Source organism: Anastrepha ludens, chromosome 6 (genome assembly GCF_028408465.1).
Source record: "Anastrepha ludens isolate Willacy chromosome 6, idAnaLude1.1, whole genome shotgun sequence".
In the NCBI taxonomy this organism is placed as follows: Eukaryota; Metazoa; Arthropoda; class Insecta; order Diptera; family Tephritidae; genus Anastrepha; species Anastrepha ludens.
Genome location: NC_071502.1, coordinates 97,075,890 through 97,190,080, shown reverse-complemented (window position 1 = coordinate 97,190,080; position 114,191 = coordinate 97,075,890). Strand labels below are relative to the sequence as shown.

Genomic DNA, 114,191 nt, shown 5'->3' with positions numbered 1-114,191 from the left:
GAACCACCTATTTTTTTGAGAATGGTAACACAAATGACATGTCAAATGTGTTCATAATTTACTTAAAGGTTTGACATTTACGAAATGGGACGCTATACGCTTGAACAAAATTGGGAAATATTGAAAACCCATTTCCAAAGTGGTGAGTCTTCTACTCAAACTGTGAGAAATTATATTTTATTCCTATATTTTATTTCTATTATAATATTGAACATGAAGCCTCTAATTTTAGTTTTATAATTTAATAGTAATTCTCCACAAATGTTGATAATACAGCTATTTCGAGTGTATTTAACCTTCAATTATTTTATATTTTTAATTTTAAAATATAAGTTTTATAATTTGTACTCCACTTAAATATTTTTGAACACATTTTATTTATAACCAATTGCATTTGCACTTTAACCTTTTAATTAAATAAATAAAAAAAATAAATAAATAAATATATTTATAATAACTAAAAATTAAGTTATAACTTTCGCATCTCGCCTTTAGTCTGATTTATGGCTGTTTTATATGCATTTAATTTATCCATGAATAATTTATACACCTTCTTGAGGATGTTTCGAAGCCTAAATAATTACTCTATTTTTCTGTAAAAGCTATTCACGCAAATCATGTTTTGCAACGGCTGTTGAAATTTTGCAAATTACCGCTAAATTGTGCAATGCTTCCACGTCAGCAGTATGATATTTAGCAATTAGGCGCATTCGGTATATTTACAAAACCAAAATATACCTTAAACCGAAAAATGCCGACATAACGCGCTTAGCGTAAGCACATCTGAATAAAGGAAATGTCCACAGTTAAGCACAACGCATATTATTTTACAATTCAAACTCAGTTGGTTTCATCAACACAAATATTACTATTGATTATTAGCAACAAATAAAGCAATTGACAACACAAGCTTCAGCGAATTTATGGCGCCACGTGCTTTTGTTTTTGTAAAACGACGGCAGTAGAGAGCCCAGAATTCATGTTCATCAATTAGCAGCACTTTCAGCGTCCATTTTGTTAACGAATGAATACAATTTCTTCCGAGTCGTAGTCGTTTCCGTTGTGAATCTCTTTGACTTTCACAATTCACAATAGAGATGTGAGGCAAGAAATCTACAAAAGGTTTCATCAACAAATGACTTCATAAACTGATTTACTTTTTCACAGGTAATTGAATGAGAGATGGCACTAAACACTAAAAAAACTATCATAAGCAAAATTACAAATCTGTATTAAATTCTATAGTAAATTAGCTGAACATCTATTGTGAGCTGCACTGCTTAGAGCTTCCACATACACATATGCAATTGTTGAGTGCTTGCTATTTGCAAGTGAGTTTTTTGTTCGTTCTAGCCAGAGATTTCTATTTGTTTTTTTAAGTTAAGTTATGTTAATTTTAACTTGTGAGCAAAATTGTTAAGCCGCTGCATTGCTAATAGCTTCGTCGTCGCTAGGGCCGATTAGCTCGGCGTACATTCAACGGAAGAAGTGTTCGCTAATGGCGGGCATCATCGCTCTATGCAACAATTCCTAAGGCGGCAATAACAAAACTCATTTCTGAGGATTTCGCTGTTAATATGGCCGTGCCTAGAAATAATTGTTTATTGTGGAACAAAATGAGCCGGTATTTACTAATCAACAAACGTATACAAAACTTTTAAAAATTATTTTAATTTCAGCATTAATTCTTTAAACATTTTCATTATATTACTAGATAATGCCACAATACAAATACCACATTTGTATATAAATTTATAAAATTTGGCTCCAGCCTAATAAGCAAACGCACTAAGGTCTAAAATTCGGGCCTGGATCAACACAATCTCAATCAAATGCAACTCGGTTTTAAATAATATACAATTTTAGCATCGGACACTCTTTAACAAGTGCGTTTAACAATTTAAAATGTATGCGCATTCAAATTCTTTAATTTCCAAATACTCTCAACAATCAATATATGCATAGAACTGCCAATATGCAGCCCCTTACCTCCTACAACTTCAACTTGCAAATAAACACATACACACCTTTGTTTTTGTCACTTAACAATTCACGATGCCTTCGAAGCATCGTTACATGACGTTTTTAACTTAGTAGCTTAGCAGCTTAGAGGGTAGTCATAATTTTCGCCAACATCGTTTTAGCAATATCAGTCAACAAACGATCGCGCTACCGTTAACAACACATCAAGAAAAAGTCGCGTAAAATAATTAACGAGGATACGAGTATCGAGCAAACAAGTAGGCACAATTAAAAAACATCGAAACGGGCAAACAGTAAATTCTTGAATAGTGCCATGTAAAATTGGTCACAAAAAAGAAATATAGACAAGACGACAAACTTGGAAATAAACGACGCCTTTTTTTGGTAGTAAATCGGATTTGAAAAAGCGAATGTGTGTGTGCTTATGAGCGCGTGGATTTAGTATTCCGAAAGGTAGTGTTGAAATTATTTGAAAGAGAAAAGTTGGAAGATCCAATTAAACTAATATATATGAATTTATCAAAAATGTATTTAAATCGGTTCAGCACCTTCGAGGGCGTATGTACATAAATTCTATATCATTCAGTTTTGCTATATGCTATATTCAAATTTTAAAGCCTTTGTACATTTTTTAACTTCATAAATTTTCTAATTTAAGGGGGAACACCACTGTGAACACATGAAAATTAAGTGATTTTCATGATTTTTTTTTTTTATAAATAGGGATGTTTATTTGCGGATCGGACAATTTGTAATTTATTTAACAAATATTCAACTAGACTAACACAAATTTTTAATAAAAAATATTAAAAATTACATTTGTTATTAAAATGCAATGACGTCATAAAAAACTGATGCACCAAAATGGCCACGATACAGCGGTGAAAAATCATCTGAAAGCAAAAAAACCAAAAAAATTCTTAACCTATACATCAATGGCTATCGTCGTACGTGGTGGTTTTTTTTTTGTTTATTTATTTATTTTTTTTTTTTTTTGAGAAAATGGTGCAGGTTTGAAAAATGTATTTGTGTTTTTACCCTTGTTTTGTTTTCGAAAGGCTTGAAAAAATATTAATTTTTGGAATTTTCAAAAACGGCTATGTACGACTGTAGCCAATACATGTACAAAAATTAAAAACCAAAAAAAATTTAAATCGGTTCATAAGTCTTCAAGAAATCGAGGCCAGCGTGTTCAGAAATCCGTTTTGAGAAAAACGCGTGTTCACAGTTGTGTTCTCCCTTGTATTGCATATTCCAGTTGATCCAGGGAATTCTTTCATAAATACTTTTTATTGCATACTCCATACTTCAGCTAATTCTGCGAATTCCTTTATAAATACTTTTCTACAATTTGTAGCTCGAAAATACTTAAAGCGGCAACCGATGTATGATTTTTTTTTGCCCAGTTGTTTTGGTTTGTAATTGTTTCATGAAGGCAAATAACTTAATTGAATTAAATTAAATCAATAAAAAAATATTCTCAGGTATTCTATGTACTAATGCTGAGCACTCACTTGAACACTATTTTACAAAGTGTAAAACTTTAAAAATGTATGAAATTACGACTGCCCGCCAACGTGTTAAACCGATTTTGCTTTTATAAATCACAAACCAGATAAAAGACATAAGTAAAATACGTTTGAACTAAAACAAAAACAAACAAAAAATGGGGGCAATGGATTTTTTAATGCAAACATTAGTATACAAGGTGACAAAACCAAAAAAATAAAAAAATTAAGTTGTACAACTCCTTTCCTCGTTAATGACATTTTCGAAAATAAGCAAAGTTCTGCGCACTCATTTTTTATTGCAGCCAGAATTATTAGTGTTTGGTTTTTTTTTTTTGTTTATATTTTTTTATGAGGGCACGAAATGGTGACAAAGTTAAACAAACAGCAAATATGGATAAAGAAATGTCAACAATATTAGTGTGTACTCGTAATTCATCTCGGCATAATATAAGTGAAATAAGTGAGACCGAATTAAGTGAGACCGAAATAAGTGAGACCGACGCGCTTTCCATCTGAAACCATAGATCATAGATGACTAGATGTGAAACTTATTCATTTTGAGAGAGAGCGCGCCCATGAGGGCGTTTCAAAACTTGGCAGCACTCACACATTATGGGATCTTGAACAGCTGATAGGCGAAATGGCAGACTGCCAGAAGAAACGCGCCAAAAATAACAGACGAAAACAGTTCGTTTTTGCTTAATGGAGAAATGACGTGTTGAAATGTTTATAATTATTTGTCTTGAAATTAATTCAATTGAAATGTAATAATTTTAATTTAAGTGAGTTTGTAGAATCCAAAGCTCGTTATTCGACTTCTACTTTTAATTAGTCTTATGTACATAATGTAGTTTTATTGAAAACTGTATGTTGGTTTATGTAAATTTGTATATACGTAAATATTCTATGGTTGAAAAGCGTAGGTAAGGAAACTGAATTTGTGTTTGAGATATTTTACAAAAATTAAAGGTAATCTGCTTTAACTTATTCTGTTCGTTGTTTGAGAATTTCTCTTTTGTTACCCAATTTCTGTGTTATATTAAAAAATCGCAATAAGTCATGTTTTTCATTATAACTTATGTTTTTCGCGTTCATTACTTTATTATTATTAAATTACTTATGTATATCAGTTTTAAATAATTTCATTTACACATAAATTTTTAAATTTTTTGCTTATTTATGTACATATTTCATACGGATTGTGCTTACTTTTAGTATATGTAGGTGTTTACGAGTGATATAAGGCCATTGGGCAACCGCACACTAAATACTAACCTCAATGGTGGTGTGGAAACTAAAAATTCCAGACCTTTGGTTCAAAAATACCCAATTCATGTTTCTACCGGTGTGGCAATATTGGAAAAAGTTATAAAAAATGCACATTTTTCAGCGCTCTTACGAGAAAAAGAGTTTCACATCTAGTCATCTATGTCTGAAACTGCACTGCTTTATTTTATCCTTTTATTTCTATACAGAGTTCCATAATTTGCCAGTGTTACCTAAATAATAAGGTGTAAGCAGTGTTGCATAACAACTTACATATAAGTTATATACATATAACTATAATTTATAACAATAAGTATCTAGTATAAAGTAGTTTAGCGTATCAGCGGAAATCAAATTGTCTTCATTTTAAGAATTCTTGTACAGTAAAAGACTAAAATCGAAATTCAACTAACTTTAAGATTTTCCGCCTTACTTAAGCATTACCAGTTATATTTTATTTACAATATTTTAAAAAGCATCAGTCAAGTAAACTTAAGAAAGTGTAATTTGGATTTTAGAATAGTCAACTGGATTTTTTTTTTTGCTGTTCCTCCTATATTTTCTCATTTGCTATGTCATAATATTAGTGGCTTTCAATTACAAAATTAGCCATCACCAGCCACTAAAGCAAATCTGTAGCGTAGCCTAAAATTCTTTCCCAAAGAGAGGAAAAAGCAAAAAAGTTAACGATCTGAAAATCTGCCATCACTGTTTATAAACTGTTGTGCTGTTAAAAAAAAATAATTACCTTAAATATACTTTGCACACTCACGTTTTTTGTCGATTAATTTTCCGTCTGGCGCGTATGACTGTAAACTGCAAGGGCAAACGTGCACAAAATATCAAATTCCACAAAAAATAAATTTGTTTGGCCACAAAAAGTTCAATCAAATGTTTTTTGGTGATGAATAATTTTTGCTGGTTAAAATTTCTCCAACACAAAATGAGCATCTCTCTTGCAATGAACTGTTACTTTGCTCTCTCAATTTTTGAGTGATGTATCACTTTCTGGCCTTAACGAACGCCTACTTACAAAAATGTGGAATAACTATTACACATTTTTGTGTTATGGAACTCCGACCTGTTGCATTATTTCACTCCTCTCATTATCATGCTTATGTACGTGTGCATACGTGTGTGTCACAATTCATTGCTTATTGCACTTCACCATGCAGAGAGTAATAAGGTGGCGCCGATCGTAGTACCACTACTTACCTCTCAGCGAATGTTACAGAATCGCTGTCGGGTGTTGTTTTTTTGTAATTTCTTCTTCTTCTTACATTCTTGTTCGCACTTTCACATCTCTCTCATGCAACTGCACCAATGTAACGTTACGAACTCTCTGATGAGCGCAATCTTGTTTCTATCATATCGTGAGCGCAATATTAAAAGGAAATATATGCATATAATGAGAATATAAATGCAATCACCAATGATAGAAACAAGATTAAGGGGTTAGGGGTAGTCAGAGGCCCGAAAAAATGATGATTTTCACGAATTTTTTTTTGCTACTTAATTAATTTATTTAACAAAAATAAAAACATAGCATAAAAACATCATGTTTTAACTTGACTTCACCAAAATTTCAAAAAAAAAATTAATAATTGCAAAAGTTATCGCTGTTTGTGTGAAGCCCGTTTCTCCAGAAGTCCCTTGCGGTGAACATCACAAGTCCTTGCAGATTCATCTAAAACCAATCGGATGAGAAAAATTATTTTTATTGATAGATAATCTCGAGCCGGATCGAAGCTTTTTTTTTTTTTTCAAAATGAACAATATGGCGGCCTCAGAAAATTTTTTCCAGATTTTAGAAAAAAAAACCAACAGTTAATTGTTAAAAAAAAATCGAAATTTTTGAAAAAAAAAATCCTTCGATCAGGCACAAGTTTTTTATGTTTTTCAAAAGCTGTATAAATTTTATTGAAATCTACGTAGCGGTTTTTAAGTTACAGTGTTCACCAGTTTGAAAAACATAGTTTTGAGAAAAACGCATATAAAGTTTTGCTATCTGCTCTGGAGCGCCCGAGCGCCCGTTGTAAATTGTTGAATAACTCGAAAAGTAATTGTCGAATTCACTTCATATTTTTACACAATATTTTTAAGATATTATACTTTAAGAAAATGCAAAAAAAAAAAAATCGATTTTTTGAAAATTCTGACTACCCCTAACCCCTTAAAAGAGCCAATTTCTAAACAGCCAGCATAACAGGTTTTAAAGTATATTTTTTAAGTTTAAGATAATAAATTACTTATTCCCTTTTTATTGAATTAACAACATAGTATTAGAGTAATTGTGTTTTTATCTAATTATGTGCTTTTCTACTATCTGTCAGTTTATAGCCAACCTTATATTCAAATATATTGCTGTTCTGACAACTTAATCGCATCTTTATTTCAGTACAAATATTTATACGATGCGCTCGTAAAATATAAAATTCCATTCTCTTCGCGTGAGTCTGATGTACCCACATATGGTATTTGTTTTGATGCAATAAAACCAAACAACTGCAGAGCAGCAGCAACGCATTTCATATTTAAGATAAAGTAGGGTGGGTAGGGAACATTTGCGAAGTTGGATATATGTGATATATGTATGCGACAGGAGCAGTTTGCACAACAGCTCACGGCGCTAGAAATATCCTCAATAATCAGTCTATAGACCTACACATATACATATATGAGTGTATATATTTAAAATGCACTGTAGCTAAGAGCAACCACATCGTCAGTGAAAATTCAGGATGGCAAACAAAGCAGAGAGAACTTTGGTTAAACGTGGAGCATGGGGCCGATTTACACACGGAGACATCTGGAAGAGAGACACTCTAAATTCTCTTTTAATCTTTCATTCGCGGTCACACGGGCAAAATTGTTTTCGGCAACATTTTGACGTTGACTGCTTTAGCATCTTCTGCTTCGGATATATTCTACAACCCGCTAACATGTAAAGCGGAGAACGTTCGCCAACAGTTTCTTAAATATTTCAATGAAGAATGCAAACTGGTTGAATAATAAATAATTTGTTTTTTTTTTATTTACATATACCATACATATAGTATATAAATTTTTTTTCTTGAATAAAAAAAAATAAATTAAAAATACTCCTTATATAAACAATTAACTTAAAATTAACTTGAGTATTTTGAAATGGGGGAAAAATTAGAATTCAACAACACATGTCCCATAACTTTTTTAAATTATACCTACTTTACTGCATTTCCCAAGCAGCGTTCGGATATTTGTTATTGCGGATTTCTTCCTTTTGATTGAAAACCAACACAGAACTCAGAACTTTCTCCCACAAAAGAAGGAAATGAATGAAGCATCTGTCAAAATTTGCTTTAAGATTGGAAATACGAATAAGAAGAGCAAAGCGTGTCGCCAGTACAGGAGACAAATTCCCTTCTCTCTTCCGCGGCCGTCCTTCACCGCAGAACAAAATGTTTCCCTGTGTAAATGGGCACATGGAGCTGTTGAGCATGGTAGACCTCTTTCCTTTAAAAGTAGCTTTCGTTACCGACATACAGACTGTGATAAAGGCTAAAGGCTGTAATAAAGGCTAACTCGAATTGATTTAATGAATTTTAAATCAAATTAATGAATTTGAAAAAATCGTTCTAACGCATCACAAAATGTCTTTGAGTATCACCCGTCTACGAACCAAAGCTAATTTAATTTTGTAGAATCGTGGGACTTAGTATATTTGCATCTTGAGTGAAGTAAGAAAATATTTTCGGACTCAAGCCATGGCGAATTCATTGAAGGTGGTGGCACTAGAACAACAATAGCGTTTCGTTCATTAAAATGTCACGACAAAGAAAGTATAGAAAGTATGCAAAAAAGAAAACGAAAAGGACAAACTACGTTGGACAGTCGACTTTCAGTTGAAGCCAAAGGCATACGACGATGGCGCGAATGGAGTGCTTTTCATCATTTCACTTTGTATCATACCAACATCCTGATCCTAATGTACACAGGGAAAGAAAATAAGAAAAAAAAACAAATCAACTGATCTACTTGTATCACCTTTAATAGATTAGCCTTGGTTGAAGCTTAAGTAATTTCCATCTTATTTCTTTACGATTTACTAATTCTAGCTTGATTGCTCCCTTCAGTTTTATTAGTTACTAATACTAAGTATCTGAGTTGATTGTTTACCTTGTTTTACATACCTTTTTTAGGAAATTTATAGCAAATCCTTGAAGGTTCCGGTGTAGTTTGTGCTGGTTCATCTTGCTGAGGCCATGAGAACTTTTGGTACAATATATGCTGCAATTCTCCATATCAGTGCTCATTTCCGAATTGCTTATTCAAAACAAATAAATAAAAATTGCACTGCGTTCTAAATATACAGTGGCAGCCAAAATAATAGCCGCTCAACATACCTCTTTGATCAAAAAGTTCCCGGAATATATTCGAAAAATTCAAAATACAAGTTTATTCCTTAAAAGTAGTCTTATCGTGACATCAAACTGAAAAAAATCACAGCGAGCCATATCAGGTGAATTCGAAGGCTGTTGGAGGATATTCGTGCTCTGCCAGCTCTCTGATGGTTAATTTGCGGTTATTGGTCAACTTTTCTTTCACTTTATTGATGCTCTCATCAGTTTTCGATGTCGCTGACCTGCCACTACGTTTGTCAACTTACTTACTTACTTTACCGAGTTTTACCTTTTTTTCTATCACAGAATTTTCTGAAAAATTCTAGGTATGCAATTTTATATGCCGTTCAATTTTGATATCATACTGTGTAAGTTTGAAATAGCCGATCGATTCTCGTTGATTTTCTACAATTCTGCTTTCTTGACGTTGTTGCGCATTTGCTTCCAATATAAAAAATCTCGTACGCTCGATATATGGGCGCATAACAGCGTCAACAAACCAAATAACAAAGGCACTTTCAGCTGGTGCAATAGTGTTTCCAAGTGCGATAACGTTTTCCCGAATGGAAAATGATAAAATATTTAGATCGTCAAAATCTGCCTATTAAATAGTCGAAGAAATCTAAATTGGCTGGTGCCCTTTTCAGCGGTTGCCAATATTTTTATTTTCAATTAATATTATTATGATATTATGTTTCGCTAGTCTAGCGTAAGTGCACTAGCCTGCCATCCCATAGGTTGTGGGTTCAAATCTCACGTAAAGCAAGGTCCTCGCACTTTTTCAAATGTACCTACAATCTCTGTTTCTAAAACAAACAAAAAAACGTTTTCCTCAAAATCCAAAACCTTATCCTTTCTATCCTTACTCTCCCGCATTCTTTGCATTGTGGCTGCTAAAACAAGCAAAAACAAACAGCTACACATTGCATCAGTGGTGCCAGCAAGAGGAAGCGGGCAACTGCGGCAATAGCGCAGATACACCAAATTTAGCGAAGTCCTCAACCATCTGTGCTATCCTTTTGCCAGAAAAATGTGAAACATAGATGACGCTCCAAGCAGTAAAGAAGCCGGTATTCGCAAGCAACGACAGGTGGACATTTCCACCACTTAGGACTGTTAGCGGCAGGCTAATCACCTACCATGTCAAAAATCAAATCAAAAGAGATTAACGAAACCAGCGCAAGACAAGTCTTGTCGAGGCGCTATGCTCCCGAGGGGAGTGAATAAGGCAAACAAATGAATTTAATCTCTCTTACTCCCTCTTACTCTGTTATGTGGCGAAACAGTTCAATATGGTTCTGATTTGGTCGTCATCAACTACAGTACGTCGACCATAGACATTCATCATCTTTGAGTGAAAAATCCTCACAATGAGGATACTTCAAAGTATATAAAAAGTATCCCTTCGCAAGCCTCAGCGGCTTTCTCACTCATAAGAAAATAAATCAGTAAAATATTGGGTCTCCCATTATATTAAAAATACATCGTTAGCAAGGTTAGGTTAGATTAGCCAGATTACTTGTCTAAGACAAGGCACTCGGATGGCCCTGAGGCCCATTGTGAGACCTGCATTTGATTTCCATGCCCTAACTAAGTTGTTTAAATCACTTAGATCTTTTTAAGAAGATAACTAGTCCCTTCAGTGAGGCATTTAGCCCATTTCCCTTATCTTCAAAGAAATAATCGCCCAGATATTTGGGACGGCTTCTTTGAAGTGCAGGGCATTCACAGAGGAGATGTTGTACCGATTCAATTTCTTCTTCATATCCACAACTCCTGCAGATGTCATTGTAGGGTACAGCCATTCTACTGGCTAGGGTGCCAATAGTGCAGTGTTCGTTAGCAAAGACTAAATACATACATACACAGAAAGACTTAATACGCCACTCAGCCTACTAATATAATTCTCTAGTAATTCCTTTAATGAAAACGATTCACATATGAAACTATCAGGTTTCTTTATCTGTGGCTAATTGGGAATTAATGTTTTTGAAGAGCATTCAAAGAATTCAAGTGCACTCTAGAATCGTAGACCATTCGAGCGGCACTATAACTATAAGTAGTTAATTACTACAAATATGTATATATATGTAAGTGTATAGAGTATATACATATGTACATATATAATTGGCGTATACATATGTACATCCTTCGTTAGGTGTTTGGCCGAATTTCTCCTCTAATTTGTGGTATGAGTCTTGATGTTGTCCTACAAATGAAGTGGTGGGATCTACAGTTTATGCTCATTCCGAACAACAGTTGATTTTAACACATGGGCTGAAAAGTCCCGGGCCTAACAAAGAAAACACGTTTTCTTTTTTGTTCAAACTTAGCTTCATTCATCAAGAACAACGCAACCATTCCAGCGCCGCTCTAACATTTCAATACCACTTTTGTAGAACGATTTATCTTTTGCCTCAAAAGAAGCCTCAGTTTCAGCGATAACCTCTTCATTCGTGAGAAATTTCTTACCGACGAAAATTTTCGAAGTTCAATTCATGTAGTTTTACCATTGCACAGAATCATCAACACGTTCGTGTTTTTGTGAGCAACAGTGAGCAACTTTGAACAGCGCGATCTCATAAGCAAATGATCATGTAATAAAAAGCCAAAACGTTCTTTTGATATATTATATTTACGATGTCAGCTAACTCATGCAACTTCACTTTTCGATCATTTAAACCGATTTTGTGGATCTTTTTTATGTTTTCTGGTGTTACCACCTCATTTGGACGTCCACTGTGTTGTGCATCATAGGTGTCTCTGCGACCACGTTTGAAGTCAGCAAGCCATCGTTGCATGGTTGTTTCTGATGAAGTGGAATTTCCATAACACTTTTCAAGCCATTGCTTTGCTTGAATGGTATTTTTTTCCATCAACACATCAAGAAGCAGTGAAAAATTAAAACACGAAATTCTTTTTGGTCCATTGTTTTGAAAATAATAAAAGTAGCGTCACTCTTAGCACAATAACTCACGGACTAAAGAATAGAATATCATGAAATTTTAACGGCTGTCTTTTTAGGTTTAGTACTAGTCGGCCGCCGTAGCCGAATGGGTTGGTGCGCGACTACAATTCGGAATTCACAGAGAGAACGTCGGTTCGAATCTCGGTGAAACACCAAAATTAAGAAAAGCATTTTTCTAATAGCGGTCGCCCCTCGGCAGGCAATGGCAAACCTCCGAGTGTATTTCTGCCATGAAAAAGCTCCTCATAAAAATATCTGCCGTTCGGAGTCGGCTTGAAACTGTAGGTCCCTCCATTTGTGGAACAACATCAAGGCGCACACCACAAATACGAGGAGGAGCTCGGCCAAACACCCAAAAAGGGTGTACGCGCCAATTATATATATATTATGTATACTAACTGGAAAAGAGGTGAATACAATAACACTAGTGTGTTAGGCCTGGGACTTTTCAGCCCATGTGCTATTTCGAAGGCGAAAATACCCTCACAGGTTAGACTTTGTCTGCTGAGCGGCTACCGCTATTGGCAAAACAATTTCTACCCACAGTGCGTTTCGAACCCGTAGCACCCGAATTGTAGCAACGCTCAACTCAGCCAGCTACGGCGACCGCATTAATTACTACTTGCAATTGCATTAATATATGCACATACACGTACGAGTACTTTGCTGTGCTAAGTATGTCTGATATGAAATACTTAACCGATTGCCTCACCCACTTGTGTTGATTTAAACAGTACTAAGGCTGCTAAGTCTTTACTAAAAGTTGGAACGATATAGTGAAAAGGTCAGTTCTGCCGTATTCGATGTACTCGTATATACCTATTTCGTGAGTATCTTCGAACTGGTTCAAAACGGATTCAGATTGTCGCAGTTTCAAAGTGCAAAAATAAAACCTAACAATTGTGAGTGAATCCTGTATGATTCGTGAGTGCAAAATAAAAAAGACTGTTGTTTTGTTTTTGATGCCGCCGTCTTTTTACTGAGTTATTGGAAGTAACATCCCTAGCTGACTTCCAGTGCAAGCTTAGTTCCATGCGGTTCAGTGGAAGCGAAATTATTGTGTCTAAAGTGTCAGTACATTTGTCTGATCGGTACAAAAATGAGTTTCGAACAAAGAGCTAATATTAAATTTTCTTTTAAAATCGGTAAAACGTTTACCGAAACATTTGAGTTGATGAAAAACTTTAGGGCGATGATTGTCTATCCCGTGCCAGAGTTTACATGCTTCAGAGATGGTTGTGAGGACATATTATATATGCCAATGAGCCGCCCAAAATCAGTAATCACAGAAGACTCCATCGAAATTGTTCGTAAATGTATCAAAAATGAACCGAAATCATTGTTGAAATTCATAGAATCGGAGTTTAATATCTCCAAAACATCGAATTATCGCATTTTAACTGCTAATTTGGGCTTACGAAGGGTCTGTGCACGTTTCATTCCGCACAAGTTAACTGAGGGCCAAAAATTGCTCAGAATTCAACATACGAAAGACCTCATTAAAGAGGCGAGAAAAGACGAGAACTTCCTTTACTACATTGTAACTGGTGATAAAACGTGGTGTTTTCACCATAAACCTGAAACTAAGCGTCAAAGTGCCGAATGGAAGGCCGCAGACGAGCCATCACCCAAAAAATCCCGTTTGGAGAAGTCAAAAATCAATTCGATGCTCATTTGTTTTTACGACTCCAAGGGAATTGTCCACAAGAAGTTCGTGCCAATGGGTCAACCCGTTAATACAATTTTCTATCTTGGCATTTTAAAGCGTTTGTTGCATCGCATTCGTCGAATTCGCCTTGAATACCCGGAAGGAGGAAGCTGGTGCTTATTGCATGATAATGCAGCATCTCATCGATCCACTCTTGTGGCTGATTTTTTGACTAGAAATCGCATTTTAACCATCAATCACTCACCGACTCACCTTTACCCATTCGGGAAATTGTGTTTGGCCGTGAAATGAAAACGTTTTGCGTCCGAAGAGGCCATCCAAAAAGATTTTACCGGCATCCTTAAGAACATTCCGGATTCCGGTCAATGACCTGAAACACTCTTTCGAAAAGCTGTTAGACCGCGCACACTGATTTGCGAGGCCAGAGAGGACTATTTTGAATAAATAAACTCGAAGTTATCAGAACAAAGCTTTTGCCGTTTCTATTTTAGCTCAGTCTTATTTATTTTGGGCTTCACGTTGTATTTTCTATCAATTTTTTTACTCTTTTCTGCTGTAACGGTTGTTGTAAGAAGTGGGAAATTGATATTATTGTATTATTTTCCTTATATATAATATATATAGGTATTTCATTAAAAATTACGGTTTCTTGTCCGCATTTTAAATTGCCAAGGGCCTCTTAAAAATTACGCCTGTGAATAATTCTTAGACGATACCTTTTATTTACATACAAATGACATACAAATTTACGCGATAGAAAATGAATTTTAAATATGCAAATAGTCGACCTTCAAGGACAACATAACACGAAATTCGTAATTTTTTTGGTGGAAATAATCGTCCGAATGAGTCGACAATTCACAAATTGGAAAAATAATTCGAAGAAACTGGTTCTGTGGAGGATAAAAAAGTCTGGCATTTCTTGAAAAGTACAGTCTATGTGAATAAGCCAACAACGGGGCTGAAGCGGATCGATATTACTAAACTCAATGCAATAATTCGTGAGCGAGTCATTGAAAATATGAATTCTATGACAGTCGAGAAATCAGTGACTATGTAGTGACGAAGTAGTAAAGGAATTGAAATACCTTGGTGTAATCATTAATCATGACAACAAAATTTCTGCAGAAGTCGGCGACAAAATCCTTAAAGCCAACCGATGCTATTTTTCGCTGTGTCAACACCTAAAGGTTTGACTTCTAGGCAGAAAAACAAAGATTTCACTGTATCGCTCAATTATAATTTCCTTCTTGCTATACGGTAGTGAAACGTGGGCACGCAGAGATGTAGATAAACAGAAGCTGCTGATTTTTTATAGAAGAGTTCTGCGAAAACTTTTTGGCGCGATATATGATAGAGGCGAATGGCGGAAACGCTACAATCATGAACGAAAAACTATATGCGCACCCATCTGTGATAACCACAATCATGATCAACAGATCAACAGCTTGAGATGGGCAGGTCACATATTGCGGGCTAACACGGATTTCCGACCTCAACAAATACTCTTCGGTAAATGCCACAGAAGAAGGCCCGCCCACCGCAGATGGATTGACGGTGTAGAAGAAGACGCAGGCTTATTGGGATTTCGGGCATGGAGGACACAGACACGAAACCGAGACAATTGACGCGCATATGCTACAGCAGGCGAAGGCCTGACCAGGGTTGTCCAACCAACAATGAGGATGATGATGATGACAGTCGGATGCGGGGGTCATTTAAATTACGTAAATTTTCACTTATGTTTTCTAAGAGCCGTATTTTGAATAAAAATTGTAAATCCTGTAAGAATCTATAATAAATTGTTACATGTTTTATTTTAAAACAGCTTTCTGGACGCGTTGTTTGAAAGTCCCTTTATATGTGCTACTTTCTATAAAAGTCCTTCATTTTGACTAGAAAATGTCACGTTAAATGCTCCTCCCTTTAGGGGCTAAGACTACTCTGAAATTCTTTTTTTTTTTAATTGCAAAGTAGGAATTTTTAGAAGTCTTATCTTAAGATGCTTCCGATAAAAATATTAGAGAATTTATGATTATTTGAAAGAAGAGCGCAGACTCACATTAAAATGTGTGTACATCTTCTTAACTACATTTTGCATGAAGTGGCGTAGGATTTTTTTGGATCGACCAATTTAAAAACATTTTATAAATTGTTTTAAGTAGCTTTTTAGCAAACAAACTTCTTAGGCGCCGATGGACGAGCGAGAATGGAGAATACAATTTCAAGGTCATGCAACGTTTTGGGCATTTTCGTTCCGCTAGAGAGAAAAAAGATGTAACGTAGAGGAAAAGTAGAGGGAGAGCTATACCGTATATATATCTTAGATACACTTTAGGCTATTTAGGCGCTTATTTCCGTTTCCTGGCTAGTGCTTGAGCGTACTATAAAGCGCTATCCATTCCGGCGTCGGATTTATTGGTATTGCCTTGCGGTAATTTGTGCCGTTCCTGCGTTGCGGTCCTGGAATCGCTGCGTTTGTGCGGGTGATAAACGCTCGGAGTAGTGCGCGTTGTTGCCACGGTTTGTGTCCGGCGTTTACCTACACCAGTCGACCCTTCTCCGTTTTTTGTAAATTTTGTCTATTTGTATTCTCTGCAAATGCTGTGAATTTATTTAGATATATATTCTTTCTCTCTTTCTCTCTCCCTCGGGTCTCTCCCTCTTTCTTTGTCTGCCTTGAAAGTTTCACTTCTGTTATGTGTACTACGCTACACGCACTTTTTGTTTTCAAAAGTGACTACGTCACTACGTCTGCAGGTTATTTGTCAAACTTTACGAAAACTCTACATTTACTTGTTTTTTGTTTTTTTTTTGTTATGTTGTTGCACTCCTCATTTAAACGGATATGAAATTTCATATGAATCTGTAAATTCATGCTTTGTTTAAAAGCCATTTAATACTGAAGTGTCGCAATATTTTCTATTGAATTTTTATTTTTGGAATGTCTAAAAGCAAAGGAAATTTATGAACGAATGTTGAAAGTGTATAAGGATTTGTCGCCATAAATTAAGTACAGTAGAAAGATGGGTTGATGAATTTGAACTTGGACATGGAAGCCTCGAAGACGATCTACGCCAAGGACATCCAAAAACAGGAACAACACCAGAAATCGTAGAAAATACAGGATATCGTATTGGAAAATCGTCGAGTGACTAAAAGAGATTTAGTAGAAGCCTTAGGCATCTCAGTGTAAGCAATATTTTGGCTGAGGTATTGGATTTCAGAAAATTGTGTGCGCAATGGGTGCCACATTCGCTAACAATGGAACAAAAACACATTCGAATGCGACTTTCTCAGCAACTTTTCGAACGTTTTCAAAAGGTTAAAGTAAATTTTGTACGTCGATTCATCACTATGGATGAGACGTGGGTCTATCACCATGATCCTAAATCAAAACAAGAGACTAAACAGTTATGTGAACCTGATACTTCGGCTCCGAAAAGAGTTCGTATCCAGAAATTGGACAAGAAGGTGTATCGTAAGCAGCAGTTTTTTGGGAAGCGAAAGGAATTTTTTTTGTGGATTACTTGCAAACTGGTGGAACCATAAATTCTGAATATTATTATAACCTTTTAGACCAGCTGAAGAAAAAAATTCGAGAAAAGAGACCCAGTTTGCGAAAGGAAAAAAATCTTTTTCAAGAGCATTTTGAAACTGGCTAAAATCCATGAATTAAAGCTCGAATTGTTGGAGCATCCATCGTATTCACCAGATTTGGAAAAAAACATGCATGGATGATGAGGTCATAACAGCTGTGGAAGCGTATTTTGCAGTCCTTCCAGATTCGCACTTTAGGGATGGAATTCGTAAATTGGGATCTCATTGGAAGAAGTAGATTGATGTTCAAGGAGACTATACTTAATAGTAAAGTGTATTTCAAACCATAAAATTGTATTTTTCTTATCGAACCGCAAAACTTATTGAACAACCTAGTATATACTTATACATATATAATGCATATATACTTATATATATGGTTTGAAGTCCAACACATGCGCTAAACATAAATAAATGTTAAAAGTTTTAAATCTAAATTTCGTACCCAAAAAGAAAAAAGATTTGTTAGCCTTTAATTTTCATGCCATCAGGGCGATCTTAACTTCTAAGACGAATAATATTTTCATATATTTTCCGTTTCTTCCAGATGATGAAATCCAACACTTCGACACCAACGTCCAAAGAGAAGTCAAATTCAGTTCTTACGCTAGTCGATATCAATTCACGGTTAGTAAGCAAAATTAATTGTCGAAAAATGCGTGTTTTATATGAATTTTTCCCTTTCGCATTTCAGCACAAACCTCACTGAAAAGCTACAGCTTAGCGATGAATACCTTCCTTCGAACTATCGCGACCAAGTCAATGGTCAGTCGACAAGTGGCGCGTTTATTCATTTGCTGAAAGGTTCGTTAGGTTTCGGTCTTTTGGCAATGCCAATGGCTTTCTCCAATGGCGGTATGCTGTTCAGCTGGATTGCTACGCTGGTGGTGGGCATCCTCTGTACGCATTGTGTGCACATATTGGTAAGTTGTTTTTGGAAAGGTGAAAATCTATAAAAAGGCTAATTAAGTTTAAGGGTTCCCTTCTTGTGAACTTGGATAGGGATTTGAATCCATCCTTAATGAAATTTTTGATTAATTTCCAGGTTAAAACATCACAAGATATCTGCAAGACGAATAAAATGCCTGCTTTGAGTTTTTCTGAAACTACCGAAATGGTCTTTACAAAGGGTCCAATACCATTGCGTGCATGGTCGGTTTTTGCAAGGTAAATTGTTTGTACTATTTTAAAAACTGGTATGCAGCACTCACAAAAGTTATCAAAAACAATGTGTAATACTTTGGGATGTGTGTGGAAATGTAGTACGAAAAAGGGCTTACAAGCTGTAGGAGAATAGGTCTGTTCATGTAAAAACTGTCCAGTAGCTTACTTTTCAAGAATTCGTTCTCAAAGGGAAGAATATCAAAAAAAGTGCATGAACGCAAAATCAGTAACAATTTGCAAGTTTTACGAACAGCTGACTAAATTTTTGGCGGGGAAAAATCACAAAAAGAAAAAAAAATCAGTTGAACTACCTCGTATTAAATAAAAAATAAGAACTTAAAACAAATAAATTCCAAATAACGAGCTTAGCATCAGAAGATTTTATTTTTTCCACAATAATTTGTTCCATTTCATCATTTCTGTCAGATGTACATTCCACAAGCAATTTTATAGTTGTGGCAATCACAGCTTTCTTCATATTTTCCTATACATATATCGCCAAATTAGTTAATAACCAAGAAGTACAAGCATAAAACACAAAAATTACCTTGAATTCTTCCGATTTGTATTTCGGAAACTGCAGCAATGGTGACTGGTTGTGGCTGTGGTTCAGAAGTACACATGTACATCTACATCATTGGCCAATTTCTATTTAATAAATAACTTCAAAACAACTTTATAAATTTTATCTTAAATTTTTTTTTATTTACATTCTCCATTTAATTACAATTTTCATTTGAATTTAGAACTTTGACCCAATTTGCAAATTTTAATTCGTGTTTATTTTTACTTAGCGATCAGCTGTTTTTCTCACTTGCGAATTTTCAAGAGTAAAAATTTATCCAGGCAAAACTTGCCACTTCCCCTCAAAATAAAATGTTAAATGCTCTCTCACTTTCCCCTACTTTGCAAGTTTTTGGATACATAAACATCAAAACTTGATAATTTCTGCAATTGTTACAAATTATTTGCAAACAGATCTAATTAGGTCGTCAGCTCATAAATAAAAGATCAGCTGATCTAGACTTAATTTTCGTAAGTTAATTTAATTTTTAATTTGCTTCACCTTCTCCCACACAGACGTTTCGTTGATGGCAGTCTAATGGCCACATACTTTGCAGCAGCTTGTGTTTATATAGTTTTTATTGCCACTTCGTTTCACGATGTCATCAACTATGACACCGGCCTGAAATGGAATGTGCGTATATACATCGCCTTGACTTTAATACCTTGCCTATTAATTGGTCAGATAAGAAATCTAAAATGGCTGGTGCCCTTCTCAGCCATGGCTAATATTTTCATAGTGGTCACATTCGGCATAGTGTTGTACGACTTATTCAGCGAACCATTGGTGCTCGCAGATAAACCACTGATTGCAAAAACCACACAGATACCGCTCTTCTTTGCCACTGTCATATTCGCTATGGAGGGTATTGGCTCAGTTATGCCCATTGAAAATGCCATGAAGAAACCACAACAGTTTCTTGGCTGTCCTGGCGTGCTAAATTCAGCTATGATCATCGTGGTCGCATTGTATTCGATTATTGGATTTTTAGGTTATGCACGTTATGGCAGTGAAGTGCGCGGCAGCATAACATTGAACTTGAAGGATGGTTCGCTGTAAGTTTGCAAGTTATAATTTTTAAATTAATTTAAATGAATTTCGCATAAACGAAATTTAGTTCTTGTTTATATTTAGTTTAGCTGACATTGCGAAAGTGCTGATATCCGTTGCCTCACTTTGTGCCTATGGACTGGTATTCTACATACCCATGGAAATTCTCTGGAAAAAGCTCAGCATCAAATTCGAAGAAAGAAATCATAACATCGCACAGATAATTGTACGTACGTGTGTTATCCTGATTAGTGGTGTCATTGCCGCAGCTATACCCAATCTGGAACCGTTTATCAGTCTTGTTGGTGCCATCTTTCTCTCACTACTGGGTATAAATACAATATAGGACTTGCGTAAAATTTGAACTAAACGGGTTTTTCATCTCATTTGCAGGTTTTTTTGTGCCAAGCGTTTGCGAGACTGTATATTTGTGGCCCGATCGCTTGGGCTGGTGCAAATGGAAATTGTACAAGAACATACTGCTGAGTGCCTTTTCGATATGTGCTCTAGTCGCAGGCTCTGTAGCGAGTATAAACGAAATCATTGAAATATACAGCTCGTAGGCAAACACAATGTGATATGTATAGAAGGGGAAAACATGATCGTAGTATAAGTATAAAAATATAATATTTATTATAGGGGCAACTACTTCAAAAATTATTTAACAATAGAGCACTTAAAACTAATATTTACCAAAGATTTTAATATTATATGAAAATATGTGACAAACAATCAAACAATTTGAAATGAAATGAAGAATTTAAAAACAAGATTATGAAACTAAGGTACTAATAACCAAGAATTAAAAATGAAATAAAATAAATGTTTAATTAATAAGTATAAATAACATAATGCTTTAATTGCCACGTTATACTAATTGTAATATTTTTTCCCCCTCACAGCATGATTCTGAGTGATACTTAAAAATACAAAGATCTTTAAATTCACTATCAATTAAATACAGTTTTTTTGTAGCTTATCTTTAATATATATATAGATATTTTCCTTAATGAAACATAAAAAAAAAAATAAAAATAAATCTTGATGTTGTTCCACAAATGGAGGGACCTACAGTTTCAAGCCGACTCCGAACGGCAGATATTTTTATGAGGAGCTTTTTCATGGCAGAAATACACTTGGAGGTTTGCCATTGCCTGCCGAGGGGCGACCGCTATTAGAAACATGTTTTTATTAATTTTGCTTTCACCGAGATTCGAACCAACGACCTCTCTGTGAATTCCGAATGGTAATCACGCACCAACCCATTCGGCTACGGCGGCCGCCATTTTCACTTGCGACGCATAATTTCTATGTAAACTGGTGTTTCCCGGTAGCCGCCCAAAGACCATCGTTGCTTATAATATCAGGCCAAAATGTCCGCATTATCTTTCGTAGGCAACGGTTTAGGAAAGATTGCGATGATTGTGATATGCTTGTTGTTAAGTTCCATGTTTAACATCCATACAGAACTACCGACTTCACGTTGGCATCAAATATATTCAGTTTTGTGTGTCTGGAGATGTGGGTTGATCTCCATACCTTGTCTAGCATGCCAAATGTCAGTTATTGATCCGCCGTTTTTTGAAATAATGCTCCCAGGGTAGCAAAAATTCATCTACATCTTCAAGCGGCGTGTCGAAAATTTGAAGGATTTGCGTTTCGGTGGTGTTAATCCTCATTACTTTAGTCGTTGCTATGTTAATTTTTAGACCTGTTTGTGCTACTGCTTGGCATACCGCTTGTATAGGTTTTTTTAATTAGAGTTATTTATTTTGTTATTGTTATTTTGATATTCAAAGAAAAATGCTATTTTTTAATATAAACGATCGGGTGTTTATTTCATTATAAAGAGGAAGGTATGCCGTTAATAGTGGAAAATAACATCAGACAAATGACCACCACGACCACGCTTACAGGACAATATCCTTTTCTTGAAATTTTCCTTAACCCAATTGCAAAGTGGCTGCCCTATGTCCTCGATAGCCTCACGAATTCCATCTTTGAGGTCTTGAATCGACCCTGCGCTGTTGGCGTAGACCTTCTCTTTCACGTAGTCCCAAAGAAAAAGATCACAAGGTGTTAAATCACAAGATCTCGGTGTCCAATTGTGATGACCTCTTCGGTCCGAAAACTTTTCCTTTCAATGGTTTCGTTGCTTGCGGGGCACGTAGCGCAGTTTTTTTAAAAATAAACGTTGTCCAGATCAATACCATCATTCCAGCCATAAAAAATCGTTAATCATCTCTCGATAGCGCAATCAATTCCCCTGTAACAATTGTTATTGGACAACCCTTTAGTTTAGCTGATCCATCTGAGTATTTGTGCGATAGTAAACAAATGTCGTCCGCATAATCTAGGTCTTCAAGCCGGCCGCATAAGCCCCAGGAAATTAAATAATATAAATTATTGCATTATAATTTAAAACAAGTCGAATACGACTTAGTAATTGAATTTTAAATTTAAGGCGTCTTCGATTCGCCAAGCGTTAGCGCATGGGGAATAGATGAAGCAATCAAGCTACTGCGCTACTAATTATGTTTATACTCGTATAGGCCTTGTTGCTGTATAGTTTCGAGCATACTGAATTTGTCGCATTTACATTGTCACGGCTGTAATACCTCTCCTAATAAGAAATCCGAAGTTGCTGTTCTTGCACCTGTTTAGTGAACCTTACCAACGGTTATCAATCTAGTGCCACTGACTATTTACACCGATTTCTCAAAATCATTTAACAAAGTTTGCCCCTCAATCTTAGTGTGTTAACTGGGTTTAATTCTGTTTTTGAGAAATTCAATTGGTTCACTATTAATATTAACTTCATCAACTCCATCAAAAATTGTTGATTTCATGCAAAATCGCCCTTGATCACTTTCCACTTGATATAACCATTTTGTAAAGTTTCAACGGACTAATGCATATGCTTCCTCATTGGTGTTGACGTTTCCGTTCTCATTCTATTCGGTATTCAGAATTCACCATGGAAACAGAAGGTGAAGTATTTGCATACATTAACACCAATTGTCTTAAAAAGAAATATTACTGAGTTACATTACTGCATTTTTGTATAATGGAAGATAAGAATAACAGTAATTTGTCAGCCACAAAATACTACGCATAATTATAATTGATAGAAAATAATTTCAATAAATTTTGTTTCACGTAGAAATCTATTGTGATCTTCACCATTGTGAACTTAAATTTTCATTTGCTATGTTTGCAATTTGCAGCCCAGTTTCTAATATTTTATCGTTTATTTAATTTTAGATTTGCTGTTAGATAATCCATTCATAGCTTTATTTGGTATGAAAAGTGTTGTTCAATGTAGCCAAGGAGTTGACAGACATGCCGATTATATGGGCTCATGAAACTGGAGGTGCATTTTCCACAATATAAGACTACTCCAAAACCGAAAAGACTAAATTCATTCCATGTTGGTACACAGGATTCCAGTTTTAACACCGTCCATTGAACAAAAAGTCAGGTTATCTCTTGCCATGCAAAACGTAACCATTGTGGAATTTTTTCAAGCAATTTATACAATTCACGGTCTGGCGAACCAAGAAATTATTTCCAGATTACTTAGTTATTAGTGCGGCTAACTACCAACAACCTTTCAGATTTAACTTTTTGAAAACCAGTTGCTGTAGCAGCACCTAAGATTCCTTATAAGTATATTCACATGGCAGCCCCCAGTAAAACTAGCCTTGTCTAGTGCACCGTATCCCACTCCTTATAAGAAAAGGGCTATAAATCATTGCCTTATTTCGATCCCTTGTTCTTGTAACACCATAAAGCATTTCCCACCCAATTTTGGCATGCTGCTCAAGTAAATGCTCTTTGCTAAATAGATATCTGTGTCGTTGTTTATAGATTGCCGAGGGAACGGTGGCAACCAGTTGATTTCTCTGCATTGGCAATGTCGCCTCTATTTCCATATACAAACACAAGTATTCCATACATATTTATATTTATTTATTTTTTCCAATATTTTGGAAGTTAGTGCCAAAAAATTAACACTTCACAATTATGATGCGGCCAACCTGGAAGCATTCTCTTACAAAATATATAACTATGTTTACAATAATTTTAAGCTTCGTTTCGAACTAGCTCACTGAATCGTATATTTGTTACGGAAATTGAATCGGTTATTAAAAACACTGATTGCTTTAAGTCAAATTTTACAAATATTTACATACATATATAATTTATGAAATCTGTTTCGACTTTCTACATAACTGCATTGAAAATTTAAACATTTTATACAGAGAAGGAAACTGTAGGTAGTGTGTCGAGAGCGAAGCTATCATAAAATCAGAATTCAATTATAATTGAATCATGCCATTAAAGTATCTACTTTTCTACATTTACAATATGCCCGAACCAAGGCACCTTGAACAGTTAGTATCAGTAGAGCAGAAAAAACAGGAACAATCACAATTCATGAAGAGCAATGAATTTTTGTTTTTGGTCACTAAGATTTCCAAATCTATAAGCAAAGATTGATAGTTAAGAGTAATTTAAATAAAATTCGACAATTTAAAACCTAATCAATAAAATAAAATATAATCAGCTGCTCTACTGCTACTACCTACTCAAAGCGGCTTTCCTCCAACATACTTTTTTCCTATACATGTACATAGAACCCGTAAGTGCTTTTTTTACAAAATTGCATTGGAATGAAGAGCAAATATCGAGAAAGAAGAAAAAATAAAAAGTAAAGTATCCGAAAAGGAATTTTTGCATTTTTCCTCACCACCATTGCCCCGTTGATGATCAACTCTTCGCTGCTTATCTCTACCAACTAAGGCATTAATTCAGTTGCTTTCCTTGGAGTTTTACTGCGGCGCAGAAAAATGAGATTGTTGTAAAATTGCATCTCGCCACAACTAGGAATTGAATTCGCCCATCCATTGCTTTTTCCAACGATAAATTTACTAGGTATTATTCTCTCACTTAAATATATCGTGTACAACTATTACGCTTAAATTGAAAGTCGTATAGAGAACTGATTTAGTATGATTTGATGCGTAGCATATTCAACCCCTATACCAAATGTACCAGTACTACTAGCGCTCTCAGAAAACACATTTATCAATTTTTAATTGAAAATAGTTGTGCCAATTTAATGGCATGATTTTTAAAATACTCATAACCGGATTTGCTGGCCATTTTAAGGGCTTCAGTTTTATTCGTTGTCGCTTGTTGCATTTGATTAGTTCCCGCTGTTGTTGGCGCTTCATTCGCAATGCCATCTGTCACACCTATCGTATTGATAGCAGTGTTCGCATTCGCCGTAGCAGCAGTGCCGGGAAACATATTCCGTAGCACATAATTAAAGCCACTCACAGCTTTGTTGCAATTCGACTTGAACCGTTCAATGCCAAAAACCCGTATTGCACGTGAAAAGCCAAACACCTGCGAACTGACATATGCACGTCTCACCGCCAAAGTGCGTCCATCTTTCTGTTCGCTATATTCGACGATTTCATCGACTTTCTGCAAGTATTAGTACCGGTATTGGTTAGATAATTATTTAGTAATGCAATTAGTACAAAAATGTGAATAGAGGAAGAGAATTATATAAGGGAATGAGTGAAAATGCAGGCTTCAAAAATTTTAATTAAGTTTATAAATGAAGCAACAAAATTACATAGACAAATCACTGTTCAGCTTAAATTACGCATTTAATATGTGGTTTACTTTCGTAATTCGTTAATTCTGACGTTCCACGTAAATTGCCGATTTTAATTATATATAAAGAGCCCATTGTACGACCCACATGGATTTCAGCATTAATAATAATAGGCCGCTTTTATTGGAAAACAATGAATCAATTAATAGGTTAGAAGGTGCGCATTAAAAAGCTACAAAAATAGCGCTAAGCGGCAAACCAATAACAAAGAACATATGCGAAATGCAAAAAAAAAATATTTCAGGAATATTACTAAAAATATATAATACGTGCATGCGATACGGGACAGGTTGAAAAACCGGTTTCAAATAAACAAAAACATGATGAACGAGCAGCTACTCAATTGCTGATAAGCTTTATCTTCCCCTCAATTTTTAGCTTTTATTAACTTTAATACACTTCATATGGCTTTAATAATGAATAGATTTCTTTTGCACATGTTTATCGCACTCACCATGATTTTCTTGAACCCAATATTTCGCGTAAATGTAACGAGTGTTTTCTTTTTTGGATCCAAAATAGAATCTTCAATAATTCTTACAGGCGCATTATTGTAAAAGCGTTTGCCCCATTTTGGCACTGGATTGGTTTTGGAGAATAGACGACGTGAATACAATTTGCCATCGCGCACTTCGCGTTTGATTGTGTCTTCGGTTAGGACATGTGTACTGAAAATTTAAATTATACATGCAAAATATTAATTGAATAAGGCTGCTTGCTGCTGCTCACCTTGAAGGGTTGGGATAGCGATTCCAGTAGGCTTGCACTACTTGTTTCCAGCTATAATCGAAAACTGTCTCCGTTGTATATTGCGATGCGGTAACCATTTTTGAACTTAGCTCTTGGCTTTGCAAATAAATGTGATAACTTAAATTTGTTAACTTTTATATGGCAGCGCTATTTTCTCTACTTCGACTTTATCACAGAAACTATGTTATCAGCGTCTAAGTTTGTATTACTAAATGGAGCTATTAATGGACATGTACGCTAGGTATTTATAATTGTCAAAGGCCGACTCCCATCATCCCTTTATTTGTTTTTATACCTTATCACACTGTGTGTACGATGTAAAATGCAATATTTCAGCCACAAAGTGCAGCACGTTTCTTTTGCCAAAAATACTACTTCGACGCTTTCAAATTGAAAGTAAAAGTGAAATATTATGTAGTGCTCTGCAGCCGGCAAATTAGTGGGTGTGTATTACGCACGCTTTTAATGTTTTCACGTTCAACCCTGAGCTAAAATAATTCCTCAATCTTTTGCTTCTTTATTGCTTTTGTTTTTGGTTGCTAGCAAGTAGTTAAAAATAGTCGATACACTGCAAGCAGATAAGCAAAGAGTATAAAAATTAAAATCAATTGAATATGTAATTAAAAGCAAAACAGACGAAAAAATCAGTTTTTACATACCATGCGTGCCAAACCAAATCTAGCAATCAATCGCTAATCACGCGATTCTCAAATATTAACTATGGAAGAACTGCTTCGGGGAGCTTTTAAAACAACCAAACGTAGAACTATCTATTACACAATGTTACTCCACTGTGCCTCTACCCTTGTTCGATTTTTTTTGCTCGATTAAAGAATTTTCTTCGTATCACCAAATTTTTTATCTTTACATGCGGTAATAATTTGTATAACCAATTATCAGCAAATCTCTGGCATCAACTTGTGCAGATTTTAAAGCCTTCCTTATTCCTTCATCCTTTATTGGCATACTTTTGCTTTTTATTTGTTATTATTGTTCTATGCCTCCAGCTGCGCCGCATTCACAGCACTTTTATGTCTTGCTTTGCTCTTTGTTACCAGAATACAAACGTGCAGTATTTCACATCGTCTATAAATCGCGCACCAACTGAAACAATTTTTTGCGATAGTATGCAAAAGGGTCAAAATTGTTAGCAGTTTGTAAGTGCCGTGTATATAAAAACAGTAGAGAGAGTGAAACGGCTATATGTGCGCGATGTCAGTCGTTGAAAAGGGAAATTTTGTGTACGGCAGTGTTGTCGCTGCACTAAAAAATAAATATTTTTTTATATCAATAAAAAACTTTAATCAAAAATTATATTTGTACCACCTGCTGCTTGGAGAGAAATAAATCAATGTAAAAATTATATTGGAATATAACATAAATATTGAAATATTGAGAGTAATTTAATCGCAAAATATGTAGTAAAATAATAGCCAAATACAATTGGTGCACCCAGCTGATTTCACCCAGCGAACTTTCATTGGTAGAACAGCCATAAGTGGTTGGCTGAAAACAAAAATGACGGAGGTCGAAATTCATCCAGCGTAATTTTGCGGAAATAGTTTAATTGCAGTATGATATGTGGCTTTATTAATATCCCTGCTACTGGGAGACGGCAGCAAAGCAAATTAGACTGTATCAATTACATTATGTATGTTTCCAAATAAAGTAAAAAAATAAAGGCACGCCTAGATATTCTTTTAAATAAAACATGTACTAACTTTGATTCTTTCAGGTTTCACTGATGTTATTCAAAATACGTGATTGTTAAAATGATATGTAAAAAATTACATCACTCAAATGTCCACCATGAGCGCGTTTACAGACTATCATACAAGTATTATATTAAAATTTCTAAGGATTCGCTTACACATTATCGCATTGAGTTCAGTAATCTCGATCCAAATGTTACGTTTCAGCTTTGCATAATTGAAATTTGTAAGGATGCAAATACTTAAACAAATCTTTATCCAAGTAATAGATTCATGAATGCCTAATTGTTGAGAACTTCCAGATAACGGTGTTGAAAGTTGTTCAGCAAAACTTTGCACTAAGGGGTTATAAACAGTTAGAATTTTCAAAAAAAAACATTTGTTTTTATTATTATTATTTTTTTTTTCTTAATGTACATATGTATATTTAGGAATGCACACAAAACATTTAATATCGTTCCGCTGAATATTTTCGAAGTTATACGCAAACTTGAAAAGGCGTTTCAGAGTGCTTGAAAGTGCTTTCCAAGTGCTTCTTCTTTAAATGGTGTTTTCAAAGCCAGTGATTATCATTACTCAAAACGGCTTAACCAATTAGTCTCAAATTTTAACATGAGCTTCTTAAATATATTTTTTAGTAATTAATCGAACATTTTTTCTCACCGATAAATATATTTTTTTTATAAACCATTTAAGGCCGACATTTTGGTCGAAAATCGATTTTTTTGAGAAACCGGAATTAATTAATTAGGAATTAATCGACCTAATTTTAACATTACTTTAACGAAATCCTTTTGGTTTTTAAATTTCGGAGGATCCAGTTCAGAGATATAGTGGTCACCGTAAAACGTCTTTTTTCGAGGAGCTCCCGGAGATCAGCTGTAGCTCCTTTCCATATAAATATTTTTACTAATACTAAGTCTTAAAATACAGCTAAAAGATAACATAACAGCTAAAAGGCAACATAAATTTTTAGATCAATAAATTTAAAAGTCTCCTTAGAAAAAAATTCGGGAAAATTCGCTTTTTTCGGCCTTCTAACTGTATATAACCTCCTGAACCAGCAATATTCCCAGCAGAACGGCCAGTTTCTGGTCTGTCAGCCCCTTTTCGATCCTCGACAGAACCAGTTTCTTGATATTTTTTCACCAACTTTTCAATTGTCGACTCTTTGGGGTGATTATTTCCACAAAAAAAATTACGAATTTTCTATTGTATATTAATATGTGTTTTTTAAAGCTCGACCATTTTCATAATACGTTTCAATAATTTTAACGCGCTATTCTATCGTAAAATTGTACATCTGTCTATCGTCTACTAACATCTAGGCGTCACTAGATGTCCAAAATGCATTCAATCAACCCAACACACTGCAGCCCCCTAAAAAAATTCATGTTCCTGGGTACCTGATGTGCATAATTTGTAGCTACTTTAGCGGCAGGATCCTGCAGTACGATACAGACGACGGATTAAAAACATACAAAATTTCCGGTAGCGTTCCTCAAGGATCAGTCCTAAGACCTACGCTGTAGAATACTATGTACGTTGAAGTGCTAAGGATACAATTGCCAGACAACGCAGCATTGGTACGATATGCCGATGTCAACGCGCTAGTAGTGAGGGATAAGAGGTTAGATAATCTGCAGGAGAAATGTAATGAAGCAGCAGTAAGAGTACACCATTGGCTATATGATGTGGGACGTAAGGAGGCAGCACAGAAAACGGAAGCGGTCCTATTTACTGCACGCAAAAAGAGGAAGCAGATGAAATTGCGGATTGGCGGTCATGAAATACTGAAGCAAGAGGCAAATTGATTGATGCACGACTCAGCTTTAAGCAGCATCTAACTACTGTGAGTACCACAGCGGCAGCACTAAGTGTACAATGTGCAACACGAATCTTCCTGTCAAAGGTGGTGGATGATGTTGTTCTTTATGCTGCTCCCATTTGGGTGGGAGCTAAACCATCTAACGTACGACACCCAGGTGTTACAACGAAATTCACTGAGAGTCTCTTGCGCATTCACCGTCTCTGACGACGCGAGTTGCGTTATCGCTCGAAAACTCCCTACGGATATATGTTCATGCACGAGAAATGAATTATCTCTATGGTAGGCAGGGATTAAACCCATCAAAGGAGAAGAAAGCTACCGAACGACTTCAGTCATCACGGCCATTGTCGGCCAAAGTTCGACGCAATTCCGGCAAAATTTGGTTTAAACTATGCGGTATGCGAACTGTCAAAGAGCCAAGGCGTAATTTTACCTAATTTAAACAGCCAACAAATAATTTATTGTCAGCGGGCCTAAGTGAAAAAGGCATTCACAATTAGCCTTCCTTTGAACTTTCATTCAATGTACCTTCGATCTAACGAGCTTATTTATAAGGCGTCTATATCTACATATCATTAGTACAAATAACATAACAACATAATTTTATTTGTATCAATATCTGTTATGTAAGTATCTAATTTCTCACAGGATCATCGAACATTTGCGACCCCATCGAATATTCGTTTCAGCTGCGAACAATTCGGCCACATTCTTCAAAAGTAAATGCACACAAACACAAGTTTTTAATTCTTAGACATTTTGAGGTCAATTCCAAGCCCAAATTCTTTCTCCACTTCTGCTGCTACCAGCAGGAGCAAATTAAGAAACTTTCAAAGGTTGTATAATAAAGAATACAGCACGATTTGGGCTCGGTGCGATGGCGCGTTGTGATCATGCAAAATTCAAGAATTGTTTGCCCTCATTTTCGGCCGTTTGCGACGCTTTAAAGCGGATAAATAGTGACAAATGTGTGTCTTACAGTCCTAGCAACATAAGAAAAAAATATGAACCGGTTCCCACGTGCGCGGTTCGTTTAAATTAAACATTCCCGGTACTTTCTGATCATAGGGTATATACAGTCCAAAAAGCAATTATTAACCATCCAGAAATTATTAATCAACAGTGATGGGGAAGCTAAGCCTTTTCGTGCTGTCCAAAGCACAGTGCGCGATATTCATATGCCGTTACACTGCTCGCTTGCTGGTCGTTTCTAAGTAATATTAAATAAAATGATTATGCAGTTACAATTACATTTACAGCTACTCTTCTTACCTCGTCATGGTCTGGTATTGGGACGTAGTTTCTATCGTTCCCAGCTGTATTTTCTGCTTTTTTAACAAATCTGCCATTTTGAATTATGGAAATCTATTATCGAATTGGTGACAGTTTTGCAGAGAGTATTCGAAAATGTCATTATATTGAACTGCGGCGATTTATTTCATTAGAGTTTTCTTAAGTAGAAGAGTAGAACTATACCCAGTAACAGTTCATCAACTCAAAGAAAAGATTTGAAACGCCATTCATGAAATTGAGCCCAACTATGTCTAAGTCTCAACGAAAATTGCATCACGAGGTTATCGAATATTGTTCACGCTTACACTATTTACTATAATAAAAGCATCAAAACTTAAAATTTGAAAATAGGCCGAGTTAAGGTGACACTCTATATTTATGTACAAAATATTATTTGACTACATTTTTTCCGGTTGAGTTCCCGTGAAAAACTTACAAAAGGGGAAACGTACAAAGCGAAGACTACATACATACATATGTAGCAATAAGTATAGATATATGTGATTATACAGTTTGTTCAAATATATGTAACTCATACGCCATGGTGGCAGAAAATATCACGCATGATATGCGGAAAAAACATAAGTGCATAATATGCACCAGCACGAATGAGTAACTTTGAAGGGGAACAAAACCATTTGTAACATTTTTTTGGAAATATTCCTTTACAAATGAAAGAAAACACTCTGAATATGATACGAGTAGAAGCTTAAAACATTTGTAACATATTTACATTTATTAACTTTGAGAATTCAACAGCTGTTTTAACACAAGTCGACGATGCAGCACATGCACATTATTTAATTTTTTCAACTACTAAGCAATCGTTCTTTGCTTCTCTTCAGAGACTTCAGCGATAAATAGTTGGTATTCCTATATATATATGTATGGATGTAGTTAGAAACTTTTCAACATAACAAAATATGTAGAAGTAAACGTAAACACAACAAAAACATATGGTAGAGGAATTACCCCTACCTGTCAACTGGAGAGAGTACTCGTGTTTATTCGTCGGTGCTTGCATAGGTTGCGCGTGTAATCATGCTTGCAGGTGGCCAGCCGGCAAACACAAATAACATTAGCGACCGTGCAAACGTGCATCAATTTCGTTTGTTTTGATTTTGTTAGAAGATTTATTATTATTTAAATATGTATTTTTCTGTTTTGTGCCACATATTCTCTGTTTTGAATGTCCACTGTCCACTTTGTTTTAAGGTGTTCTCCTTTTTATGTCGTTTCATGACCGTCGACCTAATTGGAAAATTTCATTGCTTTCAGTCAGTCAGTGAGTGGCTTCGGTCGTACTTTGTTTACAAAAATTTGTCTCTGTTCGCTGAAAGTGCGCGACAACCGAAGACGAGCCATTGCATTTATTGTTGTGTGTGCTATTTATTACACGAGGTACAGAGTGTTCATATTTGTGTGTGTGGTTAAACAGTAGATGCATATTAAAGATTAATTAGCAATAGGAAAATTAGGTACGTATATACAAGCATACAAATATATGTAGGTATAAATAGTGTGAAAAACAATATTTCTGATCTGAAATTATTTATATAAAAAGGTGAAAATAAAAAATCATCATTAAACCATTAGAAGTAAAAATTGTTGGAACATATTTCGGGTTTTGAGAAAGTATTTAATTTCCATTTGATATGAGTTTCGGTGTTAATTAATTTATTGCTTCATTGTTATGATCATCAGTTCAATACAGCTCTGTATTTAGCCTTTTGGAGACTCATGAAATCATATAATATAGATTATTAAATAGCTTGCAACTAATCTTAAAAAAGTTAAGTAAATATTTATATAAAACATAAAAAATAAAGTATTAGAAACTTGCATAAAAGCTGTAATTAAATAATCATTCTAGTATGCACCACCAATGTATTGAAGACTGTAAAGTGCCCTTTTAACTATGCACATCCAGGCGAACTCTGCTTGTGAGCTTGTCTACTTGTTCGTTGAACTTTAATATTTTTCCAAGGTCAACACATTGATGTGATTGGAAGGTTGTCAATACAAATCTGTTAAGCTCTTTCAGTGTCTGTATTTCTTAGTGAATACTTTCTTCTTTTACCTTTTATCCGATGGTTACTAAAACCCATGGCGAAAGAGAAAGACGAGGTGACCAAAAGTATATTTTTGAAGGTGATTTACGGCCGCCGTGGGCACATGGGTTGGTGCGTGACTATGCGTGACTAGCATTTGGAAGTGCGTAGTGCGGAAGTGATTCGAATCTCCGAGCATAAAACACCAAAATTATACAATTTTTAAAATACGCCTTATGATTTTGGCTGACAAAATTCGCCTGGTCCCAAAATACGATCTATAAGACCCATAAGGATACTCAAAGGCAGTCTGAAAAACTCGAAAATCAAAATAAGTATGCTTTAAATTGAAAAGACAACGAACAACAGATTCGTCAATAGACTGCCATTCCCACTCGCCGATTTTTAATCCATTAATCCAGCCACTTGGTGGGTTTTGTGTGTTGAATTACCTTCGTAAGCTTCGGTGGCGCGACAAACCGTGAATGCACTTTCTTTTTTTAGCCTTCTCTGTCACCGCTGAAGAAGTATTTCGCTATTACTGAGTACAAAAAATAATTGGTAAGATGAGGAATGTTTCGCATCCATACAAAGCGCGCTGTACTAATGAAGAAGCTCTCTAAGTTAAGTATCCGCCGTCGCTAAAGTAGAAAAGTCTACCAAAAAATGCTCAGAAAGCAACTCTGCAGGAATCACCCCTGCAGACAGTTGCCAATGCCTGAGCCACCTTCCAGGTGAGTCAGGAGACATCTCTTTAACTACACCGACGAGATCCAGGAACAAACACGACTGCAACTACTGGATCGGACAGTATATAGGCAGGCATTGAACTACATTCATCGATACCACCATCCATTGCAGACGAAGAACATCGGCTACCTCGTAAGAACAGCGGCAACAGTTTTTGTCTGCAAATAAACATTCTTTCGCATGCTCTTTAAGGGTTAAGGGATGTCTAAAAATATACTAAACAAAAATATGTATGCAACTGAATCGCACTCAACCACCAACTGAAACTGACTGTGGGAAGCCCAACCACCCATTCAAATTAACGCGTTTATGCGTGTATATTAATTATATGCAAGTATGTGCATATGTTCATGCACACATTTCTACATACATACATACATACATACCTTACCAGAATACACACAGGACCCCATGAGCATTTTTTATATTTTACAAAGAGAAGCAAAACACATAGAAATATTAAAGCAAGTTACGAAAAAATTCTAATTATGGTATTTGGATATTTTGGTGACTACGCATACATATATGTACATACATATACATATGTATATATAAATGAAATGAAATGATGTATGTTCAGACACAAAATGAGCGCCCTATAACGGCATTGACAATGAAAATTCAAACGTGCGCATTCACACCAAATTACGAATAATTGTAAGAGGAAATGGCTCAAGAGAGCAAAAATGCATTCGCCTAAAGAGTACCGTTGTGAGTGCACAACAATGTAATCGGAATGGCAGGATACACTGACCGGGCAGGCAAATAATTTGTCATACAGTGCGGCAGTCACTGGTTAAAATTGCAACAGTAGTCTAGATACCGTTATTGCGGATGTCCACAAAGTGACTTAAAATTGTGTTATTTATATACATACATATGTACACACAATTTAAGTCTGGATATCAAAAATTACAAGAAAATAATTGCATGCGAATGATGAAACCGTTTAGGAAATTAGTTGATTAAACCAAAGTTGTGATTATTTTGTTGTATTTTGTGCTGTGATTGCGCTTAGTGCAAGCAAGTGAAAGATAGCATAGTAAAATAAAAATAAATAAATAAAATCCAAATATCGATTCTCCGCAAAAATATGACATTCGTGCAACCGTTTGTGTTCTTCCGTGATGGCCGGTAGCAAGTACAGCAACAACTATGTATACCACACAGTGGTTTTATGTGTGCGTTTGCATTGAAAAATCGAAACAGCAAGCATTGAAGCTCTGGGCAAATTGGATTGGTAAAGGCTTTGTGAAGTATTTTTATAAATTTAATGAATGTTTTAAAATGTGTACACGCTAAAGGCGTACATGCATATGGGTATATAAAGAAATACAACTTTATTATTTACATACATAAATACATGCCTGTACCTGAATAAATAAATAGCATTTCTGTTGCAATTCATACCTCGAATCGGTTATTATGCACTAAGCCTGGCGATTACACGGTTCAAGTCGTGAATTGAAGTCTACATATACAAGGTGGCGCAGAATTAGTTATATATTAATAACTTCTGCAAATGGCTTGTACGTCAATCACATTTGGCAATTGTGTACTAGACAGTATTACATTTTTATTTTATATACCTTGTTCGCTTACAAATGAGAAGGTGTCGAGAACTGAATAAACAAGTGCTTATAGCTCGTACCGTCTGGTAGTTTTAAGTTTCTTTGCTTGCTTCTGGCATCTCTTTTTTTTGCATTTGACATGAAATAAACAAAGAACCAACAAAAATTTGATTCAATACAAAAAAAAAGTAAACAAAAACTACAAAAAATAATAAAAAAAGATTTCCCAGGAGCTTGGGCATGTAAAACGGATCTAATATCAATATGTATATAGGTGGTTCACAAGGTGTTGTAAGTGTTGCATAGCCTTTTGTGTGTTGCTTAAAGCTTAAATAATTGTTTAGCGGACTTGAAACCAAACATTTTTTAACCACGTGAAAACCCATGATATGATTTGGGCGGCACCTTGCGGAACCCCCTGAATATATTTTTAGACGTTTAAGGTTTACGACACACAACAATGTGGCACTTACCCTTGTGACCACCCTAATCGTTTTTTCAACAACAAAGGCCTATAATAGCGCCATGTTCGCAAAAAGCGCGACAGCAATAATTTTAGTTAGCTTGCCTCTAAATCTGTGCATTCATATACTCATACATATGTACATATATGTATGCATACATAAGTACATCTGGCTGGGGGAAATTACCCTGCGGGGAAAATTATTAATTCTGAACTGATCTATTTAGGACCATTACTAGTTCGCACTTTTAGCCTTTTCCTTACTCGTATAAACAACTGATGTATTTTGATATAAATTGCCCCGCGCCCCTTTTTGTGGTTTTACAGGGCGTGTATTAATTCGTAGTTTCTTCGTATTTTGCAAACATTTTATAATACAAGATTTCGCTGATTGAAGTAGTGAAATAAGCTTAACTTTACCGCCCCCTAAGGGTAGGTGAGTTGTGTGAGTGAACTGAAAAGAGAGCGACACAGTACATCAAAATTAAAAATTAGGTTTTGTCAAGGTAAACAAAGGTAATAAAAAAGTAATAAAAAGCAAAAAATTTAAACAAAATTTTACAATTAAATCAGCTCAACAGCTGATTCTGTCAAATTCATTGCGATATGAGCAACTTTTTGTATTCTCCCAACCGTACACCTTTTCCAATAGCATTTCGGAAATTGTTAAGTGTAATTTAGAAAATATATTATTGGGGAAAAAGCAATCCTTAATTTTCTCGGTAGATTTCTGTAGTGATCGATATCTCGTAAAGTCTCGATCAAATAATTTAAAAGTTATGCTCGTTGTCAAGATGACATTTGACACTAAAAAAATGTTGCTGTTTTTTGTTTGTTTCATTCAGTTGGGAGTAACAGGGTGTTAACAATGGAAGTCAACATAGAGAACATTCGGTACATTTTACAGTTTTTTTTTATAAAGGCGAAAATGCAAGCCAGGTCGCTGAACTTGTGAATGATTTTTGTGGTGCCGATACTGTAACAGCTAATTAGCTTAATTTTGGTTTCGTCGATGCCATTCAGGCATTTTTTTATGTTAAAGAAAATATGGATAAAATCACGCAAACCTGTAATTATTCGCTAGCTAATAAAATTTGGTCCATAACCTTGGAAAGACGCTACCAAAAATCCTGCCTAACACTACATTCTGTTACTTTAACATAAATGTTACCTGGTTAACAAACGCCAATTTTTTTGTTCTGTTTACGATAAGAAATGTACAAAGTGGCACAAAATTAATCACCCTATCGGAAGATTTAGAGTTTTTGCAAATGGTGTCGTACCACGCAGCTGCAGTATACAAATATACAAGCAATGTAGTAGAGGTAAAAATTAAGATTTCCATCAATTAAAAAACACTGTTTTTTATTTATTTTTATTTAGTAAGAAAGTTATTGAAAAACAAAAAACCAAATCGGATGATTAATATTGTGCCACCATGTATATGTATACATAATTGGCGCTTACATCCTTCCATTGGCTGTTTGGGCGGGCTCCTCCTCCCATTTTTTGTTGTGCGTCTTGAAGTAATTCCATAAACAGAGGTACCTACATCTTTACGCCTATAAATACCTATTTAAGAAAAATTATATTTACTTTAAAATGCACTCTTTGTACAGCAGTTATTCTCATCACTTTCATCACTTTTGTATACTAGTATACCTATAGGCACTTATGCATACAAAAAAAGCTAAATTTTTTTTAAATAAAATTGTATTGTATGCGCATAGTTTAATCGCCCTTCGATATCAAACCACAATTTAATACTAAACACTGCTCTCTCCAATCAAATACCATCTCTTCGACTAACAAGTGGACATTTGGCATATTGCCAATGATGTCGATAAACGTATTGTATCAGTTAGCCAATTTAAGTTGGCAGAATCTCACTCAATCATATTTTTACCCCTAATTTAACGCGATTAAACATTTGCAGTTATTAAACGCCGTCTAACGTAACAAAACTATTACTCTGCAAATATTTAATAAGCAAAATAATTAAATAAAAAGTTCTACGCGAAAGTTTTGTCTGTGTTTGATAGAGCTGAGCTTGAAGAGGAGCGCGCTTATTTACTTATTTATTTGAGTTCAATGTGGCTCTCTGTGGGAGGGGAAGGTATCACGCTGCTATTGAGAAGAGTTTGGTTATAGTTTTTAATTGGCTAGTTGGAGAACGCGTGAGTTAAAGAAGTGAGCATCATAACACAAATACTTTTAGAGGTATTTGCAATTGCTTAAACCATTTTAATGAAAAATCTTTAATATATCAACGATTAGCTTCAAAAAAAGACATATGCACATATTTAACACTGAATCTGTACATTTAACTGATATGAAAACAAATTAAACATATCAGAAAATTATCGCGAGCGAGCCAAACTTTCTCATCCCTGTATCAGCATTTTCTCTGACCGCTCCTGCATATAATATATATATTATGTGGGTAATTTACATTTTTAACATTGCCAGCCGTTTTAAGACAATCATAGGGCACGTCAAGTAGAGTTACTAGCACTCGAAGAGGTTTTCAACATGTACAACCTATAGGTTAATATTAGATTCCATTTTATTCAATGCTTTATATGTATGTCTAAATAATTGTACAATTACATTTAAATATTTTTTTTAGGATATGATTTGCAAGTGAATCTAGAAATTAACGCTTAAGAACCCAAAATCATTTCGTATTTCAACACATTATAAGCAACACACACATTCGGACACCGTCTTCAATTTCGTTATTATGGATTGGAGTTGGGCCATTGCTGGTGTCAACGATGAAATACCACGTACAGCGGGCCCCGAATGCATTAATTATATGACGAATCGCCGTCGATGGATCGAATCGGTAGTACTTAGTCTAATCTTCATCTATTTAATATACTGGGCAGCGAAACGTATGGACCCGATTATAGTGCCACCGCCAAAGGAAATGAATAAGCCACACTCTGCCATAAGATTAATGCTACTAATATTGATGACTTTTATATTTGGTGTGGAAATGGGTTTTAAATTTGCAAATCAAAATATGATATACGTCCTGAATCCATGCCATATTCAAACTTTGGTGCAGGTAATGGATAAATTTGTTTAAGCAATTCAAGTTTTAAATAATTATTACTCCTCTTTGGCTTATTCGCAGATCTATCTGTTGGCAGCGAAACCTAGTAAAACTACGATAGCATTATTCAGAATACAAATGAATAATTTAAATGGTCCCTTTTTGGCGTTTCTTTTTCCGGAAGTGGAATGTCGCACACTTCATTTTGAGCAAGCGACCTATTGGATTCAGCATGCCCTATTATATCTGATTCCCGTGTATATATTAAAAAGTGGTAAGTACTTACCTATATCCTCCTAATTACTGTCCTCTCTGATGGGTCATTGGGTCTCTACAAAGCGCTTCCAACGGTCACGATCCTTTTCGATGACTTTGACTTCTATGAAAGATTTCCCTGTAGATTTAAGTTCTTTTTCGAGAGCTCTCTTCCGAGTGCATATTTTTTTCTACTGCCTTGCGGGTTCCAATCGAGTGCTTGCCTGCATATGTATGTGGAATCCTTTCGAAGAGTATGGCCAATCCACCTCCACTTCCCCCGGCTTTATTTCAGTCTGGAATGGGTCATTGCTTACAACTCGCCCAAAGCTCTCTGTTGTTGATTGGCCCACCAAATCCGCAATAGCCCCCTTTAATTATAACAAATAAGGAAGGCTAAAACGGCGACCGGCGTAGCCGAATGGGATTCGGTAATACCAAGATTCGAAACCCCGGTTATGATGAAACACCAAATAATAGACTTCTTTTTCTAAGATTTTTCATGAATAACCAGTATATCGGGATACCTATGTTAAAGTTCAATTCAAACCTAATTATGTCGGAGTTATATGGCTCTAAATTAGTTCGTAAATACAGTGAGAATTTCTCTACTGCAGCATTTCTCTATTTGTGCCCCCTAATGACGAGGAAACGACTGGCGCGCTTTGTTAAACTCGGCCAAAATCGCTCCAATTAAGAAGGCGAAGAAGAATGGCAGGGAAAAAGGCAATATTTCCAAAACAAATTTTGATGGTTTTTCTTTACAGCAACAAAAGCAACAGCATTTATTTAGTTATATGGTAGCTCCTTGTATGTATAAGTATTATATATATTCTCCACAGAACACAGACCTTATCCCCACTGAGCACTTTTGGATGAACAGGGAGACCAAGTTAAGTGAGCGCCACATAAATAGTAGTAGTAGTAGTAGTAATTCTTTATTTATTTATAAATATTTCATCTTACATTTCAATCATTTTTACAATAATTCGTTTAAATATATAAATACATAAAGAAAGAAATAATAAATGTGTGGCAATAACAATGTTGTCTGTCACAACTCAAAAATTAATCAAAAATTGAACTCTGCAATAAGAAAATTTCTATAGCGTAAGGCTGAGTATATAAAGCAAGTTAGTCTTTTCCAATTATGACCATTAAGTATATCTATTACTTCTGCTTCATTTAGCTTCGCTGCGTTTAGGTATTTTATTCTGATCTCCTTCAGTACCGGACATCTTCCTAAGAAGTGCTGCATATTTTCTTCCTGGTTTAAATTTCAGAGGGTGCATATTTTCTGACCATTTCCATACGTAGTTGCATTTAGCTTCAGTAAACCACATCTTGCTTTGAAAATTGTCGTAATATCAGCTAGCCGCATATCTTCTTTAATATATGATTCCCCTTTTGAGTAGTCTAAATGTTTATAAATTCGCTTCGCGCTTGACTGTGCTTTTTGCCTTGCCATGTTGATATCTTTTATTTTCATTTCGGTAAGAAGTTGCACACAGCGTTCTTGCCAGTCTATAGAGGTGATGTTTTCTTCAAACTTCAGACCGAACTCCATTCTCATGTCGTTCAGATGTTTAAGCAAAAACACATTTTTACTTTAGATGCCTTGTGTTAGTTTGTGTGGGAGTCTGTTGCAATTATATTTATAAATAGTTTTCCAGATATACTTCATTTGTAATTCTAAAGAATACATGTGGCTATCTTCTATATTAGTTTCTAATGTTATTGCATAATTTGGAGTGAACTCGGGTAGTTTGAGGATTCTTTTAATAAAGTAACGTTGAAGTTTATTTACCTCATCGAATAAGACATATCCCCAAACTTGCGCTGCGTAGGTTTGGATCGCTCTGCATACCGCTTGGAACAGCTTCCATTTTGATTTTAATGAAATGAATGGCTTCGCTAAAAAATCGTTCCATGTACAATTAATACTAGCTTTTGCTGAAGTATTTCTGGCTTCTAAGTGCTTGCCGAATGCCATTTTGGGTGTGAGAATGACACCAAGATATTTATATTCGGCCACCAATTTAATTTCTTTACCTTGGTACCACCATTTTTCAGCCTGGGAAAGTCGTCCACCTCTTCTAAAGACCATCATCTCCGATTTATTTGGGTTTACTTCCATATTCCATTCAGCGCAGTATTTCTCCAGGTTATTAATCATGGATTGCATGACTTTAGGGTTACCCGCTAGGAGAACAATATCATCGGCATAAAGGAGAAGACGTATATTCATGACCCCAACCAATAGTCCACCTTCTAAATAGTCGTGCAAATCGTTTAGATATAAAATGAACAATAATGGCGACAACAGACATCCTTGTTTCACACCAGTGCAGCTCTCAAAATAATTGGATACTTCTTTTCCCGTCCAAACCGCAGATCTAGTATTATCGTAAATATTTTCTATGAGGTTCGTTATTTTGCTAGATATTCCCATCTGTCGAAGTTTATAAATCATCGGTCTCCTCGGCACCCTGTCGAACGCCGCTTTGAAATCAACAAAATATGCGTAAACTTTTTGATTTTCATGAAACTTTAGATGTACAATAGACGCAAGATTATAAATGTTATCTACAGTTGAATAGTTTCTTCTAAAGCCGGCTTGGAATTCTGTGAGCACGTTGTTTTTTTCTACCCAATTTGCAAGTCTTGCGTTTATCAATCCCATTAACACCTTCGCGATAGAATTCATAAACGATATTCCCCGATAGTTACTGGCTGCTTTTACATCTCCCTTCTTAAAAATTGGGAAAATTATCGTTTTTTCAAATGTGTCATCGATTCTTCCGATCTCAAAAATTATGTTGTATACCTTTGTTAACTCCAACTTAAATTCTGGCGAAGCAAACTTTAGCAGCTCATAAGGTATTCTATCTTCTCCTGGCGCTTTATTGATTTTAGCATTTTCAATGGTTTTTTCAACTTCCATAAATGTTATATCTTTATCGAGATATTCATCTTTACATAGCGCAGGTGCGTAATAAATGTCTTTTGTTAATTGCGGTTGGTTTAGTAGGCTTTGAAAATAGTATTTAAAATCGTTCGCAGTGATATTTGTACCAACTTGAAATGACTTTCCTCTTATATCCTTCGCTAAACTCCACCATTTTTTTGCATTTGCAGTTTTGTTGATTCGTTTTTAAATTTTTTCGTAATATTCTTTCTTTGCTTTTTCACATGCGTTTCTATAAAATTGATTTGCTTGTAGATATTTTTGCTTATCGTCTTCAATGTTAGATTTTCTAAAGTCATTCAGATATTTGAAGGATAGCTCCCTAGCCTTAAAACATTTGAAATTGAACCATGCATTTTTAAAAGTGATTTTAATATTTCTGGCAGGTGACTGTGGCACTGACATTTTTATTACGTTGGCAAGCTTCTTCGGATCCATTAATTCTCCTCGGTTTTTAAACTTATTTAGGTATTGGTTTAGTTTTAATTGAAAATTTATCTTATCTTTTCCTTTAAGCACTACATTCGGCAATAAGTTGATGTTTTTCAGTTCGTTTAGTACCATATTTGTTTTTAATATTAATTTAATTGGCATGTGGTCAGACCATACCTTTGATTCAACTGCGAATCTTTCAATATATTTCAAACCTTCTTGGGAAACTGCGCATATATCGTTTACGGAATTACCAACTGCACTTATGTAAGTCAAATAACCTTCCTCATCACCAGCTGTTCTGCCATTCAATATATAATTAGACCATAGTCTTCACAGAAATCCTTGAGCTCTTGAGCTCCTTTTTCCAGTATCTGCTGAGAATGTAGCTGTGTACATTCAAGGCGAATCTATTAAGGGGACAGATACCTGTAAACGGCCATATTTCCCCTGATTTTCATTAAAATGATTTAAAATGTAATGTAAATAAAAAAATGTATCTAATATAAAATATTTTTTTCAAAATTGGCATACAGTTTATTTATGCATTAAAATAATATAAATTTTTTTTATTTTAATCATTTAAACTGGAGGATGTATGCTCAATTCTTCCAGAAAGGTCGCAGCGGGGCTTCTCAATCGGCATTGTAGCATCAACGTCAGTGACCTGAATAAAAAAACCAAAATTTTTTTTGTTTATTAATATCATAATTTCTATATACAATAAACGAAAAAAAAAGTCGCAGAATAAAATGCTTAAAAAAATGAATTTTGGGGCGAATTTTCCCACTATTTTTGTTTCGAAAAAATTAAAATTGTAAATTAATAAAGAATTAATAAAAAATAAAATTTTCGAATTGTAAATTCACATAGAAAGTAAAATCATAAAAAAGATGTGTGCAAAATTTCAGGGAGATCGGTCAATATCTTTTACTTAAATTTACGTTCTAAAAATTGTTTGACATATTCTTAAAGGATTATATTAACATTTTATGAAAAAAAATTTTTTTCTTAATATTTTACAGTTATCTGTCCCCTTAAAGGCGGTATTGGTAAATCAGCTGATTTGTTTCTTTCCTTTCACCGTGTCCATGTCAGCCCAGAATGAAGTAAGGCGAATTCTTTCTTTGTTTTCTAAACTACCAATACTTTTCTTTGACAGTCAAACGTACACAACATTGTTGTTGGTCTAGTGCGACCACCTTTAATGAACGCGCCTTGGTATTATTTGAATTCAAATTTGTAATTTTGTAATGAATTTAAATTCAAAAGGCTTTCTAAAAATAAATCGAATAATGAGAAAGTGCAATTTTATTATGCAATTATTATTTTAGCAATTTGTTTAAATAAATAAATCACTTATTTAACTTCTACTGTGACGTGACATTCTAAAGTACAAAATGTTGTTGTAGGCCTAGTGTCATCACCTTTAATGAATTCGCCTTAAAAAATGTATTTCCCCCAACTCGTGCATTGTTGTTGTTGTTGTTGTTGTTGTTGCTGTAGCAGTACCTTTGCCCTGTCAGTGTAGCGTAATCACCGGTCGTCTTCGTCTAGCTCATCTAACGGTAGGCCCAGGAAACTAGCTATTTCGACGGGTTGGGTCCAGAGGGAGACGGGTACTTTTTCCCCCGGGCCCGGAGTTTTCAGAGGGGCCCGGACTCGAGATTATACGTGTTTATATGAATTAGACATCATTTGAAAGGGCCCGCATTTGCAATTTTCCCCCGGGGCCCGGATTTTCCCCCGGGCCCGGATATGCTCTCTACGGCCCTGGAGACGGGTGTTAGATGAGTGGGTTTAATAGGGCATGTGAAAAGGTGGTTAGTGTCGTGCGGGGTGCCTTCACATACTGGACATATGTTTAGTATGTCGGCGTCGATTCTGAATAAGTAGGAGTTTAACCTGCTACAATATCCAGAACGTAATTGTACCAAGGTTACGCGGGACTCTCGGGGAAGTTGGAGCTCTTCGTCTGCGATTGGTGGTGGTTGGACTCAGATAACGGCATTCGGGGGTCGGGAGCCTAAGAAGGTGGTGAGAGTTTCCCGATGAATGTCGTTTCCCAACACATGCATATTTTATTTATCTTGCAAATTACGTACCTAAAAAAGAAGCTTCTATCAAATATTCTTAAATAATTTTAGGTGCCTATCAAATTGAGCACATCCACGACTACAATTGGACTACTATCGGTACCGCGACAATGCTGCTCTATCATTTTGCCTTTTTAAGTACTTTATCAATGGTAAATGAAATGAGTTAAATACATATTTTAACCGTTTGCTTCATGTTAATCTCTTATCTTCTCTCTCCTTTCCAGTACACCGGCATCAATCTCAGTCATATGCTCTGTGCCGCTCTATCAGATCCCTTTCAGGGGCAAAATTATCGAATTGCAGCTACGATGCATGAAATACTTTTGTGTCCCATACTTAATAAAGGAACTGTAATTATGTTTAGCAAACCAACACCGGTCTTCAGTGCTAAAAAAGTGAAACCCGGTTTAGAGTTGCGTATCAATAAGCTCATCAACGCCGATAGACGTGTCTCGTCCGACGAAGCGTTGCTTAGTTCGCACCTGCGCAGTACACGTGAGCTCTTATCAAAATCGGTACCAACGACACCTTCCTCCTTACCACAAGTTTCAAATAATTCACCGCTGAATGAAATATCTTTGGTTGCCGAAATGGCGGCAGCAGTGGCAGCTGGTACTGGTCCTGTTACGGTTATGCGAAGTTTAAAACGAAATTCCATTAGCGTAATAAACTCTGAAAATGTGACTAAAGAAGGAAGACATGATGATCATAGGAGGATGGGGGAATTAAAAAGTAATGAATGCGCGAAAGCCACAATTGCCTCAAATGATGAGTACACAATGCCAACAAAAATTGACTAGTATCCAACGAAAATATGTGATAGATGTTGGTGGATTCATAAAATTTCCATTTCATGCTCATAGTAAAGATACATACGTTAATATTGGAAAAGCAATAAAAAAGTGCGATTAATTTGGAAGGTCAATTGTATTTGAGACTAAACAGCAAGAAAAGCAAGCGGTCATGCTTTAATGTACCTGAGTATTCCGGCAGTTGGAAGTGTAGCAAAATTCAAATTCAAAGCAAAAATTCAAAAATATGATGGCAATAAAACTTAACTTTTTACATATACGGCTGTAAAGTATATAAATACGTAAATAGAAAGCAAAATTATGAGGAATGTAAATAGGAAAGAGTATCTTCTCTCATGCCATACTCTATACACATACATATGTACATATGTATTTTATTTATAACTTTAATTTATTAATATATTTAATGTTAAATTAAACCATCGGACCTGGATTGTGCTGCAAGGTTTTATTTTACATATGTATAGGTATAATGATATCTTCAAAAGAGAAATATGTACATTAACACAGGATTAGTTTATTGTTTGAACCGATGAAACTGAGGTTGCTTTAATTGAAAAGTTAATAGTTATTCCAACTACACGGGAACTAAAAAAATAAAAATTTACTTCGCATACAAAATTTTGCATGCAGTTTCAAATACGCATTGCATATAAAACAAAATTAACAAATTTGTATATTATATAGTACAATTAGGGTTCTTTAAAAAATGTAAAACTGTATGAGAAGGAAAACCAGAAAAATCAAATCCTATAAACTTTAATGCTCATAAATTTTTATTCAGAATAACCGTTGCTACGTCGTTAGGAAGATTTAATTATATGCTAATATAGAACTGCTTACACATATTAGATACTTACATAGACATGTATACTGCTAAGTAATCTTGTATCAATTTTTCTTGCCAATTATTAAAAAAAAAATAACAACTATGTAGTATAAAATTAGTGTCTGACCAAAAACGAATTTCAGCATTTTTGTTATGTACAAAAAAAGCTCATTTATGCCATTCGGACATTCGGGCATATTCTCCTTATCTTTTTTATATTTTGCATCTATGCCATAAACCGAAACCAAAAAATTTTACCGATTTGCTTGACAAACGGCGTGGTTGTTGCTCCGACAGTCGCAGAGAACGTTTAGTATACGTTATATGTGCGTCGGTTATACGTTTTCGGAATGATTCGGATTTAAATCGCATCAATTCGGCAGCATTCCCAAACGAAGTCGTAAATTCGATGTTCTTGCAGCGCGTTGCAAACCATTCTACTCCCAGTCATGAATTTAATGAATTTGGTCGGACAATGTACAGATATTGAATTAATTTCCGGGAGGGTATGCAGATATGTGCGTAAAAGTTGTGATTTCTTTAATGATAATTTTAAAATGTTAAAATACTAAAATTTTTAAATATATGTACATATATGCCATTCCGTTCATAGCGTATAATATTTATTCTATGTAGATATGTTTGGCTTATTGCGAAATATCTTATTCACAAAAAACAAAAAAAACAGCATATAATATGAAACCAAAAATGATAAAACTAAAGTTATACTCAAAAATGACTGTAATCCAAAGACGTATGTGTAGTATGTATAATACTTATATAAATAAAAAAGGTAAAAACATATTTTAAAAAACTATTAATATATAGTTTCTTTTAACGTTATTTTTTTCTTTAGTTATTTTATTACGTTTCATTTATTTCGTTTCAACGTGCTGGCAACGCAACATTTGCAAGCAGGCACAGCTCAAGGCGAATTCATACAAGGTGAGTTCGCAATAGCAACAACGTCATTAACATGTTTATTTATTTATTTTTCCGATTTAGGCATTCGAATGTGTAATGGTTGAGAATGGAAACAAGCAAGTAAGGCAACAAGAAAGAAGCAGAGCTCTTTGGCATTTCAAATCGCAAATCGCAAGAAGAAAAAACAAACAAACAAAATCAGCTTGTATAGCGATTTCACCTTGTGTGGATTCGCCCGATACAGCTGTTTAAAAGCTCATAAATTCTTATTAGAGCCATGTTGCCATACATAATCCACCAATTATAAATGTTTGTTTGAAGCGAACAATGCAAAGTATTTTCTATTAATAGAAGCAAATCTTATTTTTATAAATACTTTTATATGCGATGCTTTACATTTTTGTTTTATCTAAACTCTTTTTAACAATGTATTTAAATTAGATTTTAAATTTCTGATTCAACTAGCACATCTGGCAGCCACGACAAGCGAAATTTTTGCTCTTTCCGATTTGGCAAGACATTTGCTGCATTTCGCTGTTTGTTCGCTGAAAGAACATTTTTCCGCTAGCGCGTATGTAAACACACAATTTTTTAATATATAACCGATTTGGATATACTGTTTGTGATAAATTATATATATATATATATATATTGAAAGCAATTTTGAGAGCGCGGGCGTGTATAAAAAATTAAAAGCTCAATACAAAAGTGCACTGTAAGAATTTTCACAAAAAAATAGCAAAGCAGATGGTGATTAATGTCGTCGTTGAATGTCGAGGCCACTTGTGAAAGAATTTACATACATACTCGCATGTAAGCGCAAAAAGGATCGTTCAAAGTGGCAAAAGTAAGAAATTCTTAGGCATTGCGAATACGTATGCAGTTCGGCAACAAGAATAAAAGTTTCTGTACGCCGTGGTCCGGTAATGAAATGTTAGTAAAAAAAAAAAGTATATTTGTGAACTGTAAAGAATTCACGCAAGTTGTATGCCTTCAATTTGGCTTCGAAAGGCAAAAATACGGGCTGGCAAAATGAGGTTATTTGTTGTTTTTCTTAGCGAATTGATGAAATAAAAGATCAAGATTTGCACTTCAGCAAGTAATCGACCAATCATCATATAACACCACGTCATTTTCGTTTTCGTTCGTATTTCTATTATCGCACAACAACGATTATACATTCATTTAATTTTCCCACCATCCCCGCCCCCTTGAGAAGGAAAATTGCATGTGTCCGCTCCCAACCATATAGTATGTGAAAGCCACCGAAAACTAAAGGTCCAGACGGTAGTGGCAGTGCCAATGCGCAGGCAAATAACAACAAGCCATGGAAGTAAAACCATAAAATTAACACACATGCAAACGACTAGCTAATAACAACTGATTGCAGAAGCGCTGATTACGGTGACCGGCATGGTGATTTGAATTGATAATTTAAAAATATCAACGCGCATAATATTTCTGTACTGTATGCTTGTGTTAGTGTTAATTTGTTAACAATAACGCGAACCGTGAAAATAAATAAGATGAAATTAAATGAAATTGAAAGCCAAAATAATAGTAGGGAGGAAGAAGCGCAATAGAGCATGAAAGTGTCTTAATCCAATTGGAAACTGAGTGTACTGGTGTCAACTTTTGAGTGGATGATAGTGAGGTTGAATTAATTGTTAGTAGTGCATTAAGGAAAATGATTTTTGCATTTGCTTATAAAGTTTTTAATTTAAAAATCGATTGAAATAATTTCAAAATGAAAAATAAAAATCGATAGTATCGTGGCATAATTAACGGGTGCTGCTGTTAATAAATGCATGATATTGTTCATAAGTTGCGAAGAGTGCAAAACTGATAATGCAAATTTATACGCAATTAAATGAATAGTTAAGTTGCGTAATAAAGAAAAAGGTACGCATGTGTTTATTTTATTGTGCATAAAAGGTGTCTAATAGGTAATAGTAGTTGAAAGCAAATAGATCCTTCACAAGAATTTGCAACAACAATAATGTACTACCATTTCTCTAAATAAACAAAATTTCGCGCAAAACCCGACAGTGTCGTGTAAACATCAGTCGCACGTTAAGTGAGTGAGTGCATATGTTTAAAAATAAAAAAATAAGCAACACATGTTGAGGAGGTACATATCTACCGCTTCGATCAACTACCTACTTGTAGCCGTTTACGCCGGCGATGACGCAGGCCGGTTGACAAGCAAACATACATAGAAGTTAAATAACGTACTAATATGCCAGCTGCTGACTCTTCCAAAGCATTTGGTAATTCGAGTTTATATAAATACACTACAATACCAGCAACAATGACCACAACATCCGGCGGAAGCGGTAGTACTAGCAACCTTAGTGGGAGTTCAGCACACAAACATACTACCACACCGAACTCGTCTGGTCTTCCTGATGCTGTTTCACATTTCTACTATAAACATGGGCTCTTCCTCTCCAGCTATCCAACATGTGCCACCAGCATTGCCATTATGGCTATTTTACTGTCGTGGTGAGTAAATACAAAATACTGCGTACCTATTGCAAGTAAATAAAAAACTTAAAGCAAATGTTTAATATTCATTTTGAATAAAGGAATTTATTAGAAAAAATATAAATAAAGCAAAAACAAATGTTAGCTGTGTTACGGTGTGAACTAGGTACACACGCGTTTTACTTTTTGACACAATGCACTGGTATGCCACATGTTTGTATATTCATATGTGTCTGCTTACATATAGTTTTTTAATTCCTGGCATTAAACATTTGTCATGTACATGTATTAAAATATTTAATTAAGCTGAGCTCAGCGTGTGCGTTCAACAAATCTGCCAGCTGAAAGAGTATAATTTAATTTATAAACTGGCATACTTTGAAATGCCGTTCATTCACTACTATATATATATATATATTTTTTTTTTAATTTTATTTTAGGAATTTAAGTGTTTGCTTTACTATTTAATGTTATTGCGATTTCATTTAAAATTTCGGTATAATGCCCATAAATTTCAAGCAAATTAATAGCCTGTAATGGATTTTCGTCTTAAAAGTGAGCCTAGTTTGTGCAACAAATTAGTAGCTGTTAATTCTGTTAATTGCATGATTAAGTACGATAGAGAAAACCTTTAATTATGACGGAATCATGAGCCAAACATCTGATATGGCATGTACATATGTATTTATGTATGTACATATTTAAAACAATATTTAAATTGTGTGTACATTAGGGTTCCTCACCTTCAAAAGTTGAGTTTTTTATAAGTAAAATTAGTTTTTGAAATTTTTTTTTCCAAAAAAGCACTTCAAATGATAGAAGAATTTAAATTTTAAATGTCTGCATATAGTAAATGCTTAAAAAAATTTGTGAACGGAATCACAATAATGAGATTTCTTGAGGTACTACAAATCAGTCCGGTTCACGTAAATCTTAAAATTTTTCTGATAATTTTTGGCAGAAGTCATAAGGGAACCCGGTGGTCTAGAAATTTCAAAAAATCGATATTTTCGAGAGTATAGTGTTTTAAGAATATACTGTGGAATTTTCATGCGGAAACTCCCAATATTATAGCTTCTACAGCCCATTAACTAGGTAGAGAGCGGTTCAGCGCTCCTCATGGGTCAAACTTTAAACTCATTTATGTCGAAACGACTTTTTTCAACCGAATCACTTGAAATTTAATTACGTTGTTCACAACTTGTATGGCTATAGACGGCACTGGAATCATAATTTAATTTATTTAAATAATTTCCTATTTTTTACACAAAAAAACTAGTGAAAAAACACCCGATTACGAACTTTTTTGTCAATTTTTAATTTTTCTTCGATTTGTTCTACCATAACTGCACTCTTTCTTGAATTTTATGTTTCAGATGAGTATATGTCTCGAAATTACTTACGCCGTCCGGGTCCGACTTTTCGAGAGAGTCATCTTCAGCGGCATTTTTATAATAATAAATATTATTTTTCAAATAAAAAATAAATTTTTGCATGCTAAATAGATGTAGTAATGAAAACGAAAAGTTGAAATATCGTCTTTTTTTATTTATTTTTAATCGTGCTCTAGACCACCGGGTCCCCTTAAGTTTAAAAGCTTTGCACATAAATAGAAAAAAAAATATTAACGGAATCAGGTACTTGCTAGAGGTACTTACAAATCAAACCGTTCCACGTAAATCTTAATATTTTTCCGAAATTTGTTGACGAAGGTCTTAAAATACAGCACATTTTATATTTCCCATTGAAAAATCTTGCCTATAATTTTTTTTTGTGTGGGGTGTCATGCACCCTAATGCGCAGGTATACTCGTATATATGTACATATATGCAAGCACGTATTTTGTTTCAATCCCATTTATCCATCATGCAACAAGTAGTTTCAAAACAAATTAGTAGACTAGCTGGTGCCAGCTTTGAAATTATTATATGAAGAGCTAATTGTGCACACGTGAACCCTTAGTGCCTTATAATGTACACTTGTAATGCATACACGTTAGTAATAATTTGAAATATTATTTAGTGAGTGATTGTTTGCTAAGTGGACTCAATAAACTAAAGGTTAAGTTCAGCACTAATGTATTTCTCAAATCTCTAACGTTAATTTTTAGCTGCATCACTAATGGAGAAGTTTACCGCGCGCGTAATGGCAGTAACAACTTTCCTCCAATTGGAAAGCAACTATTTCCATAACTACTTGTATTAAATATAAAAAAATATCTGCCATTCGTAGTCGGTTTAAAACTCTAGGTCGCAACTACATACAAATAGAAGGAGCAGCTCCCCAAGAAAGGGTGTAAGCGCCAATTATATTCTATTAAATTGGTACCAAATATACAGTATATCCTTACTGCCTGTCTCAGTGTGTCCGTCCAAACACAACAAAAAAAAAGGGATGTGTTTGAGTCATATAAAACTTAAAAACATCTACAGTGGAAATAGTTTTAAGCCATGCATGTATGTTGCATGAATCATTGGATATAATTATTAATTTAATTTATATTAATTTTTTAAATTAAATCTTTGAATGATACAAACATACCGGCTTAACATATTGGCTTCTGTATAGCTTACAGATATACCATATGTACATACATATTTATGTACAAAGTGCTTTTTCCCGAAAGTAAGATTTTCGACTTATTCGTTCATTGATAGTGACCACAAATACATTTTATTCATCTTCAAGTTATATTTGTCCAAATATGCACATATACATACATATGAATGTACATACTCGTACAGTCATATTTGCTTATTAAAGCTGAATGTAAGACATGTATTTATGTATGTCCTATCGCAATCGTAGTTTGTATAATCTAATGGAATTTTTTGTGAGAAACTAAAAACAATTCAAGAAGTGATTGATTTATTTAACCTAACTCAATATGGCGGAATATGTTATGTTCCACTTTTGTTTATATATATACATACATACATAGACATACATATGAAGGGTGTTTTTTTTAGCTGCATGAGAACTATCGATATCGATAACTATGATTTGGCTGCTGAGAAAGGCAAACTGTGTTGACATTTCTGCAGTAAAGTTTGGCAAGTCATCGTGAATCGTTTAACGCCAGAGCAACGTTTCCAAATTGTTGCAATTTACTTTGAAAAAACAAAAAAAAAAATCTTTTCGCGAAGTTCATAGAGCGCTGGCAGCATCATCGATTCTTATTGCTTTCGAAATGAGGAAGTAGCTGCTGTTACGGTGAATGGCGAGTTATATCGAGCCATGCTGACTGAATTTTTGTTTTCAAATATTAGTCAGCTAAATATCAACGACATTTGGTTCCGACAAGACGGCACAACTTATCATACGGCGCGCTTAACAATCTATTTATTGGATTGATCGAAGGGACCATGCAACTTGTAAAAGTGCTATGAAATTATGTACCAAATTATAATAAAGGGTTTTTCAATTAGCGCGGGTCGATTTTGGCGCCCTGTGGCAGCCATTTTGTTTTGGTGACATCTGTCAAATCTTTTGTTTATTATTCAGTTGTTTATGCCAAATCATCATGGCAAGTTACACGATTGAACAGCACGTTCAAATGATAAAACTTTATTATCAAAATGAGTGTTCATTAACGCAAATGTTGCTCGCATTGCGCCCATTTTTCGGTAGGCGTGGTGGCCCTTCCAATTTCTTATGGCCCATATTGAACCATATGGACCTAGACGACATGTGGTTCCAGCAGGACGGGGCTACGTGCCACACAGCAAACGCCACGACATTCCATTTCAACATCTACCCGCCCTTATTGAAAAACCCTTTACAAAAAATTTCATTCCAATATTTCTGTGTTGTATTATCATTTTAAATCCACAAGCTCTGAAAAAATCACTCCACAGTACATAAATACATACATACATATGTAAATAATGTGTAATGAATGTCTGACCGATCGTATATTTACAGATCTAAGGGCGAGTTTGTTTTGTTCAATGACTTTCAATCTACCACACATAATGATTACTTATTATTTCTCTGATTAACCCTGTCCTTGTTTTTCCAATTCGAGTTAGAACATTTGAGGTGAACAACCATTGAATTTCGTTAATGGACCGTTGTACGAGTAATTGTTGTGTCAGTAAGGGGAAATCTTATTTTCAGCTCTGATCTTTTCATCGGCAATTGCTTTTATAGCACCTGATGGCTTTCAAGAATAGTGCACAATATCTTCTATAGATTAGAGAATTCCCTTCTACAAAATTAAAAAAAATATATATATTTGGGGTAATGACGTTCTTCAAGCATACGAGCGATATGATTTGAAGCTGATAGGACTATTTGAATATATTGGCTTACTCGAACAAGCCAACAACTATTTCAACACTGAAAAGCAACATCTAGAGTACTATTTATGACATATAGCCTTCAAAGGTACTCCAAGGTAACGTACTTCAGTCATCCTCTAAATTATTATCCTTCATTATTGTCATAAATTTTTCCTTCTCTTTCCTTACCACTCGTATAATCACACGCGTGTAACTCATAAAACCCTATACCTTAAAAAACGCCCTGTATATAGCAGCGGATATAGAATAATTTCCCTTTACGCGGAAAGAATATATACATACATATTTATTTTTTTTTTTATAAAAAACTGCAATGTTTGTAGTTTACTTAAAGCATTATTAAATAAGTACGTATTTGACGTCACATCACGTAATTGTTTTTAATTCTACTATTGCAGCCTAGTCAGCCTCTCGTAAAATACTACTTTTATTCTTTTTTTATAAGAAAAATCAAAGGCAATGACTGAAAGGGCAAAGTTCCACTGCATAGTTATAGAAATTTACCGATAGTGGAATTGGTTTCCATTTTACACCAGCCATGTATACATACATACATATATACTAATCTATGTGGATGTACCCTGCAAGGAAAACTCCCTACCAGTTCGCGTTGGTTCGGTTTCATGCAACTGGGAAATTTTGCAAGGCGTTGTTTTAGTAGGGAATATAAATTTTGTGTCCTATTTGTGAAATATTAATAATTTATTTATTTAAGCCCCAGCGCTGTCAGACAAGTGAAGGGTCTTTCAAAAGTGACGCCTAGATGTCAGTAGTGAATAATTCCTAGATCTACAATTTTATACGGTAGAATAGCACGTTCAGTTATTGAAACGTATTATGAAAATCGACCATTTCCTTAAGAACCACATATCGCCAAATTCGTTATTTTTTTGGTGGAAATCATCGTCCGAATGAGTCCACAATTCAAATTTTGGTGAAAAAATTTCAAGAAACTGGTTCTGCCGAGGATAACACTGGCCCAGAGACTGGACATTTGTTGAATAACCTTCAACATCGATATTTCGGCGATCTCAACAATTAGCAAATCGATTGTTTGGTGGGTTTTACATGTACAGGGTCCGGCACTTGAAGTGTAACCTATTAAAAAGGCCACAAATTTAGTTTGGAAAATTAGTTTTATTCAATTCAAAATAAAACATGTGTGAAAATACTACAAAATTAAGAATCATTTTAGTTTTGTTCGATATGACCACCTTTTGCCTTGACTATGGCCTTGAAACGAATCGCAAGCTGCCCGAATGTGTGGCCCACTCGCCGACAATGGCTTCAAGTCTGGTGAATCTTTTAGTTCTGAACTTGTTCTCCAAAATGACCCAAAAGAGAATAATCCATCGGATTCACGTCTGGTGAATTTGAGAGCCATTGTGTGGACGTTACGAAAATCGGAAGATTTTTTTTACCATACTTGGTTCACTCGAAACGGTGATTGGCACTTCGTCGGGGATTTCGCTCAAGTCGCTTCTTCACTTTTCGAACCATTTCACGTGTCGTTGCAGTCTTTTGATGACCACCTACATGGCCATTGTAACGAGTAATGGTGCGATAAACAAAAACTTTATTTACTTTAAAGTGCTCGAGCTCACGAAAAATCGCTGGTTGTGTTTTTTCATTCCAAATATTATATAATGCAATCAGACTATTACGTTTGAAATCCATTACAGATTTTCTTTTTTCGCGTTTACTCTCGGCAAATATTTATTTTAAAACAACAGCTAGGCGCGTCTTTTGAAAGATCTTTTATTATAAATGAAATCAGTCATATTTTACATTTACACCTAATTCTCTTTTTACACGAATAATTTTTAACACAAGTTAAAAGGAAAAAATATATTTTTTTACACGAATTGTTTTGTTTTAACGCTGTTTTCAATATTTCATGAATTTTTCTTCAAGCTAAAAGAGCAAATAGGGGCAGATTTTTCGATGCATGCACGAAGCGTTTAAATAGTCTAAGGAAAAGTCTTTCGAGACTCGGTAGATTTTGATCTCGCCCTTTGATAATTTATTTCTTATAATGAATTTAATGAAATAAAGTTAACTCTAAAAAGAATTTTTTAATATTTTTTTCAACTTATTCGCTTTTTACACGAATTTTTTGGGAACGTATCTATCGTGTAAAAAGAGAATTAGGTGTATCTACAGTTGCTCGTTTTATTTGTGTATTCAGCAGTTGGACGGTCTGGAACGCTGCAGAAATGCAAAGTATTTTGCGACAAGCCCGAACAGAAAACTGTCGGACTTTCTTCTAAAACTTGGAACAAACGACGTACGGTTGATGGTCGGTGTTATTACAGCACACAATCTATGGGATCAACATGTGACCACCATTGGAATCATTGAGGACCCGATTTGCCTGTCTTGCTTGGAGGAGGCGGATAGTACTGAGCACCTTCTCTGTGAGTAACCTGCTTTTACTAGTGCAAGGCTGCGAATTTTGGGTTCCGATGTAATGAGAATGAGTAAAATTCGTTTCCTCAAACAAGTAAATACCTGTATATTCAGATTTACCAAAGAATCTGGAAAATTCTCACAGGTCGAACTACCTCTATTTCTCATTCTATCCTATATTTTCCCTCCTGAGTGTTTTAGGAGTCATTCATTCAAATTTCAATTTCAGTTGGACTTTTCGTTTTATTCAAGGTGATTCCATAAAAGGTGATGGCAATAGTACAAAAACAAAATTTGTGTATTTTTTGTTTTTTACTCATATCTTCTTGGTGGTTTGAATGTCAAAATTTGTAATGTAAACAAACAAGAGAAACAACAACAAAAAATAGAGCTCTAAAAATACACAGGCATTGAAACCTATTCTACTGCTATCACCTTGTATGGATTCGCTTTAATTTTATTTGTGCATCCCGCACGTTTAGCTGGAATTCCCCAACTGCTTCCCCTACACAATAGCATCTTTTTTGCTTTACCACACTATTAATCATGTCGCATATATGTATGCGTGTGCTTTCAACTCAAACCGGTTAAGTAGGATATTTTTAGTTGTTGATTTCCATGCAATTCGCTAAATTTCTTAACGTTCGTTTGCAGATCGGATGCAAAAAAATACATCTAAATTGAGAAACAATGTGAGCATACTATTCATAACAGAGTCCGAAAAGGGAAATTTTTGTTTAAGCATGACCAAACTTGGTACGGCATGATCCCTAGTGGAAATGCCCTTACCCGCCGTTCATTCATAAAGTTAATGCCAAATCGATTATTGACGGTACAATAATGAATCGTGAACCGAGTCGGATCGTATTGTATGAACATGATAGCATTTTACTAGATCAAGAATAAAAATTAATTGATACTAAGATGTGAATTGGTTGTTATGCTGTTACAGCAACAACAACAAACAAATTATTAATCCCTTCCACGACAACAGTCGGTTCTACGTTATCAGAACGACCCGGATTTATATCCAAAATTATTGGGGAATATGTTTTGTTGTTACAACAACCACATCCATATTATTAATTTATTATTATTATTAGAAGGACATTACGCACTGCGACCAGAGCTGATCTATTGTGAATGGCCTATTTTTGTAACCCTAGAGTTTTAGGCTTTTTAAAAATTTTAGCACAATTTTAGGTTTATTGTTCCAAAGATTGCATGGAGATACTACGATACCACCAAGGTGATGAGAGACTTCTGCCCAACGCAGGACATTCACAAAGCACATGCTCTGAGCTTTCTATGTCCATTTCGCAAAAGCGGCAGACGTTGGTCTCAGATAGGTTTAGGCAATCATTTACCAATTTAGAGGTGATAGTTGTTGATAGAAGGGCTTTTAGAGTCGCTCGGCTATCTGAAAGTATGTAGATGTGAGTACCTCTCATTTTACTGCTAAGGCATTCTCTCATACATATTTCAATGGAATGTATTTCTGCCTGGAATATTGTTGGGTAGAGTCCCATCGGAATCAATTTTTTGAATTTAGGCCCATTGATTCCTGCCCCTGTTCCACCATTTTCCAATTTGGATCCATCAGTAAACCATAGCTGAGAGCCAGGTTTGAAAGTGATAGAATTAGTTCTCCAGTCTGTGCGTTCATTAATTATAACTTGGAAGTTCCTGAAGAGTATTGGTTTGGGTGATAGTATATCATCCCTATGAAGAATGGGACTATGTAGGAAGTCTTCTAAGATCTTTAAATGTCCTTTCATATCCCCACTTTTAAGTTTAGATATACCTATTAATCTTAAGGCACTCGAGCGAGCTTCCCTTTCAATCAAGATTCGAAGCGGTGGTATGTTCAGGAGCACACCCAATGCATCAGTAGGACATGTTTTCATAGATATTATTAATTAAAAAATTTGTTTTGTTATTATGTAATGTAAATATATTTATGCATAAAAATATTTTGATCTGAAATTAAATTGAATGTGAAAATTAATTATTGAAAATATGCCAAATAAACTCAACTTGAAATTCCCTGTATCAGAAATAAAATTTCTCATTCCCAATTCGTTCTAGAGGCCGAATTGAGAGAGACTGATTGTGTGCCTTTTTTCGGCTTTGTTACTGTCACATTCCGAGCGACATGAATCGAAACTACCGAAATAGTACAAACGTTGAACAACTAATTAAATTTTTCCTGCAGGGTAGTGCTTGGACGAAAATGGGCAAAGATGAACTTATATATAATACATAAGTACATTTTCAATAAAATTGTATTCTAATCTCACTATATGCGATTTCAGTGGGCATAAATGGCTGTAAAAAATGATAATAAATGAATAAAAGCACCTTGAGTTTAGATTTATATAACTATTAGTGCGCTGCATTAAATAGGAACTACAGCGGATGTAACGGCGGAGAGAGCGAAGTGCAATACGCGATTTACATTTATGCAATAGTGAATTTTTTTATTCATTCATTTTTTATTTCGTGTCAATTTTGTGTTTAATATTTTAATGTAAACAATCGCAAACAAGAGATATTTAAGCGTCAGCGATTTGTAATAATACAATTAATGTAAACACTTCGCGTTTGCTATTCAACGGTGTAGTAGTCAATAAAATAGCAGTAAAATGCCTCCCTGTAATACATATGTATGTACATCATAAATTCCAGTCATTCTGGTAGCGTAGGGCCGACAGTTGAGTAAACATTTTGAGGAACGGTATAAGTATTTTTGTGGTTGTTGTAGCAGCACAAAGCATCCCCACGTATGTTATAAATATTTTCGAGCGACCAATATCAGCGATTTTGAAGGAATCAGCTGATTGGGTGACGTGACATGGGTCATCACAGCGATTTGTTTACGAAAAAACTGAGATTGTGTCGGTGATATACGAAAAAAATCAACACGGTCCCGTTATTTTTTCATAGTATTTAAATACTCTTGAAGGATTTAGAGGTTAGAGAAATGGACTTAAAAATGAGGTAGAGCTTGATTTTATCCTATTACACCATTCGAAGAATCCTCGGCAAATTCTCAGCGGATGCGGGCTTTAATTTGCTTGCAATTTGAGTCTTATAGGGAAATAAATTCATATCTTTGTGCAGAACTGTTTTCAAAGTATGTTCGTTGAAGCCGATTAGAACGAATAAATTCCTTGACGAAATGCCTGGCGAAGTGGCCTGAACAGCAGAGTAACAGATTCTATTATCAGAACTGTGGCATTTCGGGTTTAGCAACTGTCCTATCTTAGAGTTTACCAGTCTCTGCATTTTCCTCTACACGAACATTATCGACCCCACTGCAAGCCCTAATGGTGGTGAGACAATCCCAACTGCGCATTTTTTATGAAACCGAAACAACAATCCATGGATAAAAAATGTATTAATTACTCAGAAAAACAATATTAAATTTTTTTCGCAACACGCGTTTCATCAGTTGTTCGGTTTAAATTTGAATTATTAATTAAATTCGGTTTAATATTGAATTATTTTTTAAAACGCAAACATAAAATTGGTGACAAATTGCTGATCCTGATATAATTTATAATCTTAAACGAAGAGAGTACTATCCTTTCGTCGACCTAATTTTGTTTTTTAATTAATACATTCCAATCCTCCGTTGACTCTACTTGACCTTAACCACGTATTTTTCAGAAAAAAAAAATCAAATCGACCCACACATTAAACGCGATAATGGCGATGCAGCGTAATAATTAATTCAGACAATCACTTTAATTGATTAATTAACGAATTTTCTCACTTAAGGTGTTTAATTGAACCCGATTTACACCTCAAAAATTAAATTCCTTAAATACATAGCGCTCAACTAATATTTAACTGAAGATAAATGCAGCGAAATCTTCCATGCAACACTGTGAAGTCTGTTCAATTGTAAGCGAAAAATATATTCAAAAGGAAAACGACATGTCATGAAAATAAGAAAGAGAAATTAATTGGGTGGAAAAGTTGATGATACGTAAATGAAAATAAAAATTACAAAAATGTCTTTTCAATTATCACTCTGATTCCACCCATGTAATTTTGCTCCAATTTATGACGTACTTACGGCAAAAGTACAATACAATATGGGGCACAAAGGAGCTGTCTCCATCTCAGTAAAGCGACACCTACTAAAAACAATATACGATTGATTTTTATGAATAATGAGATAATATCGTACCAGCTGTGCATGATTCAATTATTAAAGGTTTGCTCACTAGTGACATTCGATTTTTGACACCCCTTACAAAAGGTTGTATTTAAGAAGGTAAATAAAGTGGAAAATATTAAATCCTTTTTGGTAAAAATGGTAGCAAAAAAGTATATTCTTACTTAAATGGAAAGAAACTGTGAACGGTTTAAAAAATAAATTTTAATTAATATTTGAAAGTAATGAATGGTACAAATAGAAGTTTAGGGAATTATTTCACTTAATCCAAAATTTTATATTGGGAATTAATTTTTAAATTTAAAACAGACCGCGAAGTTGCGAAGTTTCGCCAATATGAAACTAGTTTGTTACAAATAAATAAATAATTGGCACGTACAATTGTGTTAGGTGTTTGGCCGAGATCCTTCTCGTATTTGTAGCGCGCGTTGCACAAATAGAAGGACCTATAGTTTTAAGCCAATCCCGGCAGATGGTTTTTATGAGAAGCTTTTTCATGCTGGTACTGTGCTTTGCTAAGCCTTCTCTGGACACTTCATGCATCCATGGGAAGGTGGGCTCATTGGAAACAAGTTCCGTCAATCCCAACTTTTTTATAATGAGGTCTGAAATGTTATCGATCGCGACGGGACTCCCTGTTGTAACTCTTTGGGAAACGCTAGTCTTTGCTAAACATGAATTCCGTGTAAATCATCACATCATAAGAAATAAAGCTTTGTAAATTCCCCACTCATCGATCTCGGATTGCGTCAATTACTCTGATTTATGTTCTGACTTAAGCGGTATGTATTTCATGTCACACTACCATAGTCCTCTTTAGCGAGTTGTTGTCTGCTTACGAGCCCATTTTGAAAATGAAATGTGTTTCCTACAAATTTTACATTTCCTCCACTTTTACTTAAAATTTCTAGAACTAGCAACCCAGTGTCTTGTTAAGGGGGGAGCCTGCATTAGAGGCTTCAAAAAATCGTTTTTTTTTTTGCATATATGTCTTCTCAAACTATCCAAGAATGTATCCTCAAAATTTCAGAAGCAATTTCAAAATATCTTCGGAGTTACAGAAGAAATTGTGTGCGGTTTTTTATTTTTACGTTTTTTCCTAATTGGCGGGAAAGATAGGGAAAAAGTTAAACGTCCTATCGAAACGAGATAACATTGATTGTATTCGGAATTAAATTATCTTCTAGTTGAACCTAAAAAACCTTAAGAAAGTTATGATTAACCCACTTTTTAAACAATCTAAAGTGAATTTGTTTTTCCAAAAAAATTAATTTTTTTTTTAATTAGCGAAAAAATGTTGAATTTCTCACTTTTTGTTTAGTTTTCTTGGTTTAACTGGAAGCTATACTATACTAAAATAAAATTGTTTTTGGGTTTTTGGTTTGAGATGAAAATTGCGAACTGCATCTTTCCCGCCGCAAACACATTCATACTCGAGGCGCCTCGGAAAAATGCTTGTACCAGGCATAATATGACATATATTTTAATGAAAAAATTTCAGCTGGCTGTTGAAATATATAACAATAAAACGTGAAAGTTTCGTTTCAATCGAATTTGTTTTTTCCTTCGCAAAAAAATCCACGAAAAAATCGATTTTTTGAAGCCTCTAAAGCAGGCTCCCCCCTTAAGGGAGCCGATTTGTCAAGAGAGAAGGAGAAAGCTGTTTACTGAGCAAACCTTTTATCATTGAATTGAAATCAGCTAGTTTTAATGAGTATCATTCAGAATTCCAGGCTATAAAAGCGCGGATTTTTAATTTGAGTACCTGTGCATAAAGAGTTCAATTACTTACAACGGCAGATGTATTGTATAATATTTCCACAGCAAACTCTTAATGAAAATCAACTTTTCTCGCCGGTGCCATTGATTTTCTCACATTTTTATGCATTTGCCTGTCTATCTAATTGCTAATTCGGCTTGCTGTCTGCCACGTTTCTGAATGTTTTTTTTTTGCTGAATTGTTCTTTATAATTCATTTAACAGCCGTCCGTACGGAAGTAGACGTCAGCATGGTCGTCGTCGTGTGAATATTAATCCGTTTTATATGTGAAAGCTTCAAACCATTGCTGTTACTCGCGTGGGGTATAAATTGCATCTTTTCGAGCTGAAAAGTAAGTGGTGTTCTCAATACCGAGGGATATCGAAAACTTGGAAAACGTTCTCGAATCGTTTTCTTTTAGATTCGGTAATCAGCTGGTGTCAGCGAAAGTATTACCACTGTGTAGTAAAGTTGACCTAACCCAATGTAAATAATGCAGAGATGTGGCCAACATCAGACCGTTAATCGGTTCTCAGCGATTTCAAAGGAATCAACTGATTAGCGGATGTAACCGGGGGAGTCATGACAGCGGTGTGTTTACGAAAAAATTGTGTTGGGGATATACGAAAAAAATCTGCACTCGTGCTACTTCGTTGCCGCCTGAACGGCTGATTGTACGAGTGTGTGAATACGTGTGAAATGAGCGGGCAAAAATCTGCTGCCGAGTACCCGGCGACATGGGTACTCTCACAATTTTTCTTGCGATGCCCAATCCTGGTTGTTGCTGTTGTTGTTGTAGCAGCATAAACATTCCCCATGCATATAAGAGGAATGCTGCTGAAGTGACAGTCCTTGGCCGGATATAAATGCGGGTCGTTCCGATTACGTTGAACCGACTGTCGTGGGAACGCCCAAACCTGGTAATCTATCATCCTTCATCCTTTCTAATAGTTAAGTGTTTTTAACCGCTTTTACAGCTGATACATGCTGATTAGTTTCACTTGTATCGTCGAGATGGAAGAGCACTTGCTAATTTTATTGGGGTATCTATGAAAATTTACATTTTAATATAGCTCGAGGCTACGCGAGTAACGGTGAGTGAATAAGGACGAGTTAAGCTTCAAGCTGGAAATATTTGCAGACATACTAGATTACCAAAGCGTAAAATGATATTGTAACGTATTTGAATATTTTTGACAAGAAAATGTTAACTAATTTAATTTATCCCTTTCTATTTTTAAATAAATTTTTCAATATTTAAATAATCAATTATGCAAAGGTTTGAAAAGTAGTTTCTTGCAGGTTAGCGCCACCAGCGGATCAGTTTTCGTAAAAGTTTGGTCAAATGTTTGGTCCTAATCTCAAAGGATTATTCAAAACAAACTTATCTAACTTCCAAATCGAAATTATTCTACCGCATTAAAACTTCATAAATTTTAAATTTTTACCTTAGCAACATTATTGACGCCAATCAGAGCATCTGCATAATTATTTCATGCGATACTATCAAAAAAATATGTCATTAGTCTTAGACATTTTTGTGTACATACATTGTTATCTCTCGCCTCTGTCACACGCCGCTCTCCATAACGAATGTGTTTGTGCAGCCACCACTCCATCACAATTGCTCCTATCACACGTTGACCGCTGACCAATTGGGGCGGCAAGTGAATTATTGTCAATAGAAAACATTAGCGAGTCTTGAAGGCGTTAACATTTTTCGCATTCTTCGCAAATATTTTTCGTTTTAATGTATTTTTGCACTCTGTTTTTCACCTCATTGTTTTTCTAAGTCGCTGTCACTTAAGCTGTCATATCTATGTATATGTGCATATGTAGATAGCCTTGCCGCAAAGTTCAAGAACTCTTATATAGTAACTAAAATAGTCTTAATTGATTATAAGTTCTATGTATTTTGCATTTTGAAAATAATTAATTAATGACAAAGTATTCAAAATATTTACGGTATCTGTGGAACTACGCCTTGTCTTCTTAGATTAAAATGGCTCAAATGATTCTAGAAATAGATTTTATTTTCATTAGTCTATTCAAACACCTGTTCACATGAAGAGAGGAATGAAGAGTGCATTTAGTGGGGAAAAAGGAGAAATTATAAAAACTCTGAACAAAAAGTTCATTCCCTCCTATTTTGCCAGTTACATTTCCCATATGAACGAGAGATAACATGAAAATCACAACAAAAATGCTACTATGCCACAAAGGCCATAATTTTTTTCCAAGCACTAACATCTCAAATTAAATCGGGCATGAGAATAAGGTACAATCCATCAACTCACATTTCCATTTTATGTATGTATGCATACCTCACGCACGAAACTATTTTTAAGCAACAAAATCCCTGTACGAAGACGCATTTTGTGAGAATAAAAAAAAGATCGCACTATTGTTGCACATTTGAGAGAAGAAACACAAATAAAAGGCATACAGCATAAATACCATGCATTTTATATTTTAGTCAACTGAAAATTGCAACAAATTTATAGCAGAAAGTTCGGCTCTTTATATAATTTTTAATGTCGAGATAATTTTCTGTACGATTAAGAATTGTGACCTGTAAAATAACGTTCATTCAAATAATTTCGATTATAAAAATTCCAAACCTCATTCTAAGGCATTGTTAGCGAATCTTTTCAAAATAAAGAGGACTTTTTTTCAAATAAAAGTTGAAAGTTCTCAGTTACTATAATATTTGCAAATTATTCTAATAATGTTTCTTGTAATCTTTAATTCCAGCGAATAAGTGCTCACATGCCATGACACATATGTATTTATCAAATTAATTATAATTATAAATATTAATTTTAATTGGTTTATAAAATTCTATTGAATACTAAATGAATTTTATAACAAATAAAGTAGAGTAATTAACAAATAACTATTAATTATAATTGGTTTATAAAATACTAGTTTTTTCTTTAATTTTATAATAAATAAAATAGAGTAATTAACAAATAAGTACAATATAGCATAATAACTAAATACCGTTTGCCTTTAATTGTGAGCTGTCGTAATATTTCAGATTTTAAGTAAATCCAAAACTGTATTTCTCACACTGCGCATTTAACGCATTTTAACATTAAAATATATTAATCAATCATTTTATCTCTTTTCTTCTGCTTTATAGTTACCCCCTCATCAATGTGCCGCTACCCGGCACAATACCCACCAAAATTATGCTCCCCTTCGACGGTCGTTATTCATTATTCGCGGAACAACCACAACAAAATGTCTCATTGGTTAGGAATTTCTTTAGTCCTCCAATAACAAACAACAACTTCAGCTACGATCCGCCATTTCCATGGGCAAAAAGTTCTCCTGTTTTTTACGTACAACAAATAATGTTACGCACTGGTGTGCTACCATGGACCGAAGACATGCAGCTAATGGATGCATTTCGTGCACCACTTTACGAAGTCTTTAAATTGTTGGAAATTGTACGCAATCACGAAAGCGCCGAGAAGTGAGTAGCTAAATATAAATAATTTATGTACATAAATACATTGTTTGCTTATAAGTATGTAACATGTGCAATTGTATTTGTTAAACGAGTTTGATTGAAATTAATCGGGTATGTATTTTATGTTTTTTTTTTATATTTTTTTTTTTCAGTAAACGCACATTAGATCAATCTTGTTGGCATGTGGATAATGTCAAACGTTCACGCAATGAGAGAGTATTATTCCCCGAATACAATTGCTTGGTATTGTCGCCGGCGAATTTATGGTCACAAGATATACAAAATTTCACTAAAGATTCTAATTTATTAAGTACTATTTTTCAGTATCATGTAAGTATGAAAAAATACATCTACTCGTATTATATATATAAACTTGGCAAAATTACTTTTTACTGGCCGCTTATTTTATGCTGTGTCAAGTTGTTGACAAGTACCATACCATAAAAGCTTTCAAATTGAAGTTTTTGTTCTCCTACTACTATGATTTGCTGTTCAATAAGTGCTGCAACACAATAGTTTATAGTCTATTCAGTTATGATGCTCATTTCTTTGAAAACACGTTGAAAAAAACTAGAAAAATGGTATTCATGTTTCTAATCAAATAATCTGCACAACTATTGGTGTATAAACATTTCATTAAATAAACACTATACATATATAACTGTAGTTGACACCTTTATTTGCAACGCAATTTTGGAAGAGTTTCATTCTATACCTACTTACTTGTTTAAAATTATGTACGGCGAAATCGTATACGAGTTTCGTTAAAAATAAAGTGGCGGCTAAATAATAAATATTGCGCCAACCATCTAGAGACATTTCAAGAGTGAAATATGAAACCGGACTTCGCTAAAGTTTACCGGAAAATCGGGTTGATAGAGCGCACCGTAGAAGTGATTTAAGTAAAATTGTGTTTCATGTTTAATGACAAGTTTCCAATAAAACAAAAATGTCACGGAAAAATATTCATCCGCTTTTCATTTATAGCCGAATTAGATTCCAAATGTTAGATGGACAATCCTGTAGTTGTGACTGTATTTTTTTGAAAATTATGTTATTCTTTTTAACACACTTTTATTAGGTCGGGTTGTATGTATGTATGTATGCATGTATGTATGTATGTATGTATGTAACGGAATCTTTGAGATTAATTTTCACTGGCTTCTAAAACTCTGATCGACTTGGAATTTTGCACACCTATCAAGGACCGATGACAGTGCAATAATTTGATAAAAGTATTCCATTATCCTTATTAGGATTGCCAGGATTAATATTTTCTTTTTTTACTTGTGGGCAAAAAGTAAGGTGAATTTGGTTGTAAAATGAAAAATCTTTATTTATTCTTGTAAATCAATTTCATCCCCTTCAAAACAATCCCGTCTCGATGAAATACACTTATGCCAACGATTTTTCCAATCCCCGAAACATGCCAAACAGTCCATTTCCGGTATAGCCATCAGCACCTTCTTCGATTCAGCTTTTATCTCCTCAATCAACTCGAAACGCGTTCCCCGGAGTGGTCTCTTGAGTTTTGGGAATAGCCAGAAGTCACACGGAGCCAAATCAGGCGAATACGGTGGTGGCGGAACGATATGCGTGGAATTTTTGGCGAAATGGTCACGAAGAACGAGTGCAGTGTGAGACGGTGCATTATCGTGATGCAAAAACTAAGAGTTGTTGACCCATAATTCGGGTATTTTTAGATGAATTGCTTCACGTAAACGACGCATAACGCTCAAATAATATTCCTTATTAACAGTTTGGCCAGGTGGAAGGAATTCATAGTGCACCACACCACGAAAATCGAAAACATCTGGCCAATGGAGTGGGGTAGCCGTTTCTCAGGCTCCCTCCACGAAATAAGTTCTTCATCCCGATCACTTCTTTATCACGGCCGATAACTGCATAGCTTTAGACTCACAGTCGATAAGAAAGGAATTAAATATAACACGAATATATCGAATCATTAATTCACTGACTGCAATGAGAACAATAATTTTCATTCATAATAAAAAATAGTTTAAAAAACAAAACTAAAAAACACGCTTTTTTGCTAATCGAACTAAAAAGTAGAAAATAAAAAATAGTTTAAAAAAAACTAAAAAACCCGCTTTTATTGCCAATCGAACTAAAAAGTATAAAATAAATTTTAATGACAAAGAGACCTATAATGAAGTAATAGCAAATCGAACGATCAGTCATAGTCAACTACCTCAGAACAGAATTATAACAAAAATTAAGATACAAATAGAGTAATTCAAATTAAAGTTAAAAGCGTGGGATGCATTTTGCTTCACTTTCATAACCTTCTGTACATAGGTAGTTGCCAATAAAATGATTGTAATATTTACTATATCAAGCATCCCACGCTTTTAACTCTAATTTGAATTATTCTATTTGTATCTTAATTTTTGTTATAATTCTGTTCTGAGGTAGTTGACTATGACTGATCGTTCGATTTGCTATTACTTCATTATAGGTCTCTTTGTCATTAAAATTTATTTTATACTTTTTAGTTCGATTGGCAATAAAAGCGTGTTTTTTAGTTTTTTTAAACTATTTTTTATTTAGAGAAAAGAAAATGTAATGAAATTTGTAATGAGGTATGTATGTATTGTTTACCACTGCAGAAAGAACAATAACAAAAATGAAGCTTGTTAAAAAAATATAGAAACAAATAGTTTTCTCATCAAAATAAGCTCACAGCTTAAATGATGCAGTGTATTTTATATTTTCTCATAGAGTGCAATAACGGTGAAATGCATTTTTTTCTGTTTAGCTTAGCGTGTTAAGTCATTCTCAAAAAATGTTTCTCAAGAAAAGTTGAAAAAATTAAAAATTTTAAAATGGGAAAACGGACCTCACTTGAAAAAAGGGAAGATGTTATTCTTCATTATAAAGAGGGCAAAAGCCAACGAAAAAATTCTAGAAATTGTTGCTATTAGTTCCTAAACTGTCCAGCACATTATAGAAAGCTTTCGCCACGAAAACAGGATAGAAAATAAGGACAGATCGGCGCCAAATAAAATATTTAATGATGCAGATAAGAGGTGGATTGTTCGCAAAGTTAAAGAAAACCCCGATTTAAGCGCTTCAAAATTAACGAACGAAGTCAAAAAATACTTAGGCAAGGTCTGCAATCCTAAAACTGTTCGTAGAGTTCTGCGTGAAGAAAATTTTCATGGAAGGACTGCCCGAAATAAGCCGTTGGTTAATGCTCGTAGTAGAAAACAAAGAATAGAGTTTTGCAGACAACATTTGAACAAAGACATTTCGTTCTGGATGTCCCTTTTTTTGCGAATGAAAGCAAATTTAACCTTTTCACGTCTAATGGGAAGTCCTGCGTTTAGAGAAAACCAAACACCGCGCTTCAACCACGTAATTTGCGCTCTACAGTTAAACACAGCGGGGGCAGTGTGATGGTATGGGGTTGCATGGCCTATTCAGGCGTCTGAAATTTGACATTTATCGAAGGAAACATGAATAAAGAGATGTATATGGATCTGCTAAAAGATAATTTAGTACAAAATGCGGATGAAATGGATTAGGGATTCGTTTAGGTTCTACCAAGACAACGATCTCAAGCATACATCTGGTATTGTAAAAACTTGGCTTATCTGGAACTGCTCACATGTAGTACAGACACCTGCAAAGAGTTCAGATCTCAACGTTATTGAGAATTTATAGTCAGTACTGGAAAATAAAATATCAAACGACAATGTTTCTAATGATTCCGATCTGAAGCGGGCACTGCAGGAAGAATGGGATAAAATTAGTTCCGATTATATAGCAAAACTTGTAGAATCTATTAATTCCCGATTAAAAGCTGTTCTAAATCAAAGGGATACCCCACTAAGTATTAGCTATAATCATGAAATCGAAATATTAATGTGTTTATGTTTTTTGAATACTTTTAATTCAGTGTATCATTTAAGCTGTGACCTCAAAACTGTAACTGAATAATTTTAATTGTCATATTGAAGAAACATATTTTGTTATTTTTTGTTAGTAAATAAAACATGTTATTTAACAATAAAAAATATAAGATTTTTTTCTGTAATGGAAATACCATAAAATATATTTGATATTTTAATAATTTTCTTTGACTACATCAAATAAGCTGTGAGTTATTCTGTATTTGTGTATTTCAATCAAAATGGAATGCCTTCTAATAAAATTCACCGTCTTGATAAAATATATACGTATTATTGTTAAAGATATCTGACATCAACAACGAATATAAAATTAAATCTTTCCCACACGTTTCGTTCGTTTTTTTTTTTTTTCTTTTTTGTAACATGAAACATCGAGTAACGTACTGTTCGAACTACTAGATTGCAAAAATAGTTGATTAATCACTGTGAAAATTAGAAGAACTTATATATACACAGATGGTCATTAAAATAGGTACACTGCCTTTATCTATTGAAATCCTTGTGCCGCTCGGAAAAAATGTAAAGCTACTATTGAGATTTCCCCTTCTTTACAAATGACGTCACTGCTTCGGTGTGAATTTAAAAGTCCTGTTATATTAAGTTGCGTTATTGGTTGCACAGATCCGGTCATTTTCATAAAGTGTAACTTTGCGTGACCACTAAAATAGGTACTTTGCGGATAACTCTTACATTTTAATTAATCAAGTCAAAATTATTGAATGCAACGTTAGTAGGGAATTAGATAAATCATTATATAACTAATAATTAATATGAATTTCTTTCAAAGATGGGTCGCGCGCACCATTGCACAGTCGAGGAGCGGAGGCTTGCCAATATTTGAAAACAAAAAAAACCTACACTTTATTATACTAAAATTCCAAGTGATTTAAAATTGTATTATTAAAAAATTGTGTAAAAAGTTTAAAATTTGACGAACATTTTTTGAAGTTGTGAATTTTGTACAAAATTTGGAACCATTTGTTATGCAATAACTATAATTTTACAAAAAATGTCCGAACAAAGTTAAGCCTTACAAATATTGCCAACACTGTAAAAAGATAGCACTTATGACTTAATTGCGATACCGCAAGTGCACATATGTATGAATGTATGGTATTTTTTTTTTTTTCGTGTATGTTAGCTTTCAGCCGGCATACAGCTGGCAAAAAGTACATATTTAACACATAATTAACAAGGTGAGTCAACTTGCCATTTTGCTGACGTTTACCTATCGCCACTTTTACGCGACGTCTATTTGTTTTCTTAAGCAAATATTGCATTGCATACTCGTATTGTAGAACGAGTGCGTCTACTCTTTCTCGCTTACTCGCCAAATAAAGGAACTTCTTCTCTTCACTTGATCTTTGTAGTGCAGCACAAGCAGGTGTTACGCGAAATATTTCCAGAGCAAGAGGGGTATTGAAATTCCCCTTTAGATCTTTGTTCCCATAACGGTTACTTGCAAGAGGCATCAAGTGAAAATTGAAATATCTGGACAAAGATAAGTTGGCATTGAAAATCAGTACTAGAAACATGCCCACTTTAATGTATCGAACATTTTCAATTTCAGTAATAACATAGTAAACTAAATTTGCGCAAATGGGCGTTATACCGCCTACTTTCGAAAAAATATGTTTGTAAATTTATGAAGTGTATGCGTCTAGCTAACGTCAAAAGAAAGTGTACACGATATATTGACAAGTTTTAACTATTTATTTATCTACTTTTTAATTTCAATTATTCTTTTATAAAAACACAGTTCATGCTACAACAAAAACCAAATAAATAAGTTTCAAACTTTGTACAAAATTCACAACTTCAAAAAATTGACATCAAATTTTGAACAAAATTTCAAACTCTTTACTCAGAGTTTATGAAAAAATTCCAAGTATGCAATTTTATGGCTCATTAAATTTTGATATAGTAAAGCGCAAATTTCAGTCAGAGTGACTTTTGAGAATTTTTTCCGCTCGCGGTCTTGTGCATTTTCTCCATTTAACGCTTGGAGTGTGGAGCTTTTTATATATTTTTCTAAATTTCTTTTGATAAAAATTTGCCAAATTTTTAGAAATTTTATACGAAGTTGAAAGCTCGAAGCTTTATATGGTTCTTATTGTAGTATCAAGGCGAATCTATTAAAGGTGGTGTTGGCAAATCAGCTGAGTTGTTTTTTTTTTCTTTCGCCGTGTCCATGTGGCTGTCAGCTCAGAATGAAACAAGGCGAATTCATTATTTGTTTTCTAGTTTCTCAATATTTTGCCATGAGAATCAAACACACCAAACATTGTTGTTAGTCTAGTGCTACCACTTTTAATTAATACGCCTTTTTTTTGTAGGAATTATATTTTTATGAAAAAATAATTGACATTACAGAATAAATAAATAAAAAGTCCAAAATTATCAAATGGTTTGGATAATTATAATTTTGATATTCGAAATTAAGTACAATTTTAGATATCTTAACGAAACTTAGTATACGTAAAAAGTTTACATGAAATAAGCTGCTATTTGAATTGGGCGAGGTCGGTCAACAACCACACCCAACTTCCATATAAGATACTTTTCCAAGCTTCCAAGAATATGTTATTTCTGCAACTAATGAAGAAAATCTGAAATAAAATATGCGACTTTTAGTAAAATTAATGATAAAATGTGGAAAATGGACGCGCATGTCCAACTTTGAATTAAATAAAGGAATACGATTTATTTCAGGTTCAAACATGCACCAGGTTGATACTCTTCTACTTTTCTTATTGTTGCAATAGTTATATTAATATGTCTGTTTTCAATTTCCATTACCATAATCACATAATATTTACATACACACTCAGTTTCTATTTAATGTATTCAAAGATCTTTGCAAATAACAAAACCTACCTTTTGTTTGCTAATGTGAATATATTTTTATTCACCCAAAACTGCATCACTGCCCTTACAACTGCATTGGCATTTGCTTAGTTTTTATTTTTCCAGTACTTATGACTACGCACCTACATATCTGAGGTGCATTTACAGTCCGGTTAGAGTAAGTAGACAAGGAGTGTCTAAGTTCGAGCGGCATGTAGCTTTATCTATTACATAGCTAATGCACCTTCTCGCGAAATTTAGTGTTTGATTTTGACAAAAGTGATGCCATAGCTAATGCAGGGTCGTTCATGTTCGCCCGTTCTGAGGCGGCATAAAGCTGTGGAACATCAAGGCGTACATCACAACAAGGAGCTCAACCCAACAAAGAATGTACGCGCGAATTATAAATGTATATGAAAATTTCTTATGTCAAAGGCTTTATACATCGTCGAGTTTGAAGAGAGGATAGGCGATGATTGGTTTCGGCGCGAGCGTTATAAGTTGAAGAAGATGCAATGAGCTGAGACTTCATTTTCTAGGCAAAAGGTGTGTTTTATATTCATAAAAATTTCTTAACTCCTCAGCTAACACACATGAAGTGAGTTCCACTTAAAGATAGAGTTCGAACTCGAATTAAGTAATTTGATGACCTAAAGTTCACTTTTTATGCATAAAACTCAATATACCCTGGCAAATTTTGAGGAATATGGTTTTTAATCAATATTGATAGAAACAAATTTGCGCCCATCAGTGAGTGCGTGCCGTTACACTAGACTTGTTGTACAGTGTTGCCAACCGTTTGCTCTTCGCAATAAATTTAGTGCTTTTTTTATATCCAAAATGTGAACATTTTTGAGTTTGGTGTTTCTTTCCTCTTTTAATTTGAAGCTACCAAAATTGTAAGTTAAACTAATTTTTTTTTCTTATAATTTTTTTCCCCAATACAATTTTTTCTTATAAATTTTAAAAGTGCAAACCTCATTTATGCTGCATTTGAGGTTATGCAAGAATGTTGAATATATTTCTCTCAACTCTTCTTAACATTTAAAACCTTTTTGTAAATTTTAAAAAGCCTTTGAGTTTTCTGGATATGAGTTAAAGCCATAGGGGTGTAGTTATAGTAAAAAAACAAATACTTATTCCAAATTACTAGGGTTGCCTTCTATATTTTGAGCTCAATAATGAAAACACAAAAAAATTATAATGAACATGTTCTTGTTGTTTTTCAAAATATTCTTCTTGGAAATCAATACACTTTTGCATTTGCTTGAACCTACTTTCAAAGCACTTTCGCCACTCAGAAGTGGATATCTCCAAAGTGAGCTTTTTTAAAGGCGTCAGCATCTTCTTTAGACGTTGGCCTCGCATTTTATTTTTGATGTTCCGGAACAAAAAGATATCATTAACTGCCGAATCAGGCCTGTAAGGTGGGCGACCCATTAATTCGAACTTTTGAGTGCTCAAAAACTCAAAAGATTATTTGTTTTCGGCCTTTGCTGCCAAACTAACGGTTTTATACCACTCAAAATGGATTGTTTTTCTAGTGGTACAATTGCGACATGACCAAGTTTTCCGAAACACAGGCGCCCATTTGCTTTGAGGTTCTTCTTCCGCAAACAACTTATCAAATTATGCGGTATCCAACGAGAACAAATATTCTTGGCGACATGCGATACATGTTCATGCAATATGGAATGTATGCTGGTCTCACTAATGCCCAAGGATGCCTCTATCTCACGTTATGTCACATGACGCTCTTGCGCCATCAATTAACTCATAGCATCGATTGTTTCTGGCACAATAACCCTTTTTGTAAAACCTTTATGAAATTCGTCCTGTAATGATCGACGGCCACTTTGGAGCTCGTTGAATCAGCGTTTCAGCTCGTTGAATCAGTGACTAAATGTAGTGCTTCTACGCCAAAAGTAAGTTGATCAATGCACTCCTCGTTAATCCGCGTCGAAAATCGTAATAAATCGTCGCACGAAAATTTTCGCAAGCTAATACCATATTTTGACTCTTTGAAAAAAAAAACCAAACAAAGCTGGTAAGTGAAATCTTTATGTAAGTTGTGTAAGCTTGTGTTAAAAAATATTTAATTTTTCGATAAGAATATCACACGTTGTGTTGCAAAGGCAATCCTCGTATATCATTGGCGCTTACACCCTTTGTTGAGTGATTGGTTCAGCTCCTTCTGCAAAAGGAGGGATCCCTACAGTTTTATGCCGCCTCCGAACGGCAGATGGTTTTTTATGACTAGCTTCTTCATTGCAGAAATAAACTCGGAGGGTTACCATTGCTTGCCGTACGAGGACCGCTATTAGAAAAAATATAATCTTTAAATTCGTCTTTCATGCCCACAGTACTTTTTCGAATCTGTGCCCTAGCGAATGGTAGTCTCGCGCAAACCGCTTCGACTACGTCGTTCGAAAGATTTATGATCCAAAAAAGTCATAGAAAATAGTGATGAACAATGAACGTAAGGAGTGGCACTCTTAAGAGCTCTGTTACTTGTGCTAATTAAAAATAAAATACAACATAAACATCTTTGAGTTTATAATTATTCACAGCACTGTAATATGTGCCTCCTCTAACTATAGGCAAAGAAATCCATCTTTTTTTCTCATAAAATATGATTTCTACCATAACCTTTAATTTTTTTCTTTCCTTTCCTTTTCCAGAACATCCAAAAAACCAAAGTCTCCATAACCGAAATGCTCTTTGGCGTACCAATGCAAGATACTGGTTTTAAGCGTTATCCGCTCCGTTCACGTTCGCGTATCATACAATATGCCATCACGCTGATACTAAAACAAAATGATCAGGAGTATTTGAGCTCCTTGAAGCACAAACTTCTCCAATACTATCCGCCACTGTCACTCAATCCAATAAATGCTGATCAGCGATCCTCACAATCTGCAACATCATCACAGCCCACCGATCGTAGTGAAAAATCTTCCATAACTTACATTTTTTATCCGGATGAGTTTAAGATGTGGGAATTCCTGCCGCTGGTTGTTGCGTTTGTGCTGCTCTTCATTTATATGTACTTCTCGGTGCGTAAAATCGAAATAATTCGCTCGCGTCTGTTACTTGCAATTTGTGCCGTTATAACTGTACTAGGCAGTCTAACCATGTCACTTGGTGTTTGTTCATTTTTTGGCCTCACCATCAGTTTGCAATCGAAGGATGTATTTCCCTATTTGGTAATTCTGGTTGGACTCGAGAATTGCTTAGTTATAACAAAGAGCGTCGTTTACACGCAAGAAACATTCGATGTGAAAATCCGGGTTGCCAAAGCGCTCAGTAAAGAAGGTTGGCACATTTCCAAGACATTACTGACGGAGATTACCATACTCACAATCGGCTGTATCACAATGGTTCCAGTTATACAAAAATTCAGCATTTTTGCCATTATCGGCTTACTCTCGGATTTCATGTTGCAAATGCTGCTCTTCTCCACCATACTCGCAATGAATATCAAGCTACCCGAATACACGACCGAAGCGAAGCATTTGCCCAAAATGATGTTCAGGTGTACTATGACAAACAACACGGCAACACCGCCACCCGGCGGTTTCGGCATGTTGCTGAATGGGCGTAATGATTATCGTTTCTTTGACAAAAGCATGTCTACAGCTTCGTTGGCGAATGATGCCACATCTTTCCCCGCGACGAGTAATGGTGGTTACGGCATGTTTCACCGTTCACAATCGCACCCAAAGCTCTCATTTGCTGATCTGAATGTGCATCCAGCCGATTTAAACGCCAAGGTTGGTATCTCAGCTAATAAAGATGGCCGCATACCGAAACGTCTGCGTGTTGTTAATTTCTGGGCGCGAACACGTTTCTTTCAGCGCGCCTTCATGATCTGGATGAGTGTCTGGATCTGTACGATAGTTTACAATTCAGGCTGTTTGGAAAATCTATTCGCCATGGAAGGCAATCGTTCATCGTTTAGTAATGATGAGACGCAAGGATTTGTCAAAACAAATGAACAAAGCGCTGTCTCGAGCTTCTTTTCGAATATGCAGCATGCAATACATGGTGGTGTGGCGCCTGCTGGACAGGACAGCGATCGTATAAATAGTAATGATGCTAATATGGTAGGTCAGCGTGATAGCCGCATTCATAAAGGCGAGAATGCTGGAAGGCGTAAGAAAAGTGCAGGTGAATGAAATAATTGATAATTTGTATACTGAGCGAAAAAAAAATAAAATAATAACAGTTGCTTGTCATTGCATAAAAACAGATGAGATATGAACAGAAACGGGAAAAGATATCTGTGTCATTTTGTATTCTTCTCCATAACCTTGAGCACCACAATAACTTAATTGAAAATTGAGATTTCTTGCGCTAATTTATTGCCTCTATATCCTCGTCTATTAGACAAGGGAGGAACTCAAAAAGTTAGGTGATTCATTAAAGGTGGTGGCACTAGACCAACAAAAATGTTTTGCACGTTTGATTGTCAAATCAAAATATTGGGAAAGTAGAAAACAAAGAAAGAATTCACCTTGCTTCATTCTGGGCTGACATGGACACGGCGAAAGAAAAAGAACAAATCAGCTGATTTACTGATACCACCTTTAATAGATTCGCCTTGTGATAAGCATTGAACATTGGTAATAAAATTGTATACATATATAGAAAATGTGAAAGTGCAAAAAATAACTCTATTCTATGTATAATTAATGTCCGGAGTTGGAACCGAGCCCATAAGCCGGTGTGCGGCCACCCCAGAGTGATCAAAAAGGCCACATTTTGCGCGTAAAATTAGAAAGACTGCTCTGATGTGAATGAAATTTTAAGATTTGAATATCTTCGTCTTGCTGAACGCAATTAGGTCATCGAATTTGATCTTTGACAACTGACAGCTATTAAATCAACTTTCAAAACAACAAAAATTAATAGAAAAAACTTTCCTAAGTTGACGTCCTTTAGGTTTTGGGATTCGCTGTACATGAATTTCAGGCCAGTATAAATCTAAAAATGAACTTAATTCATATACATTGCCTGATATGCCCCAAAAATTATATGAACAGAATTTCTAAAAATACATACCTGAGTAAAAACCCTTCTAAAAACTCCAATTTCTGCAATAATCTTGCCATTTTATCACTTAGAAACGAGCTCAATTCGAATATGTACTTAGAACAGCAAGTCCTGCACTGTAAGCATTTAATAAAGGTGGTGCAAAATTAATCACCCCATCGGAAGATTTATAATTTTCGTAAATGGTTCTTACGTCAATCATGTTTGACACTTGCGAACTAGACAGTTGTGGTATACAAACAAACAAGCAATGGAACAAGGTTAAAAGTCAAAGATTTCCACTAGTCAAAATCATTTTTTTATTTAGTAAAAAAGGTATTCGAAAACAAAATTGTATGATTAATTTCGCGCCACCTTTCGAGCCAATTGGCTCGTATATCCTTCATTAGGTGTTTGGCCGAGCACATCCTCCAATTTTTGATGTGCGTCTTGTTGTTGTTCCACAAATGGAGGGACCTACAATTTCAAGCCGACTCCGAACGTCAGATGCTTTTTCATGAAGAGATTTACAGAAATACACTTGGAGGTTTGCCATTGCCTGCCGGTGGACGACTGCTATTAGAAAAAACATTTTATATCTTTTGGTGTTTCATGTCACAGTTGGTTTCGAACCCGCGCGCTACCGAATGTTAGTCACGCAGAAATCCGTCAGCTATGGGGATCGAGCAGATTTGCAACAATTATATAATACTTTATAAATGTACGATATGTCGTATATGCACAATAAAACCTTTATCATTTCAGGCACAACTGGCAATGGACCCGTCAATGAAACCGACGCCGAACTGCGTCGTCTACTCTACCCGGATTTCGAATTGAACTACTTCCTTTCCAATTTTCATTGGCGTGCCATTATGAAACAATATAACATTTCACTTAGTGGCCGCTATGTTACTCTACTACCCACAATCAAATTATCGCACGCCATTAGCCCCGAGGCAAGCGTGCTTATTCGCAACCCCGACGAAAAGGTGGCACAAAATTTTCAATGGAAAGCGCTGGCTGCTGCACTCGATCCCATTGATTTCAGCGACGATGAACGTCGTGAATCGCCAATGGTGTTCCCTGGCGGTACACCGCTCTACCCGAAAAGTCCCATGGAATTCTTCTTTGCCATCTCCATGTGCCTAATCAGCATTTTTGTACTCAGCTATACAATGGTCGTCTTCTATCGTTGCATTTGTACGCGTAATTATGCCGAATGGCGTTCCAGTTGGTATGAATCATCGGAAATACCACAAAAAACTGAGCAAATACTCGAAGGTGTGCCAACGAAAATTGTGGGTCACAAGCACACAGTCGAATGTCTCATATCGGATGGTTCACATATAATCAGTTGTTGTCTGCGTGGCCAAATTAAAGTGTGGGATGCGCGGACCAGTGAGAATTTGACGACAATTAATCGCGAGCATATGCAAATAGAGACGAAGCGAGAGGGCGGACAGGTGCTCCTCGAGACAATGCCGCATTCGCCCATCTGGTGTATGAGCGCATTTGACAATCTTGTGGCGGTAGGGTGTGCGAATGGACGTGTCGAACTATGGGAGACGCCGGAGGGTGTGTTGAAGGTAGGACTGCGATTAAATTGGGTTTTTTTTGATATGTGTTTATTTAAATATGACATTATTGTGTATTTTTCTCGTGTGCAGTGCATTTCTTCTATCGAATTGAAGCGCAACCAGGGCGTTACTCACATCCATTTGAGTGGTGATCGTGTTATCGTAGGACGTTTATGTGGGCGTTTGGAGTTCTTTCGGCTGGAAACTTACTGTAAAGGTCAACAAATCGATTGGAACTTCACTTCAGCTTACCGAAGAAGTAAGTTTAAATAAAATTGAAATATAATGAATGATTAATTAGTCAAATAGAAAGATGTGATGATAGAAATTACATCTTTTTTAACTTTTTTTTTTGTTGTAGTCTTTATAATGCTTTAGTTTATTCGAGCATTGTTAAGTTTATCAATTATAAAATTAGGTATGTTCATGTAAAAATTATACAGTACCTTGCCAATAATTGAATTTCCAAGAATTCGATCTCAAAGAAAAAAATATCAAAAAAAGGGCATGCACGCAAAACCAGTAACAGCTGATTAAATTGTTGGCGAGAAAAATCTCAAAGAGCAAACATTTTATCAGTTGAATAAATGAAAAATAACGAGATTAGCGTCATATGATTTTATTTTGTCCACAATAATTTGTTCTATTTCATCATCGCTTCAGATGAGGAGCATTCCATAAGCAATTTTATTGTTGAGGCAATCACAGCTTTCTTCATATTTTGCTTGCTTCCGTCCTTGCATGAATGTATTTTGCCAAATTAGTTAATAACCGAGAAGAACAAGCATAAAACACAAAAGATACCTTCAATACTTTCAACGGTGTTTGAAGGCTGTGGTCGTTGAGAATTCTCTATATCATTGGCCGATTTCTTTTTAATATATGACTTTAAAAAAACTTTATACATTTTATTTAGAATTTTCTTTACTTGGATTCTCCATTTAATTCACCATTTTTATTTAAATTTAGAACTTTGAGTCAATTCGCAAATTTTAATTCGTGTTTATTTTTACTTTACGATCAGCTGTTTTTCTCACTTGCCAATTCTAACAAGTAAAAATTTATCCAGTAAAAACTTGGAACTTCCCCTCAAAATGAAATGTCATTTTGCTCCATCACTTTCCCCTACTTCGCAACTTTCTTGGATACATGAACACGAAAACTTGATAATTTGTAACGATTCTTAAAAACTATTTGCTTTACGCACAGGCCTATTGTTTCAAATTCACCGGGAAGTAAACTATCGGTATTCTCACTCTAAATATATAAAATATATTGATCCCTTGTATATATCATAGTACATAGTCTTTTACCAACTCTTATTTTTTGCGCTCCCTGCAGCACACATACGCACCAGCTCAGCGGGCAGTATTGGTCTAATGCACCATTCGCAACTACCGTTGCAACAGCAAAAACACCGTTGTCTACCCGGTCAATCGCCGCCACCCTGCAATAAAGAGGAAATGAAAATCACATTGGAGGCAGTGCGTGCGGCGCACCAACAGCCCATCACCCGCATGGAGGTGTCCAATGGCATGGTCTTCACCGGTAGTCAAGATCACACACTCAAAGTAAGTAATCGAGTTAAATATTAATACATTCTTTTGTTTGTTTTTTTATTGAGGACTATTTATTCATAATGTCTGTATATTGATTGCGTTCTCAATCTCATCTACATTCATAGGTGTATAGTCTGACAAATGCCAACGTCGAATATTCACTACACGGTCATTGCGGTCCCATAACATGCCTTTTCGTCGACCATTGGCAGCCGGGCACTGGTGGCTCTGGTTCCCAAGATGGTATGTTGTGCGTGTGGGATTTATTTACTGGCGCTTGCATGTATAACATACAAGCGCATAATGGCGCCGTCACAGCGCTGGTGTGCGCACCCACATACGTTATATCGTTGGGTGTTGATGAGCGCATTTGTGTGTGGGAACGATTTCAGGGCAATCTGTTGACCACAATCAATATATTGAACGCCTATTCGAGTTTATTGATGTTGACGCCGTCGTTGCTGGTCACTTGCAAAATGGGTAAGTACTGGATGAGTGAGGATGGTTTGATGACGCAAGATTATTAAATGATATTGAATAATTTTCTGAGTGTGAAAACTTTTAAACAAACATGCAGACATTAATGAAGAACACTTCTTTTATTAAGGCTGTTTTTTTTTTTTTGCTACAATGAAAAATAACTCCGCGTTACACACATTCTGTCCTATGAACCAAATATACTTTTTCGGAAAAGGGATAAAAAATAAAAATACACGTGTATCGGCGATTTTCATGTTTAATTTAATTTTAATTTATTTAATCTGATAGATAATTTCATTACATTTATTTTTGGCCTATGATATCCATTCAATCAGTCCAATTTTTTACAGATTTTTTCATTAAATCTGGCCGTATGCGTATGCGCTTGAATATTGCAATAATTCGATTGTTAAGTGTGCTGTATGGCAAGTTGCGCCGTCTTGTCGGAAACAAATCTCATCAATATTCAGCTGATTAATTTTTAGAAACCAAAACTCAGTCAGCATGGCTCGATAGCGCTCGCCATTCCCCGTGACGGCAGCTTCTTCCTTATTTCGAAAGAAGTAAGCACCGATGATGCCGCCAGTGCTCTATGAAATTCACGAACAGATTTATTAATTTTTTTTTTTATTCAAAGTAAATTTCCACAATTTAATCATGAACAGGAATATCAACACAGTTTGCCATTCTTAGTTGCCAAACCATAGATATCGATATCGATAGTTCTCTTGCAGCTAAAAAAACACCTGATATACTATATAGCACAGCTATGACAATATTATGTTTGGCCGAGCTCCTCCCCATATTTGATGTTGTTCCCACAAATGGAGGGAGCTACAGTTTTAAGCCTACTCCGAACGGCAAATGATTTTATGAGGAGCTTTTTCATGACAGAAATACACTGCCATTGCCTGGTGAGGGGCGACCGCTATTATAAAAAATACTTTTTTTTTCATTTTACTGGAGATGCGCACCTACGCATTCCCGAATGCTAGTCACGCACCAATTCATTCGGCTATGGCAGCTCAGCCAAACACCTGACAGAAGTGTACGCGCCAATTATTTATTTATTTTTATGACAATATTTTCACTATTTTTTATATGTATTTGTTTGATTTTCCCTTTTCCAGGCTCTCTAATCGTTTGGGATGTACGCACTGGTGAACCAGCGCGCGAAGTTAAACTTGATCATGCGAATTCATTGCTCTGCCCGAAAACTTTAATGCTAGCCGGCGACGCAGTTGTTTGTGATTATGGCAACGAGTTGCGTGTCGTACGTTTTCCGATAGTCTCGGATAAGTACAGTTGAATTCGCATCGCACTGGCTGAACATCAAACTAACGATAACAATAATTAAAGTGCGTCCACACATAGTGAAGATAGGAAGGAAAAAAACAAAAACAAATAAGTGAAAAAATTAATAAATTAAAAAAATTCTATCTTTACTACTACTACGTACGTCCATACCAAACCATTCACCCGAATGCCTGCAGTCTTAAAGGCTGTGACTAAAGCCTTGTGACGTCCATCTCAGATGGCAAACAAAATATAAAAATAATTCGTAAAATTGCTTTTTACTGAATTTAAACGCTTCTCACTAATTTTTTATAACAAATAGAACTCGCGTATATACTACACAACTACAGTTGTAAGCACATACTCATATTTACCCAAATATGTATATACATATTTTTGCATATACATACACACATGCATCGCAAAGCAGATGCGGCAGACAAACCAATGTCCTATAAAAGTAAGTGCACATCCACACATACATGCATACACATTTTTATTACTCAAACATGTCATTGTTTTAAAAGGATCTTTTATAATTAAGAGTAATTAGCTCAACGCTAACGTTATAAACGTTATTGCTTTCACTCTATATTGTAGTCGTTAATTATTCCTTACATTTCAAAACTAAGCCAAGCAGCAGTGCATTTTTTTATGTTTTGGATTTATCTCTTCCTCTTATCTTCCCTTTTTAGCACGCCTTAGTTGCTTGCACTTCTCGCTCTTTGATTGACTTGAGTATTAACTCAACCTTCCACTTTTTAGAAATTTTAAACAAAAATCAACATTGTGCCTACTTTTAAAAGAACTGACTTCCATGCTTTAATTATAAGTTCCATTAAACTGTCAAACTCGTCATTTTTATAACTTTTTAGTGTAGCTTAGTATATAAAATTTATATATATTTGTTTTTGCCCACTGACCGGCGTTTTAGCTGTTTATTTAAATTACAATTTTATTTTTAGTATTAGGTGAAATTTGGAATTTATAACAAGGAAAAATCAAACATGTTTCTTTAAAGGTTTTAGTTCTTTTATTAAATTATAATTAAACTCATCGAGCGCATAACTTTGAATTGTCAAAATATGACATTAAGAAATAACATGCAATAAAACATACATATTTTTAAATATTTTTGTGATTCATTATTTAATATCAAATGTGTAGAGGCTCGTTGAGATAATAAATAACTTTTGCTGGTGAATTTTTTGCTTTACTTTCTTTCTTTAAGGGGTTACATACGTCCAGCAGCGCCAAAAATACGCTAAAAAAAATGTTTTTAGAAGGAATAAATATAAAAAAATTGTATACATTGTTTATTAGTACTTAAACTTCATAAAAAAAGTATTTTAATTTTTCTTCACAAAAATTGTTATATAAAAAACCCTGACTTGACCCAAGTACAATGAAAAAAAATTGCTCCACGGTCTGCATTATTTCTCCTTGAAATGTTGATGGATCTGTAAAAAGTAAAATATTTCTTGTAGAGTTGTAGTTGTAAAGTTGTAGTTACAGTCTGTCGCGCCGGATTTTTGAATTTCGCAAAATTTTGCAATTTACGGCATTCAAAAAAAAGTATGCGTTTTACGTCATAAATGTCACATTTTAATTATGTTTATACATTTTTTAATAAACATTTTAAAAATCTAGCTCGACATACTAAAGAGAAAACACTTTCGAATATTTTAAAAAACGCATCAAAAATTATTAAAAACTGTATGAGTTATCAGCACACCGTACCGGAAAATGTAATTTCGAGAAAAACGAGTTTAAACTTTCAAGTGCATCAAACGAAGGACAGCTACCTCTGGGCATCAAACTCTCGTCGGGCAGTTACATTTTCTACCATAACTTTGTATCTATGGGGAATTCTTACAATCGACTTCCACAAAAATGCGCCTAAAACTATAAATAATCTAAAAAAAAACGATTTTTTTTTTAATTTTGGACGTAAGTAACTCCTTAAAGCGTGAGTGATTTTTTGTGCAAACTATAATTTTGGTGAACCAAATGCAGTCTTACAAATTCGTTCCCAACTGAATACTCCTTCTATCTATAAAAAAAAACCGAAATGTATTATAATGTCGAGAAAATATCTACGTGTATGTGATATCTAATATAGGCGAGTATGTGATAAAAAATTTACTTTAAGAAATGCATACTAAAGTCAGGCAGAACACCCCTGTCTGCAATCCTATCGATTCTGATTTATTGGAAATTACTAATCTGAAGAATTATGGACGTTGACCGCGTGCCTTGAACCAGTTGAACGACGAAAGACTTTCATATGGAGATCATTTCTAATTCGTCTTGACATGGATCTGGCCGACACAATCATTTTTCTGGACATAATTTTCTGCTTTCTAAGGGATTTTGTTCATAACAAGCAAAATTTGCACGAAAATGAGTATAATATATAGACAAAAGCAAAAATAACGTAATTTTTTTCTAAGAATTTCTTCTCGCCGTATGCATTGTAAAATTTGTCACAGAATTTATGGCAATACTAAGTATATTCGATTGTTCATCGTATTTGGCGTCCTGTGTTTCGATTTGTCATAAATTTCGATTTGATACTTTCTTTGAAATTATCGTTTTATTAAGCATTTAAAAAATTAAGTGTAAGTATAAAGCATGTTTCTCATTATTTACATATAACTACGAGTATATGTACATATATGAATTATGCAAATTTTTTGTATGAAAGAGAAAACACAAACTGTTCACAATCTAATGCAAAGATAAACAATGGATGCACCAAAAAAAAACAAATGGTTGGATTTGTATTCAATTCGAGCTTCTCAACCGAACACCTTCCATATTTCGATTTGGAAATCCAAATCGGAACACCCCGCTTAATTTTCTTGTTTATATACACATTCCCCAGAAAGTCTGCGTACACCCTACAATAACTTTTTAGTGAATGAAACACACAACCTGATTTTATAATTTTTATAAATTTGTATATATTTATATGTTTATTATATGTTTAAGTTTCAAAAACAAAAATAAGTTTCAAGATTTCTCACATAAGTTTTTAGATAACGGTGAATAATGGCTGTAACAAGTAAATAAAGCGACCATAAAGTCTGCGTTCAGTCTTAAAGTCTAATACAAAAACATGATATGCTATATGCAAAAATTAAATCTAATATTTAGTTGGATATCCACGTTGCTTCACGACTTCACTCAGCCTATTTGGCATTGAACTTACTTGTTTCTCTGTTTCCTCTGCTGTTATCTTCCTCCATTCTGCCTGCATGACACTCCCCAAAACCTCTTTACTAGTAATCACTTGCTGACGAATTCTTTCTTCCAATAGATCCCGCAGATGCTCGATGGGGTTAAGATCTGGGGACTGTGGCGGTGTTTTAAACTGTTTTGGGGCGTTGTACAAGAGCCAAAGCTTAACGATCTCGGCTGTAAGCTTCGGGTCGTTGTCTTGTTGAAACCAAAATGTTCTTGATAAGCCGAGATTTTCTGCACTTTGCTCCGTTTTAGTATGTTCAAGTATCGCCATTTATCCATCGTCGAATCAATAAATTCTAACTGACCCACCCCATTTGCCGTCATGCGGCCCCAAACCATAACCCCGCCACCTCCGTGCTTGACCGTGCCAACAAGATTTTGCTTTTCAAGAGCAGTTCCAGGTGTTCGCCAAACAATTTGACGGCCTTTTATTCCGAATATACAAAATTTACTTTCGTCTGAAAAGATTACTTTTTTCCGGAACTCGGGAGGCTTATTTATGTACTCATTAGCAAACTGAATGCCTTTACGTCTGTTTACAAGAGAAATGAAAGGCTTTCTTCGGGCGACTCTACCATGGTATCCAGCTTGACGTAGAACTTTTCTGGCAGTTTCACCGCAAATACTTTTTTTAAATGTTTGATTTATGTTTTCAACTAATTTTGAGGATGTAATCGGGGGGTTAAACTTTGCCAAGTTGATTATAGACCGCTCTTTCCGGGTCGGTATTTTTTTCGGATGCCCAGACCTGGACTTAGATGTAAAAATTCCAGTTTGCCGAAAATTTGTTACAACTCCCTGAATAGAGGAATACGTTCTCCCAATAGATTTTCCAATATTTCGGAAACTTTTTCCGTCTTTCACATTTTTATAATTATTTTCCTCTCAGAAACCCTTATTTCTTTTCCCTTTCCTTCCATGTTCTTTAATTATCTCCAGTTATAAATAAAATGTTCAACAAAGCTTTGTTGTCGAAGTAGTGCGCAATCAAAAATTAATATAAACAAGGAAAAATATCTTAAAATTAACGGTATCATTATAATAAACTGGCTGAACGCAGACTTTTTGGTGCCACATTTACATGCTGCTGAAATTATTTTCCCGTTATCTAAAAAGTGAAGTGAGGAATATTGTTTTTTTTTTTTGCCCTTAAAAGCTGGGAATGTAGTGAATAAACAAATTGTAAAGATTTCAATTTAATCATAATATTCTATTTTGTTTTTAATAAACTTAGGAAGGCACAGACTTTGTGGGGCATGTGTATATAAAAAAAATACCCATGTAATTTTCAAAACTTTCTTGGCAGCTTATAACACGTAAGCTTTTTTGCTTGTTCCTCAAATACATACAACCCTTTATTTCTTCAATTTTATAAATTGTGAAGCGAATTCATACACTCCAACTGACTCCTTATTCTTTTGATCGTATTCAACCCAATCATCCTCAGACAAATCCACATCTTCGAATGTTTGGCCATTCTCAGCGGACCGTACTATCCAACCAGTACGTGGAGAAAACTCGACTGGTTCTACGCCTCGGCAATCGAAAACGACAATAGTCTTAAATTTCCCCGCATCATCCTGAGTGTACAAAGCTGAAACAAAAATTAGTAAATCTTACAAATATTTAAGGACAAGCCATCTTCATTACCATTTGTCTTCTCTACTACGTCAATGCTATTTTCACGACCGCACATTTTGCATTTCATATAGAAATTGAACCCATCGGGATTACGTGAATCTGTACCACTTTGTGAGCGCTCCGATTCGGTTATGTCGTGCCATTTATCGGACGTTTCCCCACAATTTGTGCATTTCACTTTCACAAAAAATGGATAATCCGGATGATTGGTTTCTAGACTTTCAATGTTCTCTAGAGTAGCTGAGATTTGCAAACCAACACGCACCATTTTGGAATGATATTGATTTGTATATTAGACAATAATAATAGCAAAATACTCCTGCGAATTAGAAATTTGTTTGAAATTTTCTAGAATTTTAGCTAGCACATATCAATCGAGGAGATGTCAACATGCCGGTTGCGGTTCAATATTGCCACATCCACCACTTTGTTGTATTAGTTATTTTTTATTTGGGCAAAATTAATATCATCGTCCATTTATGAATTTACAATTTTAATGCTACCCTACAATGGAAAGAGTATAATAACATAGACAGTAGGTGGCGTTCATTGAGATTAAAGACTTAATTCGGAATTATATCAGGAATTAAGTGCAACTAGTCCGTATCAACTGCTTGACTTATTATATATATTTTGCTGACAAAACTATCCAATAAACAAATCAGCTGTTCACGAATCCGCAGAACAACCGCCTGTCACATTAATCAGTAAAAATGGACTGCAGGAAACAAATTCGCAGGTATTCGCTGACCTGATACTAAAAAAAATTATTTATTAAAAAAAATTTTATTTATAATTTCTCAAACTGCTCCGAAATATCAAAACAATTAATATAATTTCGAAAGTGTTAGTGCAAACTAGCATTGCATCCAGCCTTTTTCCATATTACTTAAAACAAAATTAACAAAAAATAATAAATAACAATCCACAAACTGCATTAACTGTGTGTTCGCTCCCTATATTGAACTAGACAGAGAACGTAAATTGAATGATGCAGTTAATGCAGTTTGTGGATTGTTATTTATTATTTTTTGTTATTTGAATGATTTACGTTCTATGTCTAGTTCAATATAGGGAGCTAACACACAGTTAATGCAGTTTGTGGATTGTTATTTATTATTTTTGGAAATACAAATTGTACCAGACAGCTAGAAGTTTTCATTAAATTTTATGTTCAATATTGCCGTCCGTCAGGTCACGCACCGCTTGAGTGGTAAACACTGAACATACCAAACGAAACAGCTGCTCGTCATTGTTTGACATTTTACTGCCTCCATTAGTTACATTTCTGTTTTGTCTAAAATCGTTTTATTGGTGTAAAAGTGTTAATAACATTTTGCATATACAAAAGTAAAGACTTACCAGTACAACGGATCCTGTATTGCGAGAGATGAAGCCAACACCGGCTGCTGATGAAATGTTCAGTACGGACATGGAAGAGGTGAGAGAGTATATTTCCAGTAAAGAAGCACCTAAGTATATGTAACTGAAAGTGCTGGAAGCGCGTATCGCGCGAATTCAAACAAACAATTTTAGCAAGCTTACGCCCTAACTTTACTTACTTCTGTGCATTTCAGTCCGGTAGTTCCTCTGGCCTGCTCATCGATTTGCCAACTAACGAGAAGCAAGTGCACGCCGACTTCTACAATGATTTTGATGATTTATTTGATGATGATGACGATGTGCCAGTGAACAGTAGCGAATAAACCACTTTCAAAAATAATCATATATAAGTACATCTATGTAACTAATAAAATAGCACATTTTTATTTGAAGTTCAAATATGATTTTAATTTTTTTCTTATGCTTATTTACATGTACACTTTCGCTTAACCTAATGGTATGTTTTTGTGGGAAAGAATAAGGGAAGGAGGAATTAATTGAATGTTTATACATATATGTAAAATACGCGTTCATACTTTATTTAACTTAAAATTAACTAAATTTATATTTACATTCAGCACGAAAACACAAACCGAATACGTGGACTAGTCGGACTTATGAAATTAATTAACAGTGTCAATTTAAAAATATACATTAATAATAATGACCTACATAATTTTTAATTACAAAGAATTTACGAATTTTTTAATGTGTAAAACAATTTTTTATGTAAACGCTATAGTTCGAATCTGCTGATAACTATTTCAAGTCAATTCAGTAAAAATATATATGTATAATGTAAAGTCACATTGCAAGGTGTACATACAATGAGGCGCATGTGAAATGGTGCGCTATTCATGAGGATTTATAAATGTTCTATAATTATGTGTGATAAACTGAGGTACATGTAAGTTCCGACGACAATCGTACCTGTGCTACTGGACCAACCCGCGAGAATTTTCATACCTGCAGCATTTCCCCAAATTTTTTTGTAGTATTAGTGTTGGAAGCTGGTGAAACAAGCATGTATTAAAAGCTTCATATATATCTTACGCATCTTAATTATTTAACCCTGCCTGTAAGATATTAGTTATTGCACGTATAAACTGTAACGCATATCTAAAGTATAAAAAAAATTTCATTGGTTCAGGGTTAAGTATTTAGTCCCTTTCGTTGAAAAAAAAACCCATAAAAAACTAATATCGAATTTAATTCTTAAAGAATTTACACAAATTGAGCCACATTTCCTTTGTCATGATTTGGAAAGAATAAAAATAAAAGGTTTTCAGTTAAATTTAAATGCAATTCAGGCACAAAAGCGCCTAAATATTTTTTTATGCAAATGGAATTGGCTTAACGTTTTCGGAATGTCTATGCATGTATTTTAACTAATTAATTTAGTATTTATGCCATAATTTCAAAACAATTTGTAGATGCTCAGTTAAAACATTTATGACTCTTGTAAATGTTGACAACGATATGAATGTACGAAGGTATTTTTTCCTGCCCCGCAAATCTTTGGTTTGACATCAAGTAACTGATTCTTATTCAAAAAATGCGTTTAATTACAAACAGTGTACATCTAAATTGTTATAAAATAAATAAAATGGTTCGCTACAGGTATTGCATACGAGTTGCTATTATCTCATTTTCGTCGTTCTTAATCGTCTTAGTATCTCTTTGATTACTAAAGATTTGTTAGTAATTTTTTAAGAGCATTTAAATTTGAGTTTGTGTTTTGTCTAAAAGAAAGATAGTTTTTACAAATCCTATACGTTAACTATGTATTTGTTATTGTAAGGTCTACTGTTGTTACGATTATAATTTTCGTTTTTGCGATTGAACGTAAGTGGTAAGCTCGTCTTAGGGATGTGTATTGAAAAACTGTTGTGAAAAATTTAGCGTCGTTCGATTTCAAGACAAAACATAATTTTATATTAGATCACGCTATGAAGCTAAAATAGATCGACTATATTTATGTAAGTATTTACGTATGAAAATTAATTATCAGATATTTTACTTATTTTAACATTTGGAAAAGTATAAAATATTCACTTTTGAAATTACTGTCTCTACTCAAATGTAACCTTCTCACATACACGTATGGGCATATATTATATAAGATATATACCATTTGCTTATATGTAGGTGCACACATCCCTAATTATTTTACCACGCCCATTTAGTAGAAATACACACAGGCCATTTAGCCATCTAAAGGCGGTCCTAAATACACCATCGACACCTCCGTATTGCCATATACTGCAGACACTGTGGGGTAAAGCTTCTTATCTGGCAGACCTGCAATAAGCATTCATATTTTATATCAAAATTAAAATATAATTTTGCGTAAACTGCATAAGTAATACAATTTTTCGGTCTTGGGTCCTTACCTTTAAACGCTATACCTAAAAATTCACTGTTCTTTTCAAAGGATAACGTATTATCGTCACAATCAAGTATGACACGTATCCGCTCACCGACCTTCAATCAAAAAAAAATAAGTATCCATTATACATTATTTGCCATATCTACATCATAAATGTAAAACAAAACATACCTGATATTTTGGTGGGTTATTCAGCAGCGGATAATTTCCCTGCGCATCACCATTATGCAGCAACAAATTGTCCACTAAATTCCAGCCCCAACTTTGATCGTCTGAACCTAGTAGAGCAACATAGCCATGACATTGTAACGCCGCCTCCTTTGTTGAGATGCCAATAACAGCGACCGTGCCCAGCGGTCCTTCCCATATCACCTCCCACGAATGTCGTCCTTGTCGAAAACCAATTTTACCACGTGCTGCATCTGTGCTTTGGGCGACGGGATTGCTACGAACAACAAAAGACTTAAATATAATCTTTGTTCTTAGTTTATTTCACTTACCGGTGTAATGTAAACCCATTCGGTTTTATATACACATTACGTGAACAATCGTTTGGATTCCAGGCGTGATAATAAGCGCGTAATCTTTTTTTATATGTCGTTAAAGATGTCAGTAAATCTGATTTGATTGCCTCTTGTGGCAACTTTCGCAAACAATGCATTCTCCACACCTCTGAAATTTCATCGTTCAAGAAGTGATACCAATTCCAGCAAACTAAGGCGCAATTCCGCAAATCGCGTAAATCCAAATAGGAGAAGATCACTTCCAATACATTGTAATTCATTGCCAGAAATGGATCAACCATTTTGTTTATTTGTTATTCTCCGACTGCGAATTACTGCTTTACTCGATTTTTCGAAGTGTGTCAAATTATATTTGTGGGACTGTGAGCTAGTTTTTGCACCTTTTTCCCGCAATGGTCGGCTCCTTTTCGATAATGTAACGTTATTAGTTGACCGTGTGATTATTATCGCCGAGCTTCTCCAATGGTCGCTGTTGTATATTTTGTTCCTTCAAAACTTTACAACGAACTTATCTTCTTTTAAATGTTAAACGTATTTTATACATTTTCGCTTTTCTATTTAAGCTATCGACTTTTGTGAATAATTTATGTAAATAATTTATATCTGCCTTCATTTATTTTGCACAAAAAATTCTTTACAAAACCCCAACAAAAACTAAAATTACCAGCATTGTCAAAATTGGTTTTTTGACGTTTTTCTTCACATATCATTCGTGCCAATGCGAGAACTGGACATATATTGATGTCACTGCATACACATTATCTATTTGAATAATATATTGGATATATTTCAAACATTCAAAATCTGAAAAAATTAAGACAAATATGTATATATAGTAAAAATTGTATGCATACATATGTATTTGTCTATTTCTCTCGAGCATTTAATTCTAATTTTGTTCATTGGCAGCACCACGGCTGTTTGCGGTCTTTCAAAATTTGCCAAATGTCATACCAAGGCGAATCTACATGAATTCGTCTTGTGTCATACGTTTCGATTTGTAGAATAATACACTGCGTTTTTAATATCTATTTTTGGTAAATTTATGTTTGTATAAGTTACAAACTAAAAAATAGTTTTACTTAGAAAACTTCAAGGGTTGCTAGTGTTAAAAGGAAAATATGTTAATACGTGTTACTTAATACAAAACTGGATTTTTAAATAAAAGTAGAAGTGAATCGATAAGAAAGGCGTAGTGAATTTGGAGCAAAGTTCAAGTAGTGTGTACATTAGTTGACTGCCACGGAAGCTCTAAACAACAAGTCATGGTCGACAAGGGGGGTGCTGCAAATAATTTCCGTAGCCCTGTACTGGTTGAGTCGAATCTAATACCTCCAGTAGGAATAACAGGTAGCGGAGGTGGTGGTACAATGGGGGGAAGCATCGACACACAACTACGTACACCTTTCGCTGGTAATGTTCGTTCCTTACCACCACCCCTGCCACTGTCACCTTATGGTCCAACTAATGGTGCCTATGGTGCTAACAGCGGTTTTGGCGCATACGGTGGTTATACAGGCTACAATAGTTTCGGTAGCGGGTTTGGCTCGTACGGCGGTTACGGTAGCGGATTTGGTTCATATGGTGGCTACGGTAGTAATTTTGGCAGCGGGTTCAATCGGTTCGGCATGGGAGGCATGAACCCCATGGATCCTGAGTCGCGTTTCATACAATTAGCTGAGGCTAGCTCACGACCAGCCTTTGAGAGTATTGAATCATTAGTTTCAGCTATCGGAAATATTGCTGCTATGCTGGATTCCACATTTTTCGCAATCACCAGTTCATTTCGCGCTATATTAGGTGTGGCAGCGAATTTTGGACGCTTGCGCGGTGTATTCGCACAGTTTTGGCAAACATTTGCAATAATTCGTGGTTTAACATGGATATATAAGAAGTACGAATTTATAAAATGATGATTTCTTCATGCTTCAACAAAACCAGATTCAAATGCCTTTTCTTCTTTTTAGAATACTTTACTGGCTTCGCTTGTCGGACATGGATCCATCAACTGAAAAGTTCAAGCAAGCATTTGCTGAAGCTCTTAACGACTCGTCAAAACAATCCGAAGCCCCTAAACTGCCACGAAAAGGTCAATCCCCATGGCCGGTGTTGGCCTTTATAAGTTTTATATTCACTGCACCTTATCTTATAATGAAACTCTTGGGCACTGTAACAAATACAGCACAAGAAGAAGGTATGTGCTCATCTATATATGTATATGTGTGTGTATTTTCATTTACTTTACGAGACACACGATGCTAACTTATTATTTACATACCTATACGCTTTATTTACATACGTATACGCTTTATTATATTGCCCCTAGTAGCTACCTTATCGCGGTCTCAATTTTTATGATTACAAATCTGTGCAAACATATTTATAAGATTAGATAAAAACTGCATGATAGAAATTATGTATCATGGTTTTCCTCTATTGCAGCACGTAATCCGACCAAATGGGTGAATCCTATTAAGACGATTGCAATGTATGATTTCCAAGCACGAAATTCCACTGAGTTGACCATAAAATGTAATCAACCGTTATTAATTGCACCGAAGGAGATACAGAATACGCTGGGCATGCTAAATACTGGTTGGGCAATGGCTAGCAGCATAGATTATCAAAATGTTGGCATTATACCGATCAATTATGTTAAGAGCCCACAACAGTTGCGGGAAGAACAACAGCAACAACACATGCGGCAGCAAGAGTTTATGATGTCAGGCGTGGCTCCGGCAGCAGAGCCACCAATAAACAGCGAACCGCAACCAGCGTTAATGAATCTATCAGCGTCGTCGTTCCCAGCACCACCTACAGTTCATCAGAAGGGTAATGTCGTAAATACGCCTGATTTCGACATCGCATCACAGCCTTTTGGGCCACCTAACACAGCCGCAATGTTAGCTACGAGTGGCAGCAGCGAAGCATAATAATTCCAATAAATGGACTGTGCTGCCGGTAGCAGTATTGAATTTACTATAATATTAAGACTTCTAAATTTCTATACGTGCATTGTTTTCTTTAATTGGTTAGGTGTATTCATTTATAGGTTAAGCTGCAAAATTGTGTCTGGTATTTTAATTTTCGCCGTTTGCAACTTAAATGGGTGTTTGAGAGAAAAGCAACAAAAATATACATGCATATGTATATAAGAGTAACATCTTTTGTTTTATATGTATGTATACTTTCTTGGTTTGTGCATGTGTTAGTTCATTTAAAATATTCCCCGAAAACAGTTACATAGATTATTATTTTTAAGTTAATTTAGATAATATATTAAAAATACATTTATACTGAAGAATAATTTACGGAATTGGCTTTATTTTATTCAGAATTAAAACAGTTGAGGCGACCAACGACAATGGAGAAGTATTCGAATATGAGCTTCATATATGCAGGAAAATGCTGCTGGATGAATCCTGATTCAGCTGCATATATAAATTTGAATGATATATTCGGATTATCTCTAGTATGGGTTGTACAGCATTTTAAAATTAATAATTTTTAAATAAAAAAAAAATCCACCTCAAACATTATTGTTTATTTTCGAATTATCTAAAAGTTAAAACGGCATCACTTTTCAAGCACGTTGGTTTAAAATAGAAATTTTTTAAATAAAAAGTAGGTTTAGTTATTTTCACAGCAATTCAAAGATTCGCTGTTGTTGTTGTTGTTGTTGTAGCAGCATAAACATTCCCCATACTTACATACGGCAATCCTTGGCCGGATATAAACCGGGTCGTTTCGGCAACGGAGAACCGACTGCCGTGGAAACGAGAGTTTCACTGCCAAACTTGTCGCCTCTTGAGCTTTGAGTTCTTGTATAGAACCTACTTTCAAAACAGAAGCGTAGAAGAAGTCTTAGAGTCTTAGAGCTAGCTACCAAAGAGTGTCTTCATAGAATGGGTCTGACAACCGTTCCGTATAGCCAATGTACTGTGTACATTAAATCTATGGCCGTTTTGCAGACATATAGGGTGGTTGAAGTTGAGCTTCCTATTGGTTGGAATTGACGCTGAGTCCCCTCTGTTTGTGCACGATATGGAGTAGCTTGCTAAGAACTTGGAAATACTTTGCCGATGTTGCGAATGCAATGTCATCAACATAGGATTAAAGCCAAGTTCTTTCTTGATCTTGGAAAAAATCTAGTAGAATGTAGTATCCAATGGCTTGCCTTTTAGGTGAGTTTGTGATAAATAAACGACACTGAACTCAACGAGAAAAACAGACTTTGTCACATGAAGTTTTGCTTCATCTGTTCATGATAATAGGCAGTACTATCCGCGGGAAGCGTTTTTGTGGAACTATCAGACCCAACCGATTCGTTTTCGGTTGCGAGGTGGGATTCTCAAAAGAGAGTTGGAAACTTTACCGAGGACCTCTTCTCTGTTGGAAGTGAAAAAAGTGAGTTTGTTCTCGCAGCTGCTTACGGATAAATTGTTTACTAAAATAGAATCAAGTTGGGCCTCACCTGAGGGTTGCGGTGAAAAGATGGAAGATGAAAGGGTGGTTAGTGTCGAGCAAGTAGCACTTAATGTTGATGTGTGGCTGAATGTAGATGGTTCGTAAAGATCGGGAGTAAAAAAGCTTCAAGTGTCTTCAATACCGAGGAAAGGAGATATATCGGTCGTTGTGAATCCTTCCTGTTTTTCACTTTTCAGAGATAATAAGAGTGCCCATAGACTAGTGAACCGATCCCACGGTAGTCGGCTCTGCGTTACCGGAACGACCCGGATTTATATCCGGCCAAGGACTGTCACCTCAGCAGCATTACCCATACATGTATTGAAAATATTTATACTGCTACAGCAACAACAATTAGTTGAAGATCTTTGTGAGGTATGCTTCTTCCGTTTTACCTATGCTTTTCAAAATATGCATTGGCTTTGGAGACCTTTGCCTTCTTGATAGTCACGACGGGGTCCAAGCCCGTCCAACAGAGGATTCAGTATTATCTAGAAGCTGGTCCTCAGAGGTTGTAAATCGGTCAAGCGTCAGCCGACATTGAATGCGTACAGCTCGCGGGTTCTGTCACGACAGTAGAAAACGAGTTTTAAGAATAAATATTTCCAGTTCGAGCACCAAATGTCGCAAAAACTAAAGTCGTGTGTTTTAAGTAGTGCTTAAGAGGTTATATACAGTTAGAAGACCAGAAAAAGCGAATTTTTCAGAATATTTTCTAAAAAAAACTTTTAAATTTATTGATCTATTGATTTGTACACCTATTATGTTATCTTTTAACTGTATTTTGAGACTTCGGATTAGTAAAAATATTTATTTGGAAAGGAGCTACAGCTGATCTCCGGGAGCTCCTCTCAAAAAAGACGTTTTACAGTGACCACAATATCTCTGAACTGGATTCTCTCAAATTAAAAAACCAAACGAAATCGGTTAAAGTAAATTAAATCTAGTGACTAATCGAAAGAATAAGCAAAATAAAAGTTTTTGACAAAATGGCGGTTTCCAAAAAAAAAAAATCGATTTTTGACCAAAATTTCGGCCTCAAATTGTTTATGAAAAACATATATTTATCGGTGAGAAAAAATCTTTGACTAATTACTAAAAAATATATTTCAGAAGCTCGTGTTAAATTTTGAGACTAATCGGTTTAGCCGTTTTGAGTAATGTTGCTCACCGACTTTGGAAACATCATTTTGAGAAAAACGCATTTAAGCTCCGGCCTTGTACTCTCAAGCACTCTGAAACGCCTTTTCAAATTTGCGTGTAACTTCGAAAATATACAACGGAACTATATTAATATTTCTGTTTGTATTCTTAAATATATGTACGTTAAGAACAAAAAATCGATTTTTTGAAAATTCTAGCTGCATATAACTCCTTAATTACCCCAACTTAACCCTCAATTGAAAAAAATTATATTTCTTTTTATAAATTGAAGTCGATATAAGTAGTACACTTTATTTATCCAACTCATTTCATTTTTCGTCAGTTCAATATCATTGTCGCGTACAAAGTGTGCAATTAAGGTGTTACTTCTTGCATATTTCACATTTCTTAAGGTTTCCTCTTCATCGTTTCCGTTAGTTTAAACATTTAGTTTTTATTTTCAATCACTAATATTGATTTATATCTATTTATTTGCCTTTCATATGCAATATACAATCACACATTAAGTGTAAAATTAATTTAAAAATGTTTTAAGATATTTGCTCCCGAATTCTGGCAAATTGATCCCTTTTATATTAGTATTCATTCTTTAGGTTTTGCATTTCGTTTTACATACTGAAATATGATTGGAAAATATGCATCTAAGAGGTGGTATTTTAGCATACCAACTAGAAAACATAAACATTATTTTTAGAATTAGTTGTTTCATAACTTCCTTTTGTGAAAAGAACTTGCCTTTATTCATTTAAAATACAAATATAATTTTTTTGGTAAATTATCATATCAATCTATTGAATGTAGCTTATGCTCAAGACTTACCGATTCGGTCTAATATTTTTTTTTGTTTTGGAAGGATTAGGCGTTGCTGTCAGTGAGCATCAGCTACTATAGCGCCCACACGTAATATTGAGATTACATATTTTCCAATTAAACATATTTTTGTATTTAAAAAAATTATTTTTATTTATTGAAATTTATTTTTGCTCTCTTAAGTCATCTGTTTTTTTTTATGTATTTATTTATTATTTACTATTTTTTCTTATGCTTTATTTTCACACTTGATTGTAATTTGTAAATTAATTAAAACTATTTATATGTAGTCTATATAAATAATAGAGCGCTTTTCAACCGATTCTTAATATGAATATACTCTTTTTAGTTTACTTTGTTTTCTTATCTCGCAGTATGGATTTATTTTTTATCGGAAAAATTGCGGTTTACATAAAATTTAATAAAAAACTATGTGCAATATCAACATATTTGATATGTTCAAAAAGCAAACAATAAATTTAAGAAAAAAAACAGCTACTTATATAAAAGATATTGCCTGTGCAGCAGTTTGTGGGGTGTGACAGAAGAGTAAAAGCGAAAAAAAAATTTAATTTTAAAAGTACAGTCCGATTTTTCTATTTTTCCACGCTAAGAGCACCAGCCAACAGGGAAAGGAAATGAATAAGAAAAACTGATAAAGTAACATAACCAAATTGAACAAAAATAATAATTATATTTAATAAGATAATTTTTTTTTTTTTACTTTCAACTGTATAATATGTTACACATATACATATAAAATCAATTCTGAAGTACCTTTCCTATGGAATAGATGTTCCCAAAAATGATACGCCTTATTGCGAACTGTGTTTGAATACTATTTCCTAAGCACGAATTCTCAAATTTTTATTTTTTTTAATAGTGGCATAAGAAAAAAAGCGTGGCATGTTACGAATATTTGAGCTCTTTTTTTGCGAAATTCCGAATATTTAGCTACAAGATGGCGAAAATACAAATCTATTAACTCTGTTATGAGACGTCCACTCGGATTTATAACCACCCAAGGACCGTCACCGCAACAGCATTTTCCCCAAATGTTTGGGAAGTATTTTATGTTTTTACAACAATAACAGAAATCATTGTGCAAATGTTTGAGAAGTGTTTGTGCTTTTACAACAATTCAATTAATAAGCATAACTTGATGGTTACTTTAAAGTTCGATTTAATTGAACTCTAATTCAGTAGAGCAACTGAAGATATGCTACAACCAATGTTGCTTTAAAATATTATTAGCAGCGTTTTCCAGATTAAGCAGACCCTTTAGCAGGACCGAAATCAGCAACAACATCTATATTTTTTATGTATTAGCATTTGGTGGCACTCATTACAAGTTTTATTTCCTTATCATAGTAGCCGTTTTTAGTAGCGTAATTTTTTTATTAGTTTCACTGTTACGAAAATGGCTAGCAAAATGCATAATTTACACGACTGTGCATATGTATATTCAATAGCCGAGTACACGCTATCAGAATGACGCCACAAGAAAATTGTCAGTTTAGCTGCGATTCATTTTCAATCGCACTGCTGATTTAGTTTAATAATTTTCGTATTGTGTATTCAAATAAATGGTGACTCAAAATAGTGGTGATAAATCATGTAATAACAACTGCAAATAAATTGCAAAAAATTTACCAAAAAATTCTCAACCACAAGATGATAAAATTTAACTTTTTCCTTTTTCATGTTGACCAGTGCCAAAACGCATAAGTTGTTACTACATCTAATCAAGAAAAATTCAAAACTAATATTCTGCATTAACATTCCTTTTTATAATCGAATTCATGCATGAAAATCATAACTCATCACATTTTAAAGTCACATCCCTTTTTCTGCAAATAAAAAAAATCAGCAAATAAGCATTCAAGTCTTATTAATTAATTCAATACATATTTGCATACAGAAATGCAAAATCATATAATAAAATAAAGTCTAACACAAGTTCCTAAAAAGGGAAAAACCAAGAGATGAAGAAAAGCAACAGACTTAGAAGTTAATAAAGACTTTGTCCTATTTTCCCTTAGCAGAGTTAGGATACATACAAAATACACTCAAGCTGCGTTAGTAATGCAGCCATTATAAATGTTCAAAGTACACACACACACATGCTGCACAGAGCATGCTAGTGTATGTAATAAACAAATGGCCAGCCAAAAAACAATTTAACAATGCAGTAACATAGTTTAACAGTTTTCATTTAAGAAAATACTCTCTTTCTCCACCATGACCTGCTCTAATGCAAACCTAATAAGGCCGAAATGAATGAAAAACTGAAGGAATCATCTGTTAAATGGGTGTTTACATCGGCGACTATTGTGTTCGTTCCATTGGATGTGCCAGTTAAACGACATTGCGACTGCTGCAATGTTTGCTGATCGGTTTCGGAAATTATACTGCAATCTAAATCATTACAGTTGCCAATGACACCAGTGCCGGTATTCAAAAAACGCTGCTGTTGTCGCTTGCTACCAGGAAATCCCTCATTTGTTGTTGTTTTGTTGCATAAATATAGATTATTGTTATTGTTGCTGTTGCAGCTGCTAACTTTGTAGTTGTATGTATTGTTGCTGTTATTGTACGCAACCATGAATTCGCCTCAATCAATATCGCTATTCTCCAAAAAATCTTCGTCGTCATCATCGTCATCATCACGTAGACCACCAGTTTTGGCACCGCCTCCACCGCGACGTCCACAGCGCGAATAGCCATGCGATGAAGAATCATTCGTTAGTTCAGCATAACCGGTCATGGTGTCATCATCGGAATCGCATGTCAGACCTTTGCCATTGCCATAGGCTGCGGAAGAAAAACAATGCGTATTAAACAAATATTGCGAGTGATATTTACAATGTGTGAGTGAACTGAAAAGTTGGCTAAGAAGAATTTTGCTCTTTTTCTTTAATTTCAGTTTTTAATACATAGTACTTCCCAACTCACAGTCTTGAGTTATTTTCTTTATATTACCTTCTATGTATTTTTCGAAATTCGGTGGTACCAAGGTCTTTGCACGTTCGATGTCTTCGTGTGAGCATTGGCCTTTGTCTAACCCTTAAAAAAAAACATACATCAGGTATCATAATCATAATACATACTAAATTTATATTAGCATAGTAAATTTATAAACACTTAAAATATGATTATCATTATTTAGATACTGGTATGTATACCAGTAATAAAAGATTTATTTCACTGTTGGCAAGCGGGACCATCAGCTCTGAACTGACAATAATTTTTGTTTCGCTTAACTTCATTACTTCACAAATATGTGCCACTCCTTCCTATTTTTTTGTGCTATTATTGATTTTTTCTAAATGCAGTGTACATAACCGATATTAGAATTTAAATCCACCTTTTGTTAGTGAACTTTTAACTTCTGAGCTACGAGTGAATTTTTGTATTATCAAATAAGAAAATTACTACAAAGATATTTAAGATATTGGATGTAGTTTATAAACTCACAATTTTTCTTGCACTTACCACCAAGTAAACCCATACGTTTCAGTACTTCGGCATCATCGTGCATTTCGAATTGATCATCAAATTTGAAAATATATTCCGATCTGGCAAAGTTGCAAATTTTGCAAAAATAAAATTGTATCATTGTTCAGTTGTTTCCAACAAAGGTGTAGTTGTTTCCAACAAAACTCACTTGTCATTCGTAACGCTGCAATTAATTTTTGTCGATTTGTGCGTATTCACTATGATAAAGGGTAGTTGTATGGATGAGTTAGGCGTTGGTACATTGCCCTGCCGTTCCGCTTCTTTGTTGCGTTCGATCAGACTCTTGAAGGCGACTTGATGCAGTAACAACTCATTCAGTTGTTGATGCTTTTGTTGTATGCGTTGGCGACATTCTTCATTTTGTCTTTCCAGTTCAGAGCATTGCTACGAAAAATAAAGCATGCCTTCACGCTCAAGTAGTAAATGTGAACTTATAAATACCTCAGCTGAATTTGATGGCAAACCAATCCAACGTATCTCCTTTTTGTCTTTTGAAATTATTTCCATGGCCATAAGTACGTTAAGAGCATCATAGACACGCCGACGTATATTCTTTTGATCACAGTTTGCTGAATCAATGGAATTCATATGAAGTTCCTCAGCGACCAATTCATCGGCCACTTCATTGTAGGTGGTGACGCCCTTCTCTTTGACTTTTTCACAAACCTTTAGAGCGAAATGTCGCAACCCTTTGCCTGCCTTTTCGGGCTTGCGTTGCCTTCGTGCTGAATTTGAATGTGGGCTGCTGGTAGTGTGTCTGTAACAGCAGAAATTAGCAAATTAACGCACACAGTACATCATTCAAAATTCCCTTAAGTAACTTACAGTTTTGATTTCATTTTTGTATTATTATTTGGTGTGTACTTCGTGTAACCCTCCTCAGTTTTCACGGTGACCTGAAATTTGGTAGAAATTATTAAACTATACAATAAGTTCTTTAGAAGAATTTTCAAGGGTTTTATTCTTCTTACTGTTTCTGGAGTTTCGTATTTAATCGTTGTGAATGCTGGCTGCTGATTACTGCCACTATTTTGTGTTGAAATAACAGTATATGTGTTAGCGCCTATTGAAAAAAAATATATACAAGCAATAAAGCCGATACGTTTTGAAATAAAGTCAAAAATAATATTTTAACTTACTATCGCCACTTTGTAAGTTGTAACGGCTCAAATACTGCGATTGACATGAAGTTGCCTTGAAACGAAAAAGTAAGAGTGAAATTTTATTTGATTTATTCTCAAAGGGGAAAAAATAGTTTTATATCATTTTAGGTTTTTATTCTGCACCGAGGTTGTTGTTGTTCTTGTGACAGGCATAAATGCAACACGCTGAACTGGCACTGCTTTTACATACATACATACATACAAAACAACCTCGTTTCTATGGCGCCCAAATCGGGTCTACGTTACCGGCCCAGAACTGCAAAGCAACAAGAGTAATGTTTTAGGGCGTAGCAAAATAAAAAAAACAGCATAAATTCCTATAAAGTTCTTGTCATAAATCGAATTAGTCAATCAGATCAAACTATCATCAGCCTCCGCGCCATTTCCACTGAAATTGCAAAAACCCGCCAACGTAGTAATCAGCATTGCGCATGTTAGCATCATAAAACTTGCCCTGAAGGGAGCAAAGCACGGTGAAAATAAAGTGCCTTACTACAACCGGTTGCCACTTATGTTAATTAACTATCCCTTTAACGTGTTCTTATCACTTACTCTCACTGTATCTTACCACTACTTTCTTCCCAGGCGTTATTTTTTCCTCCCTAATTCTAAATTTGTTTGCATGCATAACTTACCAATTGCGTGTATGAGCCCGCACTGGAATTAAGCGAACTGCCGCTTGCGCTGTTCACATGCACAGATCGGATAGTGGTTGAGTCGCCACTACCTATTATTTCCTGTTTGATGTCCTTTGGTCTCAGAATCTTGACGAGTTTGCCTGTAAGCAAAACAACGAAAAATATCTGTATAGTCATACTCGCAGATATGCTTATATGTATTATGTATGTGAAATTATACGTCCGTGTATGCCGTACATATGCTGGCAGTTGAATACACAATGATACAAACGGCATGTGGCAGAGAAAACAAAAACAATCATAAACACGCACATACGCAACAGTCACCGTGGCTGCGTCCGCCGCATTAAACGCGGTCGAAATTTCAAGAGACTACACTCACTACCATTGTTGGGCAGAGACATGACGCTTTTCCATGAGAAATTCTTTACTTATTGCTTGTATGAACTTAAATGGCGCTGTAAATCTGTTGAGTATCAATTTAACGCCCTTACTACCACTCCTTATACAAATCCACATACTCAGCACCAGTTTGCAATTAAACCGTGACGTTGTTTTGCTTGCTAAATGCTCCGAGTTGATATGCATACGAATTCTTCAAAATATGTTTAGATCAATTATTACTAAACTTCCCCAATGTCAACGAGCGCTTTTACACTTTTAACATTTCAAATCTTGTTTTACGTGTCTTTAGTATCTGATTGCATTGCACACTCGAAGTTTACCTTTTCTATACACCTATATAGTTTACACTTGTCAAATCTCGGCGGCAGCTGCAGTATATAAGCGCGCCTTTACATCACAGCGTCAATGAATGGGGCAAGTCAGCAGCAGCAGCAGCAGCAGCAGGCAAACCAAAGCACGAGTAAATAATGCGGCGAACTAGCCAACACACAAATTTCTAATACGTACGTTTTTAGCTACTCTGCATAGGGTGGCGTTGTATTGTGGAAAAATTTTTGTGAGCGGTGGGATGTCTTATTTACGCCAATTAATTATATTTCAATATAACTCGCCTGTCAGTAAAATATCAGCCTCACTTAGGTCATGGAAAATATGGATACAGGGGTAATTTATAATTGGTTTTGGTCGTTGAACTACTTCCGATAACTCCAAATTAAAAAATACGCTACAATGTTTCGGAGAAAAATGTGTGTAGATTTGGTCCGAACAGTCTAAAATTGGCTGTTATATGATTTGAAATTCCCCTCGCCCAACCATTACAATAGGCCAGCTTTGTGTAATTGTTCACATCAGGATAAAAGTCAACAATATTTTTAATCAAAACCGTAAAATTGGGTTGTAAAGATTCATGATTTATTAGTAAGCACAATATGAGAGAAGAGAAAGTGATGGGATACGGTACACTAGACAGGGCTAGTTAAATGAGCCTGGGCCTACCGTTAGATGAGCTGAACGAAGACGACCGGTGATTACACTACACTGACGGGCGAAGATACTGCTACAACAACAACAACAAAGAAGAGAAAGTGAAGAGATCAAATAAAAACAGCATATTTTAACATAGACATAGTTTTCTCGTATAGAATCCTTAAAGTGTGTTTATCAGTTAAATCTGAACCAAACCAGCAAATTAAAGCAAGCATTAAGTAAGGATTTGCAATGATGTAACTAGAATGACACGAATTTATGTCCGGCCAAAGACGGTCGCTGTAGAAGTGTTCGCCAAACATTTTTGCTCTTATAACAATAATAACAAACTTGCAATGGTGTACTTTAAATACGTATAAAGTAAGAATTTAAAACCACCTAGATTAAGTATTTTACTAATAATGATAATGAGAGCTAACAACATGGTAAGAAGTAAAGTTTGTACCACGTCAAGCAACATTGGGATACGGTACACTAGACAGGGCTAGTTTACATTATTAAGAACCGATTGTATATTGACAGTCAGAATAAAATACTTTTAACAAGTCATCAAAATGAAAAGTGTAGACTAAATCAAACCAATTAGGTAGTATTATAGCCAGAATATATTTAACAGTGTTGACTTTTACAATGCTCTCACAATAAATATGGTATAGTAAGTCAAATAGAAACAAAATTTTATTCGTTTGTTATTTAAGTTGTCAATCACACCTCATTTCATACACCTTCGATATTGGTATGTCATTAATAAAAATAACAGAGTAGGTGATCTAAAATGCTGCCCACGGGAGCATCTGAAGAAACAATTAATCAATGAGAGAAATATTAAACAAATATGGCAACACAAACAAAAAAATAATAAATAAATAAATAATTGGCGCGTACACTTCTGTTAGGTATTTGGCCGAGCTTCTCCTCCTATTTGTGGTGTGCGTCTTGATGTTGTTCCACAAATGGAGGGACCTACAGTTTCAAGCCGACTCCGAACGGCAGATATTTTTATGAGGAGCTTTTTCATGGCAGAAATACACTCGGAGGTTTGCCATTGCCTGCCGAGGGGCGACCGCTATTAGAAAAATGTTTTTATTAATTTTGCTTTCACCGAGATTCGAACCTCTCTGTGAATTCCGAATGGTAATCACGCACCAACCCATTCGGCTACGGTGGCAACACAAATACAGCAGGAAATCTACAAGAAATGCTATAATGTTTTATAAACTATAATCGAGTTCCTAAAATTTGATTGATCTACTGAATTATCATTTTGTTTCAAAAAATGTTTTAAAAATTCTTGCACTCTTGATTCTCAAATGCGATGCCATATCGAGAAGAGCTGAGCATTTCGGTCTAGTACCGCCGGAAGAGAGGCACATACGCTTAATCCACTACCGTCCTATATTTATTGCAAGAACCCGATCTGAATGAGAAATTGTAAAGAGTAGAGGACACGAAAAATCTCAAGATTGAAGTACAAACCTCTATCCATGTACATAACAATCTATAAACTTAGCTCTAATTTTTTTATATTTTTATATTAGTAATAAATTCTCTACATTTGTAATTATAAAATTTTACTCGATTATTAGGAAAAACTTATTTAAAATTTATCTGAAAATTCAATTATGAGAAATACATATTATAGATATGCGCCTACGAAAAAAGCTGATAATTTTTTTATATGGAATTTCTAAATTAATTAGGTATGAAATGTTTCTTCCATTTGAAGGAGTTTGCCTTGGTGAATATGTGCTTTAAAATTACTATTTCTGCTTAAAATTTTCTACGAAAATGAGTTGAGAACGTGGCAATGGCGGCTTCTATGATGACGTTTCAATAATACATATTTTGCTCACCATATTTTCGCCACTTGATTCTTATTCTTTTGCATGTTTACATGCTTTTGTTACTGGCGTGGCTATTTGGTTGCGTTTTTCTTTAATTTTTGATAGAAACGAGACTACAAAGGTTATATATAATATTTTTCTTGCCTGATTTGCAATTTTTTAAGCGCCAAGCGTTCTATTTTATTAATCCTAATTCATTGTTTTTCAATATTACTTTTAGTTAGGTATGATGCTCTAGTGAATAGGTAAATGATTATGCACATACATATTAGAATAAACTGTAGTATATAACTAAAAATTGATCTATGAAAATTAATGCAAATTAGTACATATTTGAAGAAGTGCAAATCCTTAGGCCTAACTAATTTTTATGTTAATAACGATTCAATTTTTATGACACAGAATGGCGTGTGGTTCTAGTGATTAATAGGGCTTTATACATGCTTATAGAGGAACATAATTACATGCTTTAAATGAGTGTTACCTCCGAAATTTATTTTCATACGATATACTGATCACTAGATACTCCACGAAATTATTGAACTTTATTATTATTACTTCATTATACCATCGGCCAGAGCTTAATACCGCTATATACAGCAAAATTGTATAGAGTTCATTTTCTACCTTTATAACAATAGCAAGCCCTTAATTAAGTCCTAACCGTTGCATGGCAGAGAAGTCTTAGGATGACAAAAACCGATGAGCTATCTTTTGAAGTTTTGAAGGTGGTGGATAAATCAGATGAAAGAACTGTAAGTGGTAAGAACTTTACGAAGATCAGTATATTTAAACGTAAGCCAGGGTGAATCCGTAATGAAATTTTGCTGCCACGAAACCACATTCTTCACTAGTAGCAATATAAAGATGTCTACATATATAATATTATATTATATATATGTATAATTGGAGGGTACACGCTTTTTGGGTGTTTGGCCGAGCTCATCCTGCTATTTGTTGCGTGCGACTTGATGTTGATCCACAAATGAAGGGACCTACAGTTTCCAGCCGACTCCCAACGGCAATTTTTTTTAGGAGGAGCTTTTCATGGCAGAAACACACTCGGGGGTTTTCCATTGCCTGCCGAGGGGCGACCGCTATTAGAAAAAACTCTTTCTAAAATTTGGTGTTTCACCCAGATTCGAACCTACGTTCTCTGTAGACTCCGACTGGTAGTCACGCACCAACTCATTCGGCTATGGCGGCCAAAATTCATCACACACATGTAGGTATACCTTACATTGGATCTAAACTTATACATAAGAATCTAGGAACTCCTGTGTTTTCCCCATTCATACATACCCAGAAGTATGTAACGCCCATAAAGGCGAACCTACAGCAATCTTGAGGTAGTTCTTTTTTAATTTTAATTCTTCTAACTTTATCTGGTCTTTTGACACTTGTCTATGAATATTTATTGTCAATGTTTTGCCACATTTCCTTTTCCGCTTTGCCTTCTCTAGGCTTCTCCCTTCTGCACTATTACTCATTTGCATTTTACCTTGTTGCGACGTGCACGTCTCTTCTGATTTGCGCGCTTCCCACCCTCTTCTTTACCGCACTTCACTTCCCATTCACATTTCCCACATACGCCGACCACCGCGATCTACACAATACGACCAGTAGCAGTAGCATAAAAACAACAATGAACAGACGTGAAAAATAACAACACAACTACGACCAAAACTGCCAGCACTAGCAGAGAGCGAAGTGAAGGTAAATTATGAAATTTTGCTCTTTTGCAGGCAAACGCCTTTTGAGGCCTCTACAGTAATTGAGTGCTATCCGCGTCCAAAAGGATTAACTAAAATATTTTCTTATTCCTCTAACTCACCGTTTGCATCCTGGATTATACAGTTGATTTCACTTGTCGAAGATGCGGCAGCAGCGGACGTTGTTGCTGTGACTATAGTCGCTGTTGAATGCGCCATTTTTAGTTTCGTTTTATCGTTGTCTTCCCTTCGTCTTTGCTGTTTTATCAGTTCAATTTCTACTACACCGTCAAGACACCTACGCACCGCAAGATGTCAAGACTATGAGCTGTAAGAATTGCGTGAATTTTTATGCCCCTTGTAATCCAAAGTTATGAGCCTTGTCTCTAGAGTGTCAATCGAGGTCCTGCAATTTCTTTGGTTATTTTATGAGTTTAGATCCTTATCGATATCACTTCCCGCCTTCGACTCCAGCTACTAGCAGCTGCAGTTATGCCCTAATCCGCGGAAAAAAACTATTCGTACCGTGGCCCGAGACTGAAGATACTTAGGACTTTCTTTAGAGATTTTACACTTATGCTATTGCCTCTCGCTCTATGATGGCCGTGGTGCACTGGATTTTATTATCAGAATTTCCTTTTTCAGGCTATACCGTCTTCGCTTTTTTGTCGTTTTGGAGGCAGAAAAACTTTGTTCAACTCAAAATGGCGAGAGCAGCAGCAGCGGCAATTCGAATACCCCACCACAGCAGCGCGTTTTTTCTACCCGCACACAAACACACAGAACACGGAAAGATACGATTTTTCCCAGCCAATTTTTACCCACTTACCCAGCCCAGATTTTTATCAGCTTACTTGCAAAAAATCTACAAAAATCTAAATTTTATAAATCCAATAATTTCAAACGGTTCGTTGAATGTTAAGTTATTGAAATCTTTGCACAATTTTGCCTTAAAAAATTCGTGTGTGAAAACGCGACTTGTGATACTTAGACGTGCTGCAGAAAGAGTAAGCAAATCGGCATGATAGAGGCGGAAAGTGCTCAGCTGATTGTAGCGCGCCAAAGCGACCAAATCACGCATCTGGCAATGTTGCCTCTTTTCCAATTCGAAAAGGGGAAAGTTACTTTAAGTATTGGCCAAAATGTAAATTCGAAGAATAATATCTTGGTAATCTACAATTCTTGATCCATCAAATACTAAATAAAACCAAGAACTTGCAATTCCCAACCCAGTCACCTACGTAAGCTCGTCTACTCCACGTGGGAATCAATAATTTCTAAGGCATATGAAATTGGTAGTTAGGTTTTCATGGCTATATTAGCTGGGTGCGTTTAGTCAGTGGACAAGACAAGATGTGACTAATTCGTTCTAAATTTATTTGGAACAGCATGCGCTGCGCTAGTCAATTTATAAGCTAATTCTATATTTCTGGACGCAACTAACCATTTGTTTAGAATGATCCTGATTCGACCATTACCCATCATTACGATATATGTATATTGGACCAGGTAGCTGCCACTGGGGTCGGGAAATTCAATATTCCCTGTTCATGGTTCATTTTGTGCTTATTTTCAGAAGACTTGTACTAATTACGAAGAAGTTAATATTTTTAAAGGTACTCTTACTAGATGCTACTGGGTTCGAAATATATAGAAGTCCATTTCTGATTGTTCTTGGCACCATTTATTCTAGTTTTATATGATTTTTGCGGTCTATGATATAAGAAAATTTAATAAATTTTCTAAAAGCGAGAGTGGAAGAGAGTATGAGCTTGTCTCGGCGATTTCAGACGCTGATCTGAAATGCTCCCACAGAAAATTCCATTCTATTTTATCTGTTCTATTCCCAGGTTTATGGATTATCTTATAGGATATTAATTCCTATAAGATACCATATTCTATGGTCATATTTACTTATGAGAACGTAATTCAATCATTAAAAATAAATTCAGAACGCTATTTCTACACATTCATGAATAGCTCAACTGCATATGTATATGTATGTATGCATGTATATGCATATGTATATTAAATTAATATGTTTGGATTTAATAGCAAAACATTTATTTTAAACACAATACACAATTTTCAAACACTATACATTTAAGGTCTCCCATATATGTCTATGAAACTAAAAATCAGTAACATTATCTAGAAAACGTTCCTTGAAAAATCTGCACGGCTTACGTTGCACCTCGCCCGTTTTTGTGGTTCCCTTGAAGAATTGCGTCAACTTAGGCCCAGAATATTTAGGCTTTTGATCGTCTGGCTTGTCAAATTCTACTTCGTATACTTTGTCCGCAAGCGCATTTTCGGCAGTTGACCAACTGAAACGTACAAGACGCGGGAAGCCAAAAAACATATCCAAATTTTCACTGAGAAACCGCTTGGTGACCGGATCGCCTGGATAACCACTGCCAAATTTATTTGAAGCCAACTTTATACCCTCTGGGAATTTCCACACTTTCAAAGCTGTGTCACGTGTGACCTTAGCACAGATACTTGCTGCCGATACAATTGGATAAGTAGAGTCTGCCTTTTTAGCCACTGTGATTTTGAATTGTGGAAAAATGCCTTTCAGTTTTTCTTGATATTTTTCTGGTGGTCCCACAGTATCCACATAAACTTCTGCAATGTTTACACCTTCATCAACAGCACGTTGAATGAGTCCAATGGCTGAATTCATCGATACCTCATTAAGAGAACATTTGGTGCGTCGCAACATACTGGTGCTTATAACATTGGGTGATATCAGTTCCACTGCCCAGCCGACACAAGCACGAGGCGTATCTGCGGTATTCATTTCGTTAAATATGAGCTCACGTTTTTCCTCGGTTAGTTGTTTAGAGTCCGCGCATCCCAAGTCCACCAACACTTGCTCGCTACTTATTGGACAGTACGCAATGCCGTAAACCATCGGCCCAAGTACGGGTCCGCGGCCAGCTTCATCTACTCCCAACATGCATGGTTCACGCTTGCAAGTATCTGGCAAATCCTGAAAATAAACAATGTTTTTCGAATTGTCCCGTGCGGCTATGAATGGTCCAAGACTTTTTAGTGAATCAATTTTATCCACTGGTGCTTGAGGTTCTATAGCAGACTCATCTGTCTCCCGATTTATATCTTCTGTTGCACCATCTTCCTGTTTGATTTTAACCTCCTTCGCCTCATCTCGATCTTTCTTGGCTTCTGTAATTTCAGATTTAACATCAATTTCGCTGGGTTCTTTTTTCATAATTTTGCTGACTGGCTCGTCTTGATCGGAATCCATAGTTATTTTCTTTCTAGCAGCTGCGCCAATTAGTATTCTTGTTCTTGCTTCTTTGGTTAGTTCAATTGTTTATCTTTAGCGCCTTTTGGTTTGTTTACGTTTTCATTCATATGGTTACCAACCACTTATTTGACGAAACCATTAAAAATGTGTATCTAATTTCTGTCTTAAAAACTAAAAATATATACTTAAGTAACTTACCCAAATGAAATAAAAGATTTTCTTATGTATTAATCTGAAGAAATTTCTGTATAATTACTTAATTAGGCAAATTTTTTGCTTTTGTTTACTTTATTTATCGACTGACATTGGAGATGGGCAGCTCTAGTTTAACAGCTGATTTGCCAAAGTCAACAAACTCGTTGGTGTTTACAATCTATCAGCGGATTGCAAACCAGCACCAAATTATGTCCCATTAAATTCCCCCTTGGGATAGATATGGTTTGTACAAGGTGGCCTAAAATTAAACTTCGTAAAGGAAGATTTATAATTTTTGCAAATGGGGCGTGAAAGTCGAAATATCCGGCTGGAGTTTAGAACAGTGCCGATCTTGGAATTTCTGGCAAACTATAATGTTTTTTTTAATGAAACTTGGTGGAGATGTTAGTGAGGTGTTAAGGAACACTCTTTATAACTTTAAATTAATCGGGAAATAATAATTTTTTAATTATTTACATTCAAAATGCCCTTGGGAACATCAGTATAATTTGCCACATTACACTCTATATTTTTTAACATTTCACTATAAATCACCAAATATACACTCACACGCGTGTTTGTACCGATTTTTATGCTAATATTCTAATTATATCTATTAAAATTAAATGCAAATTCATTTGCCTATGCAATCACATTCCAATTTTAAGCGCGAACAAGAAGAAGATTGGAATTACAACAGTATGGTGTTGCCGGATGCCTGCAAATGAAAACAAAAATTAAGTACTTGAGTTTAGTGTTAATGATGGGAATGGGGGTTATTGTGCCTGCTTACTACATACACGCATATGACGTTTTAATTTTGGGTTCAATGGTTTTAACACGGAAAGGAGTTTTACGCAAAAATACTGTGGATTGCGTAGCCGGAGTTGGACTGATGAGGGTTATTTTTTTGAAGCGCGGCCGAAGGCCGCCCACGCGAAAAGGAATTCTACGCAAAAATACTGTGGATTGCTTAGCCGGAGTTGGACTGATGAGGGTTATTTTTTTGAAGCGCGGCCGAAGGCCGCCCACGCGAAAAGGAGTTCTACGCAAAAATACTGTGGATTGCGTAGCCGGAGTTGGACTGATGAGGGTTATTTTTTTGAAGCGCGGCCGAAGGCCGCCCACGCGAAAAGGAGTTCTACGCAAAAATACTGTGGATTGCGTAGCCGGAGTTGGACTGATGAGGGTAACAAATTTACAAAAACCCTCCTAGTCGACGCTCCTGTAAAATTCAAAGGAACCTGCGTATGTATACGCGATAAAGAGTTCCACGCAAAAATACTGTGTTAATTAATTTAATTTAATTTTAATTACTTTATTATTTTTTGTGATACGCTTAATATCATTGTTTTTAAGTTTAAATGAGTTGTATGTTTTTATTTTCAAATTCATTTCTCAACTTTAAATTACAGCAAAAAATACTGCAGTTTTACAATGAACCTTCCACTGAACATCCCTGCGTGCGAACTTCGCTTTCATTTCAGGTGTATGGCAACACCAACTTTTCGCTAAATTATAGAACTTTAACATTAAATTACTTAAAAACTATAAGCCTCCGGCAGGTTCTGTTTTCAGTTTTAAGATGAGGATACACCCCTCTATCACCCCCTTTTTACCGTTTTTTCCAAAGCGATCGGCACTATACTAAATTCTAGCCAAATATCCTTTTTTATTTATTTTTGCAGCAAATTGGTTATAGTTATTATTAATTTCTGCAAATAGTCATTCGATATTGCCATAAAATTATAAATCACACAAAAATTGAGAGCGCAAAGTGACAGTTCGACGAGAAAGGCTGCGGCCTTTCCTTGATATGGGA

General features: G+C 35.1%; 10 protein-coding genes across 21 annotated transcripts; 5 read left to right on the top strand and 5 right to left on the bottom strand.

Moving 5' to 3' along the window:
- Positions 1-2,129: 2,129 nt before the first annotated feature.
- Positions 2,130-21,071, top strand: LOC128867403 (proton-coupled amino acid transporter-like protein CG1139). Of its 3 annotated transcripts, none has more exons than XM_054108580.1 (7): positions 2,130-2,436; positions 17,927-18,006; positions 18,074-18,302; positions 18,425-18,546; positions 19,624-20,163; positions 20,243-20,487; positions 20,552-21,071. In XM_054108580.1, exons 2-7 carry the CDS (start codon positions 17,927-17,929, stop codon positions 20,719-20,721), a joined length of 1,386 nt encoding a protein of 461 aa, XP_053964555.1. In that variant the 5' UTR covers positions 2,130-2,436; the 3' UTR covers positions 20,722-21,071. The 3 variants fall into 3 exon arrangements, with proteins under 3 accessions (XP_053964555.1, XP_053964557.1, XP_053964556.1); XM_054108582.1 differs by lacking the exon at positions 2,130-2,436 and adding an exon at positions 12,893-12,936; XM_054108581.1 differs by lacking the exon at positions 2,130-2,436 and adding an exon at positions 12,930-13,012.
- A 3,037-nt stretch (positions 21,072-24,108) lies between these two features.
- Positions 24,109-27,727, bottom strand: LOC128866846 (protein preli-like). Its single transcript, XM_054107859.1, has 4 exons — positions 27,260-27,727; positions 26,580-27,168; positions 26,305-26,518; positions 24,109-25,654 (listed from the first exon to the last, which is right to left on the bottom strand). The coding sequence occupies exons 2-4, from the start codon at positions 26,675-26,677 to the stop codon at positions 25,250-25,252; spliced, it is 717 nt and encodes a 238-aa protein (XP_053963834.1). The 5' UTR covers positions 26,678-27,168; positions 27,260-27,727; the 3' UTR covers positions 24,109-25,249.
- Positions 27,728-32,704: 4,977 nt separating this feature from the next.
- Positions 32,705-46,043, top strand: LOC128867622 (transmembrane protein 164). 2 transcript variants are annotated; one of them, XM_054109031.1, is made up of 5 exons: positions 32,705-32,914; positions 38,901-39,344; positions 39,414-39,606; positions 45,135-45,235; positions 45,311-46,043. In XM_054109031.1, exons 2-5 carry the CDS (start codon positions 39,015-39,017, stop codon positions 45,884-45,886), a joined length of 1,200 nt encoding a protein of 399 aa, XP_053965006.1. In that variant the 5' UTR covers positions 32,705-32,914; positions 38,901-39,014; the 3' UTR covers positions 45,887-46,043. The 2 variants fall into 2 exon arrangements, with proteins under 2 accessions (XP_053965006.1, XP_053965007.1); XM_054109032.1 differs by lacking the exon at positions 32,705-32,914 and adding an exon at positions 35,042-35,477.
- A 2,120-nt stretch (positions 46,044-48,163) lies between these two features.
- LOC128868919 (sterol regulatory element-binding protein cleavage-activating protein) lies at positions 48,164-84,139 on the top strand. Of its 6 annotated transcripts, none has more exons than XM_054111530.1 (10): positions 48,164-50,156; positions 65,942-66,277; positions 66,427-66,604; positions 75,738-76,829; positions 76,914-77,226; positions 78,856-79,679; positions 79,761-79,929; positions 81,012-81,241; positions 81,355-81,709; positions 82,840-84,139. In XM_054111530.1, the coding sequence occupies exons 1-10, from the start codon at positions 49,891-49,893 to the stop codon at positions 83,016-83,018; spliced, it is 3,942 nt and encodes a 1,313-aa protein (XP_053967505.1). In that variant the 5' UTR covers positions 48,164-49,890; the 3' UTR covers positions 83,019-84,139. The 6 variants fall into 6 exon arrangements, with proteins under 6 accessions (XP_053967505.1, XP_053967504.1, XP_053967503.1 ...); XM_054111529.1 differs by having other exon boundaries at positions 48,165-48,498; positions 49,587-50,156; positions 75,738-77,226; XM_054111528.1 differs by having other exon boundaries at positions 48,165-48,584; positions 49,598-50,156; positions 75,738-77,226.
- Positions 84,140-87,449: 3,310 nt separating this feature from the next.
- On the bottom strand, positions 87,450-88,383 carry LOC128868847 (UPF0587 protein CG4646). The gene is made up of 2 exons (XM_054111390.1): positions 87,905-88,383; positions 87,450-87,848 (listed from the first exon to the last, which is right to left on the bottom strand). Exons 1-2 carry the CDS (start codon positions 88,161-88,163, stop codon positions 87,610-87,612), a joined length of 498 nt encoding a protein of 165 aa, XP_053967365.1. The 5' UTR covers positions 88,164-88,383; the 3' UTR covers positions 87,450-87,609.
- Positions 88,384-89,138: 755 nt separating this feature from the next.
- On the top strand, positions 89,139-89,677 carry LOC128868848 (COP9 signalosome complex subunit 9). Its single transcript, XM_054111391.1, has 2 exons — positions 89,139-89,336; positions 89,473-89,677. Exons 1-2 carry the CDS (start codon positions 89,286-89,288, stop codon positions 89,599-89,601), a joined length of 180 nt encoding a protein of 59 aa, XP_053967366.1. The 5' UTR covers positions 89,139-89,285; the 3' UTR covers positions 89,602-89,677.
- On the bottom strand, positions 89,640-92,866 carry LOC128868846 (F-box/SPRY domain-containing protein 1). Of its 2 annotated transcripts, XR_008455164.1 has the most exons (5): positions 92,168-92,866; positions 91,839-92,112; positions 91,672-91,762; positions 91,410-91,579; positions 89,640-90,288 (listed from the first exon to the last, which is right to left on the bottom strand). XR_008455164.1 is itself a non-coding variant. In XM_054111389.1 (4 exons), exons 1-4 carry the CDS (start codon positions 92,470-92,472, stop codon positions 91,485-91,487), a joined length of 765 nt encoding a protein of 254 aa, XP_053967364.1. In that variant the 5' UTR covers positions 92,473-92,866; the 3' UTR covers positions 89,640-91,484. The 2 variants fall into 2 exon arrangements, 1 of the variants encoding a protein (XP_053967364.1); XM_054111389.1 differs by having other exon boundaries at positions 89,640-91,579.
- A 273-nt stretch (positions 92,867-93,139) lies between these two features.
- Positions 93,140-95,507, top strand: LOC128868844 (peroxisomal membrane protein PEX13). The gene is made up of 3 exons (XM_054111388.1): positions 93,140-94,085; positions 94,159-94,385; positions 94,634-95,507. The coding sequence occupies exons 1-3, from the start codon at positions 93,457-93,459 to the stop codon at positions 95,122-95,124; spliced, it is 1,347 nt and encodes a 448-aa protein (XP_053967363.1). The 5' UTR covers positions 93,140-93,456; the 3' UTR covers positions 95,125-95,507.
- Positions 95,508-99,589: 4,082 nt separating this feature from the next.
- On the bottom strand, positions 99,590-109,922 carry LOC128866125 (transcription factor Dp). 3 transcript variants are annotated; one of them, XM_054106629.1, is made up of 11 exons: positions 109,730-109,922; positions 109,023-109,315; positions 103,950-104,092; positions 103,291-103,345; positions 103,123-103,214; positions 102,977-103,047; positions 102,593-102,908; positions 102,300-102,535; positions 102,128-102,210; positions 101,615-101,698; positions 99,590-101,446 (listed from the first exon to the last, which is right to left on the bottom strand). In XM_054106629.1, the coding sequence occupies exons 2-11, from the start codon at positions 109,117-109,119 to the stop codon at positions 101,247-101,249; spliced, it is 1,377 nt and encodes a 458-aa protein (XP_053962604.1). In that variant the 5' UTR covers positions 109,120-109,315; positions 109,730-109,922; the 3' UTR covers positions 99,590-101,246. The 3 variants fall into 3 exon arrangements, with proteins under 3 accessions (XP_053962604.1, XP_053962603.1, XP_053962605.1); XM_054106628.1 differs by having other exon boundaries at positions 109,023-109,306; XM_054106630.1 differs by having other exon boundaries at positions 109,023-109,306; positions 109,755-109,922.
- A 1,019-nt stretch (positions 109,923-110,941) lies between these two features.
- Positions 110,942-112,461, bottom strand: LOC128866074 (ribonuclease H2 subunit A). Its single transcript, XM_054106567.1, has 2 exons — positions 112,373-112,461; positions 110,942-112,295 (listed from the first exon to the last, which is right to left on the bottom strand). The coding sequence occupies exon 2, from the start codon at positions 112,169-112,171 to the stop codon at positions 111,032-111,034; it is 1,140 nt and encodes a 379-aa protein (XP_053962542.1). The 5' UTR covers positions 112,172-112,295; positions 112,373-112,461; the 3' UTR covers positions 110,942-111,031.
- Positions 112,462-114,191: the final 1,730 nt, after the last annotated feature.

Excerpts from the sequence above, each read along its gene's own strand:
- LOC128867403 (XM_054108580.1), top strand. The coding sequence starts at position 17,927 with ATGATGAAATCCAACACTTCGACACCAACGTCCAAAGAGAAGTCAAAT. Across the intron at positions 18,303-18,424 it reads CGCATTGTGTGCACATATTG|GTTAAAACATCACAAGATAT; the intron begins GTAAGTTGTTTT and ends ATTAATTTCCAG. Across the intron at positions 20,488-20,551 it reads CATCTTTCTCTCACTACTGG|GTTTTTTTGTGCCAAGCGTT; the intron begins GTATAAATACAA and ends TCTCATTTGCAG.
- LOC128866846 (XM_054107859.1), bottom strand. The coding sequence starts at position 26,677 with ATGGTTACCGCATCGCAATATACAACGGAGACAGTTTTCGATTATAGC. Across the intron at positions 26,519-26,579 it reads CGCTATCCCAACCCTTCAAG|TACACATGTCCTAACCGAAG; the intron begins GTGAGCAGCAGC and ends TTAAATTTTCAG. Across the intron at positions 25,655-26,304 it reads TTGGGTTCAAGAAAATCATG|AAAGTCGATGAAATCGTCGA; the intron begins GTGAGTGCGATA and ends TAATACTTGCAG.
- LOC128867622 (XM_054109031.1), top strand. The coding sequence starts at position 39,015 with ATGGATTGGAGTTGGGCCATTGCTGGTGTCAACGATGAAATACCACGT. Across the intron at positions 39,607-45,134 it reads CGTGTATATATTAAAAAGTG|GTGCCTATCAAATTGAGCAC; the intron begins GTAAGTACTTAC and ends AAATAATTTTAG. Across the intron at positions 45,236-45,310 it reads TTTTAAGTACTTTATCAATG|TACACCGGCATCAATCTCAG; the intron begins GTAAATGAAATG and ends TCTCCTTTCCAG.
- LOC128868919 (XM_054111529.1), top strand. The coding sequence starts at position 49,891 with ATGCCAGCTGCTGACTCTTCCAAAGCATTTGGTAATTCGAGTTTATAT. Across the intron at positions 66,278-66,426 it reads AATCACGAAAGCGCCGAGAA|TAAACGCACATTAGATCAAT; the intron begins GTGAGTAGCTAA and ends TTTTTTTTTCAG. Across the intron at positions 79,680-79,760 it reads CGCCGGAGGGTGTGTTGAAG|TGCATTTCTTCTATCGAATT; the intron begins GTAGGACTGCGA and ends TCTCGTGTGCAG.
- LOC128868847 (XM_054111390.1), bottom strand. The coding sequence starts at position 88,163 with ATGGTGCGTGTTGGTTTGCAAATCTCAGCTACTCTAGAGAACATTGAA. Across the intron at positions 87,849-87,904 it reads CGTAGTAGAGAAGACAAATG|CTTTGTACACTCAGGATGAT; the intron begins GTAATGAAGATG and ends TTTTTGTTTCAG.
- LOC128868848 (XM_054111391.1), top strand. The coding sequence starts at position 89,286 with ATGAAGCCAACACCGGCTGCTGATGAAATGTTCAGTACGGACATGGAA. Across the intron at positions 89,337-89,472 it reads TCAGTACGGACATGGAAGAG|TCCGGTAGTTCCTCTGGCCT; the intron begins GTGAGAGAGTAT and ends TGTGCATTTCAG.
- LOC128868846 (XM_054111389.1), bottom strand. The coding sequence starts at position 92,472 with ATGGTTGATCCATTTCTGGCAATGAATTACAATGTATTGGAAGTGATC. Across the intron at positions 92,113-92,167 it reads AATGGGTTTACATTACACCG|CAATCCCGTCGCCCAAAGCA; the intron begins GTAAGTGAAATA and ends TGTTGTTCGTAG. Across the intron at positions 91,763-91,838 it reads ATAACCCACCAAAATATCAG|GTCGGTGAGCGGATACGTGT; the intron begins GTATGTTTTGTT and ends TTTTGATTGAAG.
- LOC128868844 (XM_054111388.1), top strand. The coding sequence starts at position 93,457 with ATGGTCGACAAGGGGGGTGCTGCAAATAATTTCCGTAGCCCTGTACTG. Across the intron at positions 94,086-94,158 it reads TTAACATGGATATATAAGAA|AATACTTTACTGGCTTCGCT; the intron begins GTACGAATTTAT and ends TCTTCTTTTTAG. Across the intron at positions 94,386-94,633 it reads AAATACAGCACAAGAAGAAG|CACGTAATCCGACCAAATGG; the intron begins GTATGTGCTCAT and ends CCTCTATTGCAG.
- LOC128866125 (XM_054106629.1), bottom strand. The coding sequence starts at position 109,119 with ATGGCGCATTCAACAGCGACTATAGTCACAGCAACAACGTCCGCTGCT. Across the intron at positions 104,093-109,022 it reads TATAATCCAGGATGCAAACG|GCAAACTCGTCAAGATTCTG; the intron begins GTGAGTTAGAGG and ends TTTTGCTTACAG. Across the intron at positions 101,699-102,127 it reads ACGTATGGGTTTACTTGGTG|GGTTAGACAAAGGCCAATGC; the intron begins GTAAGTGCAAGA and ends TTTTTTTTTAAG.
- LOC128866074 (XM_054106567.1), bottom strand. The coding sequence starts at position 112,171 with ATGGATTCCGATCAAGACGAGCCAGTCAGCAAAATTATGAAAAAAGAA.